Source organism: Bidens hawaiensis, unplaced genomic scaffold (assembly GCF_021521415.1).
Source record: "Bidens hawaiensis isolate Kalapana, Puna unplaced genomic scaffold, B.hawaiensis_p1.1 tig00010251_1, whole genome shotgun sequence".
NCBI lineage: Eukaryota > Viridiplantae > Streptophyta > Magnoliopsida > Asterales > Asteraceae > Bidens > Bidens hawaiensis.
In genome coordinates this window covers 195492-339670 of record NW_027491776.1, presented here as the reverse complement: position 1 = coordinate 339670, position 144179 = coordinate 195492, and positions in this window count along the sequence as shown.

The window sequence follows — 144179 nt, the reverse complement described above, 5'->3', positions numbered from 1 at the left end:
TCTTGATTCGGCCTTAATCTTATCTAAATTATGAAAACTTAAAACAATGTTGTCTTGGAATGTCCCTCCCTTCCAACCAAAATACCTTTTATGTTTGATGTCTATTTTTCTATAAGCGATAATTCGTACATAACAAAAGTTAATTAATCCATAACAAATTAGTATTAGATAACAATTTTACCATTATATTTTATACCCTCATCTTTCCTTTTCATAAAATCCAAAAATACAACTTTTACATACCAATAATCATCATTTACAAATCAACTATGATATGAACCAATCAACTATGCTTTTTTCATGAATGAACTTTTAAAAAAAATTATATTGACAAACAATATACAACTTTTATTGAAAAGGAGTCGGCTGTGTACCTTGAAAACAATGGTTGGAAAGCTAATAAAAAATATATTAATGTGATTTGTTAAGGGGTATAATGATGAAACTAATAAAAGATGTGGGGCTAATTTGTAAGTAATCATGGATTCAATTCAATTCATTGAAGGTGTGGGGATATGATCAAGAAGCAAGTGCACGGAACCGAATACACAATAATTGAATTTAAACTTATCATAAACATAAACAATATTAATATAACAAAGTGTTATAAACGTCGTCTTAAATCTATAAGTTAACGTAATGACACGTCAATGTTTTCAATTATAAGGATGCCGACGACACAGAGAAAACGTGTCTATCAATCTGTACACGTAGAAGGAAAGAGACGGGTAACGAAGAGGGAATGTTTTGAAACACGAAACAATAAACACCACTAGATTTTTTTTGTTCACTTATTTTATTTGTCCTCTTAAAGATAAAAAATACCAAAAAAAAGTACTTGCATTATTATTGTGAATGTACACGTACCATAACACAACATTGTTCATTTAGTACTACAGTCCAGTGTTCCAGAGTTGCACGAGGGCCTATCTTTTGTACTCTTCTGTTGTCGGTCCTTTAACTTACTTAAACTTTATATTTTACACCCTTCATATTATCTTTATATTTATGTATTTATTTTAGTCTTTGGTATCAACATATTATTATTAATCAATATGATTCACGTATAGTAAATTTTTATAAGGGGTAAATGAGTCGAGACTGTAATTGTTGGTAGTTCTTTAAACTAAAGCTCAAATTACGGTCGGTTATTTATTAGTTATATATATATATATATATATATATATATATATATATATATATAGGGTGAGGTTAAAATGAAAACTCACTTGAGTTGTGAAAATCCGCGAAAACCCTATGTAACATCGTTTTTTTTTGTTACATGTAATATATGTTGTAACATTTAATACAAAACATCGAAACATCAAAAAAAAAATGTTTTGCTATTTTTTATCATTTTTGTACTAATTTTTATATATGTTTACAGGAGAGAGAAAAAGTTATATTTATATTTACATTTTTTATTCACTTTAATTGTGAACCACAAGATTTAAACATTAATTAAAAACATGTGGTTGAGAATGGGTTTTTAGAGTTTTCACAACTCAAGTGGGTTTTCATTTTATACTTAGCCTATATATATATATATATAGTGATGGTTGAATTTTGAGTATTTTGAAATGAGAGTTTGTCTAATATTCTTTTCGGGTCGGGTTGTTCAGGTTGGGGCGTAATGAAAAATAGCCCGGTGATCGATCTGTTTATCGGTGGGTTATTTAGGTTTCGAGTGGAATGGATCGAGTAATACAAGTTGAGTTTTTGAGATTCGGGTCATATTCAACCAACTGGTATAAATATCCACTTATCCCACTTTGGTCCATCGCATATTATTATCAAAATAAGTTATTCTCAACATAAAAATCTGAAATTTTATTTAAATAACATTATCCTAAATTTAGTATAATCACAATTTTAAAAAAGAAATAATTTAAAGAAGCAAGAACACTCAAAGATTAATCTCGACATCAAATTTCAATAAGGAGATGTATGGGTCGTTCAGGTTCACCCGAATCATGAGAAATTCACCCAAAACCGAACTGTAAGTCTTCAATCGAGTTCTGGTCTCAAGTCACCTCGGGTCGGGTTGAAGAGCTTAGGGTGATGTTAGAAAGCTCATAATGTGGATATTCTAAATAATTGTTCGATAAACATGCAAAAGAGTTAAAAACAGTAGTTTGATGGATTTATGATGCGAAACATGTCAAAACTTGATGTGGTCAAATTTGGAGATACATATAGCTTCAACGGGGGCGCTAGAGCCCCTCCGCTCGCGCCCCCAGGCGCTAACACCACACCACCAGGGCGCTAGCGGGGGCGCTAACGCGAAAAACAATGCAGGCGTGAGCCGGTTAGCGGGAGAAGAGAGAGGGCTGCACAACTTTTGATGGTTTTTTGACCGTTGGGAGCTGAACAAACCAAAAAAAAAATATGTTTCCTATATAATTATACCCCATTTCACCCATTTTTATACCAAAACTTCAAACCTTCACCCAAAATCAATTCATCTTCTCAACTTTTTTTAAAAAAAATGGCTGGAAATTGGTTCCCAAACCTTGATTCAGATTATCTTGACGATGATTTATGGTCGTCACCGCACCAACCGATGTTTTATTCGGAGCCGCAAGAATCATCCGGCTTTCAACCATCCAACACACAACCGTCTCCTAACTTTGTTGTTCCGGAGACACAAGAATCACACGGTGAAGCTACGGGACCAAAAAGACGCGTCCACCGGAAAAAACAAGTTGCAACGGACGGGTCGGGACCGGCTTCGACTCCGAGGACGAAACGGAAAGCCACTCCGTGGTCATCGGATGAGAAGGAAGCCTTGTGTCGGGCTTGGATAGTCATTTCTGAGGATCGGCGTTACGGTAATTGTTTTAACGTTTTTAAAAATGATTTTTAATAAAAAAATTAAATGCAAATCTAATTTATTTAGTCATTTTGCAGCCGACTACCAAAAGAGCAAGATTTTTTGGACAAAGGTTAGGGAGACGTTCTACATGCTCGTTGGGAGTACAGAGCGGAACGCCGATATGATTTCGGGTCGGTGGTCCGAAATCAGAAAATTTGTCGGCTTGTTTACTAATCTTTTCAACAGGAACAGCGGTCGTATAAGACCAAGTGGCAGTGATGATTTGGCGGTTTACAATTTCACGGTCGAAGAGTGGAAGCAGGAGTGTTTGCGGAGGTATGGGATGGTGAAGACGTGGGACGATTTATTGTTGTGGGAGAGGTTGAAAAGGTGTTCCAAGTGGGTTGAGCTGGTGGCGCCGGACGTTGATGCGGAAGTAGGGCCGAAACGGACTAAAACTAGTTCGTCTGGAGCGTATAGCACTTCAACCGGGTCGGATTTGTAACACCCCGACCAAAGGCGGATTATACATCGGGGCGCCACATATTGTTTCATTACTCGTGACACTATTGGGTGTCAATATTTAATAAATACATTCATTCGCGCACACGCAAAGCAAAAATAAGATAACATAAATCGTCATAAATCAATATATTATAAATCATAATATTCGAACAACAATAACTTGTCTTGATACATTTTAATCTAGGTCCAAAATAAAGAAAACTTCCTATGTGTCCACAAGCTCCAAAACAGCTACTGCAAACCTGAACATGTGTTAAAATAAACGTCAAACACTTGCGTGTTGGTGAGAAATCAAGTTTATTACAATACATAGATAACAATAAATCTGCGCGCAACATGTGTATGTCTGGGTTTCAACAAGGGTGTAATCAGATCGGGACCAACTCTAAGAGACAAGACTGCCAGTGCTCACAATTGAGCTCACAAACAAGACTAACTGTGCATGTGTAAATAAAAGAGAAAATCATAAACGATAGTTCTCCCGTGTTCATCTAATGGTACCATGAAAACTGCGGAATAGACCGACAAGACGGTTAATGATCCACACATACAAATAACAGCCAAGTCTACGTCCTCAACACATGGGATACTGCGCGACTAAAGTTCATAAACAAGTTTAAGACTCTAAGTTTGTATGAACACATGAACATCCCAAAACATTAAAAGCAAAAAGGGATTAGGTACGAGATTACTCACTTGATAAACGATGCGGTGTAAGATAAAGCAAGAACCAACTTTAAACAAGCACAAGTTAACCTATAAACAAGATTATTGTTTTAATGATTTGTTTTAAGTCTTGATTACAAGTTAGCATAATTAATAAGTAAATTATTATATATATATATTACCGGAAAAGCAGGGCAGAACAGGGAGGAAGACGGAGGCAGAGAGGGAGGCGGCAGAGAGAGCAAGGAGGAGGACAGGAGAGATTAAGTGTTTTGTGTGTGTAGTGTTAGGAAAAATAATACTATTATTTATAGAGAAACCCTAGGAGACATAAATCCAGAAAAAGGGGAAAAGATTCCAAGACAAACAGAACAAGACAAAACAAAAGATAACAAAAGATATGGCAGCTGCAGGGAGCAAGATAAAGCTGTCAGGGAACAGTAAAAAGGCATGGGCGGGTCAGATAAAGGTACTGGTCAAGCATGGCAAAAGCAGATCTCAAAAGATTATGTCAGTCACTTTTTCTATCAACCAATGGGGTTGGTACGCATGCTGCGCCGAAAGTAACTATTCAGACATTAGATAGGTTAGGTCAACAGCTCAGAAGAAAAGACATTTACAAAAGCAAACGGCTAGAATAAACAGAAGATACAAGGGTTAAGCGCGAGAAGGCTGAGTGCGCGAGCGCGAAGGCTGGCACAACAAACCTTAGCGTGCTGCGGGAAGAATCACAAATCCTTAGCGTGCTGCGTGAAGAACTAGAATTCTAAGCGCATCGCGGGAAGAACATACATTCTTAGCGCATTGCGGGAAGAACATGCATTCTTAGCGCATTGCGGGAAGAACATGCATTCTTAGCGCGCTGCGAGAAGAGTTCTCTTCACGCATCGCAGGAACAAGATGTCTTCACGCAGGCTTCCATGAAAGGAGTCTGGCGCGTGGAGCTGCAGACATCCTTAGGCGGGAAGGAACAAAGGACAAGCAAAGAGTTAGAAGAAAAAGAGGGAAACAAGGCTTAAGGGCGGGACGGCGACAAGAGGGAAAAGAAGGCGGAAAGAGAGAAGAAGAGGGAGGGGACGGCGGAAAGAAAGAGAGAGAAAGAGGCGGGAAGGAAAATATATATTATTATTAAAAATAAAATATAAGTATAAATAAATATTAAATCATAAAAGAAAGAGTTCGGGTAAGGGAAACGGGTACCTGGGTCGGGTCGGATCGGGGCAGATGTCACAGTCTCCCCTACTTTAAGAAATTTCGTCCCGAAATTTATCTCGAAGTAGGTTGCGCAGAGAACAGGTGCGGGTACTTGATCTTCATTTGATCTTCCCTTTCCCATGTAAACTCGGCTCCGCGCTTGGACTCCCAGCGAACTTTCACGATAGGGATACGACTGCGCTTGGTTTGCTTAACCTCGCGATCCATAATCTCAACAGGCTTCTCAACGAAATGCATAGTTTCATCAACTTGAACTTCATCAAGTGGAATGTGAAGGTTCTCGTCAGCTAAACACTTCTTGAGATTGGATACATGGAACGTTGGATGCACATTACTGAGCGCGGGCGGCAGGTCAAGTCTGTAGGCAACTTTTCCCACACGCGCGAGAATCTTGAATGGACCAACATAACGAGGAGCAAGCTTACCTTTCTTCCCAAAGCGGACAACACCTTTCCAAGGCGACACTTTGAGGAGAACAAGATCACCAACTTGAAATTCGAGAGGTTTTCGCCTACGATCTGAGTAACTCTTCTGTCGGCTCCTGGCAGTCAGCAGATGATCACGGATCTTGGCGATTTTATCGGTTGTCTCTTGAACAAGTTCTGGTCCTGTGATTTGAGTTTCACCCACTTCGCTCCAACAAATCGGGGAGCGGCACTTACGACCGTAAAGTGCTTCAAATGGGGCCATACCAATACTGGAATGATAGCTGTTATTATAAGAGAACTCGATCAAAGGCAGGTGCGAATCCCAATTACCTCCAAAATCAAGAACACAAGATCGGAGCATATCCTCAAGAGTTTGAATAGTTCGCTCAGACTGACCGTCAGTCTGAGGATGATATGCCGTACTCATGTCCAAGCGAGTTCCTAGCGCAGATTGGAGAGATTTCCAAAAGCGAGATATAAAACGGCCATCGCGATCGGATATGATGCTCAAAGGAGTACCATGGCGGCAGACAATCTCTTTGACATAAAGCTGCGCGAGTTGCTCAACACGGTAGTTTTCACGAATTGGCAGAAAGTGAGCAGACTTAGTCAATCGATCCACTATTACCCAAATGCTATCATGTTTGCTTGCTGTCAAAGGTAACTTGGTAATAAAGTCCATCGCTACACATTCCCATTTCCACGTAGGAATTTCTGGTTGTTCGAGCAAACCAGATGGGCGTTGGTGTTCAGCTTTTACTTTAGAACAAGTCAGGCATCTAGCTACGAACACAGCAATATCCTTCTTCATACCGGGCCACCAATAAGTAATGCGCAAATCCTTGTACATCTTATCAGCGCCAGGATGAATAGAATACCGAGATTTGTGCGCTTCACTCAGGATATCAGCGCGAAGATTCTCATCAAAGGGAATCCAGATGCGATTGAGATAGCAGAGAATTCCACTCAGATTAGGGACAAAATGCGCTTCCGCGCCACACGCTAACTCGGCGCGAAGGTTACCATTACTGATGGATGCGCGCTGCGCGTCACGAATACGCGATTCAAGGTTGCTTTGAATCGGCGCGAAGTGAAGCTGCGTGCGCGGCAAGATACAGTTAAGCTGGCAGGGTTTTCGGCTGAGCGCATCGGCTACCACATTAGCCTTACCAGGATGATACCGGATCTCACAATCGTAATCGCTGATGAGTTCGTTCCATCGGCGTTGCCTCATGTTAAGTTCCTTTTGATCAAAGATATGCTGAAGGCTTTTATGGTCAGTGTAAAGGATACACTTAGTACCATAAAGGTAGTGTCTCCAGATCTTCAAGGCAAAAACAACTGCACCAAGTTCGAGGTCGTGAGTTGTATAATTCTTTTCATGAACCTTAAGTTGCCTTGATGCGTAAGCGATAACCTTGCCTCGTTGCATAAGAACACAACCGAGACCTTGGTTGGACGCATCGCAATACACGACAAAATCATCATTACCCTCAGGTAGCGCAAGAACAGGAGCTTCACACAACAAACGCTTGAGCGTTAGAAAGGCTTCTTCTTGCTTCGAGCCCCAAATATATGGTTTACCTTTGTGCGTTAGAGCTGTTAAAGGCAATGCGATCTTTGAGAAGTTCGAAATGAAGCGCCGGTAATAACCAGCTAAGCCCAGAAAGGAACGGATCTCAGAAGGAGTGGATGGCGTAATCCAGTTCTTGATTGCTTCAATTTTGGATGGGTCGACATGAATACCCATCTTGTTTACAACATGACCAAGAAACTGTACTTCATCAGACCAGAATTCACACTTGGAAAGCTTAGCATAGAGCTGCTCGGTTCGAAGCTTTTGCAACACCAACCGAAGATGTTGCTCGTGCTCGGCCTTGGTCTTAGAATACACCAGAACATCATCGATAAACACAATCACGAATTTGTCCAAGAAAGGCCTACACACCCGATTCATTAGATCCATGAAAACAGCGGGTGCGTTGGTTAAACCGAAGGACATGACCAAGAATTCAAAGTGGCCATAGCGAGTTCGAAAAGCAGTCTTCGGAACATCTTCATCGCGGATGCGCAACTGGTGATAACCAGAGCGGAGATCAATCTTCGAGAAACAAGAGGCACCTTGGAGTTGATCAAAGAGGTCGTCAATACGCGGTAAGGGATACCGGTTTTTAATGGTGAGTTTGTTCAACTCGCGGTAATCAATACACATGCGAAACGATCCATCTTTCTTTTTAACGAACAACACCGGAGCACCCCAGGGCGAAGAGCTAGGGCGAATGAATCCTTTAGCAGTCAACTCTTGAAGTTGGCTGGCCAATTCTTGCATCTCAGCGGGTGCAAAACGATAAGGAGATTTAGCTACGGGGGAAGCACCAGGGACAAGATAAATACGGAACTCGACTTCACGAGCGGGAGGGATACCAGGAAGATCATCAGGAAAAACTTCAGGGAAATCACGCACGACAGGGATATCGCGAAGCTTCTTCTCTTCAGCAGGTTTAACCACATGGGCTAAGAAGGCAACACACTTCTTCCGCATGAGTCTTTGGGCTTCGGCGCAAGACATAAGCTTAAGACCACTGGAGGGTTTTTCGCCGTAAATATGAAGATCGCCATTTTCTCGAGGAATGCGAATCAACTTCTTGGCGCAATTAACTTCGGCGCGATTATGCGAGAGCCAGTCCATACCAATAATAACATCAAAGCTTCCAAGAGGCATGGGGATGAGGTCAATCAGAAAATCGTTTTCGTTAAGGTTAAGCGTACAATCTTTAATCACCGAGTTAATTAAAACAGTTTCACCGTTAGCCAATTCAACTGAAAAATCTTCTTTTAAATCGTTGCGCGGTCGCGCAAGCTTCTGCTCGAAGGCGCGAGAGATAAAACTTCGATCGGCGCCAGTATCAAAAAGTACAGAAGCATAAAATCCGTTAAGCAAAAATGTACCATTAACTACGTCATTATTCGCTTGCGCTTGGTGCGCGGTTATGTTAAAAGCTCGTCCACGCGTCACTTGGTTTGAAATCTGGTTCACCGGATTCGCTTGTGTGATTTGCACTTGTAGTCTCGGGCACGCGTTCCGGAAATGACTGGGATCACCGCAGTTAAAGCACGATCTGGGTCGTGGGTTTTGGTAGATTGATTGTGGGTTCTGCGGGTAGACTGGTGGTGTTGGCGCAATTGGATTGGCGGGAAGGACTCTACAGTTCTCAGCAGTGTGACCAGTACGGCCACATCGGTTACAAAGTCGACACGGGGTTTGGGTTGGGTGGTGAAATCTACAGGTTGGGCAAAAGGGATGGTTTCCTGTGTAAGGTTTCTTAGTTGGTGGGGCAGGGAGTGCTGGATTGGTTAGGGCATAGTTGTGAACTACAGGAGGTGTTGGGTAAGCTGACAGAGGGTTAGGCGCGTAAACTGGAGGTTGATATGCGGGTTGCTGGACAATGGGCGGGTTGGTAAGCGCATAGGCCTTGCGCCTGCGCTTGAGGTTGTTACGGTTTGAGGGTTCAGGTTTGGTTTCTGTTGGTTCAGGGGCAGTCTTGGTGAGTTTGGTCTTTTCTGTTCCCCGCAGGAACAGGGTTCCTGCTCTGACATGGTTGTCGCTGAGCACAGCGGCCAACTCGATGGCGTCAGAGAGGGTAACTGGGTTTCTGGCCCATACAGAATCTTGAATTTCCATGGGGAGACCCCCAAGGAATTTCTCTATGGCTCGGCGGGAAGGGGTAACAAGGTGAGGGACAAGCAGGCTTAGTTCATGGAAGCGCGTCGCGTACTCGCGCGCTTCACCGCTGTACTGCTTAAGATTCCAAAATTCCTCCTCCAGGCGCTTAACTTCGTTGGGAGGGCAGAATTCTCGCGTAAGAATTTCCTTAAATTCCTCCCAGAGCATGCTGGAAGCAGCTTCTGCGCCACGCGCATGAGCTACTCCATTCCACCATGTAAGCGCTCTGGATTCCAGGACACTGGAAGCATACAGGGTTCGTCTGTCTGAGGGGCATTGGGTGTGGAGGAAAGTGTTTTCAATCTTCTCAAGCCACTGGAGCATCACGGTGGCTCCTTCAAGACCTGTGAACTTTGGAGGGTTACCCGCGTTAAAGGACTTAATGTTATAACTCGAGGTGTTGTTTTGGCTCAAGGCTTGGGCTATCGCGGCGGCCATTTCCTGGGAACGTTGCTGTCTACGCATGCGCGAGGCTTCTCTTCTCTGAAATCGGCGAGATAGCGGAGGCATTCTATAAAAATTTTAATTTTAGTTAATATCTTGGTTTTAGCGCAAAGTTTTAATCTTATAAAGCTTGGTTTCACGGAGTCAGTTACAGTCAAAAGTTAGAGTAAAATAAATGACCCTAAATGCAGACTTTAATAAAGGTAACAAATTCGAATCAAGAATCGGCAATTCATGTATCACCATGACTTTCCGAATTCCCAATTTAAAATGACTAGTAAACGAGTATTGGAGATTGACGATTCATGTATCACCATGACTTTTCAATCTTCAATATAAAACATACAAGAAAATGAGTATTGGAGGTTGACAATTCATGTATCACCATGACTTTTCAAGTCTCCAACCTCAGAACATAATCGTAAATGGAAATTGAAAATCAACTATTCATGTATCACCATGACTTTTCGGATTTTTAAATCCAACAAACGAATATGTAAGAAAAATCAATAAAAATCGAAATTCAGCAAAAATCGAAATATCGCGAAATAAAACATAAAATCATATACTGCGCAAGCGCGAGCATATTCATAAATAACGAGTAATTAACAATAAGCGCGCAAACATGAGATTTCTCTCATGCGCGAGAGGGGACTCTTAGGTATTCTAGGCCGTTACGTCTAACCACCTATCCTAAAGTCAACGAGCTCTGATACCAATCTGTAACACCCCGACCAAAGGCGGATTATACATCGGGGCGCCACATATTGTTTCATTACTCGTGACACTATTGGGTGTCAATATTTAATAAATACATTCATTCGCGCACACGCAAAGCAAAAATAAGATAACATAAATCGTCATAAATCAATATATTATAAATCATAATATTCGAACAACAATAACTTGTCTTGATACATTTTAATCTAGGTCCAAAATAAAGAAAACTTCCTATGTGTCCACAAGCTCCAAAACAGCTACTGCAAACCTGAACATGTGTTAAAATAAACGTCAAACACTTGCGTGTTGGTGAGAAATCAAGTTTATTACAATACATAGATAACAATAAATCTGCGCGCAACATGTGTATGTCTGGGTTTCAACAAGGGTGTAATCAGATCGGGACCAACTCTAAGAGACAAGACTGCCAGTGCTCACAATTGAGCTCACAAACAAGACTAACTGTGCATGTGTAAATAAAAGAGAAAATCATAAACGATAGTTCTCCCGTGTTCATCTAATGGTACCATGAAAACTGCGGAATAGACCGACAAGACGGTTAATGATCCACACATACAAATAACAGCCAAGTCTACGTCCTCAACACATGGGATACTGCGCGACTAAAGTTCATAAACAAGTTTAAGACTCTAAGTTTGTATGAACACATGAACATCCCAAAACATTAAAAGCAAAAAGGGATTAGGTACGAGATTACTCACTTGATAAACGATGCGGTGTAAGATAAAGCAAGAACCAACTTTAAACAAGCACAAGTTAACCTATAAACAAGATTATTGTTTTAATGATTTGTTTTAAGTCTTGATTACAAGTTAGCATAATTAATAAGTAAATTATTATATATATATATTACCGGAAAAGCAGGGCAGAACAGGGAGGAAGACGGAGGCAGAGAGGGAGGCGGCAGAGAGAGCAAGGAGGAGGACAGGAGAGATTAAGTGTTTTGTGTGTGTAGTGTTAGGAAAAATAATACTATTATTTATAGAGAAACCCTAGGAGACATAAATCCAGAAAAAGGGGAAAAGATTCCAAGACAAACAGAACAAGACAAAACAAAAGATAACAAAAGATATGGCAGCTGCAGGGAGCAAGATAAAGCTGTCAGGGAACAGTAAAAAGGCATGGGCGGGTCAGATAAAGGTACTGGTCAAGCATGGCAAAAGCAGATCTCAAAAGATTATGTCAGTCACTTTTTCTATCAACCAATGGGGTTGGTACGCATGCTGCGCCGAAAGTAACTATTCAGACATTAGATAGGTTAGGTCAACAGCTCAGAAGAAAAGACATTTACAAAAGCAAACGGCTAGAATAAACAGAAGATACAAGGGTTAAGCGCGAGAAGGCTGAGTGCGCGAGCGCGAAGGCTGGCACAACAAACCTTAGCGTGCTGCGGGAAGAATCACAAATCCTTAGCGTGCTGCGTGAAGAACTAGAATTCTAAGCGCATCGCGGGAAGAACATACATTCTTAGCGCATTGCGGGAAGAACATGCATTCTTAGCGCATTGCGGGAAGAACATGCATTCTTAGCGCGCTGCGAGAAGAGTTCTCTTCACGCATCGCAGGAACAAGATGTCTTCACGCAGGCTTCCATGAAAGGAGTCTGGCGCGTGGAGCTGCAGACATCCTTAGGCGGGAAGGAACAAAGGACAAGCAAAGAGTTAGAAGAAAAAGAGGGAAACAAGGCTTAAGGGCGGGACGGCGACAAGAGGGAAAAGAAGGCGGAAAGAGAGAAGAAGAGGGAGGGGACGGCGGAAAGAAAGAGAGAGAAAGAGGCGGGAAGGAAAATATATATTATTATTAAAAATAAAATATAAGTATAAATAAATATTAAATCATAAAAGAAAGAGTTCGGGTAAGGGAAACGGGTACCTGGGTCGGGTCGGATCGGGGCAGATGTCACAGGATTGCCGCGTTGGATTCGACCTAAACATTGCGGAGGAGGAAACGTCTTCACCGCCGAGGAGGCGGCCATTGGGAAGGGACGCCAAGGGGAAAAAACCGGCTGAGGGGGAAGCCGTAAACATCGCCAATCTTGTTGAATCCCTCAATAAATTCAACAAAACCATGGAGGTGGTCTCTTATGACAAAAAGGAAAAAAGTCGAATGAGAGATTTGGACTTTCTTACTAGAGACTTCAGTAACCTAAATCCGGTCGATCAAATGCTAATGGAAAAGCAAAAGGAACGTATCCGAAAGAGGTTGATCGAAGAAGACCAAGCCGAAGAATAAGAAGAATGTTTTTTTTTAGTACTTTAATTTTTATTTTATTTTTAGATATTAATGTGTTTTTTTATTAATGTGTTTTTTTTAATAATTTATGAGTTTTTTTAATAATACGTTGTTTGAATATATTTATAAAAAAATAAAAAAAAAATTCGCTGGAGCCCCTGCTGGAGCCCCTCCACACCAGGGCCAGGGGCTCCAACGGGGGCTCCAACACCCCCCTTATCCAGTTTCTCTCTCTGCCACACGTCATAATATTATTGGTTGGAGCCCCCATTAAAGCCCCCCACACCCTCAGCCTAAATATAAAACAATATAAAATATTAAAAAGAAAAGGTAGCGTGAATGATGAGAGTACCAAAGGGATGATTGATTGCACGTGTGGGTACGTGGAAATGGAATCCCCGTGCAACTGTCTTTTTCTTTTACAGGAATGGCAACATACTTTATTTACATTAAAACTATTATTTAAGTAATCACATAATAATAATTATTGGTACAAATATTAATCAACCAATAATTTCGTATTATTCTTCCTTGGTTTATAAGAATAAGATTATGTGTAGTGATTTAACTTATGTTATGTCTGTATGATTGGTTGAATAGAGATGGACCTACATCTCACGACCTTCGTCTTTGCATGACAGCCGTGTTGTGCTTTTGGTGCCCTTTGTCGCACCTCTTGGCACCCTAGGCTCTCTACTACACAAGCCTGGTTAGGCTATATTTAGTGGAGTAACTACAAAAAGGGGTTAGATTTTTGGCATGTGGCAAGAGGTCTATATGTAGCTGGGGGCGGTGTTGCAGCTTACAAATCGGCCCACCCTGCAATACCTGATCGCCACGTCATCAAGTCTATCGCATAACTCGACGACAAATATATGTCCCCCTCCCCCCGTTTTTCGCCCAGGGGCGGTGTTCTTGCCCTTGTTTCCCATATCTGTCGTCCACTACACATAGCCTTATGGGTGTTGATGTTTGGTTAAAACCACAAAACTGTTCAAACATGGTTTGGCTTACAATCAACTTTCTTAAAACATTTTTTATTGGTCAGTTTTAAAATTTTGAAATTTTGAAATAGTAATAAATTGTTTGGCTTACAGTTTATTGAGGTAACCGATCAAGAAAAACTGAACCGAACCTTTGATTATGCATAATAGATGTTTTATGTTTTGGGTATATAAATTACTTCTTTTATGTTCGTTGATAATAGTTTATTTTTTTTGCAATTGAATATGAGAATGACTATGCTATCCATGAACAAAGTAATCAAATCCATTCATATCATGCGTGGCTCTTAATGTGTATATTTGAGTTGTGTGCAACAATGATAGTTGAAAAAAGTTGAAATTAAAACATATCTTCTCTTGTGCATAAAACATAGGTCAAGTTTAAATTTTATATCTTGGTAAAATTGCTTGTTTTTAAGATCCAAAGGTTACACAAATAGACATTTATTAACTTCGGTTAAAAGTTAATCTTAAAACGAGTTAAAAGACGATTGAAAGAGTTAAAGCGGCAAGTTTAGTTTAATAATTAAGTATTTAGTTAATAGTTTGAAAGTTTAGATTTATCTATTTATTTTAGATGTTTATTACTTTTTGATTAATATGATTATTTTAATATAAATAGATGGGTTAGGAGTTAAGTGTGACATGCTGACATGAAAGGCTATCTTTATGAGATCAAATTCCCATTCATGTGTTGTATTATGCTCTTTGTATTTGCCAGTCTTCCCGCCGGATTTTGTGCAATATAATCCCATAGTTCAAAAAGACTTAATTTAATATATTAAAATTTGATTTTCTTATCATATGCAGACGACTATCTTTATAATATAAAGTATAAACCATTTCCTTTTGTTATTGTTTTTAAGAACTTTCCCGACAAATATGCTTTCTTTGTAGAAGATTTTCTTATCGGCCTCATGGATTCGATATGAGATGATGGTCTTATTCAAGAAGAGAATCAATGGAAATGATCACGCTAAAGATAATAACTGGAAAAATAGGTCGAGCTTGAGAAAAAATTGTCTTGTTAGAATAGGATGTAGTACACTTGTAATAAATTTTAACAAAATCAAATATTTTAATAAAAAGTTGTTCCCGAAGAACATCATGGTGATAAGGTGCCTCCTCTTTAGAAGTAGCTTAGAATTATGAGCTCCAATCTTCCAAAAAAAATGAATAAAAGTTTATAATCTTAGCTTCTCCTGAATCATTCAACACCACCACTAACTCAAGTTATGCTTCATTCTTCATTTTTCCGTTTATTTATATTATTTGAAAACAAAAAAGAAATTAAAAGAAGGGAAAAATTGATTGGTTAGTGATGAGCAGGAGGGTGGTCACACGGATCACGTCACTGGAGACCCGAGGCGCGATGTCTCAATACATCGCAAGGTCACATTAGCATCACTAGTGAGCCAGATTGGCACGTACCCTTCAACCTAACAATTGATATAAAGTTTATATTAATTTTGTTTCTGAATAAACTATATATCCACATCTTTCTTGAGACTTTTCAAATCTAAGAATCTTTGTCGTAATCTTCCCACTTGGTTCTTGTAGTTTGATTGTTTATGAACCAGGAGATGTACTTATTTTATAATTTGATTGTTTGCAGGAGAAGTTGGAGCATTTTGTCCATGTTCATTTTAATAAGAAAGATGGACAAAATGTTTATTATTGTTATCTTTCAACCTGATTGTTTCCTTAGATTATTCGAAGTTTAAACAAAATAGCTCATTATTTTATAAATATTTCAAGTATACTTTCATGCACTTTTACTTTTCCAGTCGTTAAAAATATATTTACAGATAGTTTAGAGTTAATAATAGACAGAAATGAGAAATCTGTTAATAATTTGTATATTAATTCGTGTCAAAGCATAACGAGACATTTAAAATCATATAATACGAATACGACTCATGTAAGTTATTTATCTAAACGAGTTAATGGGTTGTAAACATATGCTAAATGTGTCCTAAGGACCTAAGCAATTGCAAGGTTGAACTTGAAATGATTTATCATTTGCATTAAAAACATATCGTTATTTTACACATATACTACAAGATCCTAAGCCTAACTGTACCAAGAAGTTGGATAAGACTTTTCGCTTTATGGGTGAGTGTTCAAGTTTCGTGGTAAAAAAAAACGCATGTAATTTTATACACGTGTGATTATAGCATGCATTAAAAAAGTGAGCAAGCTTTCGTTAATTACTTGTACTAAACTCATATACAAACCGAACCATGCCATTCACTTGTTTCCAACAGAGTCGAAATCGAACCAAGCTGGTAATTCATTTTCTTTTGTTTATATAAAGACATATTTTATTGTTATCATTATTATTTTTTGAATGACCCACAAACCACCAAATGAGTTGCTGGCAAAATTCATTACATCGGGATATACTCGTCTTTCGATCCGTGGAAAACCCCACTTAAGGCCAATGCTTGTGAACACTCGCCCGAAGGCATTATAGTGTGGTGAGATAAACTTGTTTAGTTTAAATATCCAACTAGTGAACGCACCTATTCGCTTAGTCTCCCATCATCACTCTGGTGCCTCTTGAAACTAAATGATGGGCATAAATCGAACATTAAATGATGGGCATAAATCAAACATGTGTCCAATGAAAAACAAAGCCTATCTTTTACCGCTTCACCACTAGCTTATTGACATATTGTTATTGTTGCTGCTACGTTTTATTCTTTTACTAAAGTTTCTAGTGTAGTTATGTTTTTTTATTATTAGTGTTATTATATTATGGTTATTATTTGTATAATCATTCATTTACTTCTACGACTACTACTACGACTAAAGTTTCTAGTGTAGCTATGTTTTTTTATTATTCGTGTTATTATATTATGGTTATTATTTATATAATCATCCATTTATTATTATTATTACTACTACTACAAATAATACTTAAATCAGCTTTTTTTTTCTGAACAACAAATGCCCGAACATCTGAAATCACCCTGACAAAACGGACACTTGAGGAACATAAATTTGTGACCCGGCTTACCCACTCAGAAAGAAACACACAACTAGGGAAATCTCATGACTTAACCAAAACAAATTGTTACAGACGAGACTTGAATCCACAACATCTAAAAAAAGTAATAGAATTACCGCTGAATTTACTAGTCTTTGATGATAATTCAATCTGATTAGTTTTGCTTAATGTTCATGCCATGTGCCATATCATTTTATTTGTTCACTTTAATATTTTTTTCATCGACTTTTCACATTCTTTAAGTTTTTTTCCAACTTATTTTATATCATGTGACTAGAAGGCACGACCCTTTAGTAGTAAGCCACAACTTTTGTTACTAGACCAATCTAGTAGTCGTAATTTTTCATATCTTAAATTATTACCTTTTAAATTAGAAAAGAAAAAAAGTCTTCACTCTCTCTAGTCCAAGTAGCTGGTGTGAGGCTTGGGTTATCTAGTGGAGATTCAAGTTCGAATCCCACTTGTGTCGTTTTTTGATGGATATTAACAATGAAGGATTTGAGTCACGCTTTGTGCAAAGGTTGTAAGTTCGAACCCTGAGCCCACTCAGGTTTTCGTCCCATCGTGTGTTATGCCAGAGAATTCTGCTCTTATAGTGGCACAACGATTGGCAAGTGGCAATCGGGGATATGGGGTCCCAGGAGAACGTCCAAGCCAAACTCTGAAGCCAGGATGGTCCCGATTAAGACAACATAGCCCGGCCAGAGTGGGGCGTCGAGACTCTCCAAATTTGGGTAGTCCGGTAGTCTAAATACAAAAAAATCGCCGTTTAAAAAAAAGTAATTAGCGTGAGCCACTCAAAAACTTCAATTTAATAAGCCGAAAGTCTTGAGTTCAAATCCAATTTAAGACAAGAAAATAGGGGGGGGGGGGGGGTACTCAAGCGGGCAAGAGAGTTTTGTCACCTATCATATAAGTTTGTAGTCCGTTAGTGATTCAAATTATCCGTATAAAAAAAATATTTTAATTTGGCGGAAAGGTTGTTTGGGTGGGTGGGTTAAATGTAAAGGATATAAAAAGCAAAGGGTGTTAAATGGAAGTAATAAAAAGAAAGAATGGTCAATGTCAGAGGGGATAGACAGGTCCACAGCTAAGTCTGAAACCACCAGATTTGTCAGCATCAAAAACCCCCCGTGCGTTACCCTATTTACTGTCCTCTATAAGGCTGAGGGGTGTGGGGCTTCAACGGGGGCGCTAGAGCCCCTCCGCTCGCGCCCCCAGGTGCTAACACCACACCACCGGGGCGCTAGCGGTGGCGCTAACGGGGCGCTAGCGCGAAAAAACATGCAGGCGTGAGCCTGTTAGCGGGAGAAGAGAGAGTAAAGTTGCATAGGAAGTCGGAAAAGAGCCGTTGATGGTTTTGATTAAATTAAAAAAAATATTTTCTTAAACTATAAATATATACCTTTATAAAATATACTCCATTTCACAATTATACACCTTTCCTCCTAAAATCCTCTCAAAACTAACACAAAAAAAATGTCGTGGTACTCGTCTGATTCCGACTCCTCCGAAGAGGATGATTTGCTTCTTCATGTAGGGGGAGTTTTGACCGCAACCGTGGTGGATCTCTTGCAAAATCAAGCCCATCAACCTCGAGTCCCGAGAGTTAGAGCACCACCTCGTGATCGTGATCGATCGGGTGCTAACGATACTTTGATTAGGCATTATTTTAGCCCTCAACCGGTATACGAGGAGTCGGATTTTCGAACTCGTTTCCGAATGAGCAGACAATTGTTCATGCGTATAGCAAGTGATTTAGAGGCACGGTATCCTTTTTTTCAACAAAGGGAGGATGCTAGGGGTCTCCCCGGTTTTACCTCTCTTCAAAAATGCACGGCTGCTATCCGTCAATTAGCGCACGGCATCTCGTCGGACGCTTTGGATGTGTATTTACAGATGTCGAAAAGGGTTGCACGTGAATCCCTTCATTTTTTCTGCCAAGGTAAAAAACATTAATTTTAGTTTTTATTAAATATTTATTACATTTTGTAATATATATTATATGTTTATAGATTATTTTATATACATAGGAGTCATATCGATTTACTCTCGGAGATATCTGCGTAAACCTACAATGTATGACATCCAACGCATATATGAGGTGCACGCAGAAAAACATGGTTTTCCTGGGATGCTAGGTAGTATCGATTGTACGCATGTTGGATGGGCTATGTGTCCAACGGCCTGGCGAGGTCAGTTCCACCGTGGTGATCATGAAGGGCCGACCCTTATACTTGAGGCGGCGGTGTCACAGGATCTTTGGTTTTGGCATGCTTTTTTTGGTGTTGCTGGGTCAAATAACGACCTTAATGTTATCGATCAGTCACATTTGATCAACGACCTTATCGACGGGGTTGAACCACCTCAATCTTTTGTTGCAAATGGAGAACTCTTCAAGTACGGGTACTATCTGGTCGATGGTATTTACAACGAATGGGCTTTGTTAGTTCAAGCTTTTACAGATCCAATCGCCGACAAACGGAAGTATTTTACGAAGAAGCAAGAGTCTGCTAGAAAAGATATTGAAAGAGCTTTTGGAGCTCTGAAAAAACAATATTATGTACTGGCGAACCCGATACGTTATTGGACTCGGGAGAGGATAATGGACGTCGTCTACACGTGTCTGATCCTACACAACATGACGTTAGAAGACGAGGGCAAAGCTATCTGCCAAAACTACCAAGGTGACATTCCGCCACAACCGTCCACAATCAGTGATCAACAAAGATTTCATAACATAGCAAATATCAAGAGCCGTGAGATACACGGGAATCTTCGACATGAGTTGGTTGAACATTTGTGGGCGAGGCGACCCGATGATCTTGTATTAGATTAGTGTTATTATTAAGTATTATTGTTTGTTTAATTTTTAGTATGTTTTTTTTTTGTAATTTGAATTTTAGATATTAATTTGTTTTTTTATTAATGTGTGTTTTTTTAATAATTTTTGAGTTTTTTTAATAATACGTTGTTTGAATATATTTATAAAAAAATATAAAAAATTTTTTTCGCTGGAGCCCCTGTTGGAGCCCCTCCACACCAGGGGTCAGGGCTCCAACGGGGGCTCCAACAACCCCCTTATCCAGTTTCTCTCTCTGCCACACGTCATAATATTATTGGTTGGAGCTCTCACTAAAGCCCCCATTAAAGCCCCCCACACCCCTCAGCCTAATTAATATTAATAATAATAATATTATTATTATACTATTATTATTTTTTATTTTATTATAAGCATACAATAGCGGTGACTCCCGAGGAACAGAAAAGGTTATCAGCTTTTTCATTAACTGCCACTGTAACCGTATTAACTTATGTCCCAAAACAGTGATTTTTATACCATTTTACCATTTTAAAATTAAACGGACCCAATCCATTTTTTTTAATAGGAAAATCACCAACATAAAGTGGAATAGGTGAAACTAATCAAACGATGTGAAAAGTCTATGCCGTAGAGGTTTTATTTAGACGAATTGGATTTTAATAATTCAAATTTAATATAGTTGTCTGATAATAATTTCAATTTAAAAAATAACTGTCATCAATTTTTACTTTCACACACTTTGTTTTCATTGGATCTCTGTTAAAAAAAATTAACGACATAAAGTTTTTTCCAAATTTCAAATTGATGTTTTAGGGATTTTGATCGGAAAGAGAATACGAATTGATTGATGTAAGACTTACCTCAAAACGGTCTTTCAAATTGCTTAATTTTTATTAATTAAAAGTTTACACATCGGAATTGAAACATCATTTTGTCGTTTGGACCATCGTTTTGAAATAAGTTTCACATAAATCGACTCGTATTCTCATTCCAAATGAAAGCCTAAAATATCAATTTGAAATTTTGAAAAAACTTAACGCCGAACGGGGGTCCAGTGAAAACAAGCAGTGTGAAAGTTGGGACCGGTGACATCTATTTTATAAGTTGGGATTATTATCGTCCAACAGCATTAAGTTGGGATTATTAAAATCCAATTTTGCTTTTATTTAAATGCAATAGATTTAGATGGACACATGGTTAAAACGTTTGGGTTGTAGTGGCCTCCTCTGATAGTGGGATTTACATATGGGACCAACGTTTTGCTGACACTTCGCATTGTTTTAAAAGAATCGTCTACCTAGACGAGTAGACACCTTGTGAAGAAAAGCAACTGATCCCTACCTGTTGATCGAGTGGAGGTAGCGTCTAGGGCTGAGCTGCCTAACCTGAAGGAAATGCTTTGGGCTCGGTTGTTTCTCTTCACAAGTGTCTACGTAATTGTTTTCTCTAAAAAAATGCCATGTGTCAAGTAAACGTTGGTCCGTCTATGGGTCTAACTATAAGAGAAAACCCTATAGCCCTGACGTTTCATCCATGTGTCGCCTTCTATAGCTCTTGTGATTCAAAACAAACCCTTATAGTTCGACTTTTACTATGTTTTATTTTGGCATTTATTTTCACTTGGTCAATGGCCATTTTGGTGATTTTCCATTTTCCCTATGTTTTATTTACATTATTGATATAGAAAATTGGTAAATTGTAAAAAAAAATTGATATGATAGTAAAAACGTTGATTTATTTTATAAACAAGATCATAAACTATCTTACATAACAATACACATGTGTTTAAAGATTTGGCAACAACTTTTGGCTGTGTAAATATGAAGCGAATTGGTAATATGGAGCCCGTAATTGAAATGTGTAAGAATAAGCTTGATAATTAGAAATCGAGAAATCTTTTCTCTGGAGAGATATAAACTTTAACGAAATCGGTTTTGGGACCCCACCGTTATTCTATTTCTTGATGTTTTGAGCTCCTAAAGCGGTATTATCGGTCTTAAAAAATTGGAAACAATATTTCAGTAACTACCACTATAATTGTATTAACTTATAGACGTTGTTAAACTTTGAGCAAGTGAATCAAGAACTCAAACACGAGATTTGTAGAACACTCTACGACTCTTTTATTAAGAAAACGACAAACGATAAAAACTTAATAATAGTGATACACTGAACCCAGGATATATATAAACCCATAGTTTTAATCATATACTAACTCAAATACACAATTTGAATCTAAAACAAATAGGATTAAATAAAATAAGACTATCTTATCTTATAATAATAAACTAATTATTATATTAAATATTCTCCGAGCCTTCAACCTAGTTTGGTGTTGGACACGTTTAACAGATATATCCTAAAACAGTGATTTCTAAACCATATTAAACTTACAATCCATTTTTTTCACCATTGATATAATATAAAAAGAAATTGATATGCTTATAAACGTCAACTTATTTTGTAAACAAGATCAGAACATATTTATTTCAAGTAAATTATCTTTTTTTTTTCTTTTCTTTTTTTTTTTTCATATACTAAATCGTGGATAATCTAATGCTAACTAGCTATACCTCTATATCCTTGAACATCCGCGAAAGTCTCACAAAAGGTTAAGGTGGCTATCTACTTAACAACTATTTGGTGTATTTCGAAGGTAAGAACAAAGTCATATTCCATTCCATATAAGTAAGATGATGAATGAGACAAAATCTTTATCTTATCTTTAGGTTGTTAATAGAGGTACGATGGAAACTACATAATAGAGTAGTTGGATCTCTTTCGTGTTTTGATTCTTTTTGGTTTGGTTTTGTTTGTAACTGGTGTTTCCGCTAACGTTTTACTAGATGTGTTTATTTTTAAGATTATTTTTGCGTTAAACAAAAGAAAAAGGGAAACTAAATCAGGGTTTCGGGGGTAAACCGTTTTTATATCATCCTTTACAATTTGGATATATATATTATTCAGCATCTGACTCTAACCATAATACATGTTAAATAAAAAAAAATAAAAATCATTGTACCTTAAGTACATGTTAATATATAAAATTAACATGACAAGAAAATGAAAGGTAAATAGATAAATAAAAAAGTTAAACCCCAATTCTTCTTCGTCTCCGGCAATCAAACCCCCTCTTTGTATTCATTTTTGTGTTCATCAAGGTGTTATTGACCTAGAAATTCGGTCAATACTTCGTAGGATCGATGTAATATCAAAGTTACCACTAGTTCTACACCGTCGATGGTCCTATGTCCAGGACTGTGGCCATGATGGTACTTGAAGTTTCTCTCAGTGGGAACTTTGCCAAAAATCAAGTTAAAGTTGGTTAGAAACTAGAAATCAAAGTGTTGTAGTCCAAAAATATGTATACTTGAGTAACTTGAAAAAAAAAAAGCCAACACTCACAAGTAAATCAATAAAAGAAAACATGTGTGTAAATATTTACAGGTAAACCAATTAGATATATTTTGTTGCGAAATCAAATGAAATAATATAATACGAGTGTTAAATGAGCCGTATTCATAAGTTGTATTTTGTTATTGTTCAAGAACATAGTTATATTTGTTCGATTTAAGTTCTTATTTAACATTTAAGATATGTTAAATTTAGTTGTCAACCCAAGAAAACAACCAACTGAACAAATGATCATACTAAATTAGCTTTGATGGATATGTTCTAGTATCCAGTTTGTAATACCTTTGAACCAAAGACTTATAACTATTAAATTGCATTCTGAACTCAACATTTGATTATTTGCCCAATTATCTATATAAATAATCAGAACTATAAACTCGAAATTTCATTATACATACCGTTATCATGCGTTTACCATACTTCTTTTAACGGTTTACTATACTATTACACAATGGTAAATAGAGTTGACTGTGTTAGAAAATATTTCTACAATCACCGAGTTCGTTCGCTTAATGTTAGCCGGACAAATGATAGGATATGAATCAAACGGAGTTTTCTAGTCAGTCTTCGTTTTTTAAGAAAATGAACATGTTCTTTTTCTTTTGAACGACTATATATTATAAGCTCAAGGCTCGGCCCAAAAAAGAACTGTAACATTCGTTACTTTTCAAACCTGAAAACCCGACCCATTTCAAATTTTCGGTTTTTGTTTATAAATATATATATTATTAATATTCTCAAGTTTCACTTCAAGTGACATTCGTCATTTTTGAGTTAGTATTGTGTTCGTTAAACCGACCCGGTTTTTTCATTTTAATGTACTCTTGTTCGTCGTTTATCATACCTTCATTTTCTATTCGTATTGAATTCCGAGGATTTACGGTTATCATTTGTCGCTTTCAATTCATTTTGCGCAATTAACGAAAGTTAATGTTTTAAAGATAAAACAATTTGCAAACTATGCGGGTAAAATATAAAAATATCCAAGTTATATAAATTCTATTTCATATAAATTGCACCTCAAAGTTCAAGGACTAAAGAGTAAATATATTTTGAAAACTAATCCGTTTTATTAGTCTAGTTGATCAATTTAGTTATAAATACAATCATATGTTACATATTTCATATGTAATAGCTTTTCCTAAAGTTATTTAATATATTAACCATTACTAATATATATATATATACTTTATTCAAATGTCGCATAGATAACATTACTTACGTATAACCAAAGTACATTTTTTTATTATTATTTAATTATGTCACATTTTTTTTACTTAGTTGGTTTTAAAAGATGAAGAAAAATACATTCCTACTACATTTAAATCTTGGTCAAAATTCTTTATGATGATAATAAATGTGTTTGAATATAAATTGTAGGTTACAATTTAATTTTTATGACCAATTACAAGTTCTAAATGGCATTCCTGACTCATTAAGTATTTTGACCAATTTGATACAATTGAAATAACTCTAGCTCACTTCACTTATAAATAGAGCTCCATTCCTTCTCATTTCCTCACAACTCAATTTACAAAAGATTCTTGTTATTTTCTCATTTTGGTAATTTTCACCTACTTTGATTTATGAAGTCAAACCGTGAAGTTCAAGATTTCTTCTTTTATTATCAAAGTTCTTGTTCCGGGTATGTTTTCAGTTTTTGCTTGTTCGTGTCGTTTAGAACTTAATGTTATATTATTTATTTAACATTAGTGTAGTTCATCAAAAACGATCTTGACTCGCTTATGTATTTATTCGGTTCGGTTTAGTTATTTTATTTATCCAACATCTAAAACTAATTTTTTTCATCTCACTCTCTAAAATATAATACTTTTTACCATGTCGGAAACGAACCCAACCTAAAGTTGAGTCCGGGTCCGACCGGAAATGAATCGAATTCTTTTAAGTCGTCTTTATTATTAAATAAACCAAATAGATTATTAAAAATTATTTTATATCAAATAAAATCATTTTAACATAAATAAATTATGTATAAATTTAAGTTTAACATTTTTCACCTAAAAACTAACGTTCACCTTCATTAAACCCGATAAAATTATTTTATTTTTCCGTTTTGTTGACTATAGCTCGTTACCTTTTTATAAATTGTGAACATAATCATTTTTTTTAGATAAAACTATAGTTAAAATCCGTAATTCGCAAATATCATAATTCTCGTATTAGCATTAAGTTATTAATTTAAATCATTAAAACCCGTTAAAGCTTAAACAATATTATTAAAATATAAAAGTGCCATAAAATAATGCTTAACTCCGTTAACAAAATAATTTTAACCTTTTCAATCCCGATAGTTAGACTTTGCTTTTGTTTTAATTATAGTTCGAGAAGTTACAATCGTTTCGGATTTCTTTAACGCATGTTTGACCGCTTCGATTTCGTTATCATGCTTTCGGTTTTCATTGCAACGTTTATCTTCAATTTCAAGGTGAGTTTTTCACCACCCATTTTTAATGTTTTTATTGTTTTGGGGTAGCATATGTATCCATATTAAAATTCAAGTATTGTTACTTCTATTACAAAACTACAATTCGTATATGGACTTGTGTGTTACTTGTATTACTTGCACAAATATTACTTGCACGAATATTACTTGCACGATTGGGAAGCCTCATTAAGTATGATCATACGCCCCCCTTTGCACTCCGGTCCATTTGTATCGAGTGGAAAAGGGCCTCATTATCCGAGTACGTTGATTGCTATCAACCGGAAAGGACCTTACTTGCGCGATTTCCCGAGTACGTTGGTTGTTACCAATTGGAAAGGACTTACTTGCTCGTTTATCACTTGTCCATGAGTTGTATGGTTTTTACGTACGTATTTAAACTGTGGAAGCTCACCAGCTATGTTCGTAGCTGACTTTATTTTATACATATATTACAGGTGTAAAGATACGAGGATGAAAGTTAGAAGACACATAGCATGCCTATATGATATTCAAAGAATAACTTATCATTTGTTTATTTATTTGTTACAACTTGTATTATTTGATAAACTTATGTTACATGAAGATTTAAATGAAATAATGTTATTATGGTCACCTAATAGTGTCACGTGTGTTTGAGCAATTTGTACGTCACACTCAGGCGTTTCCGCTTTAGCCGGGGTGTTACAAGAACCGAAACACAAAAGCAAAAAGAATCTTTACAATAAAAAGAGAGGAAAATACAATATTACAACAATAAAGGACTAGATGTTTCCGCCTTGATAAGCTTCATCACTCTAACATTGCGGTTGCGTGTCCTATTGAAAATCACATCATTTTGGCATTTCCAAAGAATCTGAAATGTTAACATAAAATCGCCTGTGTGGCTTCGTTTCTCCATCTGACATGATTACCAAACTCCAACATCATTCTAAGTCAGCACCAATCGGAGCTAGAATGTTGAGCCGGGCACAAATACACCAAGTGAGATTAGCAAAATGGCATGCAATAAGCAAATGGTTCCCGGTGACATGAACATGTTCATGTGCGTTTGTGTTCGTTTTTTTAGTATAAAGAACGTTTCTCGAACATAAACAAACAAACATAGTTAAGCAATTACACCAATTAAAGTTAGCGGAATATCAATCTATTGGGTCTAAGAAATTAATAAACATCAGCACATTGTAATGTGTGATATCTTAATTTCATGAACTAGACTAATTTATAATGTTCTTAAAAATTTAGGTGAATATATAAGCAGCGTAAATGAGGAGACGTGAAAATTCAATCATGAATATAAAGGAACAAACGAGACATGTAGTAATGCTCGCTCATTTAATTAAATAATTTTCTTATCTTTTCCGTTCCGGAGTGAATTGGGACGCATGAACTGATGAACGTGATTTATGCTAACATAAAAGACTTTCATAGCATTGGAAATTTCATCCAATGGAACAAAACTAACACTGCATTCTCGGGTTTAAAATACAAAAAAAAACAAAAAGAAATGATAAGATTGGATAAGGGAAGAAAGGAAAAAAATTATATACGTAAAAGACATTCTCGAGTTAAAAGAAAAGAAAGTGTTAATTACATTCTTGAGTTAGATAGGATGGAAGATAAGAAAAAAAATTGTAAACTTTACAATTATGCCCTCATTCTTGAGTTAGATAGGGAGAAAAAGATGGGTAAATTAGTAATATATAAACTTTTCCTTCATAATCCGGCCATATTTGACAGAAAAGTTTTGGAGGAAAAAAGGTCTAACTTTTCTTTCCATTCTCTTTCTTTTCTTTTAACAAAAAACTCAAGAATGAAAAAAGAAAAATCTTTTCCAAACCATTAAATAAAAAACTGAAGAATACAGTGTAATAGAGTGTAATCAATATTTTTTTTGAACGACGAATTTACCAGTTTTAATATTAGAGGCACCAAATATTGTATGTACACCTAAATATAACCCAGCGTTATAGAGAAAAACTACCCAGGCTTATCAGGGTGTCGTTTATTTCATATAGTTAGAGTTTCCGTAGTGAAGCTTCATCCCATTGCCAAATAGACTCGAAAACACTTAACACCACTACGGCAAAAGGAAAAAGGGGCAATGCCCATGCTGCCGTCATTGAGGTGACAGGTGTTGCCCACATATTTCAACTTTTCAGGGTTTGTATTTAATTAGAGTCAATCTCATCTTTCTCTTATTTTAATTTTATTTAATTATGCTAAGTTATTTAATCATCACAAACGGCTTCAAACTTTGTTAGCTTGATTGTCGTTTGGCCTGAGAATAGCATCCAATCTAAGAACCAAAAGATGTTATTAATGAGTTATTTAATAATCAAGTTAGGGATTAAGTTTCTTGTTTGCTAAGTTGAAGTTAACATTAAAAAGGACAACCGAGTCGATTTAAGTTTGTCAACAGAAAAAACTGAGTTAGGCTTAGATATTGTAATAAGTTTTTTGAATTATATTTTTTGATCAATATAAACAAGAGTTATTTATTTAGTTCGTGTTTGATTATCGATTAAGACTTGAGAAACCGTTACGGATTCCTATATCAAACATATATATGTATTTTTAGTGAAATTCATAAGAAACATAGTATACAATAATACAAATGCATTAAATTTCGATGCATGTAGTGCAGTGCACCATCATATTGGTCATGGCTTTCGGTGGTATTAATTAACTAGCTTTTCAATTAATATTATCCATCGTCATCTTCATCTTCATCTTCATCTTCTTCCTTTACCTCGTCTAATTACAACCTAGTAAATTGGGCCTTCATAACTCTTTGCTCGTATTATTTATGGAGCTTGCATTGGTATTTAATTTGGTCCTTTTTTATATATATTTTTACAGCAAATTTATTTTCACACAAAATCCTCGTAACCTTGCATTTGTATTTGAACCCGCCACCTCCATTTTAAAAGAGTGGACAAGATAATATATTTTTCTCATCATACAAGATTCACTAGGCCTGTAAACGAACCAAACAAACACGGATGAGGACACTTAATCGAACACACATTGGTGTTCGTGTTCGTTTATTTAAAAAATGAAAGTGCTCGTTTATGTTTGTTTGTTTAAATTATAAACGAACATTTCAAGAACATAACTGAACAAAAATAAACAAACATATCTATACTATATATAATGAGAGAGAGATGGACAAATTAAGACGTTTGCTTTTAAGTAAATTACAAAATTTAATACATAGCTTACAATACAACAAAGCATGTTGGAAATGATAACATAGCCTTTTGAATGATTAGTTTCACGTGCAATTTCAAATCACTAAACATAGTTACAATTTTGTCCTCTTAAATTTTGTAACACCCACAAAATTTTGGTCAAAATTTGACAAAATTTAAAAGGAAAGGACCAAAAATATTCATAAGATAAGTAATGGGAAAAAATAAAGTAAAGAAATGAATGCATGTTTATGTTAAGAAGAATAAGTATGGAAACTCTATCCCACATGGAAAGAAATAAAAACACTTTATAAGGAAAGAGTTTTCCATGGTAATGTTCTTATGTGGCTAACCACTCTCACTAGTCATAAAATATTTTTGAATTGTGGAAGATAGACCAAGAAGTGACATGATACTAAAGTTCAAGGACTAAGAATAAAAATTCTGGTTTCCCGACCCATCGCGCTACGCGATGGGTATACAGATTAGATCATCGCGCTACGCGATGCAGTTTCCTATGAGTTTAGAAAAAGGGGCGTCGCGCTACACGATGGTCCAGAAGGAAGGGGGTATCGCGCTACGCGATGACCCGGTTAAGTAACCGGATCAACCACGTGGCAACCTCTGGTGGATTGCGACGTTGCGCTACGCGATGGCCAGGGGAAAACACCATCGCGCTACGCGATGGTGGTCAAAACTTTGCCTATAAAAGGGGGCTACTGGTTTGAAGCATTCTCATCCCATTTTCACACTCACTTTCACACACACAACCTTGGGAGACGTGCCCAACCATTGTGAGGTTTTAAGGTCCTGATTTCTCGAGAAACATGTAAGAATTTGGGATTCTAACGCCCTGTAGATTGGTTAAGCGAGTTAGAAGCAAAGTTCTGACTGTTCAAGCTATAGAACGTGATAGAAAGTAGAAGTGCTGCTCGATCAATCTTAAGCGTCTAACTCAGAATACCTGTGTGAGGTAGGGGTTTTGCTTAAGTATTAGTTTATTATTATAATGGTTTGGACCATAGTCGGGGGTATAGGCGAACCTTGATCACTATTGTTAAGTACAATATGATTTTCATAAGTAAAGGGTACAGTCAAAATATTGTTTCTTTATGATTAAAAAACGTAAGGAATAAAATAATATTCTTTATGATTAAGAAATGTATGCAAATGTTATAGTTAAATTAATGTTTCTTCCTGAAGAAAAAACATAGTATATGATTAATGAATAGACAAAGGAGACTTAAGGTCCAAATTTTTTATGGAAACAAATGAATTGTCAAGGTTAAAGCTATACGAAACAGACTATAGGTCTAAAGCTAGATCGTTGATCTAGATATTATACAAAGGTTGTTCTCGTACTATAGGCCCGAGATAGAAAGAATGCATAAATCAGAAAGATACACTGATCAAGAATAAATGTGAATACGTCCAACCTTTTATGAATGTTTTATGACGTGAATACGTCTATATACTGTTTTAAAGATATTTATTTACTATGGAGGGTTATCCATAGATAAAGAGTTAGAAAAGATTTTATATGAGGATAAGTACAAATCCTCTATGTTTATGAAATGTTTACTCTTATAAACTATGGACTGTTATCCATATGTAAAGAGTTATGAAAGTATTTGCATGAGGGTTGGTTCAAATCCTCTAAAAATGTTTTGATACAAGGTAGTACTAAACACTCAGGCTAAAATACATGTGTCTGGAACCATTCATATATGATTTGTAGTGGGCCACTACAAACATACTGACCATGAGGCAAGTAACTGTCTCTAGGGCGAGTGAAGTCCGATTATGTGGTCTATTGGTATTTTTAGTTCCGATGAGATGGGATGAGGCCCACTGAGTCGTTGAACACTATTGGTGTTGTATCATAACGAAGGTGATTTTGTATATGATTATATTATGATAAATTATAAAAATCTTTTTATTGAGTCAGCGTTATTCACCAGCACATAGCTGACGTATTTTCCCCCACATTTCAGGGAAACAATAAAGGTAGACAGGCAAGCCAGATTTGAAGATTGGGGACATAGTCATTATAGGTGATCTGATGGCTCATATGTTTTAATTAAAATATTGTGAAGAATCATATTTTAAAATGACATGTATTTGAAATATCAAAACGGGTATTAAATTCCTGAAGATTTCATTATAATAATATTTTATGACTTCCGCTAAAAAAACTTAACTCTGATATATTTGCAAAACAGGTACCAACTATTGGTCGTACGCCTAGGCCCTAGGCCGGGGTGTGACAAATTTAATCATCTTTTGTAAATTTTAACAATATTTACAACTATGACCCTTAATTTTTTACCTATATACTCTTTTTATTTTCACTTTTAACCCAACTTCCACCACAATATTTGAACGGTCATAACTTTTTTATACGTTAATATTTTTAATAAAACACTGCACCACAAAAACGAGCGTTTTATTATCTTTAATTTGAGTATCATATTGCTATAGTTTTTTTCAACTAAAAAAACTACATTTTACGTATGAGTGTTTGCGGTCTGGTTTGATCATTTTTAAATTAAACCGTGTCGTCGAAAACTGAAACCACCCCATTGAAAATTGAAATCGGCTGGCTAAAAGTTAGAGAAAAAAAATCACTCGTGAAATCAAACCAATGACCGGGTTGAACAGTTTCATGGTTTCAAACCGAACAATGAACACACAAATTTGTAATGTGATTACCAAAGTCCGCGTTTCCCGCTGCATCGCGCGGGCTCCTGTCTAGTATGAACAAATGTAAATGAACACAAACGAATATAAATGAATAGACTGAATTGGCAGCTAAAGAGTCTTTCTTTTTATTTTACCTAGGTTTCAAATCAAGGGATAGATTATCAAATCAATAGATTGAAATGAACACAAATTGAAAAATAAAAAACCATTAAGTAGATGACTCTTCAAGATATTATTTAATATTTTATATTAATATGTAAACGAACATAAACGAACATACATAAATAAACATAAACAAACACGTTCACGAACATAAATAAACAAGCAAAATATGTGTCCCTGTTCGTTCGGTTGATTAAACGAACATAAATTTTTTTTTGTTCGTTCGTTTATTAAATAAACGAACGTAAATGAACTTCCCGCCAAACAGTTTACGAAACAGTTCACCGAATATTTAATTCATTCACAATCTTAAGATTCACGTTGTAAGTGTGTCTTCAAGTCCCACAATGACAAGAATTGTAAAGAAATTTGTTTAAAAAGATTTGTCTTCAATGACCAAGGTCAATTGGTCATTAGCCCCATAACTTTTCTTATGGAAGTCGTGATCTGAAACAATTTATTCTGAGTTTAGTCAGGGGTTATCTAGTTGGGTGTTTCTTAGGGTTGTAGCAAGGCTTACGTTCAAGGAGGTCAACATGGAAGAGATTGTAGGAGATATAAAATCCCTCGGTTTTATTTTGGTTACAAAACAGGTTCAAGTTTACGTCGTTAGATTGGTTGAGTTTGTGTAGATCTGATTTCATGTGATTTTTCCGCTTCCTTTCGGTGTCGTGTGTTGTGTTCCGATTTGTGGAGGCGACGAGTGGGTGTTTGTTTGTGCTGGTGTCCCAACCTAGCTGGAGAAGAGGCGACCAATAAACCACCGATCACCTGAAAAAAGTCATAGAAAGCATCACATATTCGTGTCATATTTGTGAAAATTGAGAAGTTTGAATTTATGTATTGAATAAGATGACTATGTATAGTTTGTTACATGCTTGTGTTTGTGTATATTGTTGCTTAGTGATATATGATATTTTAAATTATAGGTCCATGCGATGCTTTCTATATTTTCATGTAATAATTGATGCATACTACATAGTGCTTTTTTAGTGAAATCGTGTGTTGTTTATAGAACACTTATAAGTTTTAGGTGTTAAATGACTCCGATAAAAAAACCATGTGGTAATATATATCTATTTTTTTTTTCATAAAGTCCTACCTTTTAGAGAAATCTTTTTCGTTTCAAACTATTATGTTAATTGATTGAGTAATATGCATAAATCCATCAACCTGTTTACAAAATATGTGAATTGAAAGAAAAAAAGAAAAAAAAACGAAGGATAACAGAAAGAAATGGTAACATGAGCATTTCTACTATATTTTTGTAAATCAGACGAATCTTTACTCGGAGTAGAGCATAAACTAAACAAATTTTCAAACTCTTTTATATTATAAAAGCTTAGGAAATTTACACAACTAGTGGACATATCATATATGTACATGCATATGAGAATCCTATGCCCATAATACTAAACCGTATTTTCCATAATAATTTATAGCTATTTGAAGAAACCAAAATTATTGTTTTTACTATATCCAAATTAGTTTAATACCATGCAACGACAACACCACAAAACATGATAGATGACCGATCACCATCATCTTACATTAATGGAGGGGCTGCTTGGTGATATATCGGTTATCGGTTCTTTAGTAGAATATCGGTCAATTGCTTAGCTTGGTATACATGTAAGATATCTGTTATCGGGATTGGTGCATGTACCCTTGTCTTTCAGTTCTTTTTCCGCATTAACTGCTTAGCTTGGTATACATGTAAGATGGTATTCGATGAAGAATAGAGTTTCGGGTCCTTAAGGTTTCAAGTTTGATCCTGCCTCTGTAGGGTTGATCATAGTCGTATGGGTTTCCTCCGGAATTAGGTGACGCGGTGATGGTCGATCAACTGATGTACGAGCTTCCCATATGGGTAGGTGTCAGTGTATACCCCTTCATTGTGGTGGTGCAACTTCAGTCATTTAAAGAAAAAAACGACAATATTCAATTATTCAAACATGCATAAATGATGTATATATACACAACAAACCTTTTTACATATTTACCATGTATCAAACCTAAACACGATCCTAATAAAGTAAACCATGCACATGTTCTCTCGTTTTTTATCGTGTTTGAATCGGATACGAGTGGCATATGAAACCAAACAGAATAAACTATGACTAGCCACCGAACATGTCCTTGTTATCAATCAACCAAATCCTGCATTGATCTGTACATATTTTTTTACGGCTTTTAGACACATAAATTGTACATCTTTTGTACACATATGCTATGTAAAATCTATCATGTTATCATCAGAATTTGGGGTACCCAATGCCTTAACTTTATATCACATATGGTCAAAACACCATGATTATGTTTTTATTGATTGTTATTGCTCCTCCTTCCATTTGAACCTCCCACTTTCATTATTTTCAGTGATAAATTAAGACACTGCCATCATTTCCTATGTTCACTTCATCTAAAAGTATTCAACAAGAGCATTAAGTATACATATGATATGATATTGCAACTAGAGTTGCATTTTTGGAACCCAATTATTAGGTTCAAAACAATATTGTTTTCCAACTTAATATTTATATGAACTAAATATTTGTACTTGACCTATGCAATAAAATTTATATACTATATACCCATGTTGCTGATAGATTAGTGGTAGTATAACCAAGAATTCAATTGGTTATAATTAAGCATGGTAGATTGTATAGTTCGGGTAGGTGATGAGTTAGGTCAAGCTGAGTTAGAGTCCATACAAGTTCTAAGTAAACCGAGTTCAGGTTAAAATGATATGTTTTAAAAAAGGTATAAATTTGTTTAGAGCAAAACAGGTTTAGGCCAAAATGGAGTTGGACTAAAACTGGTTATTAGTTTAATTTTTAAAATACCAAAGTAGGTACACCCGCTATATTTTTCACAGTGGCTATTGACGATGGAAGTGGTGGGAACGACTACAAGTGGGTTTTGAGAGTGGTGTCACCAGTGATAGAGGCGGCAACGATGATAGTGAAGACGGAGGCAACAGCTATGGCTGTCCCGAGAATAGTTAAAATTTTTGGACCGAAGGCGAGAATAAAGTTGGTCATTTAGTAAAAGGGGCATTTACATATTTTCCCTTCTCAAACTTTGAAATTACATATTTCCCCAAATTATGCTTAAAGAGCATTGTACATTTTGCATTAAAAACTTGTATTTTAGGAAAATATGTAATTTCAAAGTTTAGGAAGGGGAAGTATGTAAAAAGAGTTTTCCTATTGAGCTTAAACAATTAATTTTTTTTAAATGGGCTAAAATGAATTGAGCAATTGAGTTTTTTATGGGGCTTAAACTGTCCAACTAGGTGGCCAACATACCCTTAGACACTCTGTAATTGAACCCGAGCAACTAGTTGTATTATTAGTGTTCAAGGTCAATTTCGGCTAGTGTTCACGAAATTTAGCCGCCAAATATTGAGAAATGGCGAATCAGTTAGGTTGGTTAGGTCGATTAAATAAGCAAAATGTTAGATTATATCATATTTAAAAAATAATAATAAATATGGTTTTGTGATATCATACGTGTACATATATACACATTCTAAAAACAATCAGGTTGAATAACCGAAGTTTGAAAGCGTAGACAGAACCACTGAACCCTAAAATCATTAAAGTCAGACTGTTAGACTGCCAAACTGACTAATTTGCTTCAGTTTAGACGCTTTTCTCAATTATAACATATATAAATAGAATTGCAATAGGAAATTGCTGTATTGATGTAGTCATGTAGAAAAAGGAGATTGGCATGCAAGGGAAAGTCACAATTACAATAGGAAATTGCTCACAAAGTGTGTGGTTCCAACCAACAAATAGCTATATAGGAATCTTTCCTTTAAGCTTTTAGTTGGCTCCACACCACAAAATAAACTCATTAGCCCACCCCACACCCCCATGTGTTCATTTGAGACTAAGGTCCCCCACCCCCATTCCCCCATTTTGTTTGATGTCTTGGCTGCTAGTCTTTGCAATTTGTATTTTCATTGGTTGAGTCTAATCATAAGTACACCTTTTATTGCATAACTTACAAATCATGATTATTATATAATGATCCCCAATAAACTATACACTTTTAGCTACTTAACATTCCATTAAATCTAATACATTACATGTGACAATTGTTAGGGTGGGGCTAATTAAGTTATTAGTTGTGTTATCTTTACATGAAATAAGAGAATCATTTTTATCGTCGCGACAACCATGAATAAAGTTTATGTACCACCAAATCTTGGCCTTTCGAGGCACCATGTGGTTGGGTCATTAGTTGGCCACAAGGCGTAAATGAAAATGAGGTTTCTCGTGGGCCTAGAAATGACGCTTCGTCTCAAGTATAACAGAAACGGTTTGCAAGATTGCATGTTACTCACCTCATGGGTTTATCGTTTTCACCGTCTTATACATGCATTAATCTTGTACCTCAAAAACAACTATATGTGATGGTGACTACTACTAGACCAATCTTACATCATATATCTATATATATATCCTCTAATTTCCTCATCCTTTATTTCTCATGATTTATGGATTATGAAACTTCCTGGAAAACAAATAAAAAGAATAACACGGATCTTATTATCATGAGCATGAACTTGAGGAGGATTTAAAGTGCACATAGATTAGGTTAATCAATGGATCCAACAATAATAATATTGCTTAAAGACAAAAATTTCGTAAAGTGTGGTTTAGGGATTATATTAAGGATGTCACTTCATTTTGGTTTATAATATTATATATATATATTCCACTTTATAAATAAAATAGTATAATTTACTAAACTTACAATCATAATCACATGCTTGTCACTCTAAACCAACTTAAAATTCAAATTCTTGATTACTTTGTTCGTTAAAACCAATTAAACAGAACTGGCTAATCAGATCATGAACCGAAAGAAAATTTATTCACTGAGTACTTTTTGAACCAGACCGGTGTTTGACAACTTTAAAACTTTTTTTTATATCAAATTGTGAATTCTTTTACTAGTTCAAACTTCAAACTTCATTTTTTTTAAATAAGTCTTCATCATTTGTTAACATTACAAATTCACATATAAAAATTAGAGTTAAAGATTAATTAGTTTCATATTTTTATTTAAATTAATTATATATTAAGATATTTATGACATCATAAGTAAATGGCCTAGAACTTTGTAAAGCAGGATTAGACTTAATAATATCTTAAACCAAACTATTCATAAGTAAAGGTCACGAGTTTATATATTTTAAAATAATATGATATTTTCATTGTCATTGATTGACTTTATATATTATAATATTTAAAAAGATAAGATAGATAAGTAGATATATAGATAGAAATATGGATTAACTGAATCCATTCTAAGTGTCTTTTAATTAATGGTGAGTGCACAAATTTGGTTTCCTTTTCCTTCACAAAGAGTATTGGATAGATGAAATGGTTGATGCATATACCTTTTTTTTTTATAGTTTATTAGGTTTTTCCATAAAATATCAATAAAAGTTTATACTCTTAATCTTAATTCTGCTACCTAAGGGTGTATTTGGGATTGCTTATTTAGTCCAAAAGGACTTTTGGTTAAAAGGACTTTCATAACTTATGACTTTTAAAAAGTAGTTTTTGAAAAAAGTGTTTGGATTAGCTTATGTGGGTACATATGCATTTTTAACCCAAAAGTCACCAAAAGTCACAAATTCCTGACTTCTCAAAATCAGTTTTGAAAAATTAAAACCTAAAGTCCTTTTCACTTATCCAAACACCTTTTTCTATTTTCTCATTTCTGCAAAAGTTAAAAAGTTAAAAGGAGGGGAAAATAAGCAATCCCAAACACCCCCTAAGTACTAATAGGGAAAGTTCAAATATAATAATCTAATGATCTATTGACAGATAATAATTGATACCGACCATTTAACAATTGATACTTTTAACTTTCATTTTCAAAAGGAATCTCGATCGCATAATCATCATACATTTTCATTTGATATGCTAACATGGATTTTTACAAGCGAGCCGAGAAGGCATAAATTCCTTGTTAATGAAATCTAGTGTGAAGTTATGACAATTATATAAGTCTGATGATCTTTAGCAAGAAAGTGAAAGTTAAAATTGTAACTAGTTAAACTGTTAGTATAGTTCATTATTGGTCAATAACCTTTAGATTACTAAAATCCAATTTGCCTTATTAATACTAACTAAAACAAAATCCAACCACCAATTTCTACTTAGGGACCAAGTTAGATGTTTTCCTTCGTTTAGTTCTTTGAAATTTATATATTAAATACTTGATGAGTCTGCCAAACATCTCAAACTGTACAAGAGCGGCTTTGATATAATTTGTAATATCCGGTCCATCGTACCATCAATAGTGTTTGCTTGAGCATGCTCAACTATAGAGTCATTCTCTCATCCACTACCACTCAACTTAAAACACGTTGGCAAAATATTTGCGGTGTGACCTTCAATCCAACATCTCTCCTTTTCATGATAGCTGTAAGATTTACCCTGGGTGTTATATGATGTCATCAAGTCTAGCTGGTTTGACATTTGGACTGATAAGACAACCAATTCAACATTCAACCGGGTTCTGAAACACCGATTTTGTCATGCTTGTATGCCTTCCATAAATTGGATAACTAACTCATACAAACTAAGTTAACTCTATTCTCTAGTTGATATGTTTAGATGACATCATTCAGAAACTTTGGAGATGACAAAAAGCCACTAGTTACTTAGATTTTAGCTAAACAAGAGCATAGGTGATGCAAGGATCGGCTGTTGTGATCAATGTTCTACTAAAGATTACTCTGCCCTTTTATGAAACATTTCAGTCGATCCTTAGGCTCACCTATTTCATATTTGAAACTCCATATTTGCAAATATATTTTTTTAATATATATATTGCAGTGGCGGCGGTGTATCTCCTAAACGGTAATAACACTTGCCATACCCAGTGTTGTAAAAATCTCGACTACTCCCGATTAATCGCTATTCTCTACCCCACGGACTCGTGGACTTGTCACCGATTAATCCCGATTTGTCCAAAACTCGTCAAAATTGAATATTTTATACATAAAATTTGGAATATATATGTATATTTGAAAATTTATATACAAATTCTAATCCAATAAATCCGACTAATCCCTATTGATCCGATTAATCGTCAGTCCCTACCCTAACGCCCGACTAGGCGCTTGGTGATTTCTACAACACTGGGCCCATACCCATGCCCCATTACCCTAGTTCGAATCCCCCGTACAGTAGTGCTAATTTCTAGTTTTCCATCAAGCGTAACTATCGAGAATCTTTGTTATCCGTATAAAGTATAAGTACAAAGAGCTTTTTAATAATCTCTACCGACGTTATGAAAATATTGTACAGAGTGATCTATACATATAATTTAAGATATAAGATTGTAGAAGTTTATGTAAACTTGTTCCTAAGTAAAAGATATTGAATTCAATGTTGAAGAACATGAATGAATGTAGGATTTATTGTTAATATTCATATCCATGTATCCACATGGATCTTCTAGTGTACGTTTCACATTTTTAATATATTACAAACCTTTACAAGAAATACACGATTAACAAATAAATAGCTTTAATTATTTGATAATCTTTACATTCTTTTATTGATAATCAAAATATTTTACCTCCTAAACAGTTGTTGGTCATCTTTATATGAAGTTTTCCTCTAAACCTAGGTGTAGCTTCCAAGTGTGTAGTTGTACGTTGTTAGGGATGTGAATTATTGACACGATATGGACCCAACATGAAATTGAGGTGGGTCGGGTTTAGAATAAAAGGATTAGAGTCAGTTTTGGGTCAACAAGTCAGGTTTGTGTGTTGACATTTAGCTAAACTGGTTGGGCGTCTTATATCAAACTTTAAAACTAAAAAAAATTAACATGGGATTTTATAGTTAAACATCTAACTGCTTAATAAATATTTATATATTTTTTGTTGTAAATATATAAAATTTAAGATATTGATATTTGAAGTAATAAAATACCAAATGTGTCATGTTTGAGTTTGGGTTCACGTGGCCGGGCTCGATTGATGTTCAGATTGGACCCGCCATCCTGCGAACGTAATCCGTTTAACATCTTGTGACCAAATATAAAAAAAAACATTTTTACAATATAAAATGTAATTCATCTTTTATGAATTTCAAATTGTAGTTTACTTTTGCAAAAAACCTTTTATTTATTTAATTTTATGAAAAAAAAATCATTGGATATTTGGGCTTTATGAGAAGTCAAATTTCATGAGAATAAAAAGCCCATAAATATGGCCTACAAATCAAGTTTGTGCTTCAAAATCATTTTGCATCATTGTCACACTACCATTTATGCATTACCAAAAAGCCCACTAGTTCTTTTCTCTACTTTTTTTTTATTAAAATAAAAAAAAACGTGACATCAATAATTCAAGATGAATAAAGTAGAATATATTGCTTTTTAAAAAACTTGGCGTGATCTAAAACAGGAGGCTTTTCATTATTATGTACTTATTTCTATAGTTAATTATGAAGGGGTGCCACCACAAATGAATCGAAATAGATAAATGGTATGGTTCGGTTAAGGATTATTCGTTTCTCATAAATATCATGGTTTAGTTTAGATGGTTATAGTTCGGTTAAGGAAGGTTTGGGTGTAAGGATCATAAAGCAACCTAAAAAACTAGAGGACAATTGATAATAATAATAATAATAATAATAATAATAATAATAATAATAATATCAAACATTCAATACACATATGATTATTCTCACATTTGAGCTTGGTCGTAGAAAGGCCTCCTCTCTACAATGAGGCTAACCTACACAACTGTAAATTCGATACTGCTAGCAGAGAATCCCACACTATAAGTCGATTAAGTTAAACAAAATAAACTAAAAGTATAATGTTGTTCAACGGATGGTATCATATCCATATTGATCGTGGACAAGCAGGCAACGGCTTCTGCAAACTCCATAACTAAGGTATAGCTTTGGAAGAAGAACTAAAAAGACCCCTTAATCCGAGCTAAATTTGTAACCCTAAACTCCATACATGATGGATCCTTTTGTACACATCATTTAGATTTCCAATAAAAAAATAATATGTTCTTTGAGAAAAATGCAAACTCTTAATAAATTCATTTATGCAATATAAGAGCATCTGCATTTGGCGGTCCTAATCCAGGTCCGGATGATGTGGTAGGAAAATGGTCTTGGGACGGCAAACTTCCCCCTTATTGTGGAGCAAGTTTGTTGAGGTAGGGTTTGTGAATACAAACCTACAATAGACTTGCAAGGTGACAGATTTGTGGGACCACCCCTATCTCACTCTCTCACATGCAAATATACATATTTTTTATGTATAATTTTTTTTTATATTTTTAATAAAGTTTGTGAATGTTTGTTGTTGTAGAAAAAGTAAAGGTTTTTAAGAAAAGTTTGGAAAATGATGTGAAGATTTGTTCATGTAGATGCTCTAAGGATCATGATCGATTTTTCAGTAATCTCAAATCATGATTCTCTCACTTATTAACACCGTTATCTCAATCCGTTCATGTGAAACAAAACGTAATGGTTTAAGAAAAAAAACAAAAAACGTCCCGTCACATTACTGCTTTGCAAATAAAAATGCCATACAAAAAAACGTTTAACGGTTTCACTTGAAAATTTGATAAAGTAAAACAAACATATTAATGCCTCAACGTTGTGTTTAGCCACGAGCATGCGTCCCTAATGCCTAAAAACGCAACCTATGCAATGGTGTGCGGATCGTTTTCGTCAGATGTGGAGTAGTACGTCTTCACACTACAGATGCCCTTACAAGTTACAAACTTTCATCATTTTAGTGCAGAACTTAATTTAATAGAATTGATAAAAGTCTCTTACCCTACTTCCTAATTATTATTATTTTGTTTAATTATTTATTTTTATGATTACGAAAACTCTATAGACCATAAAAAATATGGCATAAAGTAGCAAGTAAAGGTTCTTTAGTACAACTATTATATATTTTTGATAACGACTTAAAAACTATATATTTACTGATTATTTTAATACTTTGAAGGATGAAGTGTTCGATCATCAAACACTTTATTTTTAACCGGATATCTTTATATAAATAAATAATCAACTTGAAACATTCATATGATGTCACGATGGAGGTAGTCGTTAATTATGATTATGACTATTGTAGTTTTGATTATAAGGCCGGTTGTTGTGAAAAGGCTTTAAACCTCAAGTTAAAGCGTCACGTCATGTAAGGCCCCGAACCTCGGGAACCCCATAGTTGGTAATCATACAAAACACTTATAAAATATTTAAACTAAAGAAAATCAATCGTTCCATTAAGCAACCAATTTCAGAGTAAAATTTAGCGGAAAACATAAATAATAAAATAAGTTCCCAAAACCCGGGTATTTTGCCCAAAACCAACATACTTATCTTTAATAGAAATTTTTAAAAGGAAATGTTTAATAATAAAGTCTTCAAATCCCGTATGCCCTTCACCGTCCAAGTAGTTTCGTGCACGTCCAAGCGATAAGGCATCCTCTTCCTAACCTGAAACTCACACTAACATGCACACAAAGTCAGCTTAAGCTGAGTGAGTTCAAGTTTTAAATAAGTAACAAAATCTTAATAATCATTCCAACGGTTTTAAAACTGTAAACGGAAATATATCACTTAGGTAATCACATTTAATAAATAATCATCCTTACGTATGAACATCTCTATACGTGCATTCCTATATATATAAATATATATATAAATATAAATATATATATATAAATATAAATATATATATATATATATATATATAACATTCAATAATAACATTCAGGGCCGAGAAAACGTACAACCCAAACACGTAACATTCAACGCATGCCAACACAAAGTAGGCATACGCAACATTCAGTAGTCGAGACGACTACAACATTCGCCAAATATTGGCCATTCTATATATATATATATATATATATATATATATATATATATATACATACACACATTCTTTAACATTCCAAGGCCTACCAATACTAGCAAGCCTATGTAAAATCGTTTAAAACATTTCATTAAGCAAAATCGCTTAGGTGTGCATGCTAGCCCAAAACTTAAAAAGAGCTAAACGGGGCATCAAGAACTCACCTGACACAAGACACGGATTCACCACGAGCTAGAGAATCCCTAAGAAATCCCAAAACTCAAACACCTGTCGGTTTACATTCAATCAATACTAATGACATCAAGATGACTCGTTTATCCTACGAGACGTTTTAACATGGTTCGAGTTACCTAAACCCTCGACCTCATCAAACTTAATCACAACAGCCCTCGAGGTCTCACATTCACCAAATCGACCCTTAGGTACTCCCGGGAATAAAAAATTCCCAAATTACCCCCGAAAGCACTAGGTGATACCGATACGCGCGTTTAAGAGTCGTTTAGGCCATTAACATTCAACTCAGCCCCGTGTGGACCCAACATGATAAAATCACGGCCAACAAGTCCACACGACGCTACACAAGTCAAATGGGTCGGTAACTCGCAAGTACGACGCACCAACTACTCAATAAACGAAATTGCGCGTTGTACCTACCCGTTAGAGTAACCGACAACCAATTCAGCCCCATGACTTATAAAAATGAATTTTAAACAGCCCGTACATCAAATCGAGTGCCCCCGAGCTGAATTGATCGTTTATCACTTCAACCCTCGCGTTAAACGCGCCAAACTACAATTCTAGACAACCGAACCTAACAATCAAACTACAACTAGTTGATCAACTTAACGAACACCTATGAACATGATCTTTAAGTATGATATACGGGACATACCTAGGAAGATTGTGGTGCAAAAACTCACTTCAAACAGCCCCGACAAGAACACAATAGAACATCCACCGGTTAAGCCTAAAACGAACTTATCGATCAATAACAAGTAAAACGTGCAAATTTTAGCATGCGAAGATGGATTTAATTATATAGGATAACCTTTGAAATAAATTATTAAATTTTTACCAGACTTTAGTAAATATCTTAGGTTTATAAAAATATTTTTATTATATTTTTCTAGTTGACACAAAATTCATAAAAATTCCTCCAACACAGAAAGGTATGTGCAGCTATTTCAGTGCGCAACAAAATGGTTTTATTTTTATAAAAATCATTACTAAGCCAAATTAAATAATTCCAATTGGGTTTGGTTCCTAACTCAAAATACTAACTTTCAGAAGTGGAACCAACCAATTTGGACCTGTCGAAAAAGGGTTATGATGTCGGGAAGACAGACCAGAATCCGTCATCCCGCATCAGCTTTGACACTCGATTTTTATAAATTCATAAAAACCATTCAAATCTCGTCCAAAAATTACGTATTATACCTTTCTGGAAACTAGACTCAAAGTAGAACATCATGGAATCAAGAATCGATCAAAAATAATGGATTATCGTCGCGTTACAGACCTTACAATAAACGTATACTAATCTGTCAGCAAACTGTTATCATCAAAACTCAACCTTAACGACCAATAAGCACGTTAATATGATCAATTAAGGTGTAAAAGACTTGGGGAATCATAAAACCGACCTTGAATTGAAGTTTTTACCGGATCAAACTTGTCCTGGACAGAAGAATTTCGAGCAGGGGGGTCTCTCTTCTGATCGGCCGCTAGAAAAGGTTTTAGGGTTAATTTGTTTTATGATATAATAAAATAGTTACATCCAAGTCCCTCCAAATTGAAGTGTAAGGCAAAATGGAAGGAAAAGTTAGGTTCTTTAACGTACCAGGATGACGTAAAGGCTTCCAAGAAACGTTGGATAAAACCCGAGAATTATACATACTCTACAAGCTTTAATTCTTAAAACCGGAATTAACGGGCGTTACACGTCACTGTCACGTTAGCAGTGACCTTTAACTAACCAACCCTTTGACATCGCGAATTATGGTTTAAAGCGCTGTTACCACGTTAAAGCTCCATCATTTCCTTTTTAAGCATTAGGCCATACCATTTTCTCCTTTGATGCCCATTAATTTGTTGAAGCCCAACCTTTACCGCTTGGGCTTTAACCCCCAACTCGGAGTTCTGGATGTTAAAGGGCCACATAAGCTTTTACAGCTCTTTTAAGATACAGGTACAAACTGCCTAAATAATTTACAAAAATACGTAGTTAATAAAGTATTTGTATTGAATAATAGTTGTCGGTGAGCATGCTATCAAAAATGAAAAAAAAGGTAACACACATGATTTTTTATTAGTTTTTTACAAGAGTCAAATTCTCACATGTGATTTACAAGCATATATTATTGTGACCGTTTTATTAAACGTGTTACACTAGTTTCTTTTGAAAACTGTGAATTTTTTTAAAATCCTTATAATCTTTTGAAATTGCCATTTTATCTTAAAAGTTGTCAATATTATTATTCTCTTATTATATCATATTTAAATTTTAATTTAATCACTTAATTATAGTTATTTTACTCTATAAAGAACATCTCACTAACTAAAGTAGTGACCGCATTACAAGCTTCTCTCTATAAGGATAAATATGATCACGACGACTTCCTTGTAACAATGCGAAAGGAATCACCACAATGGCAAAACCGCTCACTAATAAGCTAGTGCACATTTTCACGTCTAAAAAATAAGATCGTGATCAAAATTTCTCGTCTCACTAATCTCAGTAATGATCGCCATTTACAAATAAAACATAAATGTTTGGGAAAAACACTTACGTTAGAAGCCTAGGTTTGAGTTTACAAGAGAGCCTCTCAAATGAAGCTTAATGATCACCTTTTTCACGTCTCGCTAAGAAGGTAGCGATCACCACTTCTCATTCTTGCTAATCCACGATATTTTATTTTGGATGATAGGTAAACATGAAGCTTAAAGGCCACTAAAACATATGTTAAAATTCTAGTGTTAAATAATTAAGAGAACGTCTCAAAAGTGAGAAGAATATCTGCTTAAATAAGGTGACAAGTTTACTTTAAAAATGTTCCGTACACCCCATGATCGATTTCACTGCACGCCCATGGACTATCTATGAAGAGCCTGATAGCACAAACTTTTTCACATTTTTTTTAACCATGCTTTGAGTTTTCTAAGCATTTTCCCAAAATCATGACATCTTAGAAACCCTCAAAGTTGAGAACTATCTTGGAAAACTTATGCTTGCAATTAACTGATGAAATGTTGTATCAAAGTGTGTAAGTTGAGTTTTTAAAACTCTAAAACATGTTGGAAATCATATAACGTGTTATCTTTTGAGTTTCATTGATCTTCGGGTTTTGATCCAATTTTTATTTAAGTGTCATTTTAGTACTCGTGGTTTGTTCAATTACGCAACTTTAGTACTGTTTTTGAATCTATTGCAAATGGCTACCTCACTTTTCTAAAACTTGCAATTTTAGTACTTTTTTCTTACTCCGTCTATTTTGTCCGTTAAATCAGGAGCAAATTAGTAATTCGATTATTTTATTTATACTCTTTTGAACTAATTGTCATTTTCTTACATGTGGTTTGTTAAATTTCGCAACTTTAGTACTTTTTAAAAAAAATTATTGCAACTAAATACTTTGAGTAGTTTTTGATATATAGGCAAACCAAGAGAGTCCCTGAATATCTCGTCCAGTGAGAACCAAAAGCTCAACAGTCGCTGCTTGCCTTGTTCATTGAAAACAGAAGCAATGTTTTCAAACGAACAAACAAAAGTCCAAACGAATAAATGTAAACCACAACAAGTAATAGAAGACTAGAATGAGGAGATCACATCCTTAATCGTATCATTAGTTTCTAATAACTCCGTTCAGTTAATACAAAAGCCTGATAGTCGCTACTAGCCTCGTTCAGTGAAAACAGAAGCGACGGTTTTCAAACGAACCAATGAAAGCCCAAAAGAACAAATGTAGACCGCAAAGAGTAAAATAAGGTTAAAATGAGGGAATCACCTCCATAATCACCCCACGAGTCCCTGAATGTCCCCTTTAGTGAAAAACAAAAGCCTAACAGTCGCTTCTAGCCTCTTTTAGTGAAAACAGAAGCAAAATTTTTCAAACGAATAAATGAAAGCTCAAACGAACAAATGATGACCGCAACGAGTAATAGAAGACTAGAATGAGGGAATCACATCCTTAACCGTACATTGAGTCTCTAATGACCCCGTTCAGTTATTACAAATGCCCAACAGTGGCTGCTAGCCTTGTTCAGTGAAAAAGAAGCAATGGTTTTCAAACGAACCATTGAAAGCCCAAAAGAAGAAATGGAGACCGCAACGAGTAAAATAAGGCTAGAATGAGGGAATAACCTCCTTAATCATCCCACGGGTCCCTAAATGTCCCATTCAGTGAAAAAAAAAGCCAAACAGTCGCTGCTAGCCTCTTTTAGTGAAAACAAGAGCAAATGTTTTCAAACGAACAAATGAAAGCCCAAACGAACAAATGATAACCACAACGAGTAATAGAAGACTAGAATGAGGGAATCACATCCTTAACGATCCCTTGAGTCTCTAATGACCCCGTTCGGTTATTACAAAAGCCTAACAGTGGCTGCTAGCCTCGTTCAATGAAAAAAGAAGCAATGGTTTTCAAACGAACCATTGAAAGCCCAAAAGAATAAATGCAGACCGCAACGAGTAAAATAAGGCTAGAAAGAGGGAATAACCTCCTTAATCATCCCACAGGTCCCTAAATGTCCCATTCAGTGAAAAAAAAAGCCAAACAGTTGTTGCTAGCCTCTTTTAGTGAAAACAGAAGCAAAAGTTTTCAAACGAACAAATGATGACCGCAACGAGTAATAGAAGACTAGAATGAGAGAATCACATCCTTAGCCATCCCATGAGTCTTTAATGACCCCGTTCAATTATTACAAAAGCCAAACAGTGGTTGTTAGCCTCGTTAAGTGAAAACAGAAGCTATGGTTTTCAAACGAACAGTGAAAGCCCAAAAGAGCAAATGGAGACCGCAATTAGTTAAATAAGAATAGAATAAGGGAATAACTTCCTTAATCATCCCACGGGTCCCTAAATGTCCCATTCAGTGAAAAACAAAAGCCAAACAGTCGCTGCTAGCCTCTTTTAGTGAAAACAGAAGCAAAAGTTTTCAAACGAACAAATGAAAGCCCAACCAAACAAATGATGACCGTAACGAGTAATAGAAGACTAGAATGAGGGAATCACATTCTTAACCATCCCATGAGTCTCTAATGAACCCGTTCAGTTATTACAAAAGTCAAACTTTGGCTGCGTCTTCCCTCCTTAAAGAGGTTTCGTCCTCGAAACCTAACTTATTCCCTATAAAAGGAAAACTTCTTATATTTACACACTTTATTGAATCGCCTTTGCTTTCTGGGTTATCCCTCTTACTCCCGACTTTGCAGCCATCGAATGGTGGTCATGTGTTTTAGCTATTTAAGGTAGCTTGTCCATGAGGCTCTCGATGTCTCAAGTCTCGTCTCGTCTTTCCAAGGGCTTCCTTTGATGCTTTTGTGACAATTTGGCAACTCTCTTAGCATATCTGACTACAAGCTCCAAGCGTGACTTCTTCATTACTTTTTGCAGTTGGAGTCATGTTGTTTTCGTATATCGCTCTGCCTCAGATTCTTCTCGTGTCCGCCTCTTTTGTAACAGTCATGTATCTTATCTCTAAGGAAACACAAATGTTATCACTCTAGGAATTATTTAGTACATGATTCGTAAGGTAAGTAGTTAATGACGTTGATCAAGTGTAATTAACTATTTGCGTTACTCCTCAGGTTCTACATACTTCCCTTCATGATTTCACTTGTGCTTGTTTATACTCTTAAACAGTTAATCAGTTAAGATCAATTAATCCTATCCCTAACCTGCACTCATTCTTCATTTAGCAAATAAGCCAACATTAACATGCACCATTTACCATACACTTTACCTTTACTGAGCTTGCTTGAGTGACACATGGCTATCTTGAACTGGCATCTTCTTTCTTTCTTGTGACAATCGTCAATTTCAGGTTAACCCCGTTAACTCAACTCCGTCAATTCAAACTTTAAGATCGTTGAATCTATAACGCACACTTCATTACATTTAAACTAGGGTTTAAATGACGCTTAACACTTACTACATGTGTAGTCTTTCGGGATTTGCACCGAAACGCAAACGAGTTGACGCGAACGATTGATAAATAAACGACAAACGTCAAAACAATAATTATGTGATAATTATGTGTTAGATATATGTGTGTTACTTGATTATGTTATGTGGAATGTTAAACAAGAAACAAGAACCAACTAATTAGGCTAGAGATGTAACATTTGGAAGTTTAGGGACTAGAGTGTAACTTGTATATCTATAAATATAACCTTAACTACAAACCCTAATCTATTTTCTAAACCCACAAGACCCGATCGGCCCCTCCCTTGTTCTCCACGGCTGCCGTCCACAAACACCCTCACACAACCATCAAATCAAGAGATTAATCCAAGAACTAGGTGCTAGGAAGGTATACTTGATCACCTCTTACCTCTTTGTTGTTTAATTTTGATGTTTAATGGGTTGTGTGTAAACCCTAATTCGGCCGATCATATGTATGTGATTAATATGATTATTGTTAGTTGGATAACTAGATTGATGTTGTTGCTTGATTGATTGTTGTCTTTGATTTGAGTTAAAACACAAACCCTAATCTTGTATGTATGGTGAAATTGATATGCATGGATAGTAGTTATAGTGTCTAGAGGGTTGTATGGATGCATGATAGTTCATAGATTGTTATTTTGTTGAGTTTTGATGTGAACAGATTCTGGACAGAATGTATGTACGATGTTTAACTGACTGTAACGAAGTGTGAACGTGAAAATTGATTCAGATTGTGGGTACTGCAGTAAACTAGGTTGAGTCTAGTTTCTATAAAGTATAAATTCGTAATTTTTGGATAAGTGGAAGTATACTTTTATGATTTTACAAAAACGTGATGCAAAGCTGAGCTGTTAGACCTGCTGTTAGGTTAAGTTGTAAATGTTATATCTCATGAACCACGAGGCCAATTGGGTTGGTTCCACTTCTGGAACTTGACTCATTGAGTTAGGAACCAAACCCAAGTGGTCTTGCATTTATTGGATTTTTTGTTTAACGGGAATTGCAAATAACATTCTGTTGCGCATGAATCTGACTGATATGAGTTTGCTGTAATGTTTTGGTCATTATAAGAAAAATATGTGGAATAAAAATAAGATAAAATATGTTCTGGAAACCTAAGATATGTATGCTTCTGTGGTGATTTTTGGTGAATTAATTGAAACGTTATGATCGGTGAACTAGTGCAATCTTTCAAGTAGAAATTCTGTCATAACGAAACTAGCTGCTGAGTTGTATAGGAATGCATGAAATATGATAGTTTTTATATAATTGTTGTATTTTGACCAAAATACCCTTGCGGGGAATAGTTGCTAGTTGATTGCCATGAATTGACCAAATTGCCCTTATGGGGAATAATGGTTAGTTAGTCTTTGTTTGTTGACCAAAATGCCCCTACGGGAATAATTGCTAATAAGTATGTTATTAATACGTGACACGAAAGTAATTGCTCACTCATGTATCGTATCACAATTTTACTTGTTTAAGTCACACACGATTCACAAACGAAACACGAAACATGTTACGTGCATAGGTATTATGTGCCGAGTCTAGAGACTCGATAAACATTCCGATACTTAGAAAATCTCTTTGTTATTTTAGAACGCTAGAGAGTTTTCTACGACGCGCATCACTCGGTGATCTAGATCGGATATTCTTCGCAAACAGTGAGTTCACTTACCCCACTCTTAAACTGTTTTCAAACGTTTTTCACTTGGGGGAGATAACATACTCCGATAAACATATTTTCTGAGATAAACGCATATGAAAGATTTTGTTATAAATTATATATCACTTGTAAAGGCTAAGCGGCATACATAACATTTGAAGTCCCACACATCGGACCGGTTAATATTTGGAATAGCGAGTCACTTTTGGGTAGTACTACTGGGTTTGACAAACCCCACCCGACGCTAAGCTCAACTGGAGGTTGAGTGGGTGTAAATTTTGGCTAACACTTACCATGGTCTGGAGGACCTGGTGACGGGCACTTGATAAACAGTCAGCTTCGGTCGCGAACCACTTAGCGATACTTGTTGTATAGATTAGCTACCTATCGATATATAATTTGACATAACATTATCTGGTAATGCAAAACACTTAAACGCTGTAACGTGGTTACACACTTAAACGCTGTAACGTGGTTACACACTTAAACGCTGTAACATGGTTACACACTCAAACGCTGTAACGTGGTTACACACTCAAACGTCGTAACGGGGTTACGCAACATTTAAACGTCGTAACGAGGTTACGCAAAACGCTAAACGATTTATCTTATTTAACTTGTGAACTCACCAACCTTGTGTTGACACTTTTAGTATGTTATTCTCAGGTAGCCGAGGCGGGCGCGGTTTAGGAGCATGCATTAATTGAAACCATCTTTATTCTGCAAACTTAATTTTTAACAGTTACATTTGGTTTTAAGTCGTCCTGCGTGACGCAACTTTTGAATTAAGGTTTTACGCTTCCGCACTTACTTTCATTTAAACGTTTTTATTTGGTTTGATTATAACTAATGATTCCGATCCTGCCAGTTCACACCCTCTGACGGTAAAACTCCGTTAGTGGATTTTGAGGGTGTGACAGATTGGTATCAGAGCCATTGGTTATAGCGAACTAGAAACTGCATGCATACTAGACTATAACCGCGAAGACCCATTAGTTATAATGATACGCACTGCATAGGTTTGTGTAGTCTTGAAATCTTATTTCCTTATCTCCTTCACTCATACGCGCGCATATACCCGGCTTACCTGTAGGAATGTCGACGCCACCCTCATCATCATCCGATTCGATGACGCATGCTCACGGGAAGGAACCGCAGTTACCTACTGCCTCGCCACCCCGTGTAGTCCCGGAACTCGAAGCTCCTGCACCAAAGAGGTACCGCCTATCCGGAGGCTTGTATGACAACAACGTTAGCTGGGAATGGTACCCCAACATGATCAGACGTATGGTCTACCGTGAACAAGTTCCCCCATTGCCTCACCCGAACCACCCTGCTTACCCTAACACTCTACCACCTATAACCGAACCTGTAGAGCGAGTTCTCGCAGCTGTCGTTTCTTGTTTGGAGCGTGATGTGGGTTACATGCGCTACACTAGAGAAAATGTTGCCAGACTGTTTAAAGATAGAACCGAGACTCAGGAGGAGATTGCCCGCATGGCAGCGGCAATGAAAGAAATGCAAGAGACTAGTGAGCAACAAACCAAGGTTATGATGAAGATGCAAGCCGAGATGATAGACTTGCAAGAGCAACTCCAGGTAGCAAGGACCCGAACCGAGATAGCTTGAGAGCGTTGCGATGTCTTACAAATGCAACTTACTCAGAACGCAGCCGAACCTGAAGAAGATCCCGAAGAGGAGCCTGAGGAGGATCCCGAGGAAGATCCCGAGGAGGAACCCGAAGGAGAACCGGAGGAAGAACCGGCTGAGCCAGAGGCACACTCAGAGGTGTCCCCAGACGATGTGCAGATGTGCAAATTCTTGGATTGGAACTGGCTAACGCGATGAACTGGGAGGAGTTCAAAAACATGATGCGAGAGGAGTACTGTCCGAGGGAAGAAATTTCGAAGTTAGAGTCGGAGTTTTGGTCGTTGAAAATGGTGGGTTCAGAGATTGAAAGCTACACTACTCGTTCGCACGAGTTGGCAGTGATGTGTCCGCGGATGGTGGATCCGCCGAGCAAGAGAATAGAAATGTACATTGATGGTTTAGCACCGCAAATTCAGGGCATGGTGACGTCTTCCCGACCAGCCACGATCCAACAAGCGATCCGTTTAGCTCACAAACTGACGGATCAGGCTGTGACCCAAGGTGCGTTACCACCTAGGGGTTCGACCACTAAAGCCCGTGACAACCCGAGTAATGACCACGTCAGCAACAGTAACAGCAACAGCAACCCGAACAGCGGGAAGAGAAAGTTTGACAACACCAGATCTTCATCCTCGAACCTCCCACCGCAACACCACTACCGTAAGCCCGAATTTACTACTCGGAGCTTTAACACTCAGAATCATAACAACAACACCAACCACAACGGTAGCGGGCAGGTTTCGAGCGGATATGCTGGGAAATATCCAAAGTGCAACAGGTGCAACTTTCATCATGTTGGCCAGTGTGACCGTGTCAAGTGTCAAAGATGCGGAAAGATAGGTCACCAAGCGAAAGAATGTAGAGGAGACCTTGCGGCAAAGGGTGTTCCTAAGCCACCGATGACAACTAAGGGATGCTTTGAATGTGGGCAGGAAGGTCATTTCCGGAAGGATTGCCCCAAGCTGAAACAGAATGACAATAACGGGGGTAATGGAAGTGGCAGTAATGGTGGAGGCAATGGCAAAGGAAGAGCGTTTGTGATTGGATCGGGTCAAGCCCGCAATGATCCGCATGTGGTGTCTGGTAAGTTCCCTGTAAACGATTGTTTTGCTTCTGTTTTGTTTGACACTGGAGCTGATAGGAGTTTTGTGTCGAAAGCCTTTAGCCAACTTTTAGACCTTACTCCAACCCCGTTAGACGCTAAGTCTCCTGTCGAATTAGCTAACGGTAAAACTGTAGTAACAACTCATATACTTGCGGGATGTAAGTTGAAACTGTCAGGTCATGTCTTTGATATCGACCTTATTCCTTTTACGCTTAGTAGTTTCGATGTCGTTGTCGGCATGGACTGGTTATCCGAGAACCGAGCGGAGATTATATGCCATGATAAGATAGTCCATATTACCACCCCTTCTGGCGAGATCATTTCGGTCCGAGGCGAGAGAAGCGGCATGACCACCAGCGTCATTACCCTTTTGAAGGCACAGAAGTATCTACGAAAGGGTCATCCGGCAATTTTGGCGCAGATTGTTGAGAAACCCGCGGAGGAGAAACGAATTGAAGACATACCGGTTATGCGAGACTTTCCGGAAGTTTTCCCAGAGGAATTGCCCGGACTCCCTCCTATTCGTCAAGTCGAATTCCAAATCGAGTTGACACCCGGTGCAGCACCCATAGCACGAGCCCCGTATCGGCTCGCACCGGCGGAACTTCAGGAGTTGTCCACTCAGTTGCAAGATTTGTTGGATAAGGGTTTTATCCGACCTAGCTCATCGCCATGGGGAGCCCCTGTCTTGTTTGTCCGAAAGAAAGACGGGACTTTCCGAATGTGCATCGACTACCGGGAGTTGAACAAGGTGACGGTCAAGAACCGTTATCCTTTACCCCGAATTGATGATTTGTTTGACCAGCTTCAGAGATCGAGTTACTACTCGAAGATCGATCTACGATCCGGTTACCACCAGCTAAGAGTGCGCGAAGAAGATATTTCAAAGACGGCTTTCAGAACACGGTATGGTCACTACGAGTTTTCAGTTATGCCTTTTGGCCTGACCAACGCACCAGCCGTATTTATGGATCTCATGAATCGAGTATGCAAGGCGTACCTCGACAAGTTTGTGATTGTTTTCATTGATGATATTCTCGTCTACTCCAAGAACGAGACTGACCACGAAGAGCACTTAAGGATAATTCTGGAACTACTGAAGAAGGAACAACTGTATGCTAAACTCTCGAAATGTGAATTTTGGCTTCGCGAGGTTCACTTTTTAGGACATGTGATCAACGAGAATGGTATCCATGTCGATCCCGGTAAGGTAGAGGCCATCAAGAACTGGGAAGCACCTAAGACTCCGACTGAGGTGCGACAATTCCTAGGACTGGCCGGCTACTACCGGCGTTTCATCGAGGGATTTTCAAAGATTGCTCAACCCCTCACCGCTTTGACTCACAAGGGCACTAAGTACAACTGGGGTGACGCGCAAGAATCCGCTTTTCAACTGTTGAAAACCAAGCTTTGTAGCGCCCCTATTTTAGCCCTCCCCGAGGGAACGGAAAATTTTGAGGTACACTGTGACGCATCTATACAAGGTCTCGGTTGTGTGCTGATGCAACTCGAGAAGGTTATAGCCTACGCCTCTAGACAACTACGGGTTCACGAGAAGAACTACACGACCCATGATTTGGAACTCGGAGCTGTGGTGTTTGCTCTTAAGATATGGAGGCATTACTTGTACGGTACCAAGTTTACCATTTACACCGACCACAAGAGTCTCCAACATATCTACGATCAGAAGGAGCTGAACATGCGACAGCGTCGTTGGGTCGAGCTGCTTAAAGATTACGATTGTGCCATCAAGTACCACCCTGGCAAGGCCAATGTGGTGGCCGACGCCCTCAGCAGAAAAGAAACAGATAAACCCAGACGGGTGAGAGCATTGCAACTTACGATTCATGCCAGCTTACCCGATCAGATTCGCGATGCGCAACTGGAAGCGTTGAAAGATGATAATCTTCCATCGGAACTCATGCGGGGCATGAGCAAGCAACTTGAAACCAGATCGGACGGGGTCCGATATTTTGAGAACCGGATTTGGGTTCCACGATACGGAGAATTGAGAACTCTAGTGATGGACGAAGCTCACAAGTCCCGATATTCTATCCACCCTGACTCAGATAAAATGTATCATGATTTAAAGGAACTTTACTGGTGGCCGAACATGAATGCCGACATTGCCACCTACGTGAGCAAATGCTTGACTTGTGCCAGAGTCAAGATAGAATACCAGAAACCATCTGGTCTACTGCAACAACCGGAACTCCCAATGTGGAAATGGGAACACATCTCAATGGACTTTATTACGGGTTTGCCTAAAACACCGACGGGATGCGATACCATCTGGGTGATCGTTGACCGGTTGACTAAATCGGCGCACTTACTAGCGATTAAGGAAACAGACAAATGGAAAGACTGACTCGTGTCTACATGAAGGAAGTAGTGTCGAGACACGGAGTGCCTGTCTCGATCATTTCCGATCGAGATTCTCGTTTTACCTCACACTTTTGGAAGTCGCTGCAAAGCGCACTGGGCACACGTCTCGATATGAGTACCGCATACCATCCTCAGACGGATGGGCAAAGTGAACGGACTATTCAGACCCTGGAGGATATGTTGCGTGCATGCGTCTTAGATTTCGGAAAAAGTTGGGAACCCCACTTACCCTTGGTAGAGTTTTCGTATAATAACAGCTACCACGCAAGTATTAAGGTAGCGCCGTTTGAAGCGCTGTACGGACGGAAGTGTCGATCACCACTCTGCTGGGCAGAGGTGGGTGATAGCCAAATCACTGGTCCGGAACTGGTATTCGAAACCTCGGAAAAGATTGTTCAAATCCGAAATCGCATGGCAGCAGCACGAGATCGCCAAAAGAGTTACGCCGACAAGCGCCGAAAACCTCTCGAATTTCAAGTAAACGATCGAGTGTTACTCAAAGTCTCACCCTGGAAAGGTGTGGTTCGCTTTGGTAAGCGAAACAAACTCAACCCACGATATGTTGGTCCGTACCGGATAACTGAGCGCATTGGTCCGGTGGCGTACCGACTGGACCTACCAACAGAACTCAGTGGCGTACACGATGTATTCCACGTATCAAATTTGAAGAAATGCCTATCTGATGAAACCCAAGTAGTCCCGTTGGAGGAACTACAAGTTGATGAACAGTTACGGTTCATTGAGGAACCAGTCGAGGTTTTGGATTGGGAAACCCAAAACGCTCAAACGCAGCAAAATTCCAATCGTTAAGGTTCGTTGGAACTCGAGACGTGGACCGGAGTTCACGTGGGAACGCGAGGATCACATGATGAAAAAGTATCCTCACCTTTTTGAAGGGCTAACCAAACACCGAAAACCGCGAAACCCGGCAAACCGTCAAACATCACCGGAGGTATGAACTAAATTTCGGGACGAAATTTCTTTCTACTAGGGGATGATATGACAAACTGAAAATTTTTCTTACTTTTTCAGGCTCTCATCACGACTTGACTCAAATTTTCGGGACGAAAATTCTTTAACATGGGAATGATGTGACAATCGTCAATTTCAGGTTAACCCCGTTAACTCAACTCCTTCAATTCAAACTTTAAGATCGTTGAATCTATAACGCACACTTCATTACATTTAAACTAGGGTTTAAATGACGCTTAACACTTACTACATGTGTAGTCTTTCGGGATTTGCACCGAAACGCAAACGAGTTGACGCGAACGATTGATAAATAAACGACAAACGTCAAAACAATAATTATGTGATAATTATGTGTTAGATATATGTGTGTTACTTGATTATGTTATGTGGAATATTAAACAAGAAACAAGAACCAACTAATTAGGCTAGAGATGTAACATTTGGAAGTTTAGGGACTAGAGTGTAACTTGTATATCTATAAATATAACCTTAACTACAAACCCTAATCTATTTTCTAAACCCACAAGACCCGATCGGCCCCTCCCTTGTTCTCCACGGCTGCCGTCCACAAACACCCTCACACAACCATCAAATCAAGAGATTAATCCAAGAACTAGGTGCTAGGAAGGTATACTTGATCACCTCTTACCTCTTTGTTGTTTAATTTTGATGTTTAATGGGTTGTGTGTAAACCCTAATTCGGCCGATCATATGTATGTGATTAATATGATTATTGTTAGTTGGATAACTAGATTGATGTTGTTGCTTGATTGATTGTTGTCTTTGATTTGAGTTAAAACACAAACCCTAATCTTGTATGTATGGTGAAATTGATATGCATGGATAGTAGTTATAGTGTCTAGAGGGTTGTATGGATGCATGATAGTTCATAGATTGTTATTTTGTTGAGTTTTGATGTGAACAGATTCTGGACAGAATGTATGTACGATGTTTAACTGACTGTAACGAAGTGTGAACGTGAAAATTGATTCAGATTGTGGGTACTGCAGTAAACTAGGTTGAGTCTAGTTTCTATAAAGTATAAATTCGTAATTTTTGGATAAGTGGAAGTATACTTTTATGATTTTACAAAAACGTGATGCAAAGCTGAGCTGTTAGACCTGCTGTTAGGTTAAGTTGTAAATGTTATATCTCATGAACCACGAGGCCAATTGGGTTGGTTCCACTTCTGGAACTTGACTCATTGAGTTAGGAACCAAACCCAAGTGGTCTTGCATTTATTGGATTTTTTGTTTAACGGGAATTGCAAATAACATTCTGTTGCGCATGAATCTGACTGATATGAGTTTGCTGTAATGTTTTGGTCATTATAAGAAAAATATGTGGAATAAAAATAAGATAAAATATGTTCTGGAAACCTAAGATATGTATGCTTCTGTGGTGATTTTTGGTGAATTAATTGAAACGTTATGATCGGTGAACTAGTGCAATCTTTCAAGTAGAAATTCTGTCATAACGAAACTAGCTGCTGAGTTGTATAGGAATGCATGAAATATGATAGTTTTTATATAATTGTTGTATTTTGACCAAAATACCCTTGCGGGGAATAGTTGCTAGTTGATTGCCATGAATTGACCAAATTGCCCTTATGGGGAATAATGGTTAGTTAGTCTTTGTTTGTTGACCAAAATGCCCCTACGGGAATAATTGCTAATAAGTATGTTATTAATACGTGACACGAAAGTAATTGCTCACTCATGTATCGTATCACAATTTTACTTGTTTAAGTCACACACGATTCACAAACGAAACACGAAACATGTTACGTGCATAGGTATTATGTGCCGAGTCTAGAGACTCGATAAACATTCCGATACTTAGAAAATCTCTTTGTTATTTTAGAACGCTAGAGAGTTTTCTACGACGCGCATCACTCGGTGATCTAGATCGGATATTCTTCGCAAACAGTGAGTTCACTTACCCCACTCTTAAACTGTTTTCAAACGTTTTTCACTTGGGGGAGATAACATACTCCGATAAACATATTTTCTGAGATAAACGCATATGAAAGATTTTGTTATAAATTATATATCACTTGTAAAGGCTAAGCGGCATACATAACATTTGAAGTCCCACACATCGGACCGGTTAATATTTGGAATAGCGAGTCACTTTTGGGTAGTACTACTGGGTTTGACAAACCCCACCCGACGCTAAGCTCAACTGGAGGTTGAGTGGGTGTAAATTTTGGCTAACACTTACCATGGTCTGGAGGACCTGGTGACGGGCACTTGATAAACAGTCAGCTTCGGTCGCGAACCACTTAGCGATACTTGTTGTATAGATTAGCTACCTATCGATATATAATTTGACATAACACTATCTGGTAATGCAAAACACTTAAACGCTGTAACGTGGTTACACACTTAAACGCTGTAACGTGGTTACACACTTAAACGCTGTAACATGGTTACACACTCAAACGCTGTAACGTGGTTACACACTCAAACGTCGTAACGGGGTTACGCAACATTTAAACGTCGTAACGAGGTTACGCAAAACGCTAAACGATTTATCTTATTTAACTTGTGAACTCACCAACCTTGTGTTGACACTTTTAGTATGTTATTCTCAGGTAGCCGAGGCGGGCGCGGTTTAGGAGCATGCATTAATTGAAACCATCTTTATTCTGCAAACTTAATTTTTAACAGTTACATTTGGTTTTAAGTCGTCCTGCGTGACGCAACTTTTGAATTAAGGTTTTACGCTTCCGCACTTACTTTCATTTAAACGTTTTTATTTGGTTTGATTATAACTAATGATTCCGATCCTGCCAGTTCACACCCTCTGACGGTAAAACTCCGTTAGTGGATTTTGAGGGTGTGACATTTCTCATTTTAAATCCCATTCTCTGATCGAGTCTAAGCATGTAGGATGCTTAAATCTCTCAACTTATGCTCTGATACCAACTTGTAAGGCCCCGAACCCAGTAGCCCTACTTTCGCGTCGGATTTACTCATAAACACAGTTCTTACAAATCAGAGTTCACTAAAACTTTCGCGGAATATAAAAACTTTCTTAAAACATTTCATATCAAAACACGTCTTGTCTTAAAACATCATTTTGCCTTTCAAAATAAACGAAACATTAAAATTAAACATTTTGAGTCTTCCGATGCCAGCCTCTTATTCAGTGCCACGTGTCTCCTCAAGCGAGATGCCTCCTCCTACTCACCTGTGTGCATACTAAAAGTCAGCTACGCTGAGTGAGTTCTAGTTAATCAAGCAACTTATCATACAACCACTGCATGTATCATATACGTATCCAAAGACACGTAGTCCACTATCTAACCTGCTTACCTTACCACTTAGCCTCTTATTTACACCTACCACCTTACCACTTTGCCACTTTAATAACGTATAACGTTATGCCACTTTGCCACTTTGCCACTTTAATAACGTTTAACGTTATGCCACTTTGCCACTTTAATAACGTTTAACGTTATGCCACTTTGCCACTTTAATGACGTAGTCACGTATAGGCTTACCCTACCACGTACTATCGTCATGCCACTATCACTCTTACTACACCCTTGCCACTTCTAACACGCTCTACCTCTACTTATCTACAACATGCTTCATATCATTTACATAATAAGCAAGTCACATCATAGCATACATACACACTATTAACCACTTGGCAATCACTGTCCTTGGCGATGCGTGCAATATCCGAAGATCGTTCACGCACCAACAAGTATTATATAATAGCTACCTCGTATAACATCTATAGCATACACTTACCACTTAAGGTAAGTGTATTCACACTTCACATCGAGTATGCACATAGCCCCGAAAACATAACAAGGAAATGGGGCTAGAAACTCACCTGCACTCTGTCTCTTCCTCCGATAGTTGTAAATCCCTTCTTTAACTGAGCTCGGCTGACTGTATAAGTTACACGTATCAATACTCGCCTGATCTAATCTGGTGGCCTAGTATTAGCTTACTTTTACTTATCGTTTATAATTTATTTTCTAATCGAACTCGACTTTAGGCGAAGTTAAACCTTAGGCGAATTTAGCTTTAGGCGAAGTTAACCCTTAAGCGAACTTAGCTATAGGCGAAGTTAACCCTTAGGCAAACTTAGCTTTTAGGCGAAGTTGTCATCAGACGAACTTAGCTTTTAGGCGAAGTTGTCATCAGGCGAACTTAGCTTTTAGGCGAAGTTGTCATCAGGCGAACTTAGCTTGCAGGCGAAGTTCATCAGGCGAACTTAGCTTGCAGGCGAAGTTGTCGGCTGCAGCTACTGTTCGTCCTTAATCATCTTCGTTTCTTAACCAAATAACTCGATTTAGGTATCCACGTAATCGTCTGACCAGCGCCTACAAACCCCAACCATCCAATCGGCCTAACATCGATGTTTAAGGGGTGCGATTTAGGCATATAGGTTACGGGTTCCTTTAGGTTAACAATTAACCTGTCAAATGCTAATCAATTCCAGTAATATTTGTTGTTTTAGGTTCGTTTATAACAAACTAACACAGATCTATGATTTCCCAAATCAAACCGAACCTATACGAACGATTTCTAACTATAAACGTACCTTGAACGAGTCGAACTACGAACCCGGTTAAGCCTTGATGTTGTTTTGGTCCGTCACGACGTTCCAGCACCAACAAGCTCGGGTTTTCGCCTTCGGATCTTGGATCGGGTTATAAGATGGTGTTGTGTGTGTTTTGGTGGTGTACGGAATATGTGAGAATGAGGATTAAATGGTGATTAATGGTATTTATATTTAGGGATCATGGGCTTAAGCCCATGGACTCTCCTTCCTTCTTTCATAACCCAAGTCCATAACCCATATCCATTACCCAACACTAGCCCGACCCATACCAACTCCTACTCTATTTATTTATTTCTCGATAACCCGAGTAAACTTTCCCTCTATTATTAAGTAATACAATATTATTTTGGAAATTTCGGGATGTTACAGCAGGCCTCGTTCAGTGAAAACAGAAGCTACAGTTTTCAAACGAACCAATGAAAGCCCAAAAGAATAAATGGAGACTGCAACGAGTAAAATAATGCTAGAATGAGGGAATAACCTCCTTAATCATCCCATGGGTCCCTAAATGTCTCATTCAGTGAAAAAAAAAGCCGAACAGTCGCTGCTAGCCTCTTTTAGTGAAAACAGAAACAAAAGTTTTCAAACAAACAAATGAAAGCCCAAACGAACAAATGATGACCGCAATGAGTAATTGAAGACTAGAATGAGGGAATCACATCCTTAACCATCCCATGAGTCTCTAATGACCCCGTTCAGTTACTACAAAAGGCAAACATTGGCTGCTAGCCTCATTCAGTGAAAACAGAAGCTATGGTTTTCAAACGAACCAATGAAAACCCAAAAGAACAAATAGAGACTGCAACGAGTAAAATAAGGCTAGAATGAGGGAATAACCTCCTTAATCATCCCACGGGTCCCTAAATGTCCCATGCAGTGAAAAACAAAAGCCAAACAGTCGCTGCTAGCCACTTTTAGTGAAAACCAAAGAAAAAGTTTTCAAACGAACAAATGAAAGCCCAAACGAACAAATGATAACCGAAACGAGTAATATAAGACTAGAATGAGGGAATCACATTCTTAGCCATCCATTGAATCTCTAATGACCCCGTTCAGTTATTACAAAAGCCAAACAGTGGCTGCTAGCCTCGTTTAGTGAAAATAGAAGCTACGATTTTCAAACGAACCAATGGAAGCCCCAAAAGAAGAAACGGAGACCGCATCGAGTAAAATAAGGTTAGAATGAGAGAATAACCTCCTTAATCATCCCATGGGTCCCTAAATATCCCATTCAGTGAAAAACAAAAGGCAAACAGACACTGCTAGCCACTTTTAGTGAAAACAGAAGAAAAGGTTTTCAAACGAACAAATGAAAGCCCAAACGAATAAATGATGACCGAAACAAGTAATAGAAGACTAGAACGAAGGAATCACATCCTTAGCCATCCCTTGAGTCGATAATGACCGAAACAAGTAAGTTTGTTGTTTTTTTTTTCCAGATTTACAAAATTATCTGCTTTGCTTTTAACCATATTGTATTATTGTAATAAGATGCAAATTTAGTAGTTACCATTCTTATTTTCTACTTTCCTATAACCATATTGTATTATTGTAATAAGATGCAAATTTACTAGTTACCATTCTTATTTTCTACTTTCCTATTGTGTTTCGAATAAGATTACCGGTCATTCAATTACTTGCTGCAGAAGTTCGACAAACTACCCAATCTCTGCTTTCACAACTTCTTTAAAAAACTAAGATCAAATATTTAGGTAAGTTTGTGTTTACAAAACACCATATTCTTCTATTTCTAATAATTAGTTAATGTGTGTTTGGAAGTGAATAATAATGATGACGATATAATAATGGTGATGTTAACGGTTATAACATGTTATTATTAATTAATTTGCTTAATTGATCGGTTATTCGAACATCCATTCTTTGTGATTGATGTATGTACGATGCGAACATGTGAATAACTATATGGAAATTTCCCAAAATGTCTCCTTCATATAAAGAAATTCCATATTTCTCCCCCTTAATTTTTGTTTCCAGAATTCTCACCAACCTATCGCTTCACCGGCGACATGCTAGCAAACCAATCATAGAAAGACGCATGGTCGAAAATAGTCGTCGGTGGTGTGTTATCCGGGCTATGGTGGCCGGCTGTGTGTTGTACTCAACCTATCGCGTCATCGGGCTGCTCTTTAATTATACTGTAATAATAATAATAATAATATTTTTCAAATCATTGCATTTATATATGCCTTAGTATCTTCTTATTTTAGAAAATACATGTCAACCCACTAGACCTTTTTGGGCCGAAGTAGATATGCAACAGAGGTCAGTAAGCCTAGCCCATATGCGGCCTATATCACTTAACTAAGATTTGTTCCATTATATCTGGTAGAGTTAACTAATTAAGTGTCATTTTTATACATGTGATTTGTTTAATTACGTAACTTTAGTATCGTTTTTGAATTCATTGCAATTGGATATCTAACATTTCAAAAACACGCCATTTTAGTATTTTTTTTTTCTAACTCCGTCTATTTGTCCCTTAAGTTAGGGGTAAACTGGTAATTTTGTTTGTTTTTATTATTTTCATGTTTTAGTTAAGTTGCATTTTCATGCATGTGGTTTGCTCAATTACGCAACTTTAGTACCTTTTTTTAAATATTTTGCAACTAGATACTTGGGATTAGTTTTGAACACAAACAAACCAAAAGAGGCATTACATATTACAATTAAAATGTCATCTCTAACCCTAAATAAACATGTCACCCCCTTCTCATCGTCCCTTCAAACCCTATCCATTGTTCATCTTTAAGTTCAATGAATTATGATATGGCGAAGATGATTATGAAAGAATATATTTTAATGGCTTTGAAATGCTATAGTTTCTTCATTTTTTTAATTGGTGTTTTTTTATGTTAACGATTTTTTGATCTTTCCTTCAATGTTAAAGGGAGCTTTCTTATTAATGCATTTTGCGTTGTACATTATGAAGAAAGGATGCATTATCGTCTCCCCGATTTCAAGTGCCCACAACGACTATAAAAATGGGTCATGTGTAAAAAAAAATTCTTAAATTTTTTGACCTAATTAAACATAATTAGACTATATGCTAAATTAGAAGGCTCTTTTCAGATTTTCTCGGCCCAATTAAATATAAACAAACTAATTAATGGACTACTAGAGTACTAGATCTCTTTTTAGATTTTTCTGGCCCAATTTCAATTGTTAATGTTTAAAAAATGTTATGTAGATAAAAAAAGACAGAATTACAAATTTTGTCCTTTAAAAAAAGCCAAAATACGGTTCGTGTCCTTTGTTAAGTTTCCTTGCAGGTGGTGTACTTTAAACATTTTTTTCCTACACGTTATGTCCTTTAAGCTAACTGGGTTAGAAAAACTCAGTTAAGTATGACATGTGCCAGACATGTGATGGGCATAATTGTAATTTTAGTGTATCTTTAAATTAAAAAAAAAGAAAATATATATATTCCCCTCCTTTCTCTCTTCTTTCTCTCTAAGCCACCACCATCGCCATAAACTCCGGCCACCATAAACTCCGGCCACCATAAATTCCGGCCACCGCAAACGATCCCTATCACCCGAACCTGACCCATCCTTTTCCAAAACCCGTATCCCTATCACCCGAACCCGACCCATCCTTTTCCAAAACCCTCCACTGAGATCTGCCCGAATCTCGCCGGAAAATCATTGGTGGTTCGAGATCTTCCCGAATCTCGCCGGAAACAACCACCACCACCGTTAACATGATCAGATATCAGATGTCATCTTCATCCTTTCCAAATCCTAAAACCCAAATCTACTTCATCCTTTCCAAACCCTACAACAATCTCTTTTGAATGCCGACAAGATTTAGAAATCTTTTGACTTATAATTTGAAGGACAACAAAACTACAAAGAAAAGGCTTACGAAGACGTCAAAGACCGGTGGGTATAGGCGGCGATTGTCGTACATCACTTTTTGGGCAAATAGGCGGCGGCTGATATTAGTTCATAGCATATCTGTGTGGTTAATTGGATGTGGGAAGAACTAATTTCAAATCTGCAGATGAAGAATTGGATGTACGCGACCTAATATTTTAGGGTTTCGTGGTCGATTTAAAAAGTTTGGGCTTCGTGGTGGCAGTTGCAGGTGTTGGCTGTTGTGTAGTGGTGGTTGCGGTATGGTGGTGTGGTTGTTTCTGGTGGCCGGAATTTGTGACGGTGGCTGGCGGTGGCCGATTTAAGAAAGTATGGTTTTGTGGTGGCAGTTACAAGTGTTGGTTGGTGTGTGGCGGTAGCTGTGGGTTTGGGCTTCATGGTGGCCGGAGTTTTGGAAAAGGATGGGTCGGGTTCGGGTGATAGGGATACGGGTTTTGGAAAAGGATGGGTCGGGTTCGGGTGATATGGATCGTTTGCGGTGGCCGGAGTTTATGGTGGCCGGAGTTTATGGTGATGGTGGTGGCTTAGAGAGAAAGAAGAGAGAAAGGAGGGGATTATATATATTTTCTTTTTTTTTTTAATTTAAAGATACACTAAAATTACAATTATACCCATCACATGTCTGGCACATGTCATACTTAACTGAGTTTTTCTAACCCAGTTAGCGTAAAGGACATAACGTGTAGGAAAAAAATGTTTAAAGTACACCGCCTGCAAGGAAACTTAACAAATGACACGAACCGTAATTTGGCTTTTTTTAAAGGACAAAATTTGTAATTCTGTCTAAAAAAAACTTTAAAAATTTTTGTCAGGCACCGAAATAATGCCCTAAACGCCCGCCAAGCCTAGAATGGGGTTTGGGTCAGCCTGCATGGATGGTTTCACAAGCATCAAAGTCGTACAAAATGAACTAAGGCTACTTACGTAACTTGGATAATATGGTATAAATATGTGTCCGAGTTCCATCAGTTAAATCTCTGATTTTGTCAATAAAGACTAACATCTACTTTTGTGACGTAAGTAGATTGTTTTATTATTATTATTATTATTATTATTATTATTATTATTACTACTACGTAGTTATTTATTGTTTAGCTTTTCATAGCTGACTAAAGATCTGGCTTTGAACTTCTATCTCTTTTATATATAGTTTTTGAGTTGGAGGTCTCTTTGGAAACAACCTTTCTATTCTACTAGATAAAGGCACAGTTTTCATACATCCCACCTCAGACCCTGCCAATAATTTTGCTGTTGGTAGGGATTTTACCGGATAATATTGATTGATCGATCTACTTTAATGATTTTAATTTAGTTCATTTTCACTATAACACGCTGTAAATCACTTATTCACAAAAAAGTTTATTTCCATGAATAATATCTTACATTCAACATATGCACATGCCCATCACAACAGCCTAACCCATTAGCTAGTGACAAACATAAACTACAAGAAACATAATCTAGAACAAGAAATTCAAACACTTTATATAATAGGAAACATACACACAACATTCATCACAAACTTTCATTCCATCATTGCATCCAAACCAAACTAGCGGGTGCAATAGTTCGTAAGGAGGCATGCCCTGTCCTTCCTAACATTATAAGATCCTGTGCAATCCTCATTGGGACAAGCTGGACTACTACCGGCCTTTAGAGCATCCAAGGAAATATAAGGTTTCTGGTCCATAATTATCCGCCTGTGTTCTTCAGTGTCCATTAAAATCTCTTCATTGTCTTCCACTAATGACCGACACTCCCCGATAGTGCCATTGCATGGGCTAGCATAATGATTTGATGATGGTAAAGATCCATGACAAGTGTTGATCATCATCATCATCATTGATAGTGTAAAGATGACACAAGTGAAGCAAGTGAAGTTGGTGTTTCTTGATACATGAGTTGCCATGTCTTGTTGTTTTGTAAGAAATGTGTTGATTTGTTGATGTTTATATAGGAATATTAGAAGATAATGTTTGAAAAATGAATGTGTGATTTTAGTTACTTTTGGCCAATAGCATTTTTTTGTTTTTTTAGTAGACTTTTGGTCAATTATTATGTTTAATAGTCATCAAATATATACATATTTTTTTATTAAAGAAATGACAAAATTGCATTATCAGGTAGAGTGGTAGACATATAAATTTATGCATTTAAAAGTTATATGCCCTAGTGGATTGGCGTTATATGTAGTTTGATTACGAATGAAAATATCTAATAATTTATTCCTTATGTTAAGGTGATCACAGGTTGAATTAATTTATATTTATATGTATTAAATGGAGGAACTTAAAAGTTAAAATCCCTCCCATTATAGCTTTCTCTTTGCAGGATATAAATGGTGCGATCCGTAGTGATGATCGATTGTTGATGCTTAGGGAAGGCCGTGACAAACGGATATTTTTAAACAAGAAGGTGAGGATCGAGAACATTCTTGAAGATATCAAAGATTCAAAGTGCTTAGTTTTCTCTATATTAAAAGCATATCTCGTTATTTAGATATCGAGTAGGATATGTGGAAAATGTTGTCGGTGTAACCTTTGGTTTTTTGTTGCCTGCCTTGATAGCATCTTATTAGTTAAGGTATTTGGTTTTTGTTGAATGGAAATTGCAATTCAAATTTTTTTTTTTTACTTAAATCTGTATACACTTAATATTATGTAATTTAAACACGACTAACGCTGAAAACAAAAGAATATATTCGATGGCAAGATCCCTCAGTGGAAGAGGTTACCGCCGAAAATTTGTTGATAAAAGGTTGCCAGAAATATTGTTGTGGTAATCTCATTTGCAGCGGATAAAACCTGATGTTACTGTCCTTTCATGCTTCCTACAACCGGTTTTCAGTTCAAGCCCACACCGGCCTTTACTACAACACCCGAAACCCATCCCATATGAAAGAAATGTCAAATCCTTACTAAGCTTCAAGTAACTTCAACTTTAACTTCAAGGAAAGTAAAAAAGTTAAAAAATGCATCAAGATATTCATATGACTAACACGAATCGGTTTATAAACTAAAATCAATTTCAAATGTTAAGGAGCACATGAGGCTTTCTTTAGATAGCAAACAAAGTTCTTTGAGGAATAGAACAAATGCAGTTGACCAAAGTCAAAGTCCAACTGATGAGCCCGGAAGCAACAAATGACAACCAACAAGTCAAACCCATGAATCAACTTCGGCCTTGAGATTATCAAGAAAACCAGTTTCACCAAGGGTTTCAAATACATTGACAAAAATCCTCTAGAACCGGCTCTGTGGAAGCACGAAGTGAAACAACCGATCAACAACAAATCTCGTGACGGCTTCCAATGGGTTTATGATCAATTGAGAAAAAGTTGACCAAAGTCAAGTTCAAAACTTCTCGTAAGTACCTTAGAGCTCTTAAACAGATACTTACACTGCATTCTCGGGTTTAAAATACAAAGAAAAGAAATGATAAGATTAGATAAGAGAAGAAAGGAAAAGAAATTATATACTTAAAAGACATTCTCGAGTTAAAATAAAATAAAAGAAAGTGTTAATTACATTCTTGAGTTAGATAGGGAGGAGAAGATAGGAAAAAAAAACTGTAACTTTACAATTATGCCCTCATTCTTGAGTTAGATAGGAAGGAAAAGATGAGTAAATTAGTAATATATAAACTTTTCATTCACAAGGAAAAAAGGCATAATTTTTCTTTCCATTCTCTTTCTTTTCTTTTAACAAAAAAACTTAAGAATGAAACAAGAGAAACTTTTCTATCTTTTCTTTTCTAAACCCTTAAATAAAAAACTCAAGAATGCAATGTAAAGAAATACATAGAACAAAACTTCTCGTAAGTCTTCAACTTCTCGTAAGTTGGACCACATTGTATTAATGTAATAAGATGCAAATTTAGTAGTTACCATTCTTTTTTTCTACTTTCCTATTGTGTGTTGAATAAGATTACCAGTCATTCAAGCACTTGCTGCAGAAGTTCGACAAACCACCCAATCTTTGCTTTCATAACTTCTTAAAAAAAACTAAGATCAAATATTCAGGTAAGTTTGTGTTTGAAAAACACCATATTCTTCTATTTCCAATAATTAGTTAATGTGTGTTTGGAAGTGAATAATAATGACGATGATATAATAATGGTGATGTTAACAGTTATAACATTTTATTATTAATTAATTTGCTTAATTGATTGGTGAAGAGGTAGGTCCCAGCAGAGCCCAGTTGGACCCGCAAGACTCACCTCAAAGAGGGACGTCTGCGCAGTTGGACCCGCAAGACTCACCTTCAAGAGGGACGTCTGCGCAAAGGCCAAACTCGCAAGACTCACCTCGAAGAGAGACGTCTGCGCAGAAACCAACTAGATCCGCAGGACCCACCATGCTCAGAGACGTGACGTCCTTACGCGTAGTACGCAAGCTGTTCCCGCAGGAAAAGCCTCCCAATGGTCGACGTACTCCGCCTGTTCCCACAGCAACGGATACTAGCCATCAGGGAAGGCTACCCGCGCAGCAAGGCTACACGCACAAGACACTTAACTCTTAAATAATTCAGTAATGTCACCTGAAGAAGGAGTGAGCAAGCCGGGAACACTCCCGCACAAAGCCGGGAACACTCCCGCACAAAGCCGGGAAAACTCCTGCCCAAATGAGCCAGTCCGTACGATACTGGAGGATCTTTTGTACTGTACCTGACGAGGTATGGACAAAAGATCTGACCAAAGATACGACAGCTCACTGACAACAGTACAACGAGCAGCACGCTCTTGTACCTAATGTCACTATTAGCCGCTGCCTACTCACCAACCTGTTGGAGCACGTGCATAGCCTGCAGTTGGCGGAAAAGGAATAGTACACAGCCGGCCTGGTCACTATCAGCCGCTGCCTACCCACCAACCACCAGCATGGCACGTGCGTAGCCCACAGTTGACAGAACAGGAATACTATTCAGCCGGCTGTACCTGCTTGGAAACCTACCTTCGGCTATAAATACTCCAACACCTTGGAATGGTATTATCATCTTATCTCATATCTTATATCTTGATATATTACCTGATATCTGCTCTAGTCATTCTCTTAATATACACTTATATTCAAGAGCAATCTAGTCTGATTCTCACGCTGGAGGGTGGTCACAAGGATGTACCCCCCCTTCTCAGTGACGAGCTCACGGTGTCTGTTTTGCAGGTCATCAGAAGAACCATCTTTGCCGGAATAGAAGGTCATCAGGCGGTCGACATGGGGCTCCACGCCCAGAATGAGGCACACCCATTCGAAGTGGCGAACCTTAGCGATCGCCATCGGGTGCACCTCCGTCAAATGAACACCGTGTCTCTCCAGAACACGGTATACAAACTTCGTCAATGGGAACCTGAGATTCCCATAGATGAAGAATGCAGCATACACCCCTATTTTGCCCTTGGGGGTAGAGATGGCCAAAAAAACCGGTTGGGGAACCGGTTTACCGATTTAAATCGGAAACCGGTTTTTACGAAAACCGGTTTTTTAAAAACCGGTTTGACCGGTTTAGAAACCGCCGGTTCGTCTTTCAGTTACAAGTTCTAGATCCAAAACCGGTTAACGAACCGGTTAATGGAAAAACCGGTTTTTTTATTAACCGGTTATGGAAAAACCGGTTAACCGGTTTATAAAAAAACCGGTTTATAACGGCTATATGCCCGTTTTTTTTGTTTTTACCATTTTACCCCCACAAACATCTATATATAGTTTAGGTTTGGTATTGGTTAGATCACACTCGATTATACAACTCCAAATGCTCTAAACGTTTATTTCATACGCGATTATTTTGTTATCTCACGCTCAATTATACCACATTACCACTCCATACGCTCTTATTTCGTAGTCGTTTATTTCATACTCGAGTATACTACTCTTATTTCGTAGTCGATTATCATGGCCTCCCAAAGTGCTGCTTCATCCGTCAACATGGGTGCCTCGAACACGGGAGAAACGGTCGTTCGGGTCATCCCCACGAAACGAAACCATGATGTTTGGCAACATTTCGACCTATGCGAAATGTCTAACGGTAGCCAAAAAGCTCGATGCAAATATTGTTTGAAGTTTTATGGAAAAGATGCAAACTCCACTTTAAAAGCGCATGTACAAAGGCCCTTTTGCAAGGCCTTGAAGGACGAATCGGGAAGTAGTTCGCAGCCGGAGATGACGAATCAATGAGCGGTGTTTACGTACGACGTTGAAGCGGTGAGTCAACAGTTTTCAAACTTTGTGATTCAACAAACACTTCCTTTCAACCACTTCGACAACCCTCAATTCACGGAGATGATGCAAAACTATGTTCAACCACGCTACCAACACGTAAGTCGTTCGACCCTTAGAAGAGATTGTCTTAAAGCATGGAAAAACGCTAAATCCGAACTAATTTCATACTTTTCAAACTTACAAACTGGTGTAAACTTAACAACGGATGTGTGGTCGGTACCTCATGGTTCGCCCGACTCATACATTTGTGTGACGGCTCATTGGGTTGACCCCGAGTCGTGGCAAATGATGAAACGAACCGTTGCGTTTCAATTGTTTGATTACCCGCACACGGGTAGAAATATTTTTCAAATCTTGGATAAAGTCATTCGACAATACAAAATTGAACATAAAATCTTTTCAATTTCGTTTGATAACGCGTCCAACAATACGGCCGCGGTTGGCCATTTAAAATTAAAGTATAAACCTATTTGTGATGGAGCGTTTTTTCATAGCCGATGCATTGCACATATTATCAACTTGGCCGTGCAAGATGGGTTAAACGTGATCGAAACGCAAAGAAACAATTTTAAAAGAATGTTACGAGATGTTTTTAGCAACAATAAAACATTTTCAAGATACAAAAAATTTTGTGTAGAAGCTAATTGTCAATGGTTGGGGCCAAATTGGGATTGTCCAACAAGATGGAACTCGACTTGTAATATGTTTGAGAAAGCCATCCAACAAAAAGAATCATTAATTGCGTTTCATCAAATTTTGTCAAGTAGGGGTAAATGTGCACCGTACGATCCTAGAAACTGGTTATTGATTGAGATCGTTACGGAGATCCTTCAAATTTTTAAATCTTGCACAACTAGTTTATCCGGGGTTTACTATCCAACAAGCCCCATTGCTTTACCAAAAATTGCTGTCATGTGCACAAAGTTGAGTGAACTTCATTGTAGGGGTGCACCTTATTTTGATATGGGTGTAAAAATGAAAGAAAAATTTAGAAAATATTTTCAAGAACTACCCGCTGTTTTGACATGTGCTGCTGCGTTAAACCCTTGCATCAATGTTGGTGGTGTTGAAGCTTTAATAGAAAAAATTTGTGATGAGCTTGGGTTAAACGACGATCAAAACCCCTATTATAGCCAAATTTTAAAGAATGCTTTCAACACCACCTTGTCAAACATGTATGATGTCTACCTTACAAAATACGGGTCGTCTTCCCAAATTCATGACTCGTTAAGAGCTGTTGCCCAATCCCAATCCCAAACCGACCTTGAAATGGGGATGTACTACATGATTTGGGAAGACGCCGGTAAACGTCAAAAGGTAAACACCCCAAGCAGTGAACTTGGAAGGTATGGTGGTACCAACTTTGTGAAACACATGACTCCGGATGAATTTAGAAGTCTTGATTTGCTGGCTTGGTGGAGAGGTAAGGAGGATGAGTTTCCGATCCTCGCCGCCATGGCCAAAGATTTACTAACGGTCCAAGCTTCCACGGTAGCTTCGGAGTCTGCTTTTTCTGTTTCTGGCAGGGTTATATCGATTAGGAGGACTCGACTCACTGCACCAGCTATAGAGATGTCGATTTGCTACAAGGATTACTTGGACTCTTTAGATAGGGCACAACATCAACGCTCACTCGAGGGGGAAATGGAGTATGAAGCGGGCTTGTATGAAGACGAGGTCAATGAAGGACACACTCAACCAATGACCGATGAAGAAGCCGCGTACGACGATTACCTAAGAAATAGCTCGGGATCGGGTAGCGAAGAAAATTAGTTAAAGAAACAGCAAACATGGAGACAAATCATGAGTAAGAAACAGCAAGTTGTTCATGTAATCGTGTCTAAGCATTCTTTTTCCTAATATGTGCTCTTATTTACTTGTTGATTTGGATTTTTCTAATTTAGTTAAAGAAACAGCAAACATGGAGGCAAATCATGAACAAACTGCGATTGGGAACAACAGGAGCATCTGCTAGTTCACGATTTAATGTTTGTATTTTTGAGTTACGAATATGCGATAACGATTTAATGTTTGTATTTTTAATGTAAAAACTATAAATGAAAGTTATGTGTTTTTAATCTTTGGTTTGTTGAAAACACATTCACCAACACACACTCATACTCATCTTCCAAGCAAAGAACCCTAACAACGAAAGCAAAGAATGGCTTCGGTCAGTCCGTTTTGCCTTGTAGTTACCGGTTTGCCTTGTAGTTACCGGTTTGTTTATACTGTGAAAAAATAATGGTCTTCATTAAGTACAAAATATAAAAAACAAATATTCGTATTTGAAACCGCGAAATTTAAAAAAAAAAAAAAAAAAAAAAAACCGGTTAATAAAAAAAACCGGTTAATAAAAAAAACCGGTTAATAAAAAAACCGGTTTATTAACCGGTTCTAACCGGTTTCTAAACCGGTCCTAACCGGTTAGACCGGTTAGGGTTTTGACAGCAAAAAACCGGTTATTAACCGGTCCGGTTATTAACCGAACCGGTTTTTTTCCGGGCAAAAAAAAACCGGTCCGGTTAATAACCGAACCGGTTTTTTAAAAAAAACCGGTTTGTGCACCTCTACTTGGGGGCATCGTACACCGTCTGGTGTGGCTCAGGAAACTCAGGCTCGAAAGGCTCGAGCATGAACTTCCTGACGATATACTGATACTGGCCGACGGGAAGAGCACACTGTCACTCGCCAGCAGTATTCTTATCGTCCTTATCAGAAGTGGACGACGGATTCTCGACGAACACGTCAGACTCCTCGGCAGTAGCCTCAACATCATGGGAAGAAGACATTCTGGAAGTATGAAAGGCAACGATTTCAGGAGAATGCTCGACGGAAAGGTTAGAGTATTCGCCGGAAATCGTTTAGAAGAAGAAGAGTGAAGTGAAGGTATGAATTAAGATGCACCCTCTCCCCCTTTATATACTCATCGCAATGAATGCGATGAATTTAATGCGGAAGAGAGAGGAAAACGCTGGTGCAATGAAACTATGACACGTGGAAAAAGCAAGCTGGCAACAGCTGTTGACAGGACGCGCGCCGTAAACTTCGCGGCCACGCGCCCGAAAACTCGCGCCCACGCGCCTGAAAAAGCGTCTGGATTGACCATATACTGTCACGTCACCATAACTTCCTGCACGTCCTGAAACTGTCAGAAGAAACCGTCGGACTACTCAACCGTCCCTTCAACAGTTGGGACTGTTCTTATCCTTTCACCAACTATTCGAATTTTAAAAAATTCAAAAAGATTCAAAAGTAAACGGGAATATACCCCTTACCTTGGCAACCAAGTAACTATAAGACGGGTGCGAGTACAGTGTTAAGGCAAAACCCTTCACATACTTAGCACCTGCAGGAAATTGAAGCCAAGAATACCTCGGCAACCAAGTAACTATAAGACGGGTGCGGGTACAGTGTCAAGGCAAAACCCTTCACATACTTAGCGCCCGCATGGAATTGAAGCCAGGAATACCTTGGAAGTAAAATAACTATAAGACGAGTGCGGGTACAGTGTCAAGGCGAAACCCTTCACATACCTAGCACTCCGCAGGGAATTGAAACCAAGAAGGATCTTCTGGGCCATGCTTGCGGAAACGGGAATAACATCCCCGCATAGCGGGAACGTCGAGAACTAGATTGTTTGAAGCTCAAAGATGGAATTGGTTGTTTAACATAATTGATCACTATGTTCAAAACTACCAAAACCTCATGGAGAATCTACACAAGTGGAACTCAACGCTCCTGACTTGCGAGGAGGTTACAGACCTACCCGCATCATACCCAAAGATCAAGCAGAAAAGTCGGGAATTTCTGCACGTGACATTAGGACTTCCGCGGGAAGAATCCCCATGGAAAACCTTAAAACTAAACCCTTTTCAAAACCCCTTGCTTAAGTCCAAAAGTTCACCTCACTTATTAACAATTCATGAGAAGAACATTGGACTGGGGGGACTTGAAGAGGTAGGTCCCAGCAGAGCCCAGTTGGACCCGCAAGACTCACCTCAAAGAGGAACGTCTGCGCAGTTGGACCCGCAAGACTCACCTTCAAGAGGGACGTCTGCGCAAAGGCCAAACTCGCAAGACTCACCTCGAAGAGAGACGTCTGCGCAAAAACCAACTGGATCCGCAGGACCCACCATGCTCAGAGACGTGACGTCCTTACGCGCAGTACGCAAGCTGTTCCCGCAGGAAAAGCCTCCCGATGGTCGACGTACTCCGCCTGTTCCCGCAGCAACGGATACTAGCCATCAGGGAAGGCTACCCGCGCAGCAAGGCTACATGCACAAGGCACTTAACTCTTAAATAATTCAGTAATGTCACCTGAAGAAGGAGTGAGCAAGCCGGGAACACTCCCGCACAAAGCCGGGAACACTCCCGAACAAAGCCGGGAAAACTCCCGCCCAAATGAGCCAGTCCGTACGATACTGGAGGATCTTTTGTACTGTACCTGACGAGGTATGGACAAAAGATCTGACCAAAGATACGACAGCTCACTGACAACAGTACAACGAGCAGCACGCTCTTATACCTAATGTCACTATTAGCCGCTGCCTACTCACCAACCTGTCGGAGCACGTGCATAGCCTGCAGTTGGTGGAAAAGGAATAGTACACAGCCGGCCTGGTCACTATCAGCCGCTGCCTACCCACCAACCACCAGCATGGCACGTGCGTAGCCCACAGTTGGCGGAACAGGAATACTATTCAGCCGGCTGTACCTGCTTAGAAACCTACCTTCGGCTATAAATACTCCAACACCTTGGAATGGTATTATCATCTTATCTCATATCTTATATCTTGATATATTACCTGATATCTGCTCTAGTCATTCTCTTAATATACACTTATATTCAAGAGAAATCTAGTCTGATTCTCACGCCGGAGGGTGGTCACAAGGAGGTACCCCCCCTTCTCAGTGACGAGCTCACGGTGTCTGTTTTGCAGGTCATCAGAAGAACCATATTTGCCGGACCTAACCCCTCGTGGGAAACATCTATTTAACCCCCAGATTATCCGTAATCTGCCCGGGATCACTTAGTGTTTCTTCATTTACTTGAAGAGGTAGGTCCCAGCAGAGCCCAGTTGGACCCGCAAGACTCACCTCAAAGAGGGACGTCTGCGCAGTTGGACCCGCAAGACTCACCTTCAAGAGGGACGTCTGCGCAAAGGCCAAACTCGCAAGACTCACCTCGAAGAGAGACGTCTGCGCAGAAACCAACTGGATCCGCATGACCCACCATGCTCAGAGACGTGACGTCCTTACGCGCAGTACGCAAGCTGTTCCCGCAGGAAAAGCCTCCCAATGGTCGACGTACTACGCCTGTTCCCGCAGCAACGGATACTAGCCATCAGGGAAGGCTACCCGCGCAGCAAGGCTACACGCACAAGGCACTTAACTCCTAAATAATTCAGTAATGTCACCTGAAGAAGGAGTGAGCAAGCCGGGAACACTCCCGCACAAAGCCGGGAAAACTCCGGCCCAAATGAGCCAGTCCGTACGATACTGGAGGATCTTTTGTACTGTACCTGACGAGGTATGGACAAAAGATCTGACCAAAGATACGACAGCTCACTGACAACAGTACAACGAGCAGCACGCTCTTGTACCTAATGTCACTATTAGCCGCTGCCTACTCACCAACCTGTCGGAGCACGTGCATAGCCTGCAGTTGGTGGAAAAGGAATAGTACACAGCCGGCCTGGTTACTATCAGCCGCTGCCTACCCACCAACCACCAGCATGGCACGTGCGTAGCCCACAGTTGGCAGAACAGGAATACTATTCAGCCAGCTGTACCTGCTTGGAAACCTACCTTCGGCTATAAATACTCCAACACCTTGGAATGGTATTATCATCTTATCTCATATCTTATATCTTGATATATTACCTGATATCTGCTCTAGTCATTCTCTTAATATACACTTATATTCAAGAGCAATCTAGTCAGATTCTCACGCCGGAGGGTGGTCACAAGGAGGTACCCCCCCTTCTCAGTGACGAGCTCACGGTGTCTGTTTTGCAGGTCATCAGAAGAACCATCTTTGCCGGATCTAACCCCTCGTGGGAAACATCTATTTAACCCCCAGATTAAACGTAATTTGCCCGGGATCACTTAGTGTTTCTTCAATTGGTTATTCGGACATCCTTTCATTTGTGATTGATATATGTACGATGCAAACATGTGAATAACTATATGGAAATTTCCCAAAATGTCTTCTTCATACAAAGAAATTCCATATTTCTCCCCGGCCTCTAATTTTTGTTTCCAGAATTCTCATCAACCTAATGCTTCACTGGCGACGTGCTAGCAAACCAATCATAGAAAGACGCGTGGTCGGAATTAGTCGTCGGTAATGTGTTATCCAGGCTATATGGGTCTTACGCTCTTATGTAAAAAAAATTCTCGGAATTTTTTAGCCCAGTTAAACATAATTAGACTATATGCTAAATTAGTGAGCTATTATTTTAGCCCAATTAAACATAAACAGACTAATTGCTAGACTACTAAAACTTTTTGTAGATTTTATAGGCCTAGTTTGAATTGTTAATGTTTATAAAAATGCTATGTAGATAAAAAAAACTTTTATCTACATGTGTAGTGGTAGGAAACTTGAGTTTCTCAATGAAGACTGAAGTTCAATTCCCACTTACAACACTTTGGAGGGATATTAGTGGCTCAATGAAGGAAGATTGAGATCTTTGTGATTTTCATTTCGATCCTGAAGGCACCCGGGTTTTACCACCAGTGGGCCTTCGGGCTGTGGGTTTTCCCCGGAACTGGAGAAAAGTTGTAGACGCTTAAGAGCTCCATACGGTTGGGTTGGGCCAGCTGGCCGCGGTGACCTTTTGTCAATGGGTCACCCCATACGGAGTACCTAGGCATTCTATGTTTGTTGGCCGTTCAAAAAAAAAAAGATAAAAAAAACTTTCAAAATTTTTGTCACCCACCTAAATCATGCCCTAAACGCCCGCCAAGACTAGGATGGGGTATGGGTTAGCCTGCATGGATGGTTCCACAAGCATCAAAGTTGCACAAAATGAACCAAGGCTACTTGCGTAATTTGGTATAACCAGGTATCCGAGTTCCATCAATTAAAGCTCTGATTTTATCAATAAAGATTAACCTCTGACTCCGTGTTTTTCATTAATTTCATTTTCAGCGCAACACATGTAAATCACCTATTGGCGAAAAAGTTTATTTCCATAAATAATATCTTACATTTAACATATGCGCATGCCCATCACAACAGCCTAACCTATTAGCTAGTGACAAGCATGAACTACAAGAAACACAATCTAGAACAAGAAATTCACACACTTAATATTATAGGAAACATACACACAACATTCATCAAAAACTTTCATTCCATCATTGCATCCAAACCAAACTAGTGACAATATTCCGTATGGAGGCATGGCCTGTCCTTCCTAACATTATAAGATCCTGTGCAATCCCTACCGGGGGGACAACCTTGACTATTTTTCTTTAGAGCATCCCCGGAAATATAACGTGTCTGGTCCATAATTATCCGCCTGTGTTCTTCAGTGTCCATTAAAATCTCTTCATTGTCTTCCACTAATGACCGACACTCCCCGATAGTGCCATTGCATGGGCTAGCATAATGATTTGATGATGGTAAAGATCCATGACAAGTGTGGATCATCATCATGACGATTGATAGTGTAAAGATGACACAAGTGAAGTTTGTGTTTCTTGATATATGAGTTGCCATGTCTTGTTGTTTTGTAAGAAATGTGTTGATTTGTTGATGCTTATATAGGAATATTAGAAGATAATGTTTAAAAAATGAATGTGTGGTTTTAGTTTTTTTTTTTAGTAGACCTTTGGTCAGTTATTATCTATATAGAGTAAAAGAGACTTTTGGTGTCACAACATTGAAATAGGCTCCAGAAGTTTCATATATGTTAGATATTTGTGAAAGTAAAACAACTAAGTGTCTCTGGTCTCTTGGCTTTGATTATGATGAGAAATCTGGTTTCCTTGAAGACGTCTTGGGTTCGATTCTTCTTTAAAAGGGCAAATATTTTCTTTAGTTTCCTTTTTCATTATTACATATAAATCTGTTTCTTTAAAAATTGCTCTTTTTTCACTTTTTTTTGTCTAATATTGCAATGAATTTTATTTCTCTTTTGTTGCTTTTAATACGTAACTTTTTTTTAGTTATGGTACTGTAACGAATGTAACAAAAACCGATTGAATTCGCGATGCCCAAGTTTCACCTACCGAACAAACGTAGTTTGAAATGTGTTGCAATTGAGACCGATCGAATTGAATTCGTGTTTAGCTACCACCGCGCTACAACGCTCAGGTTTTGCCGACCGAATAAACTTCGTTTGAAACGTGTGATAACCAAGACTAACCGAATTCATGTCGAGTCGTCACCGCAACTTCTGGGTTTTACCGACCGTATAAATGTCATTTTAAACATTATATTTTTTGTATCATAAGCTATACGAGTTTTTTTAGTTCCGGCACTGTGATGAACGTATCCGAAACCAACCGAATTCACAATGGATACATAACTAAATCCTGGTTGCTGACTTTATTTTATACATATATTACAGGTGTAAAGATACGAGGATGTTAACATAAAATCGCCTGTGTGGCTTCGTTTCTCCATCTGACATGATTACCAAACTCCAACATCATTCTAAGTCAGCACCAATCGGAGCTAGAATGTTGAGCCGGGCACAAATACACCAAGTGAGATTAGCAAAATGGCATGCAATAAGCAAATGGTTCCCGGTGACATGAACATGTTCATGTGCTTTTGTGTTCGTTTTTTGTAGTATAAAGAACGTTTCTCGAACATAAACAAACAAACATAGTTAAGCAATTACACCAATTAAAGTTAGCGGAATATCAATCTATTGGGTCTAAGAAATTAATAAACATCAGCACATTGTAATGTGTGATATCTTAATTTCATGAACTAGACTAATTTATAATGTTCTTAAAAATTTAGGTGAATATATAAGCAGCGTAAATGAGGAGACGTGAAAATTCAATCATGAATATAAAGGAACAAACGAGACATGTAGTAATGCTCGCTCATTTAATTAAATAATTTTCTTATCTTTTCCGTTCCGGAGTGAATTGGGACGCATGAACTGATGAACGTGATTTATGCTAACATAAAAGACTTTCATAGCATTGGAAATTTCATCCAATGGAACAAAACTAACACTGCATTCTCGGGTTTAAAATACAAAAAAAAAACAAAAAAATGATAAGATTGGATAAGGGAAGAAAGGAAAAAAATTATATACGTAAAAAACATTCTCGAGTTAAAAGAAAAGAAAAGAAAATAAAGTGTTAATTACATTCTTGAGTTAGATAGGATGGAAGATAAGAAAAAAAATTGTAAACTTTACAATTATGCCCTCATTCTTGAGTTAGATAGGGAGAAAAAGATGGGTAAATTAGTAATATATAAACTTTTTCTTCACAATCCGGCCATATTTGACAGAAAAGTTTTGGGGGAAAAAAGGTCTAACTTTTCTTTCCATTCTCTTTCTTTTCTTTTAACAAAAAACTCAAGAATGAAAAAAGAAAAATCTTTTCCAAACCATTAAATAAAAAACTGAAGAATACAGTGTAATAGAGTAATCAATATTTTTTTTGAACGACGAATTTACCAGTTTTAATATTAGAGGCACCAAATATTGTATGTACACCTAAATATAACCCAGCGTTATAGAGAAAAACTACCCAGGCTTATCAGGGTGTCGTTTATTTCATATAGTTAGAGTTTCCGTAGTGAAGCTTCATCCCATTGCCAAATAGACTCGAAAACACTTAACACCACAACGGCAAAAGGAAAAAGGGGCAATGCCCATGCTGCCGTCATTGAGGTGACAGGTGTTGCCCACATATTTCAACTTTTCAGGGTTTGTATTTAATTAGAGTCAATCTCATCTTTCTCTTATTTTAGTTTTATTTAATTATGCTAAGTTATTTAATCATCACAAACGGCTTCAAACTTTGTTAGCTTGATTGTCGTTTGGCCTGAGAATAGCATCCAACCTAAGAACCAAAAGATGTTATTAATGAGTTATTTAATAATCAAGTTAGGGATTAAGTTTCTTGTTTGCTAAGTTGAAGTTAACATTAAAAAGGACAACCGAGTCGATTTAAGTTTGTCAACAGAAAAAACTGAGTTAGGCTTAGATATTGTAATAAGTTTTTTGAATTATATTTTTTGATCAATATAAACAAGAGTTATTTATTTAGTTCGTGTTTGATTATCGATTAAGACTTGAGAAACCGTTACGGATTCCTATATCAAACATATATATGTATTTTTAGTGAAATTCATAAGAAACATAGTATACAATAATACAAATGCATTAAATTTCGATGCATGTAGTGCAGTGCACCATCATATTGGTCATGGCTTTCGGTGGTATTAATTAACTAGCTTTTCAATTAATATTATCCATCGTCATCTTCATCTTCTTCCTTTACCTCGTCTAATTACAACCTAGTAAATTGGGCCTTCATAACTCTTTGCTCGTATTATTTATGGAGCTTGCATTGGTATTTAATTTGGTCCTTTTTTATATATATTTTTACAACAAATTTATTTTCACACAAAATCCTCATAACCTTGCATTTGTATTTGAACCCGCCACCTCCATTTTAAAAGAGTGGACAAGATAATATATTTTTTCATCATACAAGATTCACTAGGCCTGTAAACGAACCAAACAAACACGGATAAGGACACTTAATCGAACACACATTGGTGTTCGTGTTCGTTTATTTAAAAAATGAAAGTGCTCGTTTATGTTTGTTTGTTTAAATTATAAACGAACATTTCACGAACATAACTGAACAAAAATAAACAAACATATCTATACTATATATAATGAGAGAGAGATGGACAAATTAAGACGTTTGCTTTTAAGTAAATTACAAAATTTAATACATAGCTTACAATACAACAAAGCATGTTGGAAATGATAACATAGTCTTTTGAATGATTAGTTTCACGTGCAATTTCAAATCACTAAACATAGTTACAATTTTGTCCTCTTAAATTTTGTAACACCCACAAAATTTTGGTCCAAATTTGACAAAATTTAAAAGGAAAGGACCAAAAATATTCATAAGATAAGTAATGGGAAAAAATAAAGTAAAGAAATGAATGCATGTTTATGTTAAGAAAAATAAGTATGGAAACTCTATCCCACATGGAAAGAAATAAAAACACTTTATAAGGAAAGAGTTTTCCATGGTAATGTTCTTATGTGGCTAACCACTCTCACTAGTCATAGCGGAGGGTGCGAAGCACCCGACGCGCACGCGCACGGGTGAAGGGCGATGGGCGCAATATGGCGCTTTGATGGCGCACGCTCGCATCGCCGCATAAGGGCCGCTTTAGTATTTTTGAACTGTGGAAGATAGACCAAGAAGTGACATGATACTAAAGTTCAAGGACTAAGAATAAAAATTCTGGTTTCCAGACCCATCGCGCTACGCGATGGGTATACAGATTAGATCATCGCGCTACGCGATGCAGTTTCCTATGAGTTTAGAAAAAGGGGCGTCGCGCTACGCGATGGTCCAGAAGGAAGGGGGTATCGCGCTACGCTGACCCGGTTAAGTAACCGGATCAACCACGTGGCATCCTCTGGTGGATTGCGACGTCGCGCTACGCGATGGCCAGGGGAAAAGTAGCGCGATGGTGGTCAAAACTTTGCCTATAAAAGGGGGCTACTGGTTTGAAACATTCTCATCCCATTTTCACACTCACTTTCACACACACAACCTTGGGAGACGTGCCCGACCATTGTGAGGTTTTAAGGTCCTGATTTCTCGAGAAACATGTAAGAATTTGGGATTCTAACGCCCTGTAGATTGGTTAAGCGAGTTAGAAGCAAAGTTCTGACTGTTCAAGCTATAGAACGTGATAGAAAGTAGAAGTGCTGCTCGATCAATCTTAAGCGTCTAACTCAGAATACCTGTGTGAGGTGGGGGTTCTGCTTAAGTATTAGTTTATTATTATAATGGTTTGGACCATAGTCGGGGGTATAGGCGAACCTTGATCACTATTGTTAAGTACAATATGATTTTCATAAGTAAAGGGTACAGTCAAAATATTGTTTCTTTATGATTAAAAAACGTAAGGAATAAAATAATATTTCTTTATGATTGTTGGTGCATGAATGTCAGTAGTTCATAGTCTAGTGTCTGTAATCGAGTCTGTAATGTATTTATGTTTTTGTTTAAGCGAAGTTGTTAACAAGTTCGCCTAGGCGAACTTGTTGAACAAGCGAAGTTATGGACAACTTCGCCTGAACATATCAGGCGAAGTTGTCGTGTATTTATATATAGGTTACGGCTTGTTTTGGAAGAGAAGAAGTTAGTTGTTTGAGTCGATCGAGTTGACGAGAGTCTGTATCAGTGATTCATATCACGTGAGTTCGGTTATTAATATATAACGTGTTTCGGTTTGTTCGTGTGTGTTTGTTTGGTTTGCTTTCTACGCTCGTAACGATCTACGCAGGGATTCCGCACCTGAGTAGACCGGGATATCTCGTGTGATCCGTCCAGGGAACCTACAATTGGTATCAGAGCCATGATTTCCATGATTTCCAGAGGAGATGGAGAATACAACTGGAACCTGCATTCTACAGAAACTTTTGAGCAGGCAAATTTGGCGAAGGTTGAAACTGAAGAAAGTAAGAAGGTTACCAAAGAAGAAAAAGCTCTTATGGCAGATGTCAATGACCAGCTCTCCGAGGTATGTTTTAAACCTACATGTCCAAAATGTGAAAACTTGTCTGAGCAATTAGCAACCATAACCGATCAGTATGTTAGGTTGGATGCTGAATTTAAAACTTTAAAAGAAGACCATCATTTTACAAAAGCAAGAGAAAATAGTTATAAAGTCAAAATAAAAGCTTGTGAAAAAGATGTTAAAAGTCTAAAAACAAAACTTGCTGAAAAAATTGATGTGATTGATTTAAGTTATGAAGTTTTGGAAGAAAAGACCAAACTAATTGCTGAGAGAGATAAACAGATTGCTGACCACCAGGTGAAAGTGGTGGAACTGAATCGAAAACTGGAGCAGTTCAGAAATTCCTCTGCTATTCTTGATCACCTTGTAAGTGATCAAGGTTCCTCTGTCAAGAGGGGAGGAATCGGTTATCATGAGGTTCCACCACCGTACAATCACAATTACACTTTTAACCCTAGTGTACAGAAATCTGTTGACTTTGAGGTTGCTCAGACAGTGCCAATTAAAGTAACTGTTAAAGAACCAAATGTTAGTAGAGGCGAAACTAGTTCGCCTGTTTCAAGGATTGAAGTTTCTGATCAAAGTCCAGTCTCGTCAGATTCGGATAAGTCATCCGAGTTTGGTAAGGCAAAAGAGGAGGTTGTGTTACCCAAGAGTGGAGAAAAAGATAAAACAAATAAAGGAGTACTCCACTAAACCCGTACGTCCCACCATATGTGAGACGAACGGGCGGTAATATAGCCTCGACATCTAAAACACTTGTTGATAAAAGGTTGAACATAGGTGTTGTTTTAGGTGTAATCAATTAGGGCACCTAGTTGCAGATTGCCCTCTGAAGCAGCGATTCAGAGGAGTAAGGCCTACTAAAACTGAGAATAAGCCTAACGGAAATTATCATACTGCTAAAGATGAAAACTGTTCAAAATTCAAAAATGTGACTAATTCAGGCTTTCATAGAAACAAATCTCAGTTTTACACTGCTAATAACCAAACCACAAGCTATAATTCTTTCAATTCTCAAAGGTTTGGAAGGCCTCACTATCAATCTTCAAAGAGGTATCCTAATAGGACTTACAGGAATTATCGAGACACTAACTTTGGAAAGCCAAAGTTTGGGATGTTTAGATCCAAGACCAATTGGTCTTGGGTCCCTAAATTCTAATCTTTTGCTTTATTGTGCAGGAACAGTTGAACAGGGCTGCCAACAATCTTTGGGTTGTAGATAGCGGCTGTTCCCGGCACATGACGGCTAACAAATACTTGTTACACGATTTGAAACATGTTCAAGGAGGCAGAGTAAGCTTTGCCGGAGAAAGTGGAGGCAATATTACTGGAAGGGGAACGGTGTCGAACGGAAAGATGACATTGGAGAATGTTAACTTTGTCGAAGAATTGAAATACAATCTGCTGAGTTTGTCGCAGATTTGTGATAAGGAGTACACCGTTCATTTTACAAAGAACGAGGCGATTGTGTTGAAACCAGGTTTTCAGATACCAGAGGAGTGGATTTTGATGAAGGCTCCACGTGAAAGAAATACGTACACTATGGATATGAGATCAACTGAAATGGCCACGGCAGAATCATGCCTTATGACAAAAGCGAGTGAAACAGAGTCCGAATTGTGGCATAGGAGAATGGGGCACATTCATCTTCGGAAGATGAACCACATTGTCAGGAATGGATTTGTGCTGGGCGTTCCCTTGAAAAATTTCAATTTTGAAGATAAATGTATAGCGTGCAAGAAGGGAAAGCAGCACAAGAAATCCCATCTCACCAAGAAAGTCAATTCAATTGCCAGTACTCTGGAGTTGCTTCACATGGATCTCTTCGGTCCCGTGAATGCAAAAAGTCTTGGAGGAACTTCTTATTGCTTGGTGATCACTGATGACTACTCACGATATTCGTGGGTGTATTTCCTGAAATCAAAAGACGAAACGGCTCAGATGGTGAAGAATTGTTATGGATAAAAGGGTTAAGTTCATCAGGAGTGACAATGGAACGGAGTTCAAGAATTTTGAGATGGAGATCTTCTGTCTTCAGAGAGGGATTGAGCACCAATACAGCGCTCCGTATACACCGCAACAGAATGGAGTGGCTGAAAGGAAGAACAGAACGTTAATTGAAGGAGCCAGAACTATGCTGGCTGATTCGAAGCTTCCTGTGGTGTTTTGGGCTGAAGCTGTTGCTACAGCTTGTTATGTTCTGATTAAAAGACTTGGTAAAACGTGTTATGAGCTTATGCATGGGAGAAAGCCCAACTTGAGTGGTCTTGAACCATTCGGGTCCCCTTGTTCGATTTTGAAGACAAATTCTAAATTTGGTGAAGTAGCCGATGAAGGAATCTTAGTCGGTTATGTTGTTGGGACTCCCAACAGACGTGTCTTCAATACATCGACCAGCAAGGTTGAGGTGGTGTGTAACACCGATATCACAAGTTACCAACCGCCAAAACCAAGCAACGGACCTGCGGAGTTTTTCGACTATGTTAAACTTTTTAAGTCTTTTAACATACCGTATTTGGATATTTCTGAAGAAGAAGAGAGAATTGCTACGAAGATGATCCTTGATGAGGAAGAGAATCTATTGCAAAGACAGCTGATCGATAAATGTCAACCTTCCTCATCAAATGCTGTCAATACCCCTGCTACCTCGACTGAAGAAGAATTTTTTAATCCATTTCACTCTCAGCATGAAACAACCATAGACGAGCTCTCTTCTAACTTGGAAGACAATTTGCATGTAGGTTCTGTTCCGACCACGAGAATTCATAAAGATCACCCTTTGGAGAATGTGATTGGTGATGTGTCCTCCGGTGTACAAACAAGACGTAGCTTGAATGAGCACGTCTGTGTTTACACAAGCATTAAGGAGACAGGGATAATCAACGAATGCTTGTACACCTGCTTTATCAGCCAGATTGAGCCGAAAAATTATCAAATGGCTCTCAAGGACAGCTCGTGGGTCGCAGCCATGCAAGAAGAGTTGGCTCAGTTCAAGAAAATGGAAGTTTGGGATTTGGTTGAAAAACCAAAGCATGTGCATGCGATAGGCACAAAATGGGTGTTTAAGTGCAAGAGAGACGAGAAAGGGATTATCATAAGAAACAAGGCGAGGCTAGTCGTTAAAGGTTTTAATCAACAAGAGGGGATTGATTATAATGAAGTGTTCGCTCCGGTGGCTAGGTTGGAAGCCATTAGATTGTTTTTGGCGTTCGCTGCTTATAAAAAGATGAAGGTATTTCAGTTGGATGTGAAGAGTGCGTTTCTGAATGGGAAAGTTGATGAGGTTGTGTATGTTGAGCAGCCTCCGGGATTTCCTGACCCAGACTTTCCTGATCATGTGTACAAGTTAAGCAAGGCATTGTATGGACTACATCAGGCACCTCGTGCCTGGTACTCAACTTTATCAGACTACCTGCTTGAAAATGGGTTTGAAAGAGGTCAGATTGATAGCACTCTGTTTGTGAAGAGACAAGGAAGCGACTTCCTGCTAGTGCAAGTCTACGTGGATGACATTATTTTTGCTGCATCAAAAGTCTCCATGTGTCAAGATTTTGAGGCCGTCATGAAGAAAATGTTTGAAATGAGTGCTATGGGTGAACTAACTTTCTTTTTAGGATTGCAGGTTGATCAAAAGAAGGATGGGATGTTCATTTATCAGACGAAGTATGTCCATGATGTTCTCAAACGATTCAAGATGGAGGACTGCTCTCCATTCGACACTCCAATCTGCGTCAATCACAAATTGGGTGCTGATTCAGACAACGATGCAGACGTAGACCCAACCCAATATCGGGCAATTATAGGTTCTTTAATGTACTTAACTGCTTCTAGGCCTGATATAATGTTTGCTGTTTGTCTTTGTGCTCGTTTTCAGGCAAACCCAAAGGAATCTCACATGAAGGGTGTGAAGAGGATCTTGCGGTATCTCAAGGGCAAACCGAAGCTGGGGTTGTGGTACCCGAGAGGAGGAGACTTGGAGCTAGTCGCTTACACAGATTCTGATTATGGAGGGTGCAATCAGAGTCGGAAATCAACAACTGGAGGATGTCAGTTTCTTGGTGGCAGATTGGTGTCGTGGCAATGCAAGAAACAGACTTCGGTCGCAATTTCAACCTGTGAAGCAAAATACATGGCAGCATCCAACTGCTGCTCCCAGGTTCTTTGGATTCAACAACAGTTGCGCGACTATGGTCTGAATTTCTTACTTACTCCCATTTGCATTGATAATACAGCTGCTATCTCAGTAACTAACAATCCCGTGAAACATAGTAAAACTAAACATATTGACATACGTCATCATTTTATACGGGATTGTGCTGAGAAGAAACTGATTGTGCTTGAAAAGGTGGATACGCTTGATAATTTCGCTGATATTTATACTAAAGCGTTTGTCAAAACAAGATTTCAAAACCTTATTGAGTTGAACGGGATGATCAATCCCGAGTAACCATGCTTTTTATGTTTATTAATAAAAAAAAAAGGTCACTATCGCTTAAAATTATATCGGTTACCACAGTTTGAAGGACATGTCTTAGGATATGTTTGGTCCTCATTTCTACTTGTAGAATATGAGGATAGCCATTAACCAGATGACTGAAAGTGACCGGGGCGGTTTATGATGAGTTTTCTTTCTTTCGCTGAAAATTAGTCGATCATACTTAGTTAGAAGGACACATACTTGTATGTGGTCGGTCCAGCTGATCCATTGGATCTTCGGGATAGCCGTTCACCTGAAGACTTGATTTAATCGGGGCGATTGAAGTCAAAATTTTTTAAGGGAAATGAAATTATTTTTCAAGTCTACTACTTCGTAAGAAGTACGTTTGCTATGTTTAACAGAAAATTGATCCAACCTTGGAAAATGATAGATATACTAATTCTGTGTGCTTAACTAGTGAAGTTATTAGGCTTAAAAGGCTTTAGGACAGTCATTGTATGTCATGGTAACTTTTTATGGTGCGTAAAAGTAGACGTGATAGAAACTAAATCTACTTGATTTTACGTGGAAACTCCTTAAGAGTTTTGCATGTCTTCATATATATCTTTCCGAATGATAGGCAGAAAAGCGATTACCCAGTCATACACGAGCCCAGGTGTGTTCTGATTCCCGTGAAGATAGCGTTTCAAGAAACTGCAGTGATCCAGATTCGGGACTTGCAGTTGGTTTACTACTCTGAAGTCTATGTAAATTTGTGAGTTATTAAAAAAAAAAAAAAAAAATTTGAGTTATTGAAACATTCTTTAGCTGAAAATGTCAAGACTTCTCAATCATAGAGTAAGAAGGTGAACGGGAACCAGATGAAGAATACTTACAAACTTAATCAGACACTATGGGTCGAAGTCAATTCGGGGTGACTTGGGGAAAGCCAAATACGCTTTGAGAATAGATAGGAGGCATCATAATCTCTGAGTTGTTGCCCACTTAAATTTTGAGGCTTAATTGAACCTAACTCGTATCACAGAAACGATGAAAACCATCTTAAGTATATTACCTGCTTACACCCTGTTTCCTTATGTCATAATACAGCTAAACACGGATCTATGTGACAGTCACGTAGTTAGTATGATTCCTGTTCGGATCTTTTCTAAAACGTAGCAGTCCCTATCGAGACTGAAATTTGATCCCTTGTACTTTAATTTTTTTTTTAAAAGTTTTTCGTACTTAGGTAGTTTATGATTTTATAACTGGTTACTTGGACTTGATCGTGTCATTTAGTTCTTAAAGGAAAGTTTTATAACTTAATTGAAAAAAATGTTAAAATTATAAGGTTAAATTTTGTAAATATAGGCGATGTTGTTGAACAGGCGAAGTTGTGGATAACTTCGCCTAGGCGAAGTTATCCGTAACTTCGCCTGTATAACTACGCCCCTATATAAAGAAGTCTTAAAGTCAAATTGTTCATTATTTTCAATTGTCAGCGAACTTATATTCACCGTTTTCACGGCGAACTTATATCCACCGTTTTCACGGCGAACTTATATCCTCCGTATTTCACAGCGAACTTATATATACTGATTCATCCTTGATTTCTTTCTTCGATTTCAAACCGATTTATAGGTTGGTTGGGTTATTACATCGTATTATCCGTTCATTGATGTTAATCTAAGGTTGTTTCGACAACCGGTTAATAACCTCGGACGACCGATCCTTAAACCCGATTTCAAAACTTATTTTCACGTGGTCATGTACAACCTGGTCGTATTGTTATCCGTAATATCATGTGTTTTAGCCTCCTCAATCGTCAAAATTAATCGAAACACCAGTTTTACGGATTTCGATAAACCTTACTGTCGCCGTTTCAGATTCAGGCGAAGTTAAGGTTTAGGCGAAGTTATCCGTAACTTCGCCTGAAGCTTAAATTCGCCTGAGGCGAAGTTATCCGTAACTTCGCCTGAAGCTTAAATTCGCCTGAGGCGATGTTGTGGTGAGGCGAAGTTATCATTAACTTCGCCTGGATCCTTTTAACTTAACAATTATTAAACGAACTTAAAGATGAAGCGAAGTTGTTCCCAACTTCGCCCCAACTTTAACTTCGCCTGGATCCTTTTAACTTAACAATTATTAGACGAACTTAAAGATGAAGCGAAGTTGTTCCCAACTTCGCCCCAACTTTAACTTCGCCTATACAGTTTTTATCACAACTTCGCTCATGGTAACAAGCGAACTTGTGTTATGTCTTCATGTTTATCTAACTTGGTTCGTTTGTTGCAGATATGGCTGCTGTTGCCGGTGCTGGAGGTGCTGGAGGAGATGACGGAGGAGACAATCAGAGGCAATTCTTCCCGGGTCACAACATGTTCATCACCTTAGACCCGGAAGCGAGTGGTGTGGAGGATTATCGCGAGATAATCACATTCCTCCTACGCTCGAGGATATTCCACGCAATCACGACGACACTGCCGATATCCTTACCCAATATCGAGGACTTCTGGCAGACGGTGGAGTACGATTGTCGTGTTGAGCCCCCGGTTATGAGAGCAATAGTCAATAACCAGGAAGTTCAGTTCTCGTCTGAACAGATACGGGTGGCATTACGTTTTGGAGAGGAGACTCGGGACGACCCGACTGACTTTGTGGCTCCGTTTCGTGATGGAGCGTTTCTACGAATGGGCTATTCTGGTCCATTGGGCGATACCCAGAGACGGAAGGGGTTCATGCTCGATCAGTGGCGCTTCCTCATGCACGTTATGATAGTATGCATGTCTGGGAGGAAGGCGGGCACTGATGGTATGGGTGCAACCATGCAGTCAGCAAAGACTGCTCTGACTTATAACAAACGTTATAGTTTTAGTCAGATGGTCTTTTATGAGATCGACAGACAAAGGAGGGCGATAGCTCGTGAGCGGTTCATAATGTATCCAAGATTCATCCAGATGATCTTGAACCATGTGGCTCCGAATTTGCCTCAACGACGCCCGATAAGATACGTGGAGAATGTGAGCAAACGTATCTTTGCTCAATGCCGTACATCCAGTGCGAGGAGCAAGCCTGAACTGCGTCCAAGGCATACTCCACTCTTCGGGTACTTGATAAACCCGGGGTATGTGCCAGCTCGGGGGGACGAGTTCAGAGACCCTCAACCACAACAGGCAGGAGCAACTCGAGATGTACCTACTGTGCCTGTTGTATCGGCTGAGGAGGATGTTGACCTTGATGCTGCATTTGGCGGCCAAGGATTCTTCGACATGGATCGTTTTGATCCACATGAAGAAGTGCAGGTCTCTGCTGCACAGGTTAGGGAAGTGATTGTAACTAGAGCAGCTACGACGGTGGCTGACTCAGATCTTGACGATGTTATGGATGAGGCAAGGATGATGTTGGTGACTAGAGAGAGGACATTGGGGAAGAGAAAGAGGACGGTGGATGATAGTGAGTCAGAGGAAGAAGAGGAGGATATACACAAGTTGATCAGACGATCAAGACGTGAGAGGACAGGTGCTGGTATGGGAGCTGGAGAGACTTCACGAGTTATACGTTTTGCTCCATCCGCACTGTCAGGTATGTCAATTGTTCCTACTTCTGTACAGGTAACAAGCGCCGCAGATGTTCCTGTGGTGGCTACATCAGCTGTTGGCATCCCATCCATCACACTACAGACGACGACTCCGGAGATTGTGCCGTTACCACCTCCAACGCTTACTCCTTCAGAGGTGGTGGCACGGTTTGTAGAGTCGACGGTCGTCGCAACTGCAGGGTTGTCGGTCACGATACCACCTGCGGTTACGTCCACAACTGCTTCTGAAGTTCCGGTTACATTCGAGATCCCTCCTCAGTATACTCAAGACACATCTAACATGAGGTTTGATTTCGATGCAACCCTCTCAGACTCGGAGAGAATAGCTGTACTTGAGCGGGTCGTGGCAAAGCAATCGAGAATAAACTTTATCCAGACCCAGGCTATTCAACGCCTTGTAGCAGAGAATCAACTACAGTCGTCCCTCCTGGTTGAACATGGGAGAATTATAGATGCTATGAAGGAGTTCTTGGCATCTCAGGGGGAGACAGGCTGTAGAGGCGACGAGTTAAGGACGAAGAAGAGAAACGACAGAGAAGATGATCCCAATGCACCGAAAGGTGCAGGTGGTGAGTTGCCAAGAACTACTCAAGCTCTTGGGACTTCCACAGCTCAGGGGGAGTCTGCAGGTGCAGTTGGTGGTGATGAGGTGGTAATGGTTGATGATGATGATGATGTGATAGATGCTTTGAAAGAACTTGATGATGATATGCTAGATGATGATGTGATGTGTGATGATGATGTGCTACCAAATGAGGAAATTGAGAAGATTGGAACGCAGATTGTGATTGAAGAAGATGTTGAGGAAGGGGAAATAGTAGAAGAGAATGTGGAGCATGACATTCCGTGTGTTGAGAAAGAAGATATGGGAAATGAGACGGTAATAGATGAGACTGAATGGGAAGAGCAGCCTAGGTGGAAGGAAGGCTATGCTCAGTGGTTCGTCAAAACGAAGAAACCAGCGGTCCCGACAATGTTTAAGAAGAGTTACAATATTAAAGGCTGTGCTGAAGCAAAGAAAGGGATTATTTGCTGGAACTATGATGAGCAGTTGAAGCTCTTTGTGCTCAAACGGTATGACGGCGTTCAATATTTTAAAAGACTGTTAAGATCGTTGAATACACTGCCGGAATGTGAAGTGAAAGACTTAGCCAGATTGGGGTTAATCAATCGAAGTGACGATAATATGGCTAGAGTTATTGGGAAAATTGTTTGGAAAGAAAGTATAAAAGAGAAGAAATTTGAGCTGTTAAAACCACAAAAGGGAAAGCTTGTTGAAGACAAGGATAGAGGTTTGAGAGCTGATGGAAAACCTTGGATGGTTATGAAGTATAAACCGATCCGGTGCCTGAAAGAAGTACCGATGAAGCTAATGCCCAAGGATGTGCTTAAAGACCTAAAGTGGTGGTACGTGGATTGTGAGACAGCAGAGGCGGTGATGGAAGACGAGGATGAACAAGAGCTCCTTAGAGTTTACGATCCGATGCATTTGGTAAACTTATCGCAAGCTGATCTGAAGATGCTTAATGAGAAGAAAATCTTTTATATTCCTGCTTAGAAGGATGAAGCGAGGAAGTATCAAAGAGTTGTGTCGGTATGTGTTAGAGAAGGAGTGCATGCGTGAAGATTACGAGACAAGTGCTTAAAGATCAAGATATGAAGCTACTGCCAAGGGGGAGTCTGTTGGTGCATGAATGTCAGTAGTTCATAGTCTAGTGTCTGTAATCGAGTCTGTAATGTATTTATGTTTTTGTTTAAGCGAAGTTGTTAACAAGTTCGCCTAGGCGAACTTGTTGAACAAGCGAAGTTATGGACAACTTCGCCTGAACATATCAGGCGAACTTGTCGTGTATTTATATATAGGTTACGGCTTGTTTTGGAAGAGAAGAAGTTAGTTGTTTGAGTCGATCGAGTTGACGAGAGTCTGTATCAGTGATTCATATCACGTGAGTTCGGTTATTAATATATAACGTGTTTCGGTTTGTTCGTGTGTGTTTGTTTGGTTTGCTTTCTACGCTCGTAACGATCTACGCAGGGATTCCGCACCTGAGTAGACCGGGATATCTCGTGTGATCCGTCCAGGGAACCTACAATGATTAAGAAATGTATGCAAAGGTTATAGTTAAATTAATGTTTCTTCCTGAAGAAAAAACATAGTATATGATTAATTAATAGACAAAGGAGACTTAAGGTCCAAATGTTTTATGGAAACAAATGAATTGTCAAGGTTAAAGCTATACGAAACAGACTATAGGTCTAAAGCTAGATCGTTGATCTAGATATTTATACAAAGGTTGTTCTCGTACTATAGGCCCGAGATAGAAAGAATGCATAAATCAGAAAGATACACTGATCAAGAATAAATGTGAATACGTCCAACCTTTTATGAATGTTTTATGACGTGAATACGTCTATATACTGTTTTAAAGATATTTATTTACTATGGAGGGGTTATCCATAGATAAAGAGTTAGAAAAGATTTTATATGAGGATAAGTACAAATCCTCTATGTTTATGAAATGTTTACTCTTATAAACTATGGACTGTTATCCATATGTAAAGAGTTATGAGAGTATTTGCATGAGGGTTGGTTCAAATCCTCTAAAAATGTTTTGATACAAGGTAGTACTAAACACTCAGGATAAAATACATGTGTCTGGAACCATTCATATATGATTTGTAGTGGGCCACTACAAACATACTGACCATGAGGCAAGTAACTGTCTCTAGGGCGAGTGAAGTCCGATTATGTGGTCTATTGGTATTTTTAGTTCCGATGAGATGGGATGAGACCCACTGAGTCGTTGAACACTATTGGTGTTGTATCATAACGAAGGTGATTTTGTATATGATTATATTATGATAAATTATAAAAATCTTTTTATTGAGTCAGCGTTATTCACCAGCACATAGCTGACGTATTTTCCCCCACATTTCAGGGAAACAATAAAGGTAGACAGGCAAGCCAGATTTGAAGATAGGGGACATAGTCATTATAGGTGATCTGATGGCTCATATGTTTTAATTAAAATATTGTGAAGAATCATATTTTAAAATGACATGTATTTGAAATATCAAAACGGGTATTAAATTCCTGAAGATTTCATTATAATAATATTTTATGACTTCCGCTAAAAAAACTTAACTCTGATATATTTGCAAAACAGGTACCAACTATTGGTCGTACGCCTAGACCCTAGGCCGGGGTGTGACAAATTTAATCATCTTTTGTAAATTTTAACAATATTTACAACTATGACCCTTAATCTTTTACCTATATACTCTTTTTATTTTCACTTTTAACCCAACTTCCACCACAATATTTGAACGGTCATAACTTTTTTATACGTTAATATTTTTAATAAAACACTGCACCATAAAAACGAGCGTTTTATTATCTTTAATTTGAGTATCATATTGCTGTAGTTTTTTTCAACTAAAAAAACTACATTTTACGTATGAGTGTTTGCGGTCTGGTTTGATCATTTTTAAATTAAACCGTGTCTTCGAAAACTGAAACCACCCCATTGAAAATTGAAATCGGCTGGCTAAAAGTTAGAGAAAAAAAATCACTCGTGAAATCAAACCAATGACCGGGTTGAACAGTTTCATGGTTTCAAACCGAACAATGAACACACAAATTTGTAATGTGATTACCAAAGTCCGCGTTTCCCGCTGCATCGCGCGGGCTCCTGTCTAGTATGAACAAATGTAAATGAACACAAACGAATATAAATGAATAGACTGAATTGGCAGCTAAACAGTCTTTCTTTTTATTTTACCTAGGTTTCAAATCAAGGGATAGATTATCAAATCAATAGATTGAAATGAACACAAATTGAAAAATAAAAAACCATTAAGTAGATGACTCTTCAAGATATTATTTAATATTTTATATTAATATGTAAACGAACATAAACGAACATACATAAATAAACATAAACAAACAAACGTTCACGAACATAAATAAACAAACAAAATATGTGTCCCTGTTCGTTCGGTTAATTAAACGAACATAAATTTTTTTTATGTTCGTTCGTTTATTAAATAAACGAACGTAAATGAACTTCCCGCCAAACAGTTTACGAAACAGTTCACCGAATATTTAATTCATTCACAATCTTAAGATTCACGTTGTAAGTGTGTCTTTAAGTCCCACAATGACAAGAATTGTAAAGAAATTTGTTTAAAAAGATTTGTCTTCAATGACCAAGGTCAATTGGTCATTAGCCCCATAACTTTTCTTATGGAAGTCGTGATCTGAAACAATTTATTCTGAGTTGAGTCAGGGGTTATCTAGTTGGGTGTTTCTTAGGGTTGTAGCAAGGCTTACGTTCAAGGAGGTCAACATGGAAGAGATTGTAGGAGATATAAAATCCCTCGGTTTTATTTTGGTTACAAAACATGTTCAAGTTTACGTCGTTAGATTGGTTGAGTTTGTGTAGATCTGATTTCATGTGATTTTTCCGCTTCCTTTCGGTGTCGTGTGTTGTGTTCCGATTTGTGGAGGCGACGAGTGGGTGTTTGTTTGTGCTGGTGTCCCAACCTAGCTGGAGAAGAGGCGACCAATCAACCACCGATCACCTGAAAAAAGTCATAGAAAGCATCACATATTCGTGTCATATTTGTGAAAATTGAGAAGTTTGAATTTATGTATCGAATAAGATGACTATGTATAGTTTGTTACATGCTTGTGTTTGTGTATATTGTTGCTTAGTGATATATGATATTTTAAATTATAGGTCCATGCGATGCTTTCTATATTTTCATGTAATAATTGATGCATACTACATAGTGCTTTTTTAGTGAAATCGTGTGTTGTTTATAGAACACTTATAAGTTTTAGGTGTTAAATGACTCCGATAAAAAAACCATGTGGTAATATATCTATTTTTTTTTTCATAAAGTCCTACCTTTTAGAGAAATCTTTTTCGTTTCAAACTATTATGTTAATTGATTGAGTAATATGCATAAATCCATCAACCTGTTTACGAAATATGTGAATTGAAAGAAAAAAAGAAAAAAAAAACAAAGGATAACAGAAAGAATTGGTAACATGAGCATTTGTAAGTACCCCCGGGGCGTCGCCGATCGATACGAGATCCGCACGAGGTCTAGGAGTGCGGAATCCTCCTAGACTCGTTAATGGTGTACAAGACGAAGAACACGATTATACACATACATAAACACATACACGAACAAATACAAGAACGGGATAATCAAATCTGCAGATTCTTATATAATAATCAAACAAACACGTTACATACCGTAACCAAACAGAAAACACGACTGACCCGAGGTGAGCTCTACCTCGGGTCGTCTCACACGACTCTCCTTGTCTCTTACTCTCTCTAAACAAACAAACTGCTCAAAACACACACTAATTTCTGGATTCACTAAACCTAAACAAGACACACGTATATATATATAAAACATTCTCGGGCCTGGGCTTCAGTAGGCGAAGTTGTTATAACTTCGCCTAAGGCGAAGTTGTTCTAACTTCGCCGTTGGCGTCTCCGCTGGTCTGAATTGCATAGCGACGGTCACAAAATGCACCAACAGTCTCCCCTTTGACCGTTGCTCTCAATTCTAACAAACACAAAAGATCATCTGATACAAAACATGCACCAACAGACTCCCTCTTAACTGATGATCTTCTGTTTGCTCATCAACCAGCCGTGTCTGAAACTGTCCTGTAGCTTCACAAATCTACCAATCACCCAGCGTCTTCCATATCAGATCTCCCCTTCAGTGTAAGCTTCTCCGACTATAATGATTGAGGTCTTTGAAATGCATGCATCCCCGTGCCAAATTGATCATCTCAACCAATCACGTGAAGTCCATCTGACTTCACCAACACGTGAAGTTGGGCTCCCTCCACAACTTCACCAACTCGTCGGCATACGATAAGGTTTAATCTTCAACTACTCAACATCAAGTGATCAATTTCATCACAAAACCACCTTGACAGAATCTAACACATGACCATTAATTAATCTGAAGCATCTTCAATCACCAGGGATAACGATCAAGAACATAAACACTTTAATTCCCGATTAAATCCAACTTGTTCCAGAATTTTCACTCTAATAAATAAGCATCACGTTTCAGGATCCAATTCTCGAACGCCTTGAAAATAACATAAATAATATGCTCTGGCCGCAATCCAGTAATGACGAAAACCTTCAGTTCAATTTGACTTTCTTCAGTTGGTCAACCTCGAACAACAACTATTTCATTGACCACAAACACCCGAATATGTGTCAATATCCAGTTTCAAACAATATCCCATTCACAACCTCAACTCCAAATCCAGAGTTGACACGTATTTGTTCACACGTAAGACCAAGAGATAACAAGTTTTACTCGTTGACGGAACAACATCTTCGGTCTCACAATAATCGTGTACACCTGGCCATACAGACGAAAACTCCAAACAATTTTTTTTTTAACTTCGCCTGGCTGCTAACTTCGCCTGGCCATAACTTCGCCTGGCCATAACTTCGCCTAAACCCTAAAATTTAAGCGACAACTTCGCCTTAACCTAATAACTTCGCCTGCGGCGGTTGTTCGGCCGAAAACGCACAGAAACGTGTCAGAAACACCAAAACGCAGATCTCGAACCATAGCATAAGAGCCTAAGGCTCTGATACCACTTGTAGGTTCCCTTGACGGATCGCACGAGATATCTCGATCAACTCAGGTGCGGAATCCCTGCGTAGATCGTTACGAGTACAGAACACGAATCACACGAACACACGAAACGAACACCTCAAACACGTGATACGATATCACTATTACAGACACACGTTACAGCTCTCGTAACAACTCGAACAAACTAACACGAACAACTGATTAACCACAAACAGCCGTAACCTAGGACTATTTATACACGACAACTTCGCCTGGCATGTTCAGGCGAAGTTGTCCATAACTTCGCTTGACTAACAATTTCGCCTGTTAAGCGAACTTGTCAGTAACTTCGCTTAAACATACAAAACATAATTAAACATTACAGACTCGATTACAGACACTAGACTATGAACTACTGACATTATGCACCAACAGACTCCCCCTTGGCAGTAGCTTCATATCTTGATCTTTAAGCACTTGTCTTGTAATCTTCAATCTTGTATCTTCACGCATGCACTCCTTCTCTAACACAAACTGACACAACTCTTTGATACTTCCTCGCTTCGTCCTTCCAAGCAGGAATATAAAAGATTTTCTTCTCATTGAGCACCTGCAGATCAGCTTGCGATAAGTTTACCAAATGCATCGGATCGTAAACTCTTAGGAGCTCTTGTTCATCCTCGTCTTCCATCACTGCCTCTGCTGTCTCACAATCCACAAACCACCACTTTAGGTCTTTAAGCACATCCTTGGGCATAAGCTTCATCGGTACTTCTTTCAAACACCGGATCGGTTTATACTTCATGACCATCCAAGGTTTTCCATCAGCTCTCAAACCTCTATCCTTGTCTTCAACAAGTTTTCCCTTCTGCGGTTTCAACAGCTCAAACTTCTTCTCTTTTATACTCTCTTTCCATACAATTTTCCCAATGACTCTAGCCATATTATCGTCATTTCGATTGATTAACCCCAATCTGGCTAAGTCTTTCACTTCACATTCCGGCAGTGTATTCAACGACCTTAACATTCTTTTAAAATACTGAACGCCGTCATACCGTTTAATCACAAAGAGCTTCAACTGCTCATCATAGATCCAGCAAATAATCCCTTTCTTCGCTTCAGCATAGCCTTTAATATTGTAACTCTTCTTAAACATTGTAGGGACCGCCGGTTTCTTCGTTTTGACGAACCACTGAGCATAGCCTTCCTTCCACCTAGGCTGCTCTTCCCATTCAGTCTCATCGATTACTGTCTCATTACCCATATCTGCTTTCTCCACACCTGGAATGTCATGCTCCACATTCTCTTCTACTATTTCACCTTCTTCAACATCTTCTTCAATCACAATCTGTGCGCCAATCTTCTCAATCTCCTCAATTGGCAGCACATCATCATCAAACAACACATCATCACTAAACATATCATCATCTAATTCTTTCAAAGCATCAATCACATCATCTTCATCATCAACCATCACCACCTCATCACCACCAACTGCACCTGCAGACTCCCCCTGAGCTGTGGAAGTCCCAAGAGCTTGAGTAGTTCTTGGCAACTCACCACCTGCACCTTTCGATGCATTGGGATCATCGTCTCTGTCATTCCTCTTCTTTGTCCTGAGCTCGTCGCCTTTACAGCCTGTCTCTCCCTGAGATGCCAAGAACTCCTTCATAGCATCTATAACTTTTCCATATTCAACCAGGAGGGACGACTGTAGTTGATTTTCTGCTACTAGGCGCTGAATAGCCTGGGTCTGGATAAGATTTATCCTAGATTGCTCTGCCACGACCCGTTCAAGTGCAGCTATTCTCTCCGAGTCTGATAGGGTTGCATCTAAATCGAACCTCATGTGAGATATGTCTTGAGTATACTGAGGAGGGATTTCGAATGAAACCGGGACATCAGAAGCAGTTGTGGACGTAACCGCAGGTGGTATCGTGACCGACAACCCTGCAGTTGCAACGACTGTAGACTCTACAAATTGTGCAACCACCTCTGAAGGAGTAAGAGTTGGAGGTGGTAAAGACACAATCTCCGAAGTCGTCAGCTGGAAAGTAGTAAGTGGGATGCCGAAGGATGATGATGTAGCCACCACGGGAACATCCGCGGCGCTTAAACTTGTAACCTGTACCGATGTAGGGACAATCGACATACCTGACAGTGCGGGCGGAGCGAAACGTACTACTCGTGAACTCTCACCTGCTCCCATACCTGCACCTGTCCTGTCCCGTCTCGAACGTCTGATCAACTTGTGAATATCCTCTTCTTCTTCTGACTCACTATCATCATCTGTCCTCTTTCTCTTCCCAAACGTCCTCTCTTGAGTCACCAACATCCTTCTCGCCTCATCCATAACATCATCAAGATCTGAGTCAGCCACTGTCGTAGCTGCTCTAGTAACACGCACAGTCGAGACACGTTCAACTGGGATCTGAACGTTCTCCTCTGGATCCACCCGATTCATATCGAAGAATCCTTGACCTCCGAATTCTGCATCAAGGTCCACTTCATCCTCCGGTGACACAACAGGAGCAGCAGGTATAGCTTGAGATGCTCCTGCCTGTTGTGGTGCCGGGTCTCTGAACTCATCCCCACGAGCTGGCACATACCCCGGGTTTATTAAGTACCCAAAGAGTGGAGTATGCCTTGGACGCAGTTCAGGCTTGCTCCTCGCACTGGATGTTCGGCATTGAGCGAAGATACGTTTGCTCACACTCTCCACGTATCGTATTGGACGTCGTTGAGGCAACGTGGGAGCAACATGATTCAAGATCATCTGAATGAATCTTGGATACATGATGAATCTCTCACGTGCCATCGCCCTTCTCTGACGATCAAGTTCATAGAAGACCATCTGACTAAAGCTATAGCGCTTATTATATGTCAGAGCAGTCATTGCTGACTGCATGGTCGCGCCCATTCCGTCAGTGCCAGCCTTCCTCCCTGACATGCAGACAATCATTACGTGCATGAGGAAGCGCCACTGATCGAGCAGGAACCCCTTCCTCCTATGTGTGTCGCCCAACGGACCAGAATAGCCCATTCGTAAAAACGCTCCATCCCGAAAAGGAGCCACAAAGTCCGTCGGGTCATCCCTGGTCTCATTCCCGAAACGTAAAGCCACCCTGATTTGTTCAGAAGAGAACTGAACTTCTTGATTGTTGACGGTTGCTCGCATAACCGGGGGCTCGACACGGCAATCGTATTCCACCGTCTGCCAAAAATCCTCAATATTGGGTAAGGATATCGGCAGAGTAGTTGTGATCGCGTGGAATATCCGCGAGCGAAGGAGGAATGTAATAATCTCGCGGTAATCCTCCACACCACTCGCATCTGGGTCTAAGGTAATGTACATGTTGTGCCCAGGGAAGAATTGTCTCTGGTTATCTCCCCCGTCATCGCCACCAGCACCTCCAGCACCAGCAACAGCAGCCATATCTGCAACAAACGAACCAAGTTAGATAAACGTTAAGGCATAACACAAGTTCGCTTGTTACCATGAGCGAAGTTGTGAAAAAATCTGTATAGGCGAAGTTAAAGGTGGGGCGAAGTTGGGAACAACTTCGCTTCAGCTTTAAGTTCGTCTAATAACTGATAAGTTAAAAAGTTCCAGGCGAAGTTAATGATAACTTCGCCTCACCACAACACTTCAGAACATCGCCTCATAACATCGCCTCAGAACATCGCCTCAGGCGAAGTTAAGCCTCAGGCGAAGTTACGGATAACTTCGCCGAAACCCTAAGTTCGCCTGAATCTGAATCGGCGACAGTAAGGTCGATTAAACTCGGAAAATCTGATGGTTTCTAGTAAAATTGATGATTAAGGACTCTAAAACACATGATATTAAGACAATCTGGACGATAAGTTGGTTCACAACCACGTAAAACAAGTTTGGAAAAATCCGATTGAATGGTCCGACGGTCCGAGGTCCATAACCGGGTCGAAACGACATTTGATAAACAACCAATGACAAAGATTATTAGCTATGACGACACAACGAACCTTGAATCGGTGTTAGAAACTGGAAAAATAAGAAATCGGAATGAAAGATAAGTTCGCCGGAAACTGATAAGTTCGCTGGAATTTCGGAGTAAGTTCGCTGATTATGAAAAATATGAACAGTTTGACCTTAAAAATTCCTTTATATAGGGTCTGAGTTATACAGGCGAAGTTGTGGATAACTTCGCCTAGGTCAGGCGAAGTTAAGCATAAGTTCGCCGATTTTACAAAATAAACCTCTATAGTTTGAACATTTTGCAATTAAGTTTTAAAACTTCCCTTTAAGAATTAAATGACACGATCAAGTCCAAGTAACCATTTATAAAAGCATACAACTACATAAAAAGAAAACTTTTAACAATTAAAGTATAAGGGATCAAATTTCAGTCTCGATAGGGACTACTACGTTTTAGAAAAGATCCGAACAGGAATCATACTAATTACGTGACTGTCACATAGATCCGTGTTTAGCTGTATTATGACATAAAGAAACAGGTTGTAAGTATGATAATTAACTTAAGATGGTTTTCATCGTTTCTGTGATACGAGTTAAGTTCAATTAAACTCAAAAATTAAGTGGGCAACAACTCAGAGATTATGATGCCTCCTATCTATTCTCAAAGCGTATTTGGCTTTCCCCAAGTCACCCCGAATTGACTTCGACCCATAGTGTCTGATTAAGTTTGTAAGTACTCTTCATCTGCTTCCCGTTCTCTTTCTTACTCCATGATTGAGAAGTCTTGACATTGTTAGCTCTAGAATATTTCAATAACTCATAAGGTTTTTTTTTTTTTTTTTTTTTTTTTTTTTTGAATAAACATTTACATAGACATCAGAGTAGTAATTAACTGCAAGTCCCGAATCTGGATCACTGCAGTTTCTTGACACACTATCTTCACGGGAATCAGAACACTAACAGGCTCGTGTATGACTGGGTAATCGCTTTTCTGCCTATCATTCGGAAAGATATATATGAAGACATGCAGAACTCTTAAGAAGTTTCCACGTAAAATCGAGTAGATTTAGTTTGTATCACATCTACTTTTACGTACCATAAAAAGCTACCATGACATACAATGACTGTTCTAAAGCCTTTTAAGCCTAATAACTTCACTAGTTAAGCACACAGAATCAGTATATCTATCATTTTTCAAGGTTGGATCAATTTTCTGTTAAACATAGTAAAGTAACTTCTTACGAAGTAGTAGACTTGAAAAATAATTTCATTTCCCTAAAAGAAAAATTTTAACATCAATCGCCCCGACCAAAACAAAGTCTTCAGGTAAACGGCTATCCCGAAGATCCAATGGATCAGCTGGACCGACCACATAGTAGTATGTGTCCTTCTAACTAAGTATGATCGACTATTTTTAAGCGAAAGAATGAAAACTCATCATAAACCGCCCCGGTCACTTTCAGTCATCTGGTTAATGGCTATCCTCATATTCTACAAGTAGAAATGAGGACCAAACATGTCCTAAGACATGTCCTTCAAACTGAGGCAACCGACATAATTCTAAGCGATAGTTACGTTTTTTTTTTTTTTTTTAATAAACATAAAAAGCATGGTTACTCGGGATTGATCATCCCATTCAACTCAATAAGGTTTTGAAATCTTGATTTGTCAAACGCTTTAGTATATAAATCAGCGAAATTATCAAGCGTATCCACCTTTTCAAGCACAATCAGTTTCTTCTCAGCACAATCCCGTATAAAATGATGACGTATGTCAATATGTTTAGTTTTACTGTGCTTCACGGGATTGTTAGTTACTGAGATAGCAGCTGTGTTATCAATGCAAATAGGAGTAAGTAAGAAATTCAGACCATAGTCGCGCAACTGTTGTTAAATCCAAAGAACCTGGGAGCAGCAGTTGGATGCTGCCATGTATTCTGCTTCACAGGTTGAAATTGCGACTGAAGTCTGCTTCTTGCATTGCCACGACACCAATCTGCCACCAAGAAACTGACATCCACCTGTTGTTGATTTCCGACTCTGATTGCACCCTCCATAATCAGAATCTGTGTAAGCGACTAGCTCCAAGTCTCCTCCTCTCGGGTACCACAACCCCAGCTTCAGCTTGCCCTTGAGATACCGCAGTATCCTCTTCGCACCCTTCAAATGAGATTCTTTTGGGTTTGCCTGAAAGCGTGCACAAAGACAAACAGCAAACATTATATCAGGCCTAGAAGCAGTTAAGTACATTAAAGAACCTATAATAGCCCGATACTGAGTTGGGTCCACATCTGCGTCATTGTCAGAGTCAGCACCCAATTTATGGTTGACGCAGATTGGAGTATCAAATGGAGTGCTGTCCTCCATCTTGAAGCGTTTGAGCACATCATGGACATACTTGGTCTGATGAATGAACATCCCATCCTTCTTCTGATCAACCTGCAATCCTAAAAAGAAAGTTAGTTCACCCATAGCACTCATTTCAAACCTTTTCTTCATGACGGCCTCAAACTCCTGACACATAGAGACTTTTGATGCAGCAAAGATAATGTCATCCACGTAGACTTGCACCAGCAGGAAGTCGCTTCCTTCTCTCTTAAAGAACAGTGTGCTATCTATCTTTCCTCTTTCAAACCCATTTTCAAGCAAGTAATCTGATAAAGTTGAATACCAGGCATGAGGTGCCTGATGTAGTCCATACAATGCCTTGCTTAACTTGTACACGTGATCAGGAAAGTCTGGGTCAGGAAAACCCGGAGGTTGCTCAACGTACACAACCTCATCAACTTTCCCATTCAGAAACGCACTCTTCACGTCTAACTGAAATACCTTCATCTTCTTATAAGCAGCAAATGCCAAAAACAATCTAATGGCTTCCAATCTTGCCACAGGAGCGAACACTTCATTATAATCAATCCCCTCTTGTTGATTAAAACCTTTAACGACTAGCCTCGCCTTGTTTATTATTATAATCCCTTTCTCATCTCTCTTGCACTTAAACACCCATTTTGTGCCTATCGCATGCACATTCTTCGGTTTTTCAACCAAATCCCATACTTCCATTTTCTTGAACTGAGCCAACTCTTCTTGCATGGCTTCGACCCACGAGCTGTCCTTTAGAGCCATTTGATAGTTCTTCGGTTCAATCTGGCTGATAAAGCAAGTGTACAAGCATTCGTTGATTATGCATGTCTCCTTAATGCTTGTGTAAACACAGGTGTGCTCATTCAAGCTACGTCTTGTTTGTACACCGGAGGACACATCACCTATCACATTCTCCAAAGGGTGATCTTTATGAATTCTCGTGGTCGGAACAGAACCGACATGCAAATTGTCTTCCAAGTTAGAAGAAAGCTAGTCAATGGTTGTTTCTTGCTGAGAGTGAAACGGATTGAAAAATTCTTCTTCAGTCGAGGCAGCAGGGGTATCGATAGCATTTGATGAGGAAGGTTGACATTTATCGATCAGCTGTCTTTGCAATAGATTTTCTTCCTCATCAAGGATCATCTTCGTAGCAACTCTCTCTTCTTCTTCAGCAATATCCAAATACGGTATGTTAAAAGACTTAAAAAGTTTAACATAGTCGAAAAACTCAGCAGGTCCGTTGCTTGGTTTTGGCGGTTGGTAACTTGTGATATCGGTGTTACACACCACCTCAACCTTGCTGGTCAATGTATTAAAGACACGTCTGTTGGGAGTCCCAACAACATAACCGACTAAGATTCCTTCATCGGCTACTTCATCAAATTTAGAATTTGTCTTTAAAATCGAACAAGGGGACCCGAATGGTTCAAGACCACTCAAGTTGGGCTTTCTCCCATGCATAAGCTTATAACACGTTTTACCAAGTCTTTTAACAGTTAAGACTCTATTCAGAACATAACAGGCTGTAGCAACAGCTTCAGCCCAAAACATCACAGGAAGCTTCGAATCAGCCAGCATTGTTCTGGCTCCTTCAATTAACGTTCTGTTCTTCCTTTCAGCCACTCCATTCTGTTGCGGTGTATACGGAACGCTGTATTGGTGTTCAATCCCTTTCTGAAGGCAGAAGATCTCCATCTCAAAATTCTTGAACTCCGTTCCATTGTCACTCCTGATGAACTTAACCCTTTTATCCATAACGTTCTCAACTTTGGTAATCAAATTCTTCACCATCTGAGCCGTTTCATCTTTTGATTTCAGGAAATATACCCACGAATATCGTGAGTAATCATCAGTGATCACCAAGCAATAAGAAGTACCTCCTAGACTTTTTGCATTCACGGGACCGAAGAGATCCATGTGAAGCAATTCTAGGGTACTGGCAATTGAATTGACTTTCTTGGTGTGATGGGATTTCTTGTGCTGCTTTCCCTTCTTGCAAGCTAGACATTTGTCTTCAAAGTTGAAACTTTTCAAGGGAACGCCCAGCACAAGCCCATTCTTGACAATGTGGTTCATCTTCCGAAGATGAATGTGCCCCATTCTCCTATGCCACAATTCGGACTCCGATTCGCTCGCTTTTGTCATAAGGCATGATTCTTCCATGGCCATTTCAGTCGACCTCATATCCATAACATACGTATTCCTCTCACGTGGAGCTTTCATCACAATCCACTCCTCTGGTATCTGAAAACCAGGTTGCAACACAATCGCTTCATTCTTTGTAAAATGTACGGTGTACTCCTTATCACAGATCTGCGACACACTCAGCAGATTGTGCTTCAATTCTTCGACAAAGTTTACTTTTTCCAATGTCATCTTTCCGTTAGACACCGTCCCTATTCTAGTAATTTTTCCTCCACTCTCTCCTGCAAAACTCACTCTCCCTCCTTGAACAGGTTTCAAATCGTGTAACAAGTATTTGTTACCCGTCATGTGCCGGGAACAGCCGCTATCCACAACCCAAAGATTATTGGCAGCCCTGTTCAACTGTTCCTGCACGATAAAAGCAAAAGATTAGAATCTAGGGACCCAAGACCAATTGGTCTTGGATCTATACATCCCGAACTTCGGCTTTCCAAAGTTAGTACATTGATAATTCCTGTAAGTCCTACTAGGATACCTCCTTGTAGATTGATTGTGAGGCCTTCCAAACCTTAGTGAATTGAAAGAATTATAGCTTGTGGTTTGGTTATTAGCAGTGTAAAACTGAGATTTGTTTATATGAAAACCTGAATTAGTCACATTTCTGAATTTTGAATGGTTTTCATTTTTACCAGTATTATGATTACCATTAGGCTTATTCTCAGTTTTAGTAGGCCTTACACCTCTGAATCGCTGCTTCAGAGGGCAATCTGCAACTAGGTGCCCTAATTGATTACACCTAAAACAACACCTATGTTCAACCTTTTTATCAACAGGTGTTTTAGATGTCGAGGCTTTATTACCGCCCGTTTGTCTCACATAAGGTGGGACATACGGGTTTAGCGGAGAACTCTTTTTAGTTGTCTTATCTTTTTCTCCACCATTTGGCAATACCGCCTCCTATTTTGCCTTACCAGGCTCGGATGACTTATCCGAACTTGATGAGACTGGACTCGGATCAGAAATTTTAACACTTGAAACAGGCGAACTTGTTTCGCCTCTACTAACATCTTTTTCTCTACTAGTTACTTTAGCTGGAACTGTCTGAACAACCTCAAAGTCAACAGATTTCTGAACACTAGGATTAAAAGTGTAATTGTGATTATACGGTGGTGGAACCTCATGATAACCAATTCCTCCACTCTTAGCAGAGGAACCTTGATCACTAACAAGGTGATCAAGAATAGCAGAGGAATTTCTGAACTGCTCAAGTTTTCTATTCAGTTCCACCACTTTTACCTGGTGATCAGCAATCTGTTTTTCTCTATCAGCTATTAGTTTTGTTTTTTCTTCCAAAACTTCATAGCTTAGATCAATCACTTCAATTTTTTCAGCAAGTTTTGTTTTTAGACTTTTAATATCTTTTTCACAAGCTTTAATTTTAACTTTATAGCTATTTTCTCTTGCTTTTGTAAAATGATGATATTCTTTTAAAGTTTTAAACTCAGCATCCAAACTGACATACTGATCAGTTATGGTTGCTAATTGCTCAGACAAGTTTTCACATTTAGAACAAGTAGGTTTAGAACATACCTCGGAGAGCTGGTCTTTAACATCTGCCATGAAAGCTTTTTCTTCTCCGGTAGCCTTCTCACTTCCTTCAGTTTCAACCTTCGCCAAATTGGCCTGTTCGAAAGTTTCTTCAGAATGCAGGTTCCAGTTGTATTCACCATCTCCTCTGGACATCATGGCACTATAATCTTTAGAACCCCCACTTTGCTGTGTAGACCTGCCCTGACTTCGTTCCACACGCTCATTCCTGCATTCCTTTGCAAAGTGACCGTTTTGCTGACAATTGTAGCATCTTACCTTCGTCTTGTCAAACCCTGGCCTTCCACCGATAAACTTCCTTCCGGTCTTTCTCATAAACCGCTTCACTCTTCTCACTATCATAGCCATCTGCCATTGCAGATCCATTTCTTCCAGATCATCAGCATCAATCTGGTCATAATCTTCATCCAACATAGCTGGATCAACAATCTTCCCTTGAATGTAGTTCTCATAGGAAGCAATAAAAGAAGCATAGAGACCAAACTGCTCTTCAGCAGACTTGACACTCATAGGCATCTTGGAGTAGTTGTTGCTGGGAATACTTGGAGAGCAACTACTCTTGCTTACCTGGGGTTGAGAACCACTCGATCCACCTGCTACATAGCAAACATCACCATTTGTGTTGAATGACACATGCCCCTCATGTGATGAGTTTGCGCCCGACTCTCCCTTCGAGTAGTAGGCAGCAGATTCAGTCTTCGATCCTGAGCTAGTGTTGACTTTAGCTCCATACATACCTGGATCTTGAACCTGATCCATAGGTGTCTCTTTTCTGACCATGTTAAGCTCAAAGGTTCTAAGCTTGTTGACTGCCGTTTCTAGATCATATGTGGGAAAGTCTTTGTCTTCCCTCATCAGCACAGTGTACATCTCCCATTTTGGTGGGAGAGCATCTAGAAGCTTCTCAACTATTTCTTCTTCTCGGTAGGAAATTGAATAGTTGCTCAATTCAGTCATCAGATGGTAATATCGAGTGATAATATCATCTAAAGATTCATTCTTCAAATACTTGAAGACTGAGAACTGGGTTTTGAGCAATTTTATCTTTGAAGCACGGATTCCTACATTCCCTTCAAATCTGTTCTCAAGAGCTTCCCAAAGCTCTCTTGCTGACGTATACTTTCTAAACGTATGAAGGATCTCTTGTGGAAGAGCCATAGTAATAGCAGCATGAGCCTTGCTCTCGGCCTCATACATCTTTTTCTCTTCTTCTTCCATTTTGCTATACTTTTTGATTTGATCACGACCTTCATACTCCATAACTGGTGGAATATAACCATCCTGGATGCATACCCACATCTTCGCATCCTGGTATTTGACGTATTGTATGAACCGATCCTTCCATGCAACGAAATCGGTTCCCTTCAGCAATCTTGGGGCCTTAGTAGCTGACCCTGCTTCAACTTCCATCTTCACTAACTCAGAGATGTTAATCGACGACATCTTTCCCGAAAAGTAAGAAACCCGAAAAAAATCAAAAAAATTTTCTGAAAAGTACTGTAGGCGAAGTTACGGATAACTTCGCTTAAGCCTTAACTTCGCCGCTGATTAACTTCGCTGAAGAACTTCGCTGATGATTAACTTCGCTTAAGGTAAGCGAACTTAGGAGGTAGGCGGAGTTGTAGAGAACTTCGCTGAGTTAGGCGAACTTGAGAAGGTAGGCGAAGTTGTGGATAACTTCGCTTAACCTTATATCTTCGCCGAAACCCTACGTATCCTGACGGCAACTTCGCCTGATGAACACGGACGTTTTTGCAGATCTGAAATCTGGATTTTACGAGGTTTTTGACGGTGCAAAGGCTTGAATACGATGGTAGGAGGTAAGATTGACTCAAAAACACAGAAAACACGTCCCGCGAATAGTCGAAACGGGACGATTTCTACACCCGCGTGAATATCCCGAACCACACAATCGAGCAAACGCTCTGATACCAATTGTAGGTTCCCTGGACGGATCGCACGAGATATCTCGATCAACTTAGGTGCGGAATCCCTGCGTAGATCGTTACGAGTATAGAACACGAATCACACGAACACACGAAAAGAACACACGTCATATAATAACTCAAACACGTGATACGATATCACTATTACAGACACACGTTACAGCTCTCGTAACAACTCGAACAAACTAACACGAACAACTAATTAACCACAAACAGCCGTAACCTAGGACTATTTATACACGACAACTTCGCCTGGCATGTTCAGGCGAAGTTGTCCATAACTTCGCTTGACTAACAATTTCGCCTGTTAAGCGAACTTGTCAGTAACTTCGCTTAAACATACAAAACATAATTAAACATTACAGACTCGATTACAGACACTAGACTATGAACTACTGACATTATGCACCAACAGCATTTCTACTATATTTTTGTAAATCAAAATCAGACGAATCTTTACTCGGAGTAGAGCATAAACTAAACAAATTTTCAAACTTTTTTATATTATAAAAGCTTAGGAAATCTACACAACTAGTGGACATATCATATATGTACATGCATTTGAGAATCCTATGCCCATAATACTAAACCGTATTTTCCATAATAATTTATAGCTATTTGAAGAAACCAAAATTATTGTTTTTACTATATCCAAATTAGTTTAATACCATGCAACGACAACACAAAACATGATAGATGACCGATCACCATCATCTTACATTAATGGAGGGGCTGCATGGTGATATATCGGTTATCGGTTCTTTAGTAGAATATCGGTCAATTGCTTAGCTTGGTATACATGTAAGATATCTGTTACCGGGATTGGTGCATGTACCCTTGTCTTTCAGTTCTTTTTCCGCATTAACTGCTTAGCTTGGTATACATGTAAGATGGTATTCGATGAAGAATAGAGTTTCGGGTCCTTAAGGTTTCAAGTTTGATCCTGCCTCTGTAGGGTTGATCATAGTCGTATGGGTTTCCTCCAGAATTAGGTGACGCGGTGATGGTCGATCAACTGATGTACGAGCTTTCCATATGGGTAGGTGTCAGTGTATACCCCTTCATTGTGGTGGTGCAACTTCGGTCATTTAAAGAAAAAAAACGACAATATTCAATTATTCAAACATGCATAAATGATGTATATATACACAACAAACCTTTTTACATATTTAGCATGTATCAAACCTAAACACGATCCTAATAAAGTAAACCATGCACATGTTCTCTCGTTTTTTATCGTGTTTGAATCGGATACGAGTGGCATATGAAACCAAACAGAATAAACTATGACTAGCCACCGAACATGTCCTTGTTATCAATCAACCAAATCCTGCATTGATCCGTACATATTTTTTTACGGCTTTTAGACGCATAAATTGTACATCTTTTGTACACATATGCTATGTAAAATCTATCATGTTATCATCAGAATTTGGGGTACCCAATGCCTTAACTTTATATAACACATATGGTCAAAACACCATGATTATGTTTTTATTGATTGTTATTGCTCCTCCTTCCATTTGAACCTCCCACTTTCATTATTTTCAGTGATAAATTAAGACACTGCCATCATTTCCTATGTTCACTTCATCTAAAAGTATTCAACAAGAGCATTAAGTATACATATGATATGATATTGCAACTAGAGTTGCATTTTTGGAACCCAATTATTAGGTTCAAAACATCATCATCATCGTACTCAGTATATCCCACCAATAGTAAAGCTATGGTAGGTTCTGAGGAGGGTAAGATGTATAGTTCGGGTATTAGGTTCAAAACAATATTGTTTTCCAACTTAATATTTATATGAACTAAATATTTGTACTTGACCTATGCAATAAAATTTATATACTATACACCCATGTTGCTGATAGATTAGTGGTAGTATAACCAAGAATTCAATTGGTTATAATTAAGCATGGTAGATTGTATAGTTCGGGTAGGTGATGAGTTTAGGTCAAGCTGAGTTAGAGTCCATACAAGTTCTAAGTAAACCGAGTTCAGGTTAAAATGATATGTTTTAAAAAAGGTATAAATTTGTTTAGAGCAAAACAGGTTTAGGCCAAAATGGAGTTGGACTAAAACGGGTTATTAGTTTAATTTTTAAAATACCAAAGTAGGTACACCCGCTATATTTTTCACAGTGGCTATTGACGATGGAAGTGGTGGGAACGACTACAAGTGGGTTTTGAGAGTGGTGTCACCAGTGATAGAGGCGGCAACGATGATGGTGAAGACGGAGGCAACAGCTATGGCTGTCCCGAGAATAGTTAAAAATTTTGGACCGAAGGCGAGAATAAAGTTGGTCATTTAGTAAAAGGGGCATTTACATATTTTCCCTTCTCAAACTTTGAAATTACATATTTCCCCAAATTATGCTTAAAGAGTATTGTACATTTTGCATTAAAAACTTGTATTTTAGGAAAATATGTAATTTCAAAGTTTAGGAAGGGGAAGTATGTAAAAAGAGTTTTCCTATTGAGCTTATACAATTAATTTTTTTAATGGGCTCAAATGAATTGAGCAATTGAGTTTTTTATGGGGCTTAAACTGTCCAACTAGGTGGCCAACATACCCTTAGACACTCTGTAATTGAACCCGAGCAACTAGTTGTATTATTAGTGTTCAAGGTCAATTTCGGCTAGTGTTCACGAAATTGAGCCGCCAAATATTGAGAAATGGCGAATCAGTTAGGTTGGTTAGGTCGATTAAATAAGCAAAATGTTAGATTATATCATATTTAAAAAAATAATAATAAATATGGTTTTGTGATATCATACGTGTACATATATACACATTCTAAAAACAATCAGGTTGAATAACCGAAGTTTGAAAGCGTAGACAGAACCACTGAACCCTAAAATCATTAAAGTCAGACTGTTAGACTGCCAAACTGACTAATTTGCTTCAGTTTAGACGCTTTTCTCAATTATAACATATATAAATAGAATTGCAATAGGAAATTGCTGTATTGATGTAGTCATGTAGAAAAAGGAGATTGGCATGCAAGGGAAAGTCACAATTACAATAGGAAATTGCTCACAAAGTGTGTGGTTCCAACCAACAAATAGCTATATAGGAATCTTTCCTTTAAGGTTTTAGTTGGCTCCACACCACAAAATAAACTCGTTAGCCCACCCCACACCCCCATGTGTTCATTTGAGACTAAGGTCCCCCACCCCCATTCCCCCATTTTGTTTGATGTCTTGGCTGCTAGTCTTTGCAATTTGTATTTTCATTGGTTGAGTCTAATCATAAGTACACCTTTTATTGCATAACTTACAAATCATGATTATTATATAATGATCCCCAATAAACTATACACTTTTAGCTACTTAACATTCCATTAAATCTAATACATTACATGTGACAATTGTTAGGGTGGGGCTAATTAAGTTATTAGTTGTGTTATCTTTACATGAAATAAGAGAATCATTTTTATCGTCGCGACAACCATGAATAAAGTTTATGTACCACCAAATCTTGGCCTTTCGAGGCACCATGCGGTTGGGTCATTAGTTGGCCACAAGGCGTAAATGAAAATGAGGTTTCTCGTGGGCCTAGAAATGACGCTTCGTCTCAAGTATAACAGAAACGGTTTGCAAGATTGCATGTTACTCACCTCATGGGTTTATCGTTTTCATCGTCTTATACATGCATTAATCTTGTACCTCAAAAACAACTATATGTGATGGTGACTACTACTAGACCAATCTTACATCATATATCTATATATATATCCTCTAATTTCCTCATCCTTTATTTCTCATGATTTATGGATTATGAAACTTCCTGGAAAACAAATAAAAAGAATAACACGGATCTTATTATCATGAGCATGAACTTGAGGAGGATTTAAAGTGCACATAGATTAGGTTAATCAATGGATCCAACAATAATAATATTGCTTAAAGACAAAGATTTCGTAAAGTGTGGTTTAGGGATTATATTAAGGATGTCACTTCATTTTGGTTTATAATATTATATATATATTCCACTTTATAAATAAAATAGTATAATTTACTAAACTTACAATCATAATCACATGCTTGTCACTCTAAACCAACTTAAAATTCAAATTCTTGATTACTTTGTTCGTTAAAACCAATTAAACAGAACTGGCTAATCAGATCATGAACCGAAAGAAAATTTATTCACTGAGTACTTTTTGAACCAGACCGGTGTTTGACAACTTTAAAACTTTTTTTTATATCAAATTGTGAATTCTTTTACTAGTTCAAACTTCAAGCTTCATTTTTTTTAAATAAGTCTTCATCATTTGTTAACATTACAAATTCACATATAAAAATTAGAGTTAAAGATTAATTAGTTTCATATTTTTATTTAAATTAATTATATATTAAGATATTTATGACATCATAAGTAAATGGCCTAGAACTTTGTAAAGCAGGATTAGAGTTAATAATATCTTAAACCAAACTATTCATAAGTAAAGGTCACGAGTTTATATATTTTAAAATAATATGATATTTTCATTGTCATTGATTGACTTTATATATTATAATATTTAAAAAGATAAGATAGATAAGTAGATATATAGATAGAAATATGGATTAACTGAATCCATTCTAAGTGTCTTTTAATTAATGGTGAGTGCACAAATTTGGTTTCCTTTTCCTTCACAAAGAGTATTGGATAGATGAAATGGTTGATGCATATACCTTTTTTTTTTTATAGTTTATTAGGTTTTTCCATAAAATATCAATAAAAGTTTATACTCTTAATCTTAATTCTGCTACCTAAGGGTGTGTTTGGGATTGCTTATTTAGTCCAAAAGGACTTTTGGTTAAAAGGACTTTCATAACTTATGACTTTTAAAAAGTAGTTTTTGAAAAAAGTGTTTGGATTAGCTTATGTGGGTACATATGCATTTTTAACCCAAAATCACTAAATCACACGAAAACCGAACTATCTTGTGTTTTCTAGCGTTAGATCGCAAAGATCTTGGTTTCTAGCCTTTGCTAGCCACTAGATACAACACTTACAAGCACAATAACACTATACCAAGCAAGCTACACCAACAATCAAACCATTTCATTCATAGTGTCGGTTTTGATATAAAAACAAAGGTTTTAACCGTAAAAAATCCGTTCTCGACTCTTTTTACTCATTTCTTGGACCAAGATCCCTTGTATAACATGTATACATCTCTTGATCATGCAAGAGTCGGTTTCATCTCGGGTTTTCACCCGTCTTTTACATAGAAACTCATTTTTACAAGATTTCAACCGTAAAATTTCATTCTAAACTCTTTTAACTAATTACTTGGATCAAGATCCTTTGTATAGCTTGTATACATCCCTTGATCACACGAGAATCGGTTTCATCTCGGGTTTTCACCCATTTTTCACATGAAACCTCCTTTTCTCAAGATTATAGAATTAGAAACAAGAATCAAGCATTAAAAACATGTTTATACCTTCAAATCTTGGTTAGAACTCAAGAAGATTGGATGAATGTGGATGAGAGTTGAGAGATTTGAGAGAGTTTTTGTTGAAAAAAAGAAAAATGAAATGATATGGTGAAGAGATAGGACCGATCGGTCCAAGTAATGGGTGGGGGTGGGTCCCACACATCCATTCTAGGCCACACATTCGGATTACGCAATCCGGATAATGTTGTGGATAATCTGGTTCAGTTCGTTTCTCGTTTAAACTCGTAATTCGGTTTAAAACGAGCCTAAAACGGTTGTTTTTCGGGTTAAAATAAAATTTACATAAAACTGATTTAAAAACTTTAAAAACTTAACCCATGATATTAAATGACTTAAAACATTGTATTGTCGGTAAATGTGCATCTTTTTCGGTTTGATCGATCGTCTCTTGCTTGGTTTGATGTGAAAGGTTTCGTTTATCGTACCGACGTACTAATAAATCGAAATCCTTTTTCTGTGCTATCATTCACTTATCCCGAAGCATTAATACTTCGTAAATATCACTAAACATTATATACTTCGTCTATAATGTAATTCCCGATTCGTTCGGGTTTCAATAATCGTTCATTGGTTAATTGTAATTCCAATACGATTCACTATATAATCGAGTATGATTCGTACTATGAATCATATATACTGGTATACACGTACTATAACTCAAATAATCAATACTAAATGACACGTAAATAGTATATACCGGCTAGGGTATACCTGGATTTGCCGGAATCGTTACACTAAGGTCCCCCACCCCCATTCCCCCATTTTGTTTGATGTCTTGGCTGCTAGTCTTTGCAATTTGTATTTTCATTGGTTGAGTCTAATCATAAGTACACCTTTTATTGCATAACTTACAAATCATGATTATTATATAATGATCCCCAATAAACTATACACTTTTAGCTACTTAACATTCCATTAAATCTAATACATTACATGTGACAATTGTTAGGGTGGGGCTAATTAAGTTATTAGTTGTGTTATCTTTACATGAAATAAGAGAATCATTTTTATCGTCGCGACAACCATGAATAAAGTTTATGTACCACCAAATCTTGGCCTTTCGAGGCACCATGTGGTTGGGTCATTAGTTGGCCACAAGGCGTAAATGAAAATGAGGTTTCTCGTGGGCCTAGAAATGACGCTTCGTCTCAAGTATAACAGAAACGGTTTGCAAGATTGCATGTTACTCACCTCATGGGTTTATCGTTTTCACCGTCTTATACATGCATTAATCTTGTACCTCAAAAACAACTATATGTGATGGTGACTACTACTAGACCAATCTTACATCATATATCTATATATATATCCTCTAATTTCCTCATCCTTTATTTCTCATGATTTATGGATTATGAAACTTCCTGGAAAACAAATAAAAAGAATAACACGGATCTTATTATCATGAGCATGAACTTGAGGAGGATTTAAAGTGCACATAGATTAGGTTAATCAATGGATCCAACAATAATAATATTGCTTAAAGACAAAAATTTCGTAAAGTGTGGTTTAGGGATTATATTAAGGATGTCACTTCATTTTGGTTTATAATATTATATATATATATTCCACTTTATAAATAAAATAGTATAATTTACTAAACTTACAATCATAATCACATGCTTGTCACTCTAAACCAACTTAAAATTCAAATTCTTGATTACTTTGTTCGTTAAAACCAATTAAACAGAACTGGCTAATCAGATCATGAACCGAAAGAAAATTTATTCACTGAGTACTTTTTGAACCAGACCGGTGTTTGACAACTTTAAAACTTTTTTTTATATCAAATTGTGAATTCTTTTACTAGTTCAAACTTCAAACTTCATTTTTTTTAAATAAGTCTTCATCATTTGTTAACATTACAAATTCACATATAAAAATTAGAGTTAAAGATTAATTAGTTTCATATTTTTATTTAAATTAATTATATATTAAGATATTTATGACATCATAAGTAAATGGCCTAGAACTTTGTAAAGCAGGATTAGAGTTAATAATATCTTAAACCAAACTATTCATAAGTAAAGGTCACGAGTTTATATATTTTAAAATAATATGATATTTTCATTGTCATTGATTGACTTTATATATTATAATATTTAAAAAGATAAGATAGATAAGTAGATATATAGATAGAAATATGGATTAACTGAATCCATTCTAAGTGTCTTTTAATTAATGGTGAGTGCACAAATTTGGTTTCCTTTTCCTTCACAAAGAGTATTGGATAGATGAAATGGTTGATGCATATACCTTTTTTTTTATAGTTTATTAGGTTTTTCCATAAAATATCAATAAAAGTTTATACTCTTAATCTTAATTCTGCTACCTAAGGGTGTATTTGGGATTGCTTATTTAGTCCAAAAGGACTTTTGGTTAAAAGGACTTTCATAACTTATGACTTTTAAAAAGTAGTTTTTGAAAAAAGTGTTTGGATTAGCTTATGTGGGTACATATGCATTTTTAACCCAAAAGTCACCAAAAGTCACAAATTCCTGACTTCTCAAAATCAGTTTTGAAAAATTAAGACCTAAAGTCCTTTTCACTTATCCAAACACCTTTTTCTATTTTCTCATTTCTGCAAAAGTTAAAAAGTTAAAAGGAGGGGAAAATAAGCAATCCCAAACACCCCCTAAGTACTAATAGGGAAAGTTCAAATATAATAATCTAATGATCTATTGACAGATAATAATTGATACCGACCATTTAACAATTGATACTTTTAACTTTCATTTTCAAAAGGAATCTCGATCGCATAATCATCATACATTTTCATTTGATATGCTAACATGGATTTTTACAAGCGAGCCGAGAAGGCATAAATTCCTTGTTAATGAAATCTAGTGTGAAGTTATGACAATTATATAAGTCTGATGATCTTTAGCAAGAAAGTGAAAGTTAAAATTGTAACTAGTTAAACTGTTAGTATAGTTCATTATTGGTCAATAACCTTTAGATTACTAAAATCCAATTTGCCTTATTAATACTAACTAAAACAAAATCCAACCACCAATTTCTACTTAGGGACCAAGTTAGATGTTTTCCTTCGTTTAGTTCTTTGAAATTTATATATTAAATACTTGATGAGTCTGCCAAACATCTCAAACTGTACAAGAGCGGCTTTGATATAATTTGTAATATCCGGTCCATCGTACCATCAATAGTGTTTGCTTGAGCATGCTCAACTATAGAGTCATTCTCTCATCCACTACCACTCAACTTAAAACACGTTGGCAAAATATTTGCGGTGTGACCTTCAATCCAACATCTCTCCTTTTCATGATAGCTGTAAGATTTACCCTGGGTGTTATATGATGTCATCAAGTCTAGCTGGTTTGACATTTGGACTGATAAGACAACCAATTCAACATTCAACCGGGTTCTGAAACACCGATTTTGTCATGCTTGTATGCCTTCCATAAATTGGATAACTAACTCATACAAACTAAGTTAACTCTATTCTCTAGTTGATATGTTTAGATGACATCATTCAGAAACTTTGGAGATGACAAAAAGCCACTAGTTACTTAGATTTTAGCTAAACAAGAGCATAGGTGATGCAAGGATCGGCTGTTGGGATCAATGTTCTACTAAAGATTACTCTGCCCTTTTAAGAAACATTTCAGTCGATCCTTAGGCTCACCTATTTCATACTTGAAACTCCATATTTGCAAATATATTTTTTTAATATATATATTGCAGTGGCGGCGGTGTATCTCCTAAACGGTAATAACACTTGCCATACCCAGTGTTGTAAAAATCTCGACTACTCCCGATTAATCGCTATTCTCTACCCCACGGACTCGTGGACTTGTCACCGATTAATCCCGATTTGTCCAAAACTCGTCAAAATTGAATATTTTATACATAAAATTTGGAATATATATGTATATTTGAAAATTTATATACAAATTCTAATCCAATAAATCCGACTAATCCCTATTGATCCGATTAATCGTCAGTCCCTACCCTAACGCCCGACTAGGCGCTTGGTGATTTCTACAACACTGGGCCCATACCCATGCCCCATTACCCTAGTTCGAATCCCCCGTACAGTAGTGCTAATTTCTAGTTTTCCATCAAGCGTAACTATCGAGAATCTTTTGTTATCCGTATAAAGTATAAGTACAAAGAGCTTTTTAATAATCTCTACCGACGTTATGAAAATATTGTACAGAGTGATCTATACATATAATTTAAGATATAAGATTGTAGAAGTTTATGTAAACTTGTTCCTAAGTAAAAGATATTGAATTCAATGTTGAAGAACATGAATGAATGTAGGATTTATTGTTAATATTCATATCCATGTATCCACATGGATCTTCTAGTGTACGTTTCACATTTTTAATATATTACAAACCTTTACAAGAAATACACGATTAACAAATAAATAGCTTTAATTATTTGATAATCTTTACATTCTTTTATTGATAATCAAAATATTTTACCTCCTAAACAGCTGTTGGTCATCTTTATATGAAGTTTTCCTCTAAACCTAGGTGTAGCTTCCAAGTGTGTAGTTGTACGTTGTTAGGGATGTGAATTATTGACACGATATGGACCCAACATGAAATTGAGGTGGGTCGGGTTTAGAATAAAAGGATTAGAGTCAGTTTTGGGTCAACAAGTCAGGTTTGTGTGTTGACATTTAGCTAAACTGGTTGGGCGTCTTATATCAAACTTTAAAACTAAAAAAAATTAACATGGGATTTTATAGTTAAACATCTAACTGCTTAATAAATATTTATATATTTTTTGTTGTAAATATATAAAATTTAAGATATTGATATTTGAAGTAATAAAATACCAAATGTGTCATGTTTGAGTTTGGGTTCACGTGGCCGGGCTCGATTGATGTTCAGATTGGACCCGCCATCCTGCGAACGTAATCCGTTTAACATCTTGTGACCAAATATAAAAAAAAACATTTTTACAATATAAAATGTAATTCATCTTTTATGAATTTCAAATTGTAGTTTACTTTTGCAAAAAACCTTTTATTTATTTAATTTTATGAAAAAAAAATCATTGGATATTTGGGCTTTATGAGAAGTCAAATTTCATGAGAATAAAAAGCCCATAAATATGGCCTACAAATCAAGTTTGTGCTTCAAAATCATTTTGCATCATTGTCACACTACCATTTATGCATTACCAAAAAGCCCACTAGTTCTTTTCTCTACTTTTTTTTTTATTAAAATAAAAAAAAAACATGACATCAATAATTCAAGATGAATAAAGTAGAATATATTGCTTTTTAAAAAACTTGGAGTGATCTAAAATAGGAGGCTTTTCATTATTATGTACTTATTTCTATAGTTAATTATGAAGGGGTGCCACCACAAATGAATCGAAATAGATAAATGGTATGGTTCGGTTAAGGATTATTTGTTTCTCATAAATATCATGGTTTAGTTTAGATGGTTATAGTTCGTGTAGGGGTATGGTACTAAAACCCGGTTCTACGACCCTAAATCTATTATGTTTGGCTTATTTTATTACATGGACTAATACAATGTTATTGGGCTGAGGGGGTTTTGTGGAGGTAACCCTAACTGGGCTAGGCCCATTAGGGTATCATGATGGTGGCCATGAGGTTCTCTATATAAGGAGGTCTCCACCTCCTTGTTAGAGGGCGATGCTCAATAAGAGCCACCACCACTTTTTTGTGTCTATGAACAAGAAATCCTCAGGATATCTTAGCAGTCACCTCCACACCCCCAAAAACCATTGCAGGTCTCAAGCAGCTGAAGAAGAAGATCAAGACGTGGTTCGTTCATCTCGAAAATCCGTGGAAACATCGTCATGGATCAGGTCAGATTCATTTCGTGCTTCGACAGTTCGGTTAAGGAAGGTTTGGGTGTAAGGATCATAAAGCAACCTAAAAAACTAGAGGACAATTGATAATAATAATAACAATAATAATAATATCAAACATTCAATACACATATGATTATTCTCACATTTGAGCTTGGTCGTAGAAAGGCCTCCTCTCTACAATGAGGCTAACCGACACAACTGTAAATTCGATACTGCTAGCAGAGAATCCCACACTATAAGTCGATTAAGTTAAACAAAATAAACTAAAAGTATAATGTTGTTCAACGGATGGTATCATATCCATATTGATCGTGGACAAGCGGGCAACGACTTCTGCAAACTCCATAACTAAGGTATAGCTTTGGAAGAAGAACTAAAAGACCCCTTAATCCGAGCTAAATTTGTAACCCTAAACTCCATACATGATGGATCCTTTTGTACACATCATTTAGATTTCCAATAAAAAAATAATATGTTCTTTGAGAAAAATGCAAACTCTTAATAAATTCATTTATGCAATATAAGAGCATCTGCATTAGGCGGTCCTAATCCAGGTCCGGATGATGTGGTAGGAAAATGGTCTTGGGATGGCAAACTTTCCCCTTATTGTGGAGCAAGTTTGTTGAGGTAGGGTTTGTGAATACAAACCTACAATAGACTTGCAAGGTGACAGATTTGTGGGACCACCCCTATCTCACTCTCTCACATGCATATATACATATTTTTTATGTATAATTTTTTTTTTATATTTTTAATAAAGTTTGTGAATGTTTGTTGTTGTAGAAAAAGTAAAGGTTTTTAAGAAAAGTTTGGAAAATGATGTGAAGATTTGTTCATGTAGATGCTCTAAGGATCATGATCGATTTTTCAGTAATCTCAAATCATGATTCTCTCACTTATTAACACCGTTATCTCAATCCGTCCATGTGAAACAAAACGTAATGGTTTAAGAAAAAAAAAACAAAAAACGTCCCGTCACATTACTGCTTTGCAAATAAAAATGCCATACAAAAAAACGTTTAACGGTTTCACTTGAAAATTTGATAAAGTAAAACAAACATATTAATGCCTCAACGTTGTGTTTAGCCACGAGCATGCGTCCCTAATGCCTAAAAACGCAACCTATGCAATGGTGTGCGGATCGTTTTCGTCAGATGTGGAGTAGTACGTCTTCACACTACAGATGCCCTTACAAGTTACAAACTTTCATCATTTTAGTGCAGAACTTAATTTAATAGAATTGATAAAAGTCTCTTACCCTACTTCCTAATTATTATTATTTTGTTTAATTATTTATTTTTATGATTACGAAAACTCTATAGACCATAAAAAATATGGCATAAAGTAGCAAGTAAAGGTTCTTTAGTACAACTATTATATATTTTTGATAACGACTTAAAAACTATATATTTACTGATTATTTTAATACTTTGAAGGATGAAGTGTTCGATCATCAAACACTTTATTTTTAACCGGATATCTTTATATAAATAAATAATCAACTTGAAACATTCATATGATGTCACGATGGAGGTAGTCGTTAATTATGATTATGACTATTGTAGTTTTGATTATAAGGCCGGTTGTTGTGAAAAGGCTTTAAACCTCAAGTTAAAGCGTCAAGTCATGTAAGGCCCCGAACCTCGGGAACCCCATAGTTGGTAATCATACAAAACACTTATAAAATATTTAAACTAAAGAAAATCAATCGTTCCATTAAGCAACCAATTTCAGAGTAAAATTTAGCGGAAAACATAAATAATAAAATAAGTTTCCAAAAACCGGGTATTTTGCCCAAAACCAACATACTTATCTTTAATAGAAATTTTTAAAAGGAAATGTTTAATAATAAAGTCTTCAAATCCCGTATGCCCTTCACCGTCCAAGTAGCTTCGTGCACGTCCAAGCGATAAGGCATCCTCTTCCTAACCTGAAACTCACACTAACATGCACACAAAGTCAGCTTAAGCTGAGTGAGTTCAAGTTTTAAATAAGTAACAAAATCTTAATAATAATTCCAACGGTTTTAAAACTGTAAACGGAAATATATCACTTAGGTAATCACATTTAATAAATAATCATCCTTACGTATGAACATCTCTATACGTGCATTCCTATATATATAACATTCAATAATAACATTCAGGGCCGAGAAAACGTACAACCCAAACATGTAACATTCAACGCATGCCAACACAAAGTAGGCATACGCAATATTCAGTAGTCGAGACGACTACAACATTCGCCAAATATTGGCCATTCTATAATATATATATATATATATATATATATATATATATATATATACACATACACACATTCTTTAACATTCCAAGGCCTACCAATACTAGCAAGCCTATGTAAAATCGTTTAAAACATTTCATTAAGCAAAATCGCTTAGGTGTGCATGCTAGCCCAAAACTTAAAAAGAGCTAAACGGGGCATCAAGAACTCACCTGACACAAGACACGGATTCACCACGAGCTAGAGAATCCCTAAGAAATCCCAAAACTCAAACACCTGTCGGTTTACATTCAATCAATACTAATGACATCAAGATGACTCCTTTATCCTACGAGACGTTTTAACATGGTTCGAGTTACCTAAACCCTCGACCTCATCAAACTTAATCACAACAGCCCTCGAGGTCTCACATTCACCAAATCGACCCTTAGGTACTCCCGGGAATAAAGAATTCCCAAATTACCCCCGAAAGCACTAGGTGATACCGATACGCGCGTTTAAGAGTCGTTTAGGCCATTAACATTCAACTCAGCCCCGTGTGGACCCAACATGATAAAATCACGGCCAACAAGTCCACACGACGCTACACAAGTCAAATGGGTCGGTAACTCGCAACTACGACGCACCAACTACTCAATAAACGAAATTGCGCGTTGTACCGACCCGTTAGAGTAACCGACAACCAATTCAGCCCCATGACTTATAAAAATGAATTTTGAACAGCCCGTACATCAAATCGAGTGCCCCCGAGCTGAATTGATCGTTTATCACTTCAACCCTCGCGTTAAACGCGCCAAACTACAATTCTAGTCAACCGAACCTAACAATCAAACTACAACTAGTTGATCAACTTAACGAACACCTATGAACATGATCTTTAAGTATGATATACGGGACATACCTAGGAAGATTGTGGTGCAAAAACTCACTTCAAACAGCCCCGACAAGAACACAATAGAACATCCACCGGTTAAGCCTAAAACGAACTTATCGATCAATAACAAGTAAAACGTGCAAATTTTAGCATGCGAATATGGATTTAATTATATAGGATAACCTTTGAAATAAATTATTAAATTTTTGCCAGACTTTAGTAAATATCTTAGGTTTATAAAAATATTTTTATTATATTTTTCTAGTTGACACAAAATTCATAAAAATTCATCCAACACAGAAAGGTATGTGCAGCTATTTCAGTGCGCAACAAAATAGTTTTATTTTTATAAAAATCATTACCAAGCCAAATTAAATGATTCCAATTGGGTTTGGTTCCTAACTCAAAATACTAACTTTCAGAAGTGGAACCAACCAATTTGGACCTGTCGAAAAAGGGTTATGATGTCGGGAAGACAGACCAGAATCCGTCATCCCGCATCAGCTTTGACACTCGATTTTTATAAATTCATAAAAACCATTCAAATCTCGTCCAAAAATTACGTATTATACCTTTCTGGAAACTAGACTCAAAGTAGAACCTCATGGAATCAAGAATCGATCAAAAACAATGGATTATCGTCGCGTTACAGACCCTACAATAAACGTATACTAATCTGTCAGCAAACTGTTATCATCAAAACTCAACCTTAACGACCAATAAGCACGTTAATATGATCAATTAAGGTGTAAAATGTAACACCCCGACCAAAGGCGGATTATACATCGGGGCGCCACATATTGTTTCATTACTCGTGACACTATTGGGTGTCAATATTTAATAAATACATTCATTCGCGCACGCGCAAAGTAAACAAGATAACATAAAACATCATAAATCAATATATTATAAATCATAATATTCGAACAGCAAAAACTTGTCTTGATACATTTTAATCTAGGTCCAAAATAAAGAAAACTTCCTATGTGTCCACAAGCTCCAAAACAGCTACAGCAAACCTGAACATGTGTTAAAATAAAACGTCAAACACTTGCGTGTTGGTGAGAAATCAAGTTTAATACAATACATAGATAACAATAAAACTGCGCGCAACACGTGTATGTCTGGTGTTTAACAAGGGTGCAATCAGATTGTGATCAAGCCTAGATAGATCATAGCTCATAGTTCATAGTTCAATCCGTGCTCCCAATTGAGCACAAAAACGAGAAAACATCTGTGCAAGTGTAAACAAAGAAAACCGTAAACGATAGGTCTCCCGTGTTCATCTAATGGATCCATGAAAACTGCGGAATAGGCCGAACAAAGCGGTTAATGATACACACATACAAATAAACAGCCAAGTAAACGTCCTCAACACATGGGATACTGCGCGACTAAAGCTCATAAACAAGTTTAAGACTCTAAGTTTGTATGAACACATGAACATCCCAAAACATTAAAAGCAAAAAGGGATTAGGTACGAGATTACTCACTTGATAAACGATGCGGTGTAAGATAAAGCAAGAACCAACTTTAAAAAAGCACAAGTTAACCTATAAATAAGATTATTGTTTTTTAATGATCGGTTTTAAGTCTTGATATAAGTTAGCATAAGTAAATTATCATATATATATATATATTACCGGAAAAGCAGGACAGAACAGGGAGGAAGACGGAGGCAGAGAGGGAGGCGGCAGAGAGAGCAAGGAGAACAGGAGAGATTAAGAGAGATTTAGTGTTTTGTGTGTGATGTGTTAGGAAAATAACATTATTATTTATAGAGAAGCCCTAGGAGACATGAATCCAGAAAAAGGGGAAAAGATTCCAAGACAAACAGAACAAGACAAAACAAAAGATAACAAAAGATATCCAAAAGCAAGTAAAAGATATCAAAAGATATGGCAGCAGGGAAAAAGAGAAAAAGGCTGACAGGGAACAGTAAAAAGGCATGGGCAGGTCAGAAAAAGGTACTGGTCAAGCATGGCAAAAGCAGATCTCAAAAGATAATGTCAGTCACTTTTTCTGCCAACCAATGGGGTTGGTGCGCATGCTGCGCCAAAAGTGGCTTTTCAGACATAAAGCAGATTAGGTCAACAGCACAAAAGATAAGACAACACAAAAGCAAACGGCTAGATTAAACAGAAGAAAACTCAAAGGGTTTAGCGCGAGGAGGCTCGAGCGCGAAGGCAGACACAGAAGGTCAAGAGAGCGCGAGCGCGAAGGCAGACAGAACCAACCTTAACGCGTCGCGGAAAGAACTACATTTCTAAGCGCGCCGCGGGAAGAATCACATTTCTTAGCGCGCCGCGGGAGGAACTAAAATTCCTAGCGCGCCGCGGGAGGAACTAAAATTCCTAGCGCGCCGCGGGAAGAACTATAATTCTTCGCGCGTCGAGGGATGAACTACGATTCTTAGCGCGCTGCGGGAAGAACTACAAATCCTTAGCGCGTCGCGGGAAGAACTACCGTTCTTAGCGCGCTGCGAGAAGAATTACAATTCTTAGCGCGCTGCGAGAAGAGTTCGTCTCGCGTATCGCTGTAACAGGTGGTCTTCACGCAGGATTGCTTGAATGGAGTCTGGCGCGTGGAGCTGCGCAGACAACCTTAGGCGGGAAGGAACAAAGGACAAGCAAAGAGTTAGAAGAAAAAGAGGGAAACAAGGCTTAAGGGCGGGACGGCGACAAGAGGGAAAAGAAGGCGGAAAGAGAGAAGGAGAGGGACGGGACGGCGGAAAGAAAGAGAGAGAAAGAGGCGGGAAGGAAAATATATATATTATTATTAAAAGTAAAATATAAGTATAAATATTAAATCATAAAAGAAAGAGATCGGGTCAGAGAAACGGGTACCTGGGTCGGGTCGGATCGGGTCAGATGTCACAGTCTCCCCTACTTTAAGAAATTTCGTCCCGAAATTTATCTCGAAGTAGGTTGCGCAGAGAACAGGTGTGGGTACTTGATCTTCATTTGATCTTCCCTTTCCCATGTAAACTCGGCTCCGCGCTTGGACTCCCAGCGAACTTTCACGATAGGGATACGACTGCGCTTGGTTTGCTTTACCTCGCGATCCATAATCTCAACAGGCTTCTCAACGAAATGCATAGTTTCATCAACTTGAACTTCATCAAGTGGAATGTGAAGGTTCTCGTCAGCTAAACACTTCTTGAGATTGGATACATGGAACGTTGGATGCACATTACTGAGCGCGGGCGGCAGGTCTAGTCTGTAGGCAACTTTCCCTACACGCGCGAGAATCTTAAATGGTCCAACATATCGAGGAGCAAGCTTACCTTTCTTCCCAAAGCGGACAACACCCTTCCAGGGCGACACTTTGAGGAGAACAAGATCACCAACTTGAAATTCGAGAGGCTTCCGCCTACGATCTGCGTAACTCTTCTGTCGGCTTCTGGCAGTCAGCAGATGATCACGGATCTTGGCGATTTTATCGGTTGTCTCTTGAACAAGTTCGGGTCCTGTGATTTGAGTTTCACCCACTTCGCTCCAACAAATCGGGGAGCGGCACTTACGACCGTAAAGTGCTTCAAATGGGGCCATACCAATACTGGAATGATAGCTGTTATTATAAGAGAACTCGATCAAAGGCAGGTGTGAATCCCAATTACCTCCAAAATCAAGAACACAAGATCGGAGCATATCCTCAAGAGTTTGAATAGTTCGCTCAGACTGACCGTCAGTCTGGGGATGATATGCCGTACTCATGTCCAAGTGAGTTCCTAGCGCAGATTGGAGAGATTTCCAAAAGCGGGATATAAAACGGCCATCGCGATCGGATATGATGCTCAAAGGAGTACCATGGCGGCAGACAATCTCCTTGACATAAAGCTGCGCGAGTTGCTCAACACGGTAGTTTTCACGAATGGGCAGAAAGTGAGCAGACTTAGTCAAACGATCCACTATTACCCAAATGCTATCATGTTTGCTTGCTGTCAAAGGTAACTTGGTAATAAAGTCCATCGCTACACATTCCCATTTCCACGTAGGAATTTCTGGTTGTTCGAGCAACCCAGATGGGCGTTGGTGTTCAGCTTTCACTTTAGAACAAGTCAGACATTTAGCTACGAACACAGCAATATCCTTCTTCATACCGGGCCACCAATAAGTAATGCGCAAATCCTTGTACATCTTATCAGCGCCAGGATGAATAGAATACCGAGATTTGTGCGCTTCACTCAGGATATCAGCGCGAAGATTCTCATCAAAGGGAATCCAGATGCGATTGAGATAGCAGAGAATTCCACTCAGATTAGGGACAAAATGCGCTTCCGCGCCACACGCTAACTCGGCGCGAAGATTACCATTACTGATGGATGCGCGCTGGGCGTCACGAATACGCGATTCAAGGTTGCTTTGAATCGGCGCGAAGTGAAGCTGGGTGCGCGGCAAGATACAGTTAAGTTGGCAGGGTTTTCGGCTGAGCGCATCGGCTACCACATTAGCCTTACCAGGATGATACCGGATCTCACAATCGTAATCGCTGATGAGTTCGTTCCATCGGCGTTGCCTCATGTTAAGTTCCTTTTGATCAAAGATATGCTGAAGGCTTTTATGGTCAGTGTAAAGGATACACTTAGTACCATAAAGGTAGTGTCTCCAGATCTTCAAGGCAAAAACAACTGCACCAAGTTCGAGGTCGTGAGTTGTATAATTCTTTTCATGAATCTTAAGTTGCCTTGATGCGTAAGCGATAACCTTGCCTCGTTGCATAAGAACACAACCGAGACCTTGGTTGGAGGCATCGCAGTACACGACAAAATCATCATTACCCTCAGGTAACGCAAGAACAGGAGCTTCACACAACAAACGCTTGAGCGTCAGAAAGGCTTCTTCTTGCTTCGAGCCCCAAATATACGGTTTACCTTTGTGCGTTAGAGCTGTTAAAGGCAAAGCGATCTTCGAGAAGTTCGAAATGAAGCGCCGGTAATAACCAGCTAAGCCCAGAAAGGAACGGATCTCAGAAGGAGAGGATGGCGTAATCCAGTTCTTGATTGCTTCAATTTTGGATGGGTCGACATGAATACCCATCTTGTTTACAACATGACCAAGAAACTGTACTTCATCAGACCAGAATTCACACTTGGAAAGCTTAGCATAGAGCTGCTCGGTTCGAAGCTTTTGCAACACCAACCGGAGATGTTGCTCATGCTCGGCCTTGGTCTTAGAATACACCAGAACATCATCGATAAACACAATCACGAATTTATCCAAGAAAGGCCTACACACCCGATTCATTAGATCCATGAAAACGGCGGGTGCGTTGGTTAGACCGAAGGACATGACCAAGAATTCAAAATGGCCATAACGAGTTCGAAAAGCAGTCTTCGGAACATCTTCATCGCGGATGCGCAACTGGTGATAGCCAGAGCGGAGATCGATCTTCGAGAAACAAGAGGCACCTTGGAGTTGATCAAAGAGGTCGTCAATACGCGGTAAGGGATACCGGTTTTTAATGGTGAGTTTGTTCAACTCGCGGTAATCAATACACATGCGAAACGATCCATCTTTCTTTTTAACGAACAACACCGGAGCACCCCAGGGCGAAGAGCTAGGGCGAATGAATCCTTTAGCAGTCAACTCTTGAAGTTGGCTTGCCAATTCTTGCATCTCAGCGGGCGCAAGACGGTAAGGAGATTTAGCTACGGGGGAAGCACCAGGGACAAGATCAATACGAAACTCGACTTCACGAGCGGGAGGGATACCAGGAAGATCATCAGGAAAAACTTCAGGGAAATCACGCACAACAGGGATATCGCGAAGCTTCTTTTCTTCAGCAGGTTTAACCACATGAGCTAAGAATGCAATACACCTTTTCCTCATGAGCCTTCGGGCTTCGGCGCAAGACATAAGCTTAAGACCACTGGAGGGTTTTTCGCCGTATATATGAAGATCACCATTTTCTCGAGGTATGCGAATCATCTTCTTGGCACAAATAACTTCGGCGCGATTATGCGTAAGCCAGTCCATACCAATGATAACATCAAAGCTTCCAAGAGGCATGGGGATGAGGTCGATCAGAAAATCGTTTTCGTTAAGGTTAAGCGTGCAATCTTTAATCACAGAGTTAATTAAAACAGTTTCACCGTTAGCCAATTCAACTGAAAAATCTTCTTTTAAGTTATCGCGCGGTCGCGCAAGCTTCTGCTCGAAGGCGCGAGAGATAAAACTTCGATCGGCGCCAGTATCAAAAAGTATAGAAGCATAAAATCCGTTAAGCAAAAATGTACCATTAACTACGTCATTATTCGCTTGCGCTTGGTGCGCGGTTATGTTAAAAGCTCGTCCACGCGTCACTTGGTTTGAAATCTGGTTCACCGGATTCGCTTGCGTAATCTGAACTTGTAGCCTTGGGCACGCGTTCCGGAAATGACTGGGATCACCGCAGTTATAGCACGATCTGGGTCGTGGGTTAGGGTATGTTGGTTGTGGGTTCTGCGGGTAGACTGGTGGTGTTGGCGCGATTGGGTTGGCGGGAGGGACTCTACAGTATTCGGCAGAGTGACCAACGCGGCCACATCGGTTGCATTGTCGACACGGGGTTTGGGCTGGGTGGTGAAGTCTACAGGTTGGGCAAAAGGGTTGATTTCCTGTGTAAGGTTTCTTAGGTGGCGGGGCAGGGAGTGCGGGATTGATTAAGGCATAGTTGTGAACTACAGGAGGTGTTGGGTAGGCTGACAGAGGGTTAGGCGCGTAAACTGGAGGTTGGTAGATGGGTTGCTGGACAATGGGCGGGTTGGTAAGCGCATAGGCCTTGCGCCTGCGCTTGAGGTTGTTACGGTTTGAGGGTTCAGGTTTGGTCTCTGTTGGTTCAGGGGCAGTCTTGGTGAGTTTGGTCTTCTCAGATCCCCGCAGGAACAGGGTTCCTGCTCTGACATGGTTGTCGCTGAGCACAGCGGCCAACTCGATGGCGTCAGAGAGGGTAACTGGGTTTCTAGCCCATACAGAATCTTGAATTTCCATGGGGAGACCCCCAAGGAATTTCTCTATGGCTCGGCGGGAAGGGGTAACAAGGTGAGGGACAAGCAGGCTTAGTTCATGGAAACGCGTCGCGTACTCGCGCGCTTCGCCACTGTATTGCTTAAGATTCCAAAATTCTTCCTCCAAGCGCTTAACTTCGTTGGGAGGGCAGAATTCTCGCGTCAGAATTTCCTTAAATTTCTCCCAGAGCATGTTGGAAGCAGTTTCTGCGCCACGCGCATGAGCTACTCCATTCCACCATGTAAGCGCTCTAGATTCCAGGACACTAGAAGCATATAGGGTTCGTCTGTCTGAGGGGCATTGGGTGTGGAGGAAAGTGTTTTCTATTTTCTCAAGCCACTGGAGCATCACGGTGGCTCCTTCAAGACCTGTGAACTTTGGAGGGTTACCCGCGTTAAAGGACTTAATGTTGTAACCAGAGGTGTTGGTATTGTTTTGGCTCAAAGCTTGGGCTATTGCGGCGGCCATTTCCTGGGAACGTTGCTGCGAGCGTCTGCGCGCGGCTTCTTTCTTCTTGAGATGGCGACGATATAGCGGAGGCATTCTATAAAAATTTTAATTTTAGTTAATATCTTGGTTTTAGCGCAAAGTATAACCTCGAAAAGCTTGGTTTCGCGGAGTCAGTTACTGTCAAAAGTTAAAGTAAAATAAATGACCCTAGATGCAGACTTAATAAAGGTAACAAATTCGAATCAAGAATCGACAATTCATGTATCACCATGACTTTCCGAATTCCCACTTTAAAATATACGAGCAAACGAGTATTGGAGATTGACGATTCATGTATCACCATGACTTTTCAATCCTCAATATAAAATACACAAGAAAATGAGTATTGGAAGTTGACAATTCATGTATCACCATGACTTTTCAAGTCTCCAACCTTAGAACATAATCGTAAATGGAAATTGAAAATCAACTATTCATGTATCACCATGACTTTTCGGATTTTCAAATCCAACAAACGAATATGTAAGTAAAATCAATAAAAATCGAAATTCAACTAAAATTGAAATATCGCGAAATAAAACATAAAATCATATACTGCGCAAGCGCGAGCATATTCATAAATAACGAGTAATTAACAATAAGCGCGCAAACATGAGATTTCTCTCATGCGCGAGAAGGGACTCTTAGGTATTCTAGGCCAGTTACGTCTAACCACCTATCCTAAAGTCAACGAGCTCTGATACCAATCTGTAACACCCCGACCAAAGGCGGATTATACATCGGGGCGCCACATATTGTTTCATTACTCGTGACACTATTGGGTGTCAATATTTAATAAATACATTCATTCGCGCACGCGCAAAGTAAACAAGATAACATAAAACATCATAAATCAATATATTATAAATCATAATATTCGAACAGCAAAAACTTGTCTTGATACATTTTAATCTAGGTCCAAAATAAAGAAAACTTCATATGTGTCCTCAAGCTCCAAAACAGCTACAGCAAACCTGAACATGTGTTAAAATAAAACGTCAAACACTTGCGTGTTGGTGAGAAATCAAGTTTAATACAATACATAGATAACAATAAAACTGCGCGCAACACGTGTATGTCTGGTGTTTAACAAGGGTGCAATCAGATTGTGATCAAGCCTAGATAGATCATAGCTCATAGTTCATAGTTCAATCTGTGCTCCCAATTGAGCACAAAAACGAGAAAACATATGTGCAAGTGTAAACAAAGAAAACCGTAAACGATAGGTCTCCCGTGTTCATCTAATGGATCCATGAAAACTGCGGAATAGGCCGAACAAAGCGGTTAATGTTACACACATACAAATAAACAGCCAAGTAAACGTCCTCAACACATGGGATACTGCGCGACTAAAGCTCATAAACAAGTTTAAGACTCTAAGTTTGTATGAACACATGAACATCCCAAAACATTAAAAGCAAAAAGGGATTAGGTACGAGATTACTCACTTGATAAACGATGCGGTGTAAGATAAAGCAAGAACCAACTTTAAACAAGCACAAGTTAACCTATAAATAAGATTATTGTTTTTTAATGATCGGTTTTAAGTCTTGATATAAGTTAGCATAAGTAAATTATCATATATATATATATATATTACCGGAAAAGCAGGACAGAACAGGGAGGAAGACGGAGGCAGAGAGGGAGGCGGCAGAGAGAGCAAGGAGAACAGGAGAGATTAAGAGAGATTTAGTGTTTTGTGTGTGATGTGTTAGGAAAATAACATTATTATTTATAGAGAAACCCTAGGAGACATGAATCCAGAAAAAAAGGGAAAAGATTCCAAGACAAACAGAACAAGACAAAACAAAAGATAACAAAAGATATCCAAAAGCAAGTAAAAGATATCAAAAGATATGGCAGCAGGGAAAAAGAGAAAAAGGCTGACAGGGAACAGTAAAAAGGCATGGGCAGGTCAGAAAAAGGTACTGGTCAAGCATGGCAAAAGCAGATCTCAAAAGATAATGTCAGTCACTTTTTCTGCCAACCAATGGGGTTGGTGCGCATGCTGCGCCAAAAGTGGCTTTTCAGACATAAAGCAGATTAGGTCAACAGCACAAAAGATAAGACAACACAAAAGCAAACGGCTAGATTAAACAGAAGAAAACTCAAAGGGTTTAGCGCGAGGAGGCTCGAGCGCGAAGGCAGACACAGAAGGTCAAGAGAGCGCGAGCGCGAAGGCAGACAGAACCAACCTTAACGCGTCGCGGAAAGAACTACATTTCTAAGCGCGCCGCGGGAAGAATCACATTTCTTAGCGCGCCGCGGGAGGAACTAAAATTCCTAGCGCGCCGCGGGAGGAACTAAAATTCCTAGCGCGCCGCGGGAAGAACTATAATTCTTCGCGCGTCGAGGGATGAACTACGATTCTTAGCGCGCTGCGGGAAGAACTACAAATCCTTAGCGCGTCGCGGGAAGAACTACCGTTCTTAGCGCGCTGCGAGAAGAATTACAATTCTTAGCGCGCTGCGAGAAGAGTTCGTCTCGCGTATCGCTGTAACAGGTGGTCTTCACGCAGGATTCCTTGAAAGGAGTCTGGCGCGTGGAGCTGCGCAGACAACCTTAGGCGGGAAGGAACAAAGGACAAGCAAAGAGTTAGAAGAAAAAGAGGGAAACAAGGCTTAAGGGCGGGACGGCGACAAGAGGGAAAAGAAGGCGGAAAGAGAGAAGGAGAGGGACGGGACGGCGGAAAGAAAGAGAGAGAAAGATGCGGGAAGGAAAATATATATATTATTATTAAAAGTAAAATATAAGTATAAATATTAAATCATAAAAGAAAGAGATCGGGTCAGAGAAACGGGTACCTGGGTCGGGTCGGATCGGGTCAGATGTCACATAAAAGACATGGGGAATCATAAAACCGACCTTGAATTGAAGTTTTTACTGGATCAAACTTGCCTGGACAGAAGAATTTCGAGCAGGGGGTATCTCTTTTGATCGGCCGCTAGAAAAGGTTTTAGGGTTAATTTGTTTTATGATATAATAAAATAGTTACATCCAAGTCCCTCCAAATTGAAGTGTAAGGCAAAATGGAAGGAAAAGTTAGGTTCTTTAACGTACCAGGATGACGTAAAGGCTTCCAAGAAAAGTTGGATAAAACCCGAGAATTATACATACTCTACAAGCTTTAATTCTTAAAACCGGAATTAACGGGCGTTACACGTCACTGTCACGTTAGCAGTGACCTTTAACTAACCAACCCTTTGACATCGCGAATTATGGTTTAAAGCGCTGTTACCACGTTAAAGCTCCATCATTTCCTTTTTAAAGCATTAGGCCATACCATTTTCTCCTTTGATGCCCATTAATTTGTTGAAGCCCAACCTTTACCGCTTGGGCTTTAACCCCCAACTCGGAGTTCTGGATGTTAAAGGGCCACATAAGCTTTTACAGCTCTTTTAAGATACAGGTACAAACTGCCTAAATAATTTACAAAAATACGTAGTTAATAAAGTATTTGTATTGAATAATAGTTGTCGGTGAGCATGCTATCAAAAATGAAAAAAAAGGTAACACACATGATTTTTTATTAGTTTTTTACAAGAGTCAAATTCTCACATGTGATTTACAAGCATATATTATTGTGACCGTTTTATTAAACGTGTTACACTAGTTTCTTTTGAAAACTGTGAATTTTTTTAAAATCTTTTGAAATTGCCATTTTATCTTAAAAGTTGTCAATATTATTATTCTCTTATTATATCATATTTAAATTTTAATTTAATCACTTAATTATAGTTATTTTACTCTATAAAGAACATCTCACTAACGAAAGTAGTGACCGCATTACAAGCTTCTCTCTATAAGGATAAATATGATCACGACGACTTCCTTGTAACAATGCGAAAGGAATCACCACAATGGCAAAACCGCTCACTAATAAGCTAGTGCACATTTTCACGTCTAAAAAATAAGATCGTGATCAAAATTTCTCGTCTCACTAATCTCAGTAATGATCGCCATTTACAAATAAAACATAAATGTTTGGGAAAAACACTTACGTTAGAAGCCTAGGTTTGAGTTTACAAGAGAGCCTCTCAAATGAAGCTTAATGATCACCTTTTTCACGTCTCGCTAAGAAGGTAGCGATCACCACTTCTCATTCTTGCTAATCCACGATATTTTATTTTGGATGATAGGTAAACATGAAGCTTAAAGGCCACTAAAACATATGTTAAAATTCTAGTGTTAAATAATTAAGAGAACGTCTCAAAAGTGAGAAGAATATCTGCTTAAATAAGGTGACAAGTTTACTTTAAAAATGTTCCGTACACCCCATGATCGATTTCACTGCACGCCCATGGACTATCTATGAAGAGCCTGATAGCACAAACTTTTTCACATTTTTTTTAACCATGCTTTGAGTTTTCTAAGCATTTTCCCAAAATCATGACATCTTAGAAACCCTCAAAGTTGAGAACTATCTTGGAAAACTTATGCTTGCAATTAACTGATGAAATGTTGTATCAAAGTGTGTAAGTTGAGTTTTTAAAACTCTAAAACATGTTGGAAATCATATAACGTGTTATCTTTTGAGTTTCATTGATCTTCGGGTTTTGATCCAATTTTTATTTAAGTGTCATTTTAGTACTCGTGGTTTGTTCAATTACGCAACTTTAGTATTGTTTTTGAATCTATTGCAAATGGCTACCTTACTTTTCTAAAACTTGCAATTTTAGTACTTTTTTCTTACTCCGTCTATTTTGTCCGTTAAATCAGGAGCAAATTAGTAATTAGATTATTTTATTTATATTCTCTTTTGAAGTAATTGTCATTTTCTTACATGTGGTTTGTTAAATTTCGCAACTTTAGTACTTTTAAAAAAAAATTATTGCAACTAAATACTTTGAGTAGTTTTTGATATATAGGCAAACCAAGAGAGTCCCTGAATATCTCGTTCAGTGAGAACCAAAAGCTCAACAGTCGCTGCTTGCCTTGTTCATTGAAAACAGAAGCAATGTTTTCAAACGAACAAACGAAAGTCCAAACGAATAAATGTAAACCACAACAAGTAATAGAAGACTAGAATGAGGAGATCACATCCTTAATCGTATCATTAGTTTCTAATAACTCCGTTCAGTTAATACAAAAGCCCGATAGTCGCTACTAGCCTCGTTCAGTGAAAACAGAAGCGACGGTTTTCAAACGAACCAATGAAAGCCCAAAAGAACAAATGTAGACCGCAAAGAGTAAAATAAGGTTAGAATGAGGGAATCACCTCCATAATCACCCCACGAGTCCCTGAATGTCCCCTTTAGTGAAAAACAAAAGCCTAACAGTCGCTTCTAGCCTCTTTTAGTGAAAACAGAAGCAAAAGTTTTCAAACGAACAAATGAAAGCCCAAACGAACAATGATGACCGCAACGAGTAATAGAAGACTAGAATGAGGGAATCACATCCTTAACCATACATTGAGTCTCTAATGACCCCGTTCAGTTATTACAAAAGCCCAACAGTGGCTGCTAGCCTCGTTCAGTGAAAAAGAAGCAATGGTTTTCAAACGAACCATTGAAAGCCCAAAAGAAGAAATGGAGACCGCAACGAGTAAAATAAGGCTAGAATGAGGGAATAACCTCCTTAATCATCCCACGGGTCCCTAAATGTCCCATTCAGTGAAAAAAAAAAGCCAAACAGTCGCTGCTAGCCTCTTTTAGTGAAAACAAGAGCAAAGGTTTTCAAACGAACAAATGAAAGCCCAAACGAACAAATGATAACCACAACGAGTAATAGAAGACTAGAATGAGGGAATCACATCCTTAACGATCCCTTGAGTCTTTAATGGCCCCGTTCGGTTATTACAAAAGCCTAACAGTGGCTGCTAGCCTCGTTCAATGAAAAAAGAAGCAATGGTTTTCAAACGAACCATTGAAAGCCCAAAAGAATAAATGCAGACCGCAACGAGTAAAATAAGGCTAGAAAGAGAGAATAACCTCCTTAATCATCCCACAGGTCCCTAAATGTCCCATTCAGTGAAAAAAAAAGCCAAACAGTTGTTGCTAGCCTCTTTTAGTGAAAACAGAAGCAAAAGTTTTCAAACGAACAAATGATGACCGCAACGAGTAATAGAAGACTAGAATGAGAGAATCACATCCTTAGCCATCCCATGAGTCTTTAATGACCCCGTTCAATTATTACAAAAGCCATACAGTGGCTGTTAGCCTCGTTAAGTGAAAACAGAAGCTATGGTTTTCAAACGAACAGTGAAAGCCCAAAAGAGCAAATGGAGACCGCAATTAGTTAAATAATAATAGAATAAGGGAATAACTTCCTTAATCATCCCACGGGTCCCTAAATGTCCCATTCAGTGAAAAACAAAAGCCAAACAGTCGCTGCTAGCCTCTTTTAGTGAAAACAGAAGCAAAAGTTTTCAAATGAACAAATGAAAGCCCAACCAAACAAATGATGACCGCAACGAGTAATAGAAGACTAGAATGAGGGAATCACATTCTTAACCATCCCATGAGTCTCTAATGAACCCGTTCAGTTATTACAAAAGTCAAACTTTGGCTGCAGGCCTCGTTCAGTGAAAACAGAAGCTACGGTTTTCAAACGAACCAATGAAAGCCCAAAAGAATAAATGGAGACTGCAACGAGTAAAATAATGCTAGAATGAGGGAATAACCTCCTTAATCATCCCATGGGTCCCTAAATGTCCCATTCAGTGAAAAAAAAAAAAGCCAAACAGTCGCTGCTAGCCTCTTTTAGTGAAAACAGAAACAAAAGTTTTCAAACAAACAAATGAAAGCCCAAACGAACAAATGATGACCGCAATGAGTAATTGAAGACTAGAATGAGGGAATCACATCCTTAACCATCCCATGAGTCTCTAATGACCCCGTTCAGTTACTACAAAAGGCAAACATTGGCTGCTAGCCTCATTCAGTGAAAACAGAAGCCATGGTTTTCAAACGAACCAATGAAAACCCAAAAGAACAAATAGAGACTGCAACGAGTAAAATAAGGCTAGAATGAGGGAATAACCTCCTTAATAATCCCACGGGTCCCTAAATGTCCCATGCAGTGAAAAACAAAAGCCAAACAGTCGCTGCTAGCCACTTTTAGTGAAAACAGAAGAAAAGGTTTTCAAACGAACAAATGAAAGCCCAAACGAATAAATGATGACCGAAACAAGTAATAGAAGACTAGAATGAAGGAATCACATCCTTAGCCATCCCTTGAGTCGATAATGACCGAAACAAGTAAGTTTGTTGTTGTTTTTTTCCAGATTTACAAAATTATCTGCTTTGCTTTTAACCATATTGTATTATTGTAATAAGATGCAAATTTAGTAGTTACCATTCTTATTTTCTACTTTCCTATAACCATATTGTATTATTGTAATAAGATGCAAATTTACTAGTTACCATTCTTATTTTCTACTTTCCTATTGTGTTTCGAATAAGATTACCGGTCATTCAATTACTTGCTGCAGAAGTTCGACAAACTACCCAATCTCTGCTTTCACAACTTCTTTAAAAAACTAAGATCAAATGTTTAGGTAAGTTTGTGTTTACAAAACACCATATTCTTCTATTTCTAATAATTAGTTAATGTGTGTTTGGAAGTGAATAATAATGATGATGATATAATAATGGTGATGTTAACGGTTATAACATGTTATTATTAATTAATTTGCTTAATTGATCGGTTATTCGAACATCCATTCTTTGTGATTGATGTATGTACGATGCGAACATGTGAATAACTATATGGAAATTTCCCAAAATGTCTCCTTCATATAAAGAAATTCCATATTTCTCCCCCTTAATTTTTGTTTCCAGAATTCTCACCAACCTATCGCTTCACCGGCGACGTGCTAGCAAACCAATCATAGAAAGACGCATGGTCGGAAATAGTCGTCGGTGGTGTGTTATCCGGGCTATATGGTGGCCGGCTGTGTGTTGTCCTCAACCCATCGCGTCATCGGGCTGCTCTTTAATTATACTGTAATAATAATAATAATAATATTTTTCAAATCATTGCATTTATATATGCCTTAGTATCTTCTTTTTTTAGAAAATACATGTCAACCCACTAGACCTTTTTGGGCCGAAGTAGATATGCAACAGAGGTCAGTAAGCCTAGCCCATATGCGGCCTATATCACTTAACTAAGATTTGTTCCATTATATCTCTGGTAGAGTTAACTAATTAAGTGTCATTTTTATACATGTGATTTGTTCAATTACGTAACTTTAGTATCGTTTTTGAATTCATTGCAATTGGATATCTAACATTTCAAAAACATGCCATTTAGTATTTTTTTTTTCTAACTCCGTCTATTTGTCCCTTAAGTTAGGGGTAAACTGGTAATTTTGTTTGTTTTTATTATTTTCATTTTTTAGTTAAGTTGCATTTTCATGCATGTGGTTTGCTCAATTACGCAACTTTAGTACCTTTTTTTAATTTTTTTGCAACTAGATACTTGGGATTAGTTTTGAACACATAAGCAAACCAAAAGAGGCATTACATATTACAATTAAAATGTCATCACTAACCCTAAATAAACATGTCACCCCCTTCTCATCGTCCCTTCAAACCCTATCCATTGTTCATCTTTAAGTTCAATGAATTATGATATGGCGAAGATGATTATGAAAGAATATATTTTAATGGCTTTGAAATGCTATAGTTTCTTCATTTTTTTAATTGGTGTTTTTTTATGTTAACGATTTTTTGATCTTTCTTTCAATGTTAAAGGGAGCTTTCTTATTAATGCATTTTGCGTTGTACATTATGAACAAAGGATGTATTATCGTCTCCCCGATTTCAAGTGCCCACAACGACTATAAAAATGGGTCATGTGTAAAAAAAAATTCTTAAATTTTTTGACCCAATTAAACATAATTAGACTATATGCTAAATTAGAAGGCTCTTTTCAGATTTTCTCGGCCCAATTAAATATAAACAAACTAATTAATGGACTACTAGAGTACTAGATCTCTTTTTAGATTTTTCTGGCCCAATTTCAATTGTTAATGTTTAAAAAATGTTATGTAGATAAAAAAAAGACAGAATTACAAATTTTGTCCTTTAAAAAAAGCCAAATTACGGTTCGTGTCCTTTGTTAAGTTTCCTTGCAGGCGGTGTACTTTAAACATTTTTTTCCTACACGTTATGTCCTTTACGCTAACTGGGTTAGAAAAACTCAGTTAAGTATGACATGTGCCAGACATGTGATGGGCATAATTGTAATTTTAGTGTATCTTTAAATTAAAAAAAAAAAGAAAATATATATATTCCCCTCCTTTCTCTCTTCTTTCTCTCTAAGCCACCACCATCACCATAAACTCCGGCCACCATAAATTCCGGCCACCGCAAACGATCCCTATCACCCGAACCCAACCCATCCTTTTCCAAAACCCATATCCCTATCACCCGAACCCGACCCATCCTTTTCCAAAACCCTCCACTGAGATCTGCCCGAATCTCGCCGGAAAATCATTGGTGGTTCGAGATCTTCCCGAATCTCGCCGGAAACAACCACCACCACCGTTAACATGATCAGATATCAGATGTCATCTTCATCCTTTCCAAATCCTAAAACCCCAAATCTACTTCATCCTTTTCAAACCCTATAAAAATCTCTTTTGAATGCCGACAAGATTTAGAAATCTTTTGACTTATAATTTGAAGGACAACAAAACTACAAAGAAAAGGCTTACGAAGACGTCAAAGACCGGTGGGTATAGGCGGCGATTGTCGTACATCACTTTTTGGGCAAATAGGCGGCGGCTGATATTAGTTCATAGCATATCTGTGTGGTTAATTGGATGTGGGAAGAACTAATTTCAAATCTGCATATGAAGAATTGGATGTACGCGACCTAATATTTTAGGGTTTCGTGGTCGATTTAAAAAGTTTGGGCTTCGTGGTGGCAGTTGCAGGTGTTGGCTGTTGTGTAGTGGTGGTTGCGGTATGGTGGTGTGGTTGTTTCTGGTGGCCGGAATTTGTGACGGTGGCTGGCGGTGGCCGATTTAAGAAAGTATGGTTTTGTGGTGGCAGTTACAAGTGTTGGTTGGTGTGTGGCGGTAGCTGTGGGTTTGGGCTTCATGGTGGCCGGAGTTTTGGAAAAGGATGGGTCGGGTTCGAGTGATAGGGATACGGGTTTTGGAAAAGGATGGGTTGGGTTCGGGTGATAGGGATCGTTTGCGGTGGCCGGAGTTTATGGTGGCCGGAGTTTATGGTGATGGTGGTGGCTTAGAGAGAAAGAAGAGAGAAAGGAGGGGATTATATATATTTTCTTTTTTTTTAATTTAAAGATACACTAAAATTACAATTATGCCCATCACATGTCTGGCACATGTCATACTTAACTGAGTTTTTCTAACCCAGTTAGCGTAAAGGACATAACGTGTAGGAAAAAAATGTTTAAAGTACACCGTCTGCAAGGAAACTTAACAAAGGACACGAACCGTAATTTGGCTTTTTTTAAAGGACAAAATTTGTAATTCTGTCTAAAAAAAAACTTTAAAAATTTTTGTCAGCCACCGAAATAATGCCCTAAACGCCCGCCAAGCCTAGAATGGGGTTTGGGTCAGCCTGCATGGATGGTTTCACAAGCATCAAAGTCGTACAAAATGAACTAAGGCTACTTACGTAACTTGGATAATATGGTATAACTATGTGTCCGAGTTCCATCAGTTAAATCTCTGATTTTGTCAATAAAGACTAACATCTACTTTTGTGACGTAAGTAGATTGTTTTATTATTATTATTATTATTATTATTATTATTATTATTATTATTACTACGTAGTTATTTATTGTTTAGCTTTTCATAGCTGACTAAAGATCTGGCTTTGAACTTCTATGTCTCTTTTATATATAGTTTTTGAGTTGGAGGTCTCTTTGGAAACAACCTCTCTATTCTACTAGATAAAGGCACAGTTTTCATACATCCCACCTCAGACCCTGCCAATAATTTTGTTGTTGGTAGGGATTTTACCGGATAAGATTGATTGATCGATCTACTTTAATGATTTTAATTTAGTTCATTTTCACCGTAACACGCTGTAAATCACTTATTCACAAAAAAGTTTATTTCCATGAATAATATCTTACATTCAACATATGCACATGCCCATCACAACAGCCTAACCCATTAAAATCTCTTCATTGTCTTCCACTAATGACCGACACTCCCCGATAGTGCCATTGCATGGGCTAGCATAATGATTTGATGATGGTAAAGATCCATGACAAGTGTTGATCATCATCATCATCATTGATAGTGTAAAGATGACACAAGTGAAGCAAGTGAAGTTGGTGTTTCTTGATACATGAGTTGCCATGTCTTGTTGTTTTGTAAGAAATGTGTTGATTTGTTGATGTTTATATAGGAATATTAGAAGATAATGTTTGAAAAATGAATGTGTGATTTTAGTTACTTTTGGCCAATAGCATTTTTTTGTTTTTTTAGTAGACTTTTGGTCAATTATTATGTTTAATAGTCATCAAATATATACATATTTTTTTATTAAAGAAATGACAAAATTGCATTATCAGGTAGAGTGGTAGACATATAAATTTATGCATTTAAATATGCCCTAGTGGATTGGCGTTATATGTAGTTTGATTACGAATGAAAATATCTAATAATTTATTCCTTATGTTAAGGTGATCACAGGTTGAATTAATTTATATTTATATGTATTAAATGGAGGAACTTAAAAGTTAAAATCCCTCCCATTATAGCTTTCTCTTTGCAGGATATAAATGGTGCGATCCGTAGTGATGATCGATTGTTGATGCTTAGGGAAGGCCGTGACAAACGGATAT